At 40.7% G+C, this 121,896-nt stretch overlaps 7 protein-coding genes and 1 long non-coding RNA gene across 8 annotated transcripts; 3 read left to right on the top strand and 5 right to left on the bottom strand.

Moving 5' to 3' along the window:
- Positions 1 to 3,250: 3,250 nt before the first annotated feature.
- LOC310988672 (uncharacterized protein) lies at positions 3,251 to 8,235 on the bottom strand. Its single transcript, XM_083975355.1, has 7 exons — positions 8,196 to 8,235; positions 7,999 to 8,075; positions 7,464 to 7,644; positions 6,607 to 6,876; positions 6,286 to 6,457; positions 5,742 to 5,884; positions 3,251 to 3,518 (listed from the first exon to the last, which is right to left on the bottom strand). The coding sequence occupies exons 1-7, from the start codon at positions 8,212 to 8,214 to the stop codon at positions 3,340 to 3,342; spliced, it is 1,041 nt and encodes a 346-aa protein (XP_083831481.1). The 5' UTR covers positions 8,215 to 8,235; the 3' UTR covers positions 3,251 to 3,339.
- A 659-nt stretch (positions 8,236 to 8,894) lies between these two features.
- LOC310988712 lies at positions 8,895 to 11,436 on the bottom strand. The gene is made up of 3 exons (XR_014595500.1): positions 11,176 to 11,436; positions 9,343 to 9,478; positions 8,895 to 9,096 (listed from the first exon to the last, which is right to left on the bottom strand). It is a non-coding gene; the product is annotated as an uncharacterized lncRNA (long non-coding RNA).
- A 4,093-nt stretch (positions 11,437 to 15,529) lies between these two features.
- LOC310988153 (voltage-gated purine nucleotide uniporter SLC17A9-like) lies at positions 15,530 to 32,103 on the bottom strand (the record flags this gene model as incomplete). Its single annotated transcript, XM_083974666.1, has 13 exons — positions 15,530 to 15,699; positions 17,112 to 17,141; positions 17,244 to 17,299; positions 18,421 to 18,542; positions 20,664 to 20,698; positions 21,281 to 21,368; positions 21,494 to 21,590; positions 22,861 to 22,954; positions 24,152 to 24,276; positions 24,429 to 24,528; positions 27,679 to 27,818; positions 30,960 to 31,157; positions 31,964 to 32,103. 13 exons carry the CDS (start codon positions 32,101 to 32,103, stop codon positions 15,530 to 15,532), a joined length of 1,395 nt encoding a protein of 464 aa, XP_083830792.1.
- Positions 32,104 to 33,194: 1,091 nt separating this feature from the next.
- On the bottom strand, positions 33,195 to 39,031 carry LOC310988688 (glucose-induced degradation protein 8-B homolog). The gene is made up of 5 exons (XM_083975373.1): positions 38,826 to 39,031; positions 38,348 to 38,475; positions 37,125 to 37,321; positions 36,696 to 36,893; positions 33,195 to 33,985 (listed from the first exon to the last, which is right to left on the bottom strand). The coding sequence occupies exons 2-5, from the start codon at positions 38,466 to 38,468 to the stop codon at positions 33,812 to 33,814; spliced, it is 690 nt and encodes a 229-aa protein (XP_083831499.1). The 5' UTR covers positions 38,469 to 38,475; positions 38,826 to 39,031; the 3' UTR covers positions 33,195 to 33,811.
- A 4,263-nt stretch (positions 39,032 to 43,294) lies between these two features.
- dnajc5aa (DnaJ (Hsp40) homolog, subfamily C, member 5aa) lies at positions 43,295 to 47,776 on the top strand. The gene is made up of 5 exons (XM_083975378.1): positions 43,295 to 43,423; positions 44,431 to 44,609; positions 44,791 to 45,004; positions 45,145 to 45,316; positions 47,671 to 47,776. The coding sequence occupies exons 2-5, from the start codon at positions 44,497 to 44,499 to the stop codon at positions 47,772 to 47,774; spliced, it is 603 nt and encodes a 200-aa protein (XP_083831504.1). The 5' UTR covers positions 43,295 to 43,423; positions 44,431 to 44,496; the 3' UTR covers positions 47,775 to 47,776.
- Positions 47,777 to 56,191: 8,415 nt separating this feature from the next.
- Positions 56,192 to 63,536, top strand: LOC310988695 (tumor protein D54-like). Its single transcript, XM_083975382.1, has 9 exons — positions 56,192 to 56,283; positions 57,767 to 57,891; positions 57,994 to 58,142; positions 59,188 to 59,235; positions 60,337 to 60,438; positions 61,931 to 61,957; positions 63,051 to 63,086; positions 63,186 to 63,234; positions 63,334 to 63,536. Exons 1-9 carry the CDS (start codon positions 56,271 to 56,273, stop codon positions 63,406 to 63,408), a joined length of 624 nt encoding a protein of 207 aa, XP_083831508.1. The 5' UTR covers positions 56,192 to 56,270; the 3' UTR covers positions 63,409 to 63,536.
- Positions 63,537 to 67,388: 3,852 nt separating this feature from the next.
- On the top strand, positions 67,389 to 70,290 carry ppdpfa (pancreatic progenitor cell differentiation and proliferation factor a). Its single transcript, XM_083975389.1, has 5 exons — positions 67,389 to 67,570; positions 68,678 to 68,783; positions 68,905 to 68,982; positions 69,112 to 69,205; positions 69,797 to 70,290. The coding sequence occupies exons 2-5, from the start codon at positions 68,729 to 68,731 to the stop codon at positions 69,975 to 69,977; spliced, it is 408 nt and encodes a 135-aa protein (XP_083831515.1). The 5' UTR covers positions 67,389 to 67,570; positions 68,678 to 68,728; the 3' UTR covers positions 69,978 to 70,290.
- A 14,223-nt stretch (positions 70,291 to 84,513) lies between these two features.
- Positions 84,514 to 120,461, bottom strand: nol4la (nucleolar protein 4-like a; the record flags this gene model as incomplete). The annotated part of the gene is made up of 11 exons (XM_083975306.1): positions 84,514 to 84,734; positions 87,959 to 88,148; positions 89,391 to 89,507; positions 90,486 to 90,674; positions 92,125 to 92,310; positions 93,043 to 93,377; positions 96,925 to 97,066; positions 100,294 to 100,403; positions 102,360 to 102,471; positions 105,426 to 105,581; positions 120,108 to 120,461. The coding sequence occupies 11 exons, from the start codon at positions 120,459 to 120,461 to the stop codon at positions 84,514 to 84,516; spliced, it is 2,112 nt and encodes a 703-aa protein (XP_083831432.1).
- Positions 120,462 to 121,896: the final 1,435 nt, after the last annotated feature.

Below are 121,896 nucleotides of genomic sequence, written 5' to 3'. Positions count from 1 at the left end.
ATAACAACAGTGTCACATCCAGTGAAAGCATGAAAGACAGGGAGAGTCAGGCACTTGATAGGAGTCATTGTTTCTCCATACTCTTGAAATGTTCTTGATGTCTTTAGATTCAGCATTTGAACCACAGCTGCACCATCTAGAATTACTGCATCAGTCTCAGGAACGCTCTTGTTTTCAAGCAGATTTGACTCCAGACAGTGAAGCAGATCTGCTTTAACCCCAAACCAAAGTTTTCCTCCACTTGACAGAGCTGGAGGTGCTGCCTGGTTTTCACGGGAAAAGAAGTGGTTGATGTCTCCATCTTGTGTTTGACATGAGATGTACAGCCTTGAAAAAAGGCCACAGTCACTCTTCAGTGCAGCAAGTTGTGCCTTTTGATTTGACCTTGACAGGTGGCCTGCTGAACAGTGGCAACTTGTTCTTTGGAACAGGATGTGTGATAGGTGTTGTACACCTTTCCAGCCTTTGGGTCACAAACTCGGTGTACTGCTCCTCACCAAGGGCATCAATCCTTCTTACAGTGTCAACAACTTTGGGATATCAACGATGTCTCTTGTGTCAATGACTAAAAGATCTTGGCTGTGTTCTAGAAATGGATTCCCCATCTCTTCCAGCACTGTGACGAGTGCCTTAACCTCCTTCAGGAATGTTGTTTGCACTCCAGGTTGCTGGTCATGGTGTCTTGAGTCACTGGGTCCATGCTGTTGGTTTGTTGCCTGTTCTTCAAACTCTTTAGTGATCCTGGCGATTTCTGGTCCTGCTACCATCCAGCTTCTGAGTGCTCCTGGATTTCCAGTCAGTCCGATAGCCCCACCAGAACCTTTGACCATGGCATTGTTCTGTTCATGGCAGACAGCGGTGAAGGTACTTGGCCTCAATGGAGATCATGTCACCCTCTGCAAGCTTGGCCAACAGAGCAGTGTCCTCAAGCTCAAGGGCACACTTCCTCACATTTCTGTCAATGTTGTAGGTTGATGCATTATGGAAACCTGAAGAACCTGCAGCAGGCTCATTGCAAAAGAAGCAAGTAGGTTCTGTGGACTGTGAATGGCTGTAGGCAGATCGCATGTGTACAGACGAGGTACTTTGTTGTTGTCATCATATGCTTTTTTGTTGAGTTTTAGCCGACAACTCTTGTGCCGCTTAACCTTGTGTCTCTTCAAAGTGGATTCCATGCATCTCCTTAATCTAATCGCTCCAGGTTGAGCTCCATTGATAGGCTATGTGCTGAAGGGTATGGAACCGGCGAAGGTCTTCTGCTAGGGATACATAGCCACTACCAACAAACTGTTTTGCTCTGTTTCTGAGTGGACACTGTAAAGGTTCATCTGTGACTACTTGACAGAGGACACAAATGTCCCAGTTAATGCTGGGGGTGGCTTGGATTGTTTGGATGAAGAGGGCTGGGTAGGGTCCATCAAGCTGTGAGGTTTTGACATGGTTGTGATCAAAATCACCAGCAAGACATGGAAATCTGAAAGGATAACAATTTAACATTGTATTAAACATTGCTCAAATATAATAGTACAAATGTGTCTTGTCCTATACCTGAAAGAATTATTGAAACATTAATGACCTAATACCCCTATGAATTAATAGTACCACATTAAACCCACATGAATTATGTTTGTAAACTAGGCTAAATCATAACAGCATTACCTATCAAAACCATCAGTCACAGTAATTCTCTTTCCTAGTGTACTTACAGGTAATCCAAAGGTTTCTTGCACACCTGGTACCATGCGCAATCTCAGTGCATCGGCGGAGTAGATACACTAAGGGAAATGGAAAAACCCACACACTGTCAATCAAATATTTACTTACTGTATCTTTCAACATTATAGTAATTCTTTTCTGATAGTAGGATTCTGATACTTGAACTTATTTTATTTCCGTGGGTACTCACAAGTTATCCAAAGATTTTGATGGTTTGGTGACGTGTCCAATAGGATGGGAGTGTGGAACACTAGCCTACATATAATAGGAGAAAAGGTACAGCTGTCTTCACTGGCTCGATCAAACATGTACTTCAGTACGATTATTACAATGAAACTTTATTTAACATAATTAAGTAGTAATTAAAGACACATCCTTATATTAACACACATTCAATCATTAAACTAACTTCAGCTCACATAAATGTTCCAGACTGTCTTCTAATTTAGCTAGGATAATTATTTTTGATAAATGTCCATGATTTTTTACCTCAAAAGCTAGCTAGTTAGCTATCTAGCTAGCTAACTAACAAGGAAAACTCCTTCCTGGCTATGGTCAAATTCATTTGCATTCAAAGGCTTATGTAATAATATTGTTTGTTCATAGTCAATCTGTTTACCTATTAAGGCCCCCACATACTCGGGCGTATTGTGCGCGTACTGTGAGCAGCACGGACTCTGTGCGCACTGTCCGCGGACGTTTGAGTTTTCATAGTCGGGCGTACGGCGTCACGTTAAAAAGTCGATTTCCCGCCGAGCAGTCTATTGTGTGACACCGAGTACGCGTACGCGGAGTCCGCACGGTCGTAAATATTGAGCTTTGTGTGCACGGGTCTGGCGGACGTCCGCTTTGGGTCTGCACTGAGTCCGCCTCGAGTAAGCGCGGATGTCCGCGGACTCATGTACGCCCGAGTATGTGGGGGGCTTTAGAGTATGTCAGAAGTGGTCTCTACATTGTGCGTACTGTAGCCTTTCATGTCGCCTAGCAACAACTCCTCGAATAAGCAGGCTACTGATGCTCTAGAGCAGGGGTTCTCAACTAGTCTCACTCTGGGACCCACATTTTCCCATGGTCGTCAAGTCACGACCCACTTTTATAGAATTCAAACCAAGAATTTTTTTTAAAGCCTTTAAAAACTCAGTTTGCTCTTTATTGAGCAAAGTGCATTTCAGGGCACATGAATGAAACTGAGGAGGACCATGACAACTGCATGTACGGAAGTTAATAAAAAAATATCAAACTGCACAGAATGGAGACCAACAAATTGATATATTTGACTTCTAATGCATCTCTGCATTCAGAGCATGTTCACAAAAGTGAATAAATATCAAATTGCACAAAATAAAGACCCACAAAACAAGGTATTTTCACTGCATTCAGGCCACATTCATAAGAATCTGATATCTTTGCATTCAGAGCAAATGGAGCAAATAATAAGAAACTGAGGAGGACCATTACAGCTGCATGTGTTCACGTGTCTCGTGTGCCTTTCAAAATAATACAGAAGTGTTGTCAGTTGGTGCTGGGGATATTTGGGCCGAAGAATCCGGGTGGTAATACCGGCATGTGTGGTCTTGCGCATCAGACGGGAATTCCTGGACCCCGATGGTGAATACACAGGCTTCAGGTTGCCTCTCGATTGAAACGGGATGCGTATTTTGCCACAATGTCCTCCTTTGCTGGCCTGTCCTCCATAGATGCCAATGGCGGTGGGACGCTGATCTCCTGCAGCTCCGCTCGGAAGTCGTGTGGGAGCTCAAAGACCTCATTGAAGAGCAGGTCCATCAGGTTGTCCACATAGTCTGTGGTGAAAAGCACAACAACAAATGACAGTAAATCAAAATTGTAACTGTTCCAGTTTTTTGGTTGTTCTTGGGTTCTTAGGTGCCACAACCCCCACCTAAGTTATTGTATTTATTTATTATTTATACAACAGTTAGTTCCGACCGGTCCCAACCGAGCAATTTGATTGGACAAGAGACGTTCCATGAGTGCTGATATACAGTATAACAGCACTGCGACTTTTTACAGACATTATCACTCCGCTGTTCAGCTGGACAGGAGCTAAGTCAGAGCCAGGCTCCCCATACAGGAGCTGCTCCATCTCTCTGCTGCTGCTACAGTTAAACGGACCTGAACATTAAAACCTGGACCTGACCTGGTCCGTCTAATTGGAGATAAATCTCTACTAAACCCGGCTGGGAAAAAAATCGCCGCGGGGGCAACTACGTTTTGACGGCGATGTGTTTTGATATTAGCGTTAGCTGTTGTTAGCCACGTAGCTCAGCTACTTAGCTTCAACTGTGTTTATATTGATTACATAGCAGATAAACGGATGTAATACGGTATCGATAACGTCTCTGTATGTCTTCACGCTGGTCCTGTTGCTCCGGTGCTGATCAGACACGGGCTCAGAACCAGAACCAGCACTGGAAGCAGCTCGGTGGAGAAGCTTGTAGCTAGTAGCAGCAAGCTAGTATGAAATGTTTATGTGTTGCCTGGCAACAGCCTTGTCTCCCTTCAGTTGCAGAACTATTTCTGTTGGCGGAGCCAAATAAATGATTAAATAAACAAACAAATCATAATCTCTTGTAGTTTATTACTGTTCTAAAATGCGCTCGTAGCACTGTTGTATAAAAGCAATATCACACTCGAGGTCGTGCTGTTGTAGGGGAGAGCCGGGTCGATTGATACACTTTTCATTTAAACGTCTTTTTCAAAGATGACGTTATGTACACAAACATTTTTATCATGTGATCAACAACTCACATGTGTATTCTCTTAGTTACAAGTGTAATTTAACACATATGTTGGATGATCGCGCTGTTTTATAACTTTGAACGTAAGTTGACATTTGTCTCAAACGCCCCACCTATGCGGGTCGTTTGAGACACAGAGGAGGGACGGTTGAAACAGCATGTTTTAAACAGAAACTACTGACATTACTCTCGTTTTTATGCAGCATATCGGACAACATAGTGTACTAGTTATTGCCAAAATGTCACATAATTTCTCACAATATAAATAGGTCAAATAAATATTTTTGTCCCGTGCGTAATTGTCAAGATCCGCATTTCGATTAAACTCGCCTTTCTTCTTTTGTACAAGTTGTTGGACAACTGCATTTTCATTTCATTTACTTATTTCCCTGTCCTAAGTCATGTTTATGGATACACAGTTGAACATATTGTCATTTTACCCTCGGCATTTTCCCCTCACTTTGCTGAATACCTATCTGTTGATTCACGTCATAAACACGAACATTAAAAATATGTGGTGTTTATTAAAAATACATGTTGTTCATTCAAATCGGTTCTTGTTCATTGCAAAACAGTTAGGCTATTAATTTGGTGATTTATATACAGATATTGATCGCGCAGTGTGACCACAATCACTACGCACGGTGGCGTGAGGGACATTTGAAACAGCTGTATCAATCGTCCCTCCAGCGACTACTGACAATAAAACCTGTTTTGCCTCTAAACTTCAAAACTATGACATTTCATATTTTAGGACCTGTTTATGTATGAATTCATCTGTTGTTAGGTCATATTATTATTGCATGAAACACACAATACAACTTTTGATCACAAAAAAACTACCGCACCTAACATTTTACTTTCCGTAGTAAAAAACAGGTTCGCGCTAATAACTTTTGAATGGCGTGACGTAATTTCACAAGCTTTCCCAGGATTGGTCAGTGTTGAGTGCTGAACATAGTGACAAAATCTGACGGCTCAAGCTTGTGTGGTTTTCGAGGAAATCGCTGTGTATCAATCGTCCCGTGTATCAATCGACCCGGCTCTCCCCTACTGTATATCAGCACGGTGTGATTATCTGCGGCACTCGGCCTGCGGCCTCGTGCCTATGACCGAATCACAGCCGTGCTGATATACAGTACAACAGCACGACCTCGAGTGTGATATTGCTTAAATATATATATTTATTTTTCTACCACAAAAGTGTGTGATTACATGATTTAGTAAGTTCTTTGTTTGTAACAAAGATTTTTCAAGTACACTTACTGAAGGATGTTTCCTCCTTGAGCGGCTGCACTGTACAGGGTTTCGTCTTAGAATAGTGCAACTTGAAGATCAGTTGCCCATCCTCTGCTCTCTTCTGGGGTCGCTCTCTGTTGTCATTATAATGCATCGCTGCAAGATATAATCTTTTGGGAGAAAGAGAAACAGATGTAATTACTTAATTGACATTTTCTTTTTTTTTCTTTTTTTACAGTTGTCAAAGTACAACTTACTGTATAAAAACGGGAAGTAATAGCATATGAAGACATACCCTCAATTGACTCTAAATTGACTTAAAAATTCAGTTGACAGGTATAATATTATCAAATGTAATGTGGGATTTACAGTTGATTTGTTGTGTATTAGTGGTACGTGCAACATACCGGTGGGCAAGCCCTAATTAGATATCATCACGTGGGCCAAAGATAATTCCATCACTGGCCTGTTCTGGCCCGCAGGCGTTAAGTTTGACATGTGTGGTCCACTATATGGAGAGTGTCTAGCAGTGCTAGCTGTTTATATTCAGCCTTTAAATACTCTTATTTACCTGCAGAGCATTCCAATATACGAAAACGCCACACTTTTTGGTGCAAAGCGGGTCACCAGGCTGTGGAAAGCTTCCAGTGCTGATGTCTGGTGATGGGGGCTAAGTTTTTCTACATCTTTCTGCATTCTCTTGCTGCTGATCTGCCTCTCCAGCTTGTAGAAGGCCGGGGTTCCTGAAAAAGAATGAGCGTGTAAATACATTTGCTAATGTTAGGCCAATACTATATCACACATTCAACAATTACATCCTTTTGAATCACTCATATATTATCTAATCTCGCCATGTTCACTTTGAAGATGAAATAATGGACTGAGTACACACCTGGTTGGAGCCATTTGTCCTTATTTGGGTCCTTTTTCTTTTGCTGGCTTCCTGGGTGTGACTCATGTTCACAACGGGGGTAGAGGGGGTCATCATGAGTGTGCTTGTCCTGTATATGGTTAAGCATGGAATTTAACTTGGCCACCCTCTCTGCGCCGGTGGTGGATGAAGCCGCAATCCAGTACACTTGATTCCGTATCATCGGCAACCATGTTGCCAGCTTCTCACACCCTTTCTGTTTGGAGGCTGCTCGTAGTTTCTTGGTCAGTCCTACCAACAAAACATGTTAGGAGCAAGTTAGGTGACCTGTGAACATGTGTTGATACATCAAATATACTCAAAACTATTCAACTAACAACTTATTTATGAATAAGGGGTGGGAGTAAATAGGTTTTACTTCTTCCCACTCCTTTTCGGATATGAAACAAACAAATAAACAAACAAAACAAAAACAAAAAATCAAATTACCTTTATTTTCAATTATTATTATTATTTTTTTTTATTATATATATATATATATATATATATATATATTTTTTTTTTTTTTTTTCAATATGTTGTTTTTGCAAAGTTTCTATATGTTATGTCTGTCCATTTCTGTATTATGTTTTATTTCTTTTAACATGTCCGAAATAAACTTAAACTAACTAACTAACTAACTAACTACTGATTTTACACATTCATTGCATCACTCCAAAAAGTACTCAAAAGGTCTTGAGGTGACCACTTCATTTTGAGTAAAGATAGCCCTAACCTCTTGATTGCCTGTGACAGTGAGCAACATGATGTACTGTTGCATGAACACCGCTCACAATTAATGATGGTAACTTCTGTATTTGACAGTGATCTTTACATACTTTTCTCAAAATGCCCAACATCATAGTAATGGGTGAACTGCTTCTCCCTCAGGTACTTCGCAACCTGGTTGTGTCGGTCAGTCACGATGCAATCCACAGTCACACCATTATCCATTATGTTTTTCAGGCTTCTGTCCAGTCCTTCCAATTCCATGTGATTGGAACTTGCCACCTCATTGCTCTGATTTTGAAGACAAGGGGGAAGAAAAGAGGGGAAAGGCATTTACAACTTTTATGACGTTATCTTTGTCATCTATACATAAAGTATATAAAGTAATGTTATGTAAGGAAAAATTATCTATCTTTAACCAAGTGCATCCTCTCATCTCTTCAAGTTAGTTATAAAATAAATTACACATTAATATGCTGGCGTTTTAGGTACGTGATGAAACAAATAGCTGGTTAATATGGCGAATTGGTGTATTTTGAGAGAAGCAGTTTTACAAACAGAAAATCTATGCACTTGATTAAAGATGGGATAATTCTTCCATGGTAATGATAACTTGAAATTAATTCAAATGATATTGTCACAAACCTGCACGAGCTGAATGTCAATAATGGTGTTCATTTGCAAGTCCATCAAGGTGTAAGTGCCAAATTTAGCACAATGTCCTGTTAATAGCATAGATATGAAATTCTCAACATTACTAAAATGACTGTTTCTGTGATGAACAGTAGCAAAATCTTGTAGGCACATAAGACCACAATTCAAAGCTGTAAAATGTCAATTACCTGGCGAGTCTGCCCTCATGTCTCCACCCAGTATGGTACCCGGTTCCCTCCTCAGCTGTTTAAACATTGCACACTGCTGCCTCTTCCATTGGTGGACCACAGCAGGCTCAATGTAAAGGTTGCAGTGCTGTCTGAAGGCCTTGTAGCCATGCACTTGCAACCGCAATGCCCTGAAAATCTTTTTTTTTTTTTTTTTAATTTTCATAATTAAAATATTTTCCTTCAGTTATATACTTTTTATTTGCTAAATTCTTACGTTATGCAGGTAACAGGGTGTAAATTTAATAATAAAAAATTATATTTAAAATACCTTCAACATTTTTAAATATGATGCCCCACTGAAGTACACAGCTGCAGACAGTTGGAGATTGCCAGCCGGGGTAGAGAATCCAATTAAAGGCTGGCTCCTCCATTGCCTGAAGTGCTGGCATCGTGGGCATCGCTGGACAATGGAAATGCAGGTGCCCCGGGTGTATTTATTTATCCTGCATGCACTCGTGCAGTGAGGGCATCTTTCAAAAAGCTCCATGAGGCAGCTTTCATATACAATGAACTTCTGCATCTCTACATGGCCGATGGGACTGTGCTCGGCGGGATTGGATTCCTCACTGTTTTAGCATAAGAAATTATAAACAGATTAGAGAAACAGTAATATAACAATGAAATGCACGTGTGGAGTGTAGAATAACTCACGAGATATCCATCGAATCAGACAAAAAAGTTGAAGATTCCTCTGGGTTATAAGAATGGTCTGGATCTAGAGCTGCAGAGTATGAGCTCCCCTCCCGAGGGCTGTCCCCCTCCTCTTCCTCCTCCTCCTCCAACAACTCAAGACGAGCCCTCTTCATCGGTGGCTTAATGGGTCTGGTGTTTGGTGTGGAAGTTGTAAATGTCTGGGTACCTTGTGGACAGAAGCAGATTGTTAGACTACAAGGAGCAATATTAGCAAACCAATAAAATTGATCCATTTTTGAACTATTTGTCGTTAGTGTCTGTATACAAACTGTAGGTAGTAGCCTACAACGAGGCTATAAAGTTGATACCCAAAGAGCTTAGTTGATATCACCATACACACACAAGTAAAACTGCCACTCACCCAGTTTTTCACTCAACACTAAAAAATCAGAATTGTGTGAAGACCACAAACCTTTACTCCTAAAATGTGGCTGCAGCTCAAAATTTTTCATTGAAAGCTGTGTGCCATACGTTCTTGTTGTCTGTGGTTCAGTCTGGCAGCCAACATGAACCATTTTGGGCCGCTCAGTTACTGCAGATGTAATGGCCTGACAGCAAAGAACACAAATGTTAACTGCAACGCAACATCATATCCATAAAAGTTACCTGATAACATAATCCAGAGAAACATAGTTTGAACTGCATAAAATAATAAAATATACAAGAATCTAAATAAAATATGAACAGCTGTTTGTAAAACCTGACAATCAAAACGACAATAACAAAGTCTAACACAGCCTCTTATGCTCTAACTTTTTCATCACATGAAAAAGTTATGTGGCGTTGACAGTAACGTTTCCGGCTACAAAGCTACATGACAGATGAATAAACGCTAAATAACATTAACGTTAGATCAACGTTACATGTTTGATTTGAACGACTATGGAGGTTCTATAAAGGCCCGTTGGTGCTACAAAAGAAGGTGGCGTTTGGTCCAAGGCTAGCTTCATGGGTGAATTCGCCTAATGTGGGACATTTTGTGAAATTCTGACTTCTGGTCTATATTGTGATATGAAGCAAACACTTTCAATCTACATCCTGTACCATTCTGAAATCCTTAGGTTGTGACCTAATGAAATCCAAAGAGAAAATTTTGATATCACACTCCTAAAAGAAATACCAAACATATTTCAACTCTGATTGCAAAGTTTTCTCCGGCAATCTCCGTGGCCTAATGTGGGACAGTCATGCTCCTAATGTGGGACACTAAAAAGTCTGTTTAAAAGTCATCTTAATTTACATGATGAATGCTAGATTGCAAACCAGTGTTCAATAATATCACTTATTGTCCTAGTTCTGCTTCATCTTCCATAGTATTAATGGCTTTCTACTAATTGTGTGATGGAGGTGACCTTTTACCCTGCGCTAAAGAGTGGACTTAGGGTCATTCCCAGCCCTGGTCAACACCACCATCCTCAGTGATCTCCCTATATTCAGTAATGTCTCCCCTCATCCTGTCTTTTTCCCACTGGTTGAGTTCACTTGCTTGATTATTTTCCTTTGCCTTACTCTTTTTTGCCACTGTGATCTGAAATACATTCAATTTACTGTAATTAATCAGTAATGTGCTATCCTTTGATTACTTCTAAACACAACATTTTTCATGAACATTATCAAAAAAGACAAGATTTAGAAACAAGAAAGAAAAAAAATCAGAGCCATTTACCCCTTTAACAGTATTATGACCACTTCCAGTTAATAAATATAATTTTCTTTTGATGTAAAATATTCAAAACAATGCATTATAACAATAAAACCATGTAAACAACCATTGTTATTGTTCAACCTATTCAACTACACAGTTTTACCTGGAAAAGCACTGCCCCACATTAGGAAAAACCACGTGTCCCACTTTAGGAAGGCATGTTTCCTAAAGTGGGACAGTAGAAATTTTGATCAAAATTTTAAATATTGAGTATGGTTACACCATATTGAGATATATTTTAATGCATCAACATATTATAAACATGATATAACAACATAATATATATATATTTTTAAATAAATTATGGCCTTAACATTATTTTTGTCCAAGGCTCTCCCTGCCAAATCTATGATTGGACATTTGAGATGTCATGTGATTTTGATCATGCAATATCACAGCTTGTGTGAGCCCACATTTACATTAACTTTATTTTGCTATAGGAAGACCTACACCCATTTAAGATTAAGTGTCCCACATTAGGCGAATTCACCCAAGCTACAAACAGTGCATCAAAGTTACAAAGTAGCGACTCAGTCTCACCGTCTGATGTGTCGTGTTCGGGTCCCGTATGTGTGGAACAACTCCTTTTTCCAGCCGGAGGGTCTTCGCTAATCCGGCGTTGTACTGTCCCAAATTCGCAAAGGTGTCCGGGGGGAAGTGTTTGGCACACACATACAGGTTGGCCGCTGGAGCAGCAGGAACATTGCCGTTGAAAATGAATTTGATCCAACTGTTTCTCAAATAAACATTACCAGATGGAATTGTAAAAATATTTCTATCAGGCCTTTGACAGTCAATAACTGAACAGTTATGTCCTCCGCTGCCCGTAGCTCTCGTTTTCTTCGACATTGCCTCTCCGTGCGCCAGGTAGCTTCCTCCTCTCCAGAGCACATGGAGTGGTTTCCAAGGGGCGCCTTCCCCCTCCCCATTCTCCTGGGCGTCCCGATGACGTCAACGAGAAGCCCAATCAAAAATCGCGTTTTTTTCAACTTCCGGTGAATTCAGGGGGGAGGAGGCGAGAGTGCAGCTCTTTGCCCGGAAAACAAGTCAGCTATTGTCAGTGACAGAGAAGATTGAGGTGTAGGGGAGAGTGGGGTAATTTGTGCCATGGGGCAAGTAGTTCCACCCCTGTTATCTAGAAAACCATAGAAGAAGTTGGTCATGTGACCACATATTTTTGAAGGGGCATCCATTTCACTCATCCTATCAAGAAGGGAGACACATGGCTTGAGAGGAAAGCACATTTATGTTCAAAAAACAAGTTTTTGCCCTCCAAAGTAAAATTTCTATGATCAAGGTTTTTTGATTGCCGTGTTTGAACAATTATAGATAACTTTGAAAACAGTTCACACATGTTTTAGTGCTTTATTAAGCTAGACCATACAGTTAGCATGATGCCAGCTCAAAACAGCTGGGGAATCCTTTTTTCTCAAAATGCTGGGCTTGGGTTAAGTTGTGCCAGTGGCAGTGCTGTCTGTGTATAGGAGAAACATGGCAGTGGGCACGGATTTGCTTGAAACTTAAAGGGATAGTTCAACATTTTGGCAAATTGGCCCATTGCCATAATTGCTATAGTCATAGCAGTAGGTTCGTTACCTTTAATTGTAGGTGTAAGCTATTTTTAGTACAGCGGAGCGCAGCATCAGGCTGCTCAGAGCTGCGCTATGGAGGCTAAGGGAATTTCTTGGTTTCCCTCATCAAACTCATCAAATACAAAATCCCAAAACTCCACAGCGCTTTTGTAGACAAGTTGTGAGCTGCACAATCACCACGCTATGAGATAATGACGGAACGATACGAAACGGAGCCGTTTTCGAGGTAAATTCATACAAAACCGCTGATGCGCGTTGCGTTCAGGGACAGTTTTTCAGCAAGCAGTCTCCGTATTTACCCTGTATTTACCTCGAAAAAGGCTCCGTTTCGTATCGTTCCGTCATTATCTCATAGCGTGGTGGTTGTGCAGGTCACAACTTGTCTACAAAAGCGCTGTGGAGTTTTGGGATGTTGAATTTGATGAGTTTAATGAGGGAAACCAAGAAATTCCATTAGCCTCCATAGCGTAGCTCTGAGCAGCCTGCTGCTGCGCTCCGCCGTACTGAAAATAGCTTACACCTACAATTAAAGGTAATGAACCTACTGCTATGACTATAACGATTATGGCAATGGGCCAATTTGCCAAAATGTTGAACTATCCCTTTAAAGCAGAAGTGAGTGGTCCGGTCGTTTTCGCTAATGCTGCGTTCCAGGCAGGCTTTTGAAATCGTAAATTACAGCTTCAAGTCACAACTTACGACTTTGTAGCGTTCCAGGCAACCCACTCGTGTTTTTCCGACCTGTTTTACCGGTGAAAGTCACTATAACGGCCACTCGTAACTTCCGACCGGTGAACTCGTACCAGATCGAACTGGTACCACTTCACGGTCGGAAAAATACGAGTTTCCTTGAACGCACCATAACAGTCCTCGTCCCTACGTCACCACATTCACGGCGTTCCTTGGCTGCACACACAGCCCTGCATGCCGTTCTCTCTCCTCATTGGATAAAAACTGTAGGATACGATAAATGTTTTCTCCTCGGCTCAGAGCAGAGCAGAGTGACTGAGAGACCCGTGTTTCAGTCCAAACACTCTATGTAAGTGATTGCTGTCGGAAGATATAACTATTTAAGACTTACATTAACACAAATATATCACTCACTTCTGCTTTAACATGTGTGATGAGGGACCGCCCCTGACCACACCTGCCCAGTCTGGTTGTGCTCGTAGCCTGGTGGATGAACAAAACATGGCGTTTCTTTGCGGCACAGCCCCCAGCGTGCCTCAGGCCCCTGTGACTGCATGGGGACAAGCGAAGGCCCGATCATTGCCGCTTCTGGCTTTAATTTTGTATTGAATGTCTTGCTTTTATATAGTATTATCATTTGTGAGATTAAAATTATCTGTTTTACTTCAATTATCAATGGCACAATTTACCCCAGTGTATTTTCTCTAATGGCACAACTTACCCCGCACCAGGGGCAAGTTGTGCCACAAAACCACTTTTTTTTCTAAAGCTATATTTCTGAAACAGTTGATTCAAGATTCAAAGTGATTGTTCCCAGGGATGCACAACATCCTAAACTATATGTACATATATTAGTTGGGGGCATTACTATAATCCCCTTGCTTTAAAGGCAATTTAAGTAAAAATTGGCACTACTTACCCCGCTCTCCCCTACATGCAGTAACCTGAAAAAAAGTGATTTTCAGGTGATTTCAGTGTTTTTCTACTGTGTTTGGTTCCAACGTGAGGCATTTTTGAATATTATTGGCGGCCATCTTGGATTTGACCTCTCCCGGGCCTCAGAGGTCAAATCTGACTTCCCTCCAGATCTGAAAATAAACCTCATGGTATAAACTAACTATGGTAGAAGTTTCATGTTTCTTTCACAAAGTGCACAATTCCCCTTAATTTGAGGGCTTAACCGCTGTAGCCCACTACTTTATTTACAGCACTGTAGGCTACATATAATGTTCCTTGTTTATGTGTTTATATTTCAGTACCCTATATTATGCCGTTTACAGTTTCTTTTTACTCTGATGTATGGAAGTTACTTTGTGTGTGTGAATAAAAATGGCTACCTTTCCTTGGCAGTATGAGTGCAATGTGTGATATCAAACCTCGAATGCTACTCTGTGACTGTAAAATCCTGTTGTTTTTTTTCAGCTTTATACACAATTGTATTCTGTTAGCTAGACAAAAAGTAGGCCTACAATAACCGTTGTGAATGAAGGACTGGGCTCAGACTGAGATGTGGACATGAAGGATATTTCAATGGTCCTCTAACACAAACATCTAAACATTTTGACTTGCAGTGCTCACACGATGCCAAAGGGACGACGCATTTTGGGGGAACTGACTATTTATATGAGATAATAATTACGTTTTTGACACATGAGTGAACTGTTCTGGGGTATTTATAGTTGTAGTATCGAGTGTTGTATTGTGTTATTGCTCAGTTGTTGCTGTCCTCATTCTGTATGTCTTTGTATACGTGTGTACAAGCAAGTGACGATAAACCAGAGTCTAATTCCTTGTATGTCTGCACATACTTGGCAAATTAAAGTAATTCTGATTCAGATTCAGATCAAAGACACAACAAAGACATTTTGCCTCAGACCACCAGGGGGCGCTTTGTCCTGGATGTGGAGTTTTTACTTTTCTTTTAAATGATCAGAAAAATAATTTAATTGAGTTTTTCCTCACATGAACTTCCCACTAAGCTTTGTCAAAGTACTTGACCTTTGTGTCGTCATGTTAAATAAATCACACACTGGGAATAAACTATTCAGAATTAAAAACATCCTTTATAATAATAACAACAGCTGAGCTTGTGAAGCAGGTCGAAGTATATCATCACATATTTACATTTTTATTAAACAATAATGAGCAAATCTGCTGTTGTTGTTGTTTTTAGAAAAGTAGACTTTTATTCATTTATTATAATATTCTATTGACAGAAACTGACTGGACTCCTGAGTGATATAAGAGGTAAAACTATTCTTAAAACTTGTTAAGTATTTTTTTTATTCTGCATTCTTTAGTCATTTTAAATTAAGTAAATATTACTTAACATTACATTAAAATCGAAGTCTGTACAGATAAATATTTAATATATTTTTTATCATGGCTGCAGCTCCTTCATTTCCAAGACGATCAAGTCCATACGTACGTTTCCGTGTTTTTCATTTTTCTGCAGCACCAAAACGTGACTCCATCGTCCGAAGAACAACAAAGAAGAACACTTGACTCCCTGAGAAACACTTCGACACACATTTTGATCGGTTTGTAAAGTCCCATCTCACAAATCACACACACACACACACAAACACACACATATATACGTAGTGTCTGAATTAGATCACAATGATCTGGCTGTGAGGTTCCAGGTCGACACGTTGAGCGTCTCCAAAGATGAGGAAGATCACGAGACCCGTGACGTTGACGAAGCTGACGAGGGAGAAGAGCGAAGCCCAGGACAGCGTGACCTCGATCAGGTAGCCCGACAGCGACACCAGCACCACACCTGAGCAGAACAAGTCAAGTCAATTTATTTCTAGAGCACATTTAAAAGCAAAGTGCTTTACAGTACATACGAGATTAATTCAAACAAAGACAGGACAGACTTGAAGAGACATTAAAAACAACAAGTGAGTGGGAATGATGGGATGGGATGGGAAGTTCTCATGAGACTGAATTAAAGGTGTACAGAAATGGCCGTTTGTCCTGTTTGTCGCCTCGAGTTGTCACGAGTTGCCGCACCAGTTTACCCGAGTAAGGAAAACTAATTTGATTGGTCGTTATCGAGTGGGCGGGATATTCAAAGCTTAGGGAGAGACCGAGCTCCGTGTGTGTGTGTGCGTGTCTCAGACGTTTGACTGACGGATGACGGATCCAATATCAGTGGCTGATGAATCGTGAGCAACGTGACGCATAATCACGTATATGTAGGAATTCCCCCCATCTAGCGGTGCGGTTGCATATCTGAACGTATTCTTGATGTTGCATTCACGTGAAATCTGGCAGACGTCAGACAGACAACAGACGCTGCATGTAACAGGATAAACAAGCGTCTATGTAAACAAGTGGTCCGCCAGCACGAGGCAAAACAATACAGGCGTGACAATATGTTGTCATGGTGATGTCGTATTGTTTACCTGACCCACGTTTTACCGTCTTTTCTCTCGTGGAGTAAAATGACATCCGGTTGGTTTGCCGACGGCCGTCTGCCTGACTGCACCTGAATGCAACACTAGTGCCTCCGTCCTTCCTCACACTACACAGTGGTGACAGTTTTAACAGGCCGAGCCGACAGCTCCGCTGAGTTTCCGTGGTTACCTACGGTCACGCTGCCACTGAACGTAAAAAATGGCGATGCAACATGGCCGCCTCGGTTCGGTGCGTCACCCACTTACGTATTTGTAACGACTTGTAACAACTCATTCTAAGGTACGAGAAAGCTTTCATTTGTATGCGGGTGTGATTCGACTTCAGTGAAATACGTATTTATGAAAGCAATATTAGATTTTTGCTAATAAAAAGCCAAATAAGTTACATACTGGGGCTTTAACAGGTAACCAATGAAGTGTGGCCAAAACAGGAGAGATGTGGTTGATCTTTCTGGTACCAGTAATGAGTCTTGCTGCTGCATTTTGGATTAACTGTAAACGGGATTAGGGCTGATTCCCAGGGTGATTCCCAGTGAGTAGAGAGAATTACAATAGTCTCGTCGGGAGGAAATGAAAGCGTGAACCAAGGTTTCTAAATCTTTGGCTGACGGGAATGATTTGAGTTTTGCAATGGATCTTAGACGGAAGGAGCTTGTGCTGACTAACTACTGAACTGATCCGTAGTCAGCAACAACTGGAGATCAGTGCTGGTGTTTAATCAACTAATGGTTTAAATTCAATACAGAAACAGGTTCAGTACTGTACATACCCATGAGAGCTCCCATCGTATTCATGAGCCCTGTCGCAGAGGGAGAAATAAAAATCAAGACTTAGAAACAACTAAATGAAGAAATATTATTAATGATAAAACACCAAAATGAGCAGTTTTATAAAAACTCACCATAGAGAGCGCCAGCACATGACGGCGTGAGATCCTGTACGTTCACTGACACACCGCTGAAACACACGGGAATTCATCGTCATGAACTAGAAACTGCAACGTTGACTAAACACTGAACATGGAAAAGTCGGATTTACAAACTCGTAACTCAGATCTGACTGTGTTTGAAAGATAAGACCGGTGATGTGCTGCATTTTCTTGTTGTAGTAAGAGAATAAAATGGTGAAAAAATAACAATAAATAGTTCCTACTAACAATCACTGTGTGTGTATCTAAACCCTGATGAACAGAAACTCCTTAAAACAATACTTTAACATCACTAGTTGTGTATTAATCTAAATACTCCACATTAAATGCACTGTACTGCCTCCTTTTAGACAGCTTTTTAGGATTTAAATTCAAAATGTAATGTGTAATGTGAATTTACTATTATTATTGTCATATTTTTACTCCATTTTATGGTTATTTTTCAGTCTCTTTTTACATGTTTGCTGTGTTTTCTCTCTCTGTGCTGTTTGTAAAGAGTTTATATGAATAAACTTGACCAGGAAGGGGAGAATGACAAACAAACCCACAGTTGGTTTTGGTCTTTTTCATGGTAAACAACAGAGATTTGTCAATATAGACATTAGCCTAGATATATTGATAAAGGTGTCTATGTTAGTATCTATGTTAGTCAATCACAGCTGTCACAGTTACTAAAAAGCAAAATAAAGTTGCAAACCCAGTGGATCTGCATCAAGATTGTTTGTTTCTGTTCTTAATAAAATGCTATGTGCTGATACAGTATTGATTTGGTAACACTTTATAATAAGTACACACTATTAAGCATTAGTTAAGCATTAAATACTGAATTCATCATTTATAACACATGAATACTCATCTGTATGTAGTTTATAAACACAGTTAAAAATGTTTTACTCATTGATAAGCACGAACTGTGTTTATAAACTACATGCCAATGAGTATTCATGCGTTATAAATGAAGAATTCAGTATTTATTAAAGCTTAACTAATGCTTAATAGTGTTTACTTACTGTATTATAAACTGTTACCATTGATTTTAACCCGATATCTAATCTACACCAGTATCAACTCTGTCTGTCTTTCACCGCCTCACAAAGAGAGTTTCCCTGTCGTTACATAAATGAACTGATGATGTCGACAGTGACTGTACCCGCTGGTGAAGGTCGATGAACTTGAAGCTACAGAGATGAGAAACACTGCAGAGGTAAACGAGGTAAACGCTCCTCCAGTCAGGAGCATGATGAATATACTGGTCCCTCCCATGGCGATGGACTGGGCCGAGAGAGAGAGAGAGAAAGAGAGAAAGAGAGAAAGAGAGACAATCAGACATGCAAAGTGTGTATTCAAAGGCAGGAGTCCACAAACACAACTTAAATAAAGGTGCAGCCACACGTTCAGAAGTCAATACACAGACATGGCTGCTGCTCACAGGCTCTTCAGATACAGAATAGAATAAAAAAATACTTTATAACCCTTTTGCAAAAGGCAAAAGTTTGTCTTTAGCTACATGTGCAGAAAAGCATGTGCACTTTTATAAAAACACAACATGTCACATCCAAATAAATTAAATAAAAGTTGTGTTACATTAAAGCAGAAGTAAGCGATATATTTGTGTTAATATAAGTCTTAAATAGTTCTATCTTCCGACAGCAATCACTTACATAGAGTGTTTGGACCGAAACACGGGTCTGTCAGTCACTCTGCTCTGCTCTGAGCCGAGGAGAAAACTTTTCTCGTATCCTACAAGTTTTATCCAATGAGGAGAGAGAACGGCATGAAGGGCTGTGTGTGCAGGGACGAGGACCAATAGATCCATGACGAGGGCGGGGGCTGCTAACTCCATCGGCTGACAAGACGTTATGGTGCGTTCAAGGCAACCCGTAACTCGTGTTTTTCCGACCTGTGAAGTCGTACCAGTTCGATCTGGTAGGAGTTCACGGGTCGGAAGTTACGAGTGGCCGTTATAGTGACTTTCACAGGTAAAACAGGTCAGAAAAACACGAGTGGGTTGCCTGGAACGCTACAAAGTCGTAAGTCGTGACTTGAAGCTGTAATTTACGGTTTCAAAAGCCTACCTGGAACGCAGCATTAGCCAAAACGACCGGATCGCTTACTTCTGCTTTAAATGAACACCAGGTGAGAGAGAATAAATAGATACTGTATAAATGATGAGGAAGTAGGGCGACGACCTGTCAGGAGCGTACAGTATTAACATATTTCATGGCAACAGGAATGAATGACTTCCTGTTGATGTTTGTCTTTGCACAGGCGACTCTGAACATTTAATGTAACTTCTGCACTGTCTTGTTTTTGACACTTACACAATATTAAATGTGAGTATACTATTTATTTATTTTATTTTATTGAGTATTACAACTGTTATTATTATTTATTTTTATCTATTGTATATTCACTTGTTTTTTATTTACCCACTTTTTCTCTTCCTCTATCATCATCATTTTCTTTCCTTTTCTTTTCTTTTCTTTTGTTTGTCTTTAATTTACTTTTAACTATACGTACAAATCTGCTGGGGCTGGGTTGGTATCTGTTCTGGGTCATGCTGAATTTAGATATGTGATTAGAACACTATTGGTTTTCTAATATGTAAAATTCAATAAACAGACTGTTAAAAAAAAGAGCTTTTCCTTCATTTGTGCAGCAGGAAGAGTCTTTGCTGTCTTACAGTGTGTAGCTGTGGCCTGTAGCACAACAGTGTTAGTGTGTCGTGTCGTATTGTTTTGTGGATTTTACATATCGTCCAGTGCAATCAGACTTTACAACAGTTCACAGAGCACGTTGGACTCATTGCTCCTGTATTCATCATGTAGCACCTTTACTTTATTTATGTATTTATTACATTTATTACACAACACTGGGTGACACTTTTTTCCATATTCATTTCCACACCATTCATTTACATTACGTTTATATTTGCTATTCAAAATTGTGTGTGTGGGTGTGTTATTTGCCTGCTGCTGTAACACAGTCGGCCTGGGATCATAGCAGTATATCGTAAACTTAATCTTAATGTACAACACCAATACTATAAAACTGTATATAACGCAACTTATATACTCACATATCTATTTTTTTTTTTTTTAACTTTATTGCTGTATTCATTATTATTTGTGCTCTATAGTCCCTTTGCTGCTGTTGCACCACAGTAAATTTCCCCTGAGGGGCAAATAAAGGAAAATGTCATTTCATTTCATCTCATCTCATCTTACATATGACGTTAAAAGTGTTTCAGGACGTAAACATCTCGGAGCCTCGGGAAAAACTTCACAACTTGTAATCACACGTTTGAAACAGTTCTGCAGAAGCTAATTAAGACAAGAGATACCTCTCACATCACACACACAGCAACTACACACACACACACACACATCTTACCTGCATTAACTTTCTCACAAGTGCTTTGTCATATCCTGCAGAGAAAACATACAATGTCATGAGATGCCTTATTTCTTTTAACTACCATAATAACGTGATGTAATAATTATGGATATACATTTGTGTCTTTATTATTCATTCAAAAAAAGGTTGATTTAAACAAAACAAAAAAGCAAAAAATTGCTTTTGAACCCTTTTTTTCTTTGATTTAAGTTTTTTTTGATTATTATATGTATATTATTTATTTAGTTATTATTTGATTGAAAATGTCTGTTTTGTTTAAATGAACTTTTTTTGATTGAATAATAAAGACACAAATGTCCTACCCATAATATGGCCCAAATACAAAAAAGATGACTTTAATCCCAAAAAATATTTTCAATCAAATAATAACTCACCTCAATAAAAAAAAAACCTTGCTTGAATGCAATTTTTTGGATCTCAAATATTTTTTTGCGTTCAAACCCTTTTTTTCTTTGATTTAAATGTTTGTTTGTTTTTGATTTAAGTTAAGTTTATTTTGATTGAAAATATCTTTTTTGTTCAAATCAACTTTCTTCTGATTGAATAATAAAGACACAAATGCATCTCCATAAATAATTATAACAAAATAATACCTTGATTGATGAGATAATTTGAAAAACATCCTCCAACTAGCGCTGAGGGAATGGCAATAACCCATGGGATTATATTATACACCCATCCCTGCATAGAGAGACAACAGGTTATTAAAAAGGAATTTAAACAATGTTAACCTGAGCTGTGTCACTCATTGTGTTCACACTTGATACATAAGAACAAGTAGCAGAGTAAACAAAGCCAACGGATACCGGGGCGTGTGGAAACGACTCCTGAAAGTACGTGGGCAGCCATGACAGCAGCGTGTAGAACGTGCTGCTCGAACACATGTGAGCGATCACCATGGCCCTGAGAGAGAGAGAGAGAGAGATGTTTTTTATTTCTTTATTTTATGTATTATTATCATCATCATTTAATATTAACTATGTATATATATATATATATATATATATATATATATATATACGTTTCATTATATATATAACAACTTGCAACTGCCTAATGACACCCAATCTGTGTATAAGTTAGTTAGTTATAGTTTATTTTGGACATGTTAAAAGAAATAAAACATAATACAGTAATGGACAGACATAACAAATAAAAACTTTGCAAAGACAACACATGAACAAAAATAAGATCAAATAATTGAAAATAAAGATAATTTGATTTTTCTTTTGTTTTTGTTTTTTCATATCCGAAAAGGTCTGGGAAGAAGTAAAACTTATTTACTCCCACCGCTTATTCATAAATTATCTATCAAGCTTTCTGTGTCATTATAATCTATACATTAAGTTAATTTATGAGTTTATCTAGCTGGATTTATAGTAATATATTATCACTAATCATTATCTCTCTGATATACTGTACATATATAGATTTATTCTAACATATTATCGCTAATCTTTATCTCTCTATATAGTCATATACATATAAAGACATATAAGAAGGAGAGAGAGAGAGACAGCACTTCATCAGCACACACACACACACACACACACACACACACACACACACACACACACACACACACACACACACACATAGGGAATACAGTATAGATGTATATACTGGCAACACTTTACTTGAAGGTCTCATCATAAGAATGACATGTCACAGTCATGAACATGACATAAACATTATGTCAATGTCATAACACCCGGGTTTGTAGGGTTGGGGTTAACTGAATGATGCTTAATAACAACGTTATGACATTGACATGTTAAAACATTCATGACTGTGACATGTCACTCTTATAATGAGACCTTCAAGTAAAGTGTTGCCAGTATATACATTTATACTGTATTCCCTATGTGTGTGTGTGCTGATGAAGTGCTGTCTCTCTCTCTCTTATATGTCTTTATATGTAGTGTTACCGTATATATTGGCAACAATTTTTATTGTATTTGTATATATTTGTTTTGTTTCACTGATTCTTGATGCTTTGGCAACATAGTTCTTGTAACATTCATGCTAAAAAAGCAAATTTGAACTGAATTGAATTGAATTGAGAGAGAGAGAGAGAGAGGGAGGTGAGGGGTGAGGCTCACATAACTCACATACCACACTGACTTAATTATGTTTTGGTAAACGATGTGGGAGTAAAGAGCAGAGGATTTACCAGACAGGCGACTTCTTAAAGAGGCTCAGCCAGCGGGACCGACTCCACCTCGTGTCGTTTCCACTCGTTTCCATCGGCGGCGACATGATCTCACCTGAGTCACAGATATTATATTAGATTTTATATATGTTATTATTATACTGTTATTATAGGTCAGAAGAGATCTTCTATAGTGGTCAAGACATTTTTCTCCAGGGCTCTTTCAGCTACTTTGACACAATAAAAGCAACCGAGAGCAGCTTGTGTTTTCTATCACTGGTCTCATTTGTTCACAATGAGACGATTAAAACACTGAAACTGATCTCAAAACCAAATCAGATGAATAAGACTCACAATTTATCTACAAACTCACATCAATTGTAAAAACATATGTTGGAGGAGCAGCACTTCCTGGACATACAAACACACACATATAATAATATACTGTATATAAAGGGTGATTTATTCTTAATAGATAAAGTGTATATCTTCTCAAAATCTTAATTGATAAATCTCTTCCAAAAATATAACCATGAAAATTAAACCTCAATTAACCTTAATAATAGGAATAAAAAGAGGAATGTGTCTGAAAACAAAATTATTCCAACCTTACAGGCAACATCGTGTCTATATACAGTATATAAATCAAAGATAAACTCCAAAGCACTTTGCTTTAACACTATTAATAGGCTTTTTATAATATTTATGTACTATATTATTTCTTTATAAAGACTTTAAATGAGAGTGCCTTGACCTGAGGAGTGATTTTTGAGTGTGTGATCTCTGTTTTTATCCTTGTTGTAGTAGTAGCTCCCAGTGGCTCTGTTGATGTTTGTGCACATGCGTGAGATTTGCTGCAAGATGTTCGTTTGTCGTTGTGAAGCATTGGATGTATGATGTAAACACGGAAGAACATCTCGCAGCAAATCTCTCACAGCCACTGGGAGCTACTGCTACAACAAGGATAAAAACAGAGATCAAATAAGTTTTTTCTGAACAACTTTTCATGTGGCGGCTTCAGGACACTTGGGTCAGTACAGACGAGCAGTATGGAGGTATCTGGATGTTTCATAGTGTGTGTTTTGGATGATTCAAAAGTGAACTCTATCCACCGCCATTATATGAAAACCCGTTTCCAGCCGGACCCCCCCTGGAACTCCTAAAGCGTTTTGATGACTCTGAAAGTTCTCCAAACCCTTCCTTGGCATGACAGTGAGTAGATGATTGGTTAATTATCGATTTTGGGTGAAGTATCCCTAAATTCCACCCATGTTTTTTACACAAGGAGGAAAAAGTTGTTATTTACCCGTACCTTTTAAGAAATACTTCCAGACGACGTACGCCCACACAGCGGCGAATAAACCAATACTGTAGAACATGCTCTCCCATCCGAACTGGTCCAGCAGCATGGAGCCCATCCCGCCCGCCAGCAGCGTCCTGAGACCGAGAGCAAAACACGCCGTCATCATCAGAGTCAGACAGGGACAGACGGTTTTATGTGTGGATCTGTGTGTGTATGTGTTCATGTGTGTGTGTGTGTGTGTGTGTGTGTGTGTGTGTGTGTGTGTGTGTGTGTGTGTGCAATATACCCGAGATGACTGCCGCTGTGTATGATGCTCATCAGAAAGTCTCGCTCTCCTCCCACCACTCGCTGCGAGCAGAGGCTGGCCATGGACGGACAAAACACACCTGTGAGACACAATGAGACACGTTCATGAACAAAACCTGAACAGATTATTATTTGTTTATGTTTCTAAATGTGAGGATTCACAGTTTTTTTTCTGTGTTTGTGTCTGTCAAAGTTACGGCAAAATATCAAAGATGTCATCGTCAGGAAATGAATGGACGATCAGCTACCCATATGTATATGTATATACTGTATATTCACTGTGTTGTATATTTACTGAATAAAGGTTGGAAACAAGGGGAACAGGCAGCCTGGCTTTGGCTCTATGCTAAGCTACTGCCACTAAATCTTATATTTAGTTTATTTATTTAACCCAAAGTGAAAATTCAGAGGAGAAAAAAGACAAAAATGACAAGTAATATAAAGTGCAAGGAGAGGCTTATTTGAAGCCTCCACCTGCTAAAATATCAAAACCAGTGATGACAAACTAAATAACATAACAACAAAAATAAAACACAAAATGCTGTTACCATTTAAAGTGTGTACATGTATGAGTGTGTGTTCTTTTACTGTAACGACGTCTGAGCAATAATAGCAGTACGGTAAATACATGAGCAGTGTTGGGAACGTTACTTTTAAAAAGTAATTAGTTGTAGTTACTAATTACTTCTCCCAAAAAGTAACTGAGTTAGTAACTCCACTACTTCACTATAATAGTAACTAGTTACCAGGGAAAGTAACTATTGCCTTTCTTTTTTTTAAGTTTAAATATGTCGAAGAATTTGGATTTTTTTTCTCTCATTTTTAAATTGTATTTTATTGTTTTCATATATTTCACTGATCGCAATTATGGAATGCGAGTGTGTGTTTTATTGAAAGCGAGGCTGGTGTGCCTATGAAAATAGGTTACAGTGGGTTTTTTAAGTGCTGTGGCTACAAGCAAATCTCATATTGTCTCTGTACAAAGACAACAAAGACCTTTTTAAATGTGAAAACAGCGGAGACCTATTCAAGATTTGCGTTTAATAACAGGCGAAACATCGAAATTAATTTATTCATGGCCACATTAAGTGAAATTATTAACTTTACCGATTATCCATCTGATTATCTGTCCTGCTGCGAGCGCACAACAGGGTATCTGCGGATCCTTAAAAAGTCTTAAATTCATGTATCTAAAATTAAGGCCTTAAAAAGTATTAAATTTATTAGAAAATTCTAAGATGGTCTTAAATATATAATACACAGCATCATAAAATATGTATGCACTTAAACTTTTATATGAAATAACAGGGTATGCGCGCGGGGTCTTAAAAAGTCTAAAATGTGAAAATCTAAATTTTAGGTCTTAAAATGTCTTAAATTTGTTGAATTATTGTGTTCAAGTCTTAATAATTTTAGACAGGTCTTACATTTTCTTATGCCCACCATGGGCGAGCATTTCACTTGCATTTGCCCCTAAAAAAAACAAACATTGTGAACCGGAAAAATCACAAAAAGAAAGAGCACACGATTGGTCAAAAACTACAAATCCCACAATTATCTGGCCTCAACAATAACAGTAGTTAGTGTAAGTAAGGGAGAGTGGAGCTGTAGGTGAAAAGAGGAAACAACGCCACGTCTGGTCCTGTTCTATGTTGTTCGTTCACACCGTCACCGTTTATTCGTTACGTCCGCGGTGTAAAAGGCCGTGACGCAAAGACGCGATTAGGCGCGAGACGCGGTATACGCGACTTTTTTTTTTTTGCGACGCTACACGCGATTCTTTTATGGCGACGGGACCTTCGCGTCTTCGTCCTTTTCATCGTGTTTGGCGGGAAGACCCGCAAGGGGCTTCCCGCCAAACACGAGGAACGCTTTTTTTTCGCTCGAGTTTATACGCGCGACCAAACGCGAGATACGCGAGAAATGCGATTTATCGCTCGTTTTGACTTTGTGTAAATTCGCGTCTTCACGAGCCCGCCCATTTTCACTACAACAACAACATTTCTGCTCTCACCAACCATGGTTGAGGTCACAACGCTGCTGTAGCTGCTCTGGAAGAGTTCCAGCTGATGAGCTACAGAGACTTTGGGGTCAAAGAGGAGCAGTGCGTCGCTGTGTCGGACTGTTTGGATTTAATGAAGAAGCTGCACAGAGTCAGGTGAGCAGAAGCTCAGGACAAACACTTCGCTCCGGGACATAATGTAGCTACACCTCACATGTTCTTGTCTTTTACCTCAGGGAGATTAAAGTAGTGTCTGTTTCCACTTTCCCTCCGACCTCGGCAGCTTCCCTCTGCTAGTCCGTGTGTGTGAGGCTAAACTGCGTGCGTGTGTGGTTTGTGTACAAACTGAACACTGCCTCTGATTGGCTTAGCATGAAACCTTACTCTGCCTCGACCAATCATCATCACTTATGCGGTTGTCTCGTCCCTCCCTCCTCCCCCCTCCCCTCACCAAAGGAGAGGAGGAAAAAACAACAACAGTTTAGCAGCTTCTGTGTCTGAGATGAGCCAAGTCGGAGGACAACGGCTTCAAAGTAGTTTGTAACGCGCCTCATTTAATTGTCGGTAACGGTAACGGCGTTGTAACGGTGGAAATAGTAATTAGTTAGATTACTCGTTACTGAAAAAGATAACGCCGTTAGTAACGCCGTTTATTTTAAAGCCGTTATTCCCATCACTGTACATGAGTAAACAAATACAACCTGGACAACGATACAAGTCAGAAATATAGGAAGGTGAAGATATGACAATTAGGGGCAACCGATTATCAATAAGTTAAGTTTACTTTTGGCTTTGGCTCTGATTTGTGTTATTTTACCAAAATTTAAGGTATTTTTTTTAATCACAGGTGTTGTGTTTGAGTGTATAAAAAACAAAAAAACAGTACACTGTATTCAGTCTAGTCCCAGGTGTGTTATTCTACGTTTTTACACCAAAATGTTAATTTCTACTGCAAATGAATATCAGTTTTCGGTTTCTTTCATTACCAATAACCAGTATCGGCCCTGAAAAACCATATCGGTCGATCTCTAGTGATGATTAACGAGTATGAGTATGGATGTGACTGAGGAATATTCCCTTCACTTCAAAGTATTGTGAGAAACAAAAACACATACTTGTATACACTTAAAGTATTTATATCATAAAAAGTAAAATTTAGTTATCAAATATTGAACAAGTGCTTCAGATGTTTGTTTCCAGACCGTGGCTGGTGGCGTACACTACTCACCCTGCAGCAGCCCCAGGAGGAACCGCGCCACGGTCATGAGCGCCACGGTGCGAGAGCCGAGCTTGGTCATGAGAGGAGTCGCCGCTGTGACCAGAGCCCATGAGGCTGCAGACATGAACAGGACCCTCTCTCCTCCCACTCTGACACCACAACACACATTTATAGGAGAGGTTAATAATAATAAATACAATGAACCCGACCCAACAGGAAAACCACCACGGCGATTTCATCGTCATTTATTAGCTACAGATATCAATCAATCAATCAGGCTTTATTTGTATAGCACTTTTCATGCCCATGGCAGCTCAAAGTGCTTCACATGTTAAAAACAAGCAATATAGGGGACACATATTGGGAGACATAGGGAACACATGTTAAGGAGACATACTACATAAATTTGCAAACACATTCACACAATAATTTTAGAATATTGGATTGTATCGGGGAAACACTATCTAATCTCCAATCTCACTCATTTGCAGTGGGGAAAACACTAGATAAAATGAAGTAAAATAAATAAAATCGAGAAGAGGAGAAAGACACTAGGTAAAATGAAGTAAAATAGATAGAATGAAAAGATAAGAGAGATACTAGATCAAATGAGGTAAAATAGATAAAAAGAGAAGACGAGAAAGACACTAGGTAAAATGAAGTAAAATAGACAGGTGTAGTGGGATAAAATAGAAAAAAGAACGGATGAATTAAAATAGAATAAAAAAGATAATAATAGTAAACAAATAAATAAGAAAATAAGATAAATTAAATTAAATGCATGTTTCAGAATAATAGAAATAGTACGAATCAGTTAAAAGCAAGGCTAAAAAGGTAAGGTAGGTCTTCAGTTTGCTTTTAAAAATGTCCAGATTCTCTGCTCTCCTCAAGATACTGAACTTTTCCACATTTTGTCCCATTACAGGATTTTATGTGATAGACCAACACAAACTAGCGTGTAACTGTGAAGTGGAAGGAAAATGATACGTGGTGTTCAAAGACATGCAAACGCTATGTGTGGTGGGGAAATCCAACACTGCACATCAACCTGAACGCATCGTCCGTCCCCACGGTGAAACACGGTGGTGGCAGCATCAGGCTGTGGGGAGGCTTCTCTTCAGCAGAGACAGAGAAGACGGTCAGAGGAAGATGGATGGAGCTAAATAAAATACAGGACGATACCTGGAGGAAAACCTGTCAGAGGCAGCAACAGGTTGTCAGGGAACAGCAAAAGACTTAAGACTGTCATGCATGCTCGCTCGTCTGCAGTGGTGGACAGTAATGGAGTAAATTTACTTGAGTACTGTACTTAAAGGGATAGTAGCATTTTTTTAAAGTGGGGTTGTATGATCTACAAATAGCCCCTAAGTACTTTCATTGCAGTAGAAGACTCTCTGCACTCCTCCCGTTAGCAACGCCAGCCCATAGCCCTGCCCAGAGATTTACACCATACAGTGTTGTGAACAGACCCAAAGAAACGGCCTATTTTCACGGCCTAAAAGAGGTTTTACGTGAAAAAAAAATACACAGTTCCATTGTTCGCTATAATATAATTTTTTCCAGCCCTTCAAAGTGCAGGAAAAACACAGTTTTTATTTGGACCTAACCAACTGTTAATCGGCGGGCGCTAACTCTGGGCGGAGGGATACGTGAGTTGGTTAGGTCCAAATAAAAACTGTGTTTTTCCTGCACTATGAAGGGCTGGAAAAAATTATATTATAGCGAACAATGGAACTGTGTATTTTTTTTCAGGTAAAACCTCTTTTAGGCCGTGAAAATAGGCCGTTTCTTTGGGTCTGTTCACAACACTGTATGGTGTAAATCTCTGGGCAGGGCTATGGGCTGGCGTTGCTAATCCCTTTAAGTACATATCGAGAGGATTTGTACTTTACTTGAGTATTAGATTTCTTTGGTACTTATTACTCTAAATAAAAATACAAAAAAAAAATACATTTCCAAGACAAATATTTTTTACTTTTACTCAAGTTAATTTCTAGGAAGGCTGAAAAGTACTCGTTACTTTCAGGTCTGCTCTTTTTTTTCTTTCTTTTTTTTTTCTAAAATACTATTGGACACAAGCTGTGTTTGTCAGAGAAGGAAACCCTATAACCCCTAAAAGCAGCACATCAGTGCAGCTGGTTTCAAAGAGTTCATTCTCAGAAACAAGAGTTAAAAGGTCCTTAAATTCATTTAGAAAAAATTATAGTAATTCATTGATGTGAAAAATAAGAAATTTACTCTTACTCTTACTTTTACTTAAAGTACATTTAAAAGCATGTACTTTTGGATAAAAAATTGACAAAAAACACAATTGACGTCTATAGATGTCAATGAGAGTGAACGGTTGGAACTAGATTGACGTCTATAGATGTCATCAATGGCAGCCAATGAGTTAAAGGTAATGAACCTACTGCTATGACTATAGGGATTATGGCAATGGGCCGATCTGCCAAAAATGTTGAACTATCCCTTTCACACTTGATGTTCTCTGTTCCTGCTCAGGGACTACAGGTGAAAATGAGGTAGTAGCTACTGTAACTCCGGTAAGGCTGAGAGCTGTGCACTGTCCCTGTTAAATAAACACTGGACTGGTTTAGACCAAAGCTCCATCCAGTCTGACTGAACTGGAGCTGTTTTGCAAAGAAGAATGGTCAAAAATGTCTAACATGTCTAACATGTCTAACATGTCAGTCTGTAGATGTGCAAAGCTGGTAGAGCCAAACCCCCGTAAAGACCTGCAGCTGTAACTGCAGTGAAAGGTGTAATGGTAAATCTTAATATTCCTTTGTTTTAATCACTTGAGATGTTCCTACACCCTACTTTCCCAGACTTCCTTCTGCAATTGTAAATTCAAGGTCCCTTACACTTGTTACATCTGTGATGCCCAACTTCCCACTTCCTAATTCACACTCAAACCCCTTTGTATTTTAAATTGTATCTCTTAACTCCATACCTCGGGAGACCGGTGATGATACCTTCAAAGATGAAGGTGTGAAAACACAATCAGGGAAGGGGCCCGGCCAAAGGACACAAACTTAGAATTTCCACGACAAAGGTGGTTCAACAACGTATTATTGACTCAGTGGACGGGGCTGAACGCCTTGAACACCATGTATGATTTTCCTTCCACTTCCCAATTATGTGTTACTCTGTGTTTGTCTATCACAGTAAATCCCAATGAAACACATTTACATTTGTGGTTGTAACGTGACAGAATGTGCTATAAATACCTTTACAAGGCACTGTACACACACACACGAGGTCGTGCCTGTTTTACCTGCTTTACTTACTTGTCGCTGGCGTGTCCTCCCAGGATCTGTGTGAGGCAGTAGCCCCAGAAGAATCCGCCCAGCGCCAGACCCGAGTCGATCTTGCTCCAGTGGAAAGCGTCGGCCATGGAGACGGCGCATATCGGCATGGCCATCCGCGAGCAGTAGAGGAGGCAGGTGCCGACGAACAGCATCAGGAACCATTTCCTGGCCAGAGGTCTGTTGTCAGGACAGGGATCATCATCATCATCATTATTATCACACATAACCAAATAACTGATCTAACAACAGGATATAAACACACACGGACGGGTCAATTTATTCAAACCACCAGCATGGCTCAAACTTTATCACACACTGCAAAAACTCAAAATCTTTACAAGAATATTTGTCTTATTTCTTGTCAAAATGTCTCATTTCTAGTCAAAACTAATCTCTTTCCACTTAAAATAAGACTCATCACCTAAAAATTAACTTGTTTTTAGATCATTTTCACTTGTTTCAAACAATTTTTCACTTGAAATAAGTAGAAAAATCTGCCAGTGAAAGCAAGTTTTTTGAAAAACTCAGATTTTTCTACTTATTTCAAGTGAAAAATATGCTTGAAAAAAGTAAAAATAAAAGCGTCTAAAACAAGCTACTTTTAATGTGATGAGTCTTATTTTAAGTAGAATGAGATTTGTTTTGACTAGAAATAAGACAAATATTCTTGGTAAGATTTTGAGTTTTAGCAGTGCAGGTGCACAGAGGCAGAAGTGTCGATAAAGTTTGAATCATGAGGTCAAAATATAAATATATTTAGTTTTTCCATCACAAAACAGTAAATAAACTACATTATTCACACCGTTTATGTTCATTATAGACAAATACAACCTGTCATTTCACTTTTTTTTAATACTTACGTGTCCTTTAGCTCAGAGGGCAGGTCACAACTTGAAAAAGACGCTCATCAATAACAGATAAAACATAGTATACAGTAAATCAAAGCGTACTGTTTGATCTAAATGCTCTGCCTGTCGTCTCACCTGGGCCACAGCGCTTGGTTTTCCGGCTTCTCCGTGGCGGTGGTGGTAGATCCGTTGACGGGGAAAATCTCCGGGTCCAACAGAAGTCCGTTGAAGCCATTCCTGCCGGCTGGTCCCTCCGCTGTGAGCTCGTCAGCCATTCAGAGAACAACTCCTCTGCCCCGGTGCAGACAGAGGCTCTCTCTGAGCTCGCACACCGAGAGCCGAAGCGGTAACTAAACCTCATTTCCTCAGGCCAGACAGGACAAACGAGTAAAACTTGTTGGAACAAAAACTCAAAAGAGCAAGCACACGGATGTGATTTGCAATACTGACGGCAGAGGGATGATTGGTTTTCACCTGGGTTCAGGGATTTGCATACAGGCATAAAAGACCGGAGCTGCAAAGAGCAAAACCACTTCAACGACCTCTCTGAGCAGAAGTTTCACCCTCACAGAACTGAATAATGACAAAAAAAAAACTCAAAAAAGCTCTTTTATGGTTCACAAAAGTTTTGTTTATTTTAATAATTGCAAATCTGATCTTAAAAATGTTGAATAATAAAAGGGATGTGAGCTCTCTGGTTTCACAGAGTTTCGTCAAAGCCAATAATAATAATAATAATATCTATAAAGACAATACAACCTCAAAAGAAGTTAATATAAGGATGGACGACTAGCAGCAAGTTTTTTTTTTTTCTCTTTTTGTTTTTATAAAAGTAAACCAAACCAAAAAACATAAATAACCAAGAACAAAGTGCCTTTTCTCCACTGGGAAAAAAAAAGAAAAGAAAAAAAAAAGTACACTTACATGCAGTTACAGTGAAAATACTAACGGTTTCTTTCTTAAAGTGGCAAAATGGACAGCAGGTCCTGTTCAGATTGAAAACATCAATGCTTTTGATCATTGTTATTATTAAATCATGAAAAAAAAATCGTTTTTCTAGTCTGACTGGACTTTAAATATGAAAGTTTAAACTAGAAAACAGCCTCCCTCGTCTCTTCGTGTGGAAATCTGCCTCCATCAATCAGCAGCAGATTATCCTAACCTCCTCCTCCTACTATCATAAAGTAAAAACCAAACATGAAACCATCTCTGGTTTCATCCTGTCAGTTCGAGCCGCACTTCACCTTCGCAAACACACACACGCACACACACACCCGTGAAATCATCATTGTACAAGGCAGTTCGTTCTGTAGGCATACTGTAAAGGTACAATCAAATCTCCAGGTGTAGAAAGCAAAGTGGCTCGTTGTTGTTGTATAGGAAATCTTCAGACATCACACTCGATAAAACTGTAAAATATTATATTAATTAAAATTATATTACATATTATTAATATAATAAGTGTATCTTTCTGTTTAATTGAAAAATATTCACATTTGGTGTAAGAAAATTTAGATTTTTAATTTACTTTAATTACGATTAGTGTGTCACCTCCTGTTTTACACCTCGAACCATCAACACCCATCGACTCTCCTCCTGGCAAAATAACATCTCGTTGGGGGGGGAAAGAGAAGTCACAATAAATAATACGACCGGCTTACGCTTTAGAAAGACAAAATATAAAACAGCGATTTGAGTTTGTCCCAAGACTTTTTCTTTTTTTTTTGTTTCTAAAAATGCAGGATCGGTATTGAAACTAAATAATTTCTGTCACTTTTGCAAATACAGCAATTTACAGTTTGCACAATGAGTTAAGTTTAAATTCTCATGAATGAAACATGAAAGAAAAAAACAAAACAACGTAGAATTTGTTTATACATATATGTTACCTGCTTGTCACACAGTCACTGACTGATCATAAATTAAGGAGACGTGGAAGGTGGTTCTTCTGCTTCTGCTTCTATTTCTTCTGCTCTGTTATGTTCACTTGGGGTCCTCGATGGTGCCCGTGCTAAGGTCAGTCATTTTGGGATATTTCACCTTCTTCTGGTCGAGCTCGTTTTGTGCCCACAGCAGCAGCTTCAACAGTTTCGCCAGTTTGGGTGTCGACTCCCTGTTTTCATAGTCCAGCACAGCTTGGTTCACCTCGCTCCACACCTGAGTACCGAGAGAGAAGAGACACACAACGCTGCAGTTAGACATTAGAAATAAACACAAAGCTCAAACCATCACGATGCTGCGTTATAACACTACGTTGAACCAGCTCAACTCAGTTTGGTACCAGGTACGGTTATTATTCTGGAGGTTGTTTCCGTTACAGGATAGTACAGCCAAAATGTAAAACACTGAGTATGTTGCAAGCCGAAATGAGTCGGAAAACAAAGCTCTGCTCGCATTCGAGACTGGGATCAAAAGACCAAAGAACACTGACCAAAACTATTGAAAAAAAGAAAAGAAGCGACCGTCTGTTTAACTGACGTGTTGTCTTGCCGCGGCACTCGCTGTCCTCCCCGTGCTCCGCACTCTGCCTCGGTGGACGGACCTCACACTCCGCGGCGGGCGGCTGTGGCATGACACTGTGTTTCTTGCACCGCGGATGAGAGCGGGGCGACTGGTTTATGCTCTGTCTGATCCCTCAGCGGGGGGTCAGACTCGGCTCATTTTGGTCAATGGGAAAGGGGCCAAATGCTGATTGTTAGCGAGTCGACTCGCGTTTAAAAAACCTGCGTCGACCCGCTAATTTTAGTGGGAAAACGGCTTATGACAAGAAGGGGCGGTGTATAAGGTCCGTGTAATCACATGGTACAGGAACAGACGCCAGAGTCATGAAAGTGAGGTATTCCTCCTCTGGCTTTTAAAGGCAATTTTCTCAGGTTTTCAATCAGAAAAAGACAGTGGAAGACCATAAATCAAATAGCCATATATTGAAAATCATCCACTGTATGACTTTGACTAGGTAATCATTTTAAAACTTATTTCCTCCTCTTTCCATTGATACCAAAATCACAATGTTGAAATGTGGGTCACTGTGACTCATTTTGCTCACATTTATTGAACAGACTAAAACAGACATTGTTTTAATCAGATACAGTATGTGGATTTGAACAGCCAGCATACTGGGCATCTTCTCAATAAGATAAAATAAGGATATTATGAATGAAAATAAAAATAACCCTGTTTGTCATTAACGGTGCCTTCAAGCAAAAAGAGAATAGATTAGGGGGTGTTTAAAAAGTACTTGTGGGTGTGTTCAAGAACGTACTATCGTTAGGTGGAGTTTCACTTGACCACTGTTGGGAACTCTTTTGGACGACGGTCGTTAGAGTCAAGTGAGGCTGTTAACATGCGTGTTGCTCGCCATGTAGCATGCTCCGTCATCATCAACAACAACAATATGGCATCACTAACATCTCTGCCCGATAATGTTGAGACGGAAGTGGATGGTGCGCCACAATTTAAAGTTTTATTTTGGTGAACACTTTTACTTCTGTGAATTTGGGGAACTCCAGATCCAGAACCATAATCCAGACAAAATTCAGAGTGAATGGAAACCCGGCTCTTCTCCTCTCTGTATGAAGAGCCTGGTGGTTCGAGGCTACGTTTTAGTACCTCTTTACCCGTACCAGAGAAGTAGTACCAGCCAGGAACCAGATTTCAGGTACTTTTACCTTATGGAAAACCAAAAAGGGCGCTTAGAGTCGAGCTGAGCCGGTACCGCGTAGTGAAAACCCTGCGTTACTTATCTGCAGTCATGTTCTTCCTAATGCTCATATGCAAAAACTCACATTTTTGACACAACAGGTCAAGATTTCAGTCAGGAATTCATCCTGGTTCCACCTGTTCTATGAGACCTGTCACACTTAATGTATTAGCTCAGTTTAAACAAGCTCAGGTGCTTTTGTCCACTTGGTTCGGAGGAATTTAGTCTTGTTTTAAAGTTGACAACTGACCTCCGACAGAACAGAAAACAGACAAACCTACACTGGAGGAGCGGTCGGCTTTAAAAACAGACATCGCAGTATTTTTTTAGTTGGTTAATATGCGATGATTTCAGCATAAATTCAAAACATGTTAATGTTCAGAGCTGACTCTAAGGACACATGAATCATTATCTCAGTATAATACAGTCCTGTACCACAGCATGGCTGTAAAAGGTGTTCAGGGATGTCACGATTACTTGCTTTCACAATTAATCGTGGTATTAAACGCCACAATTAATTCATCGTAAAGATTCCTAAATACCGTCACTTTCCAAAAAAGATTATGTTGGAACCATCTTGACAAATGTAAATGCACAGATACTGGTCCATTTATCTAATGTAACATTGAATTGGTAGGAATTTAAAAGTTTGCATGTCATTTGTAATTAAAAAAAACTATTAAAATAAACTTAAATATTTGGTAAAGATGACAATGAATTCCCCTGGGGAATATAATTGGTCCTTTATTAATATATACTGAAAATATTTTGTGTAAATAATTAGCTTTGTAATTATTTAGACTATATTTGATTTTACACATACATAGTGTTGGGAAATCAATTAATGCATAATAATCGTGATAATCTTAAAACCGTGATTATTTCTCTGACAATAATCGTACCAAGAAAATCTATAATCGTGACATCACTAGTAGAGTTAATAGCAGCGCTGTCATGTTGACAGACTGTACAGAGGCAACTACTGAACATGAAACCTAATCATGTAAGATCACAATAGAAAAACAAACATGATATGACTTCCTGTCCTTGGTTTGGCCTAAACAAACCAAAACATGATCTGTGGACACTGGACACGCCCTGAAATCACAGCTGACGTCTCTCTGATTTGTTCAGTGACTCGACACACGACGGTCGGTCTGCTCTGACCTTTTGCCGCTGCATCATGTTGAGCAGGTCTCCGAAGGGCGACTCCTCCGGGTTGTCGAAGGCCAGGAGGGCTAGCGTCCTCTCCATCTCTGTCAGACACTCTCGGCTCTCCTCGCCCTGCTCGGCCAGTTGCGTCTGGGCGAACTCCAGCGCTGACTCAGTCTCCCTTAGCCTGATTAACTCGATCAAATGTTGCTGCTGCAGTGAGAATAAAACAACACATAATGCAGATTAAAGCTCAGCCTCAATCAGACTTTAGCTACTACTAGAAATACCTTCCTGCTCTACAAGGGAAGATATCGGCTTCGGTACTGTCGCTGTGCGTTATTCTCATTGCTACAAAGACAAAGATATCTTCTTTTGTGACACCAAACAGCCTCGGGTTCACAGAAAACTACTGGTTAATGTGAAACTTTGTGCAAACTGTACCTGCAGATGAAAATACAAGTATCGATTGGTGTCAAGCAGCTCTGGGTGTAGGCTGTTGATGAGTGCAATGGCTTCCTGTATCTGTCCCTTCAGGATCATCTCTCTAATCTTTATCCTCTCGTCCAGAGAGTCCAGGTCCACGCTCGGTTCGATACCAGACTCCATCCGAAACTTCTCTGCTGCCTCCTTAAATCCCTCTACACACGCATGTGAAAAACACACACACAGACAGACAGGCACAAAGAAATCAATGATTGTTTTGAATAAATCTGCAAGTACAAGTAAGTTAATTTGACTAAATTAAAATGTTTAAGACGTTTGATTTGATTGACATTTGAATTGTTGATGCCTTGGGCTTCAGGAAACTGTTGGAAAACATTTCCTACATTTCTTTTTTGGCCATTTTAAAAACAAATCTATTATCCAGAAGCGATGTATGTATCATGATATCAGGGCTCCAGAACAACTTTGTTTTACTAGGAGCACAGTGGCCCCTAACTTAAAATTTTAGGAGCGTGAGCAGAAACATTAGGGGCGTACACCATAAATCGACACTGGATTATATTATATTAACTCACTAGTATCTTTCAATGCAAGTCTCTATCGCACACGCTCAAAAGACTGGCCCACACTGCAGGTTTCCTCTGTTAACACCGAACTTGGAAAGACCAGCTTCTCTTACTGTGCACCTACAACCTGGAACACTCTGCAAAATCATTTGAAACTTACTTCACTTTTATCAATGGGACAATTTAAAGCCATAACTACATCTTATTTTACCTCTAACTGCTCGTGCTTTTAACTATGTTTCAATTTACCCTAGTCACCTTAAATTCTGGTATTCTGTTATGTTTTTGTATGTTTCAAATGTCTTGTCTTCTGTCCTTGTGTGTGTTTTGTGTTTCATCTCGGCTATATTGTAAATGAGGTTACTCCTCAATATATCTCCGAGTTTAAATAAAGGTTATGAAATGAAATCAACATGCAAAGCAAATATTCACATTTCCTTTTGATTCATGATCCTCACACACATTGGAATGAAAAAAACCCTGCAAATTTACTGTGCAAGTAGATGAAAAATGTACTTAAACACTCTCAAATAATTTTAAGGGGCAAATTGCCTCCATTTAGGGGCAAAAGTCTGGAGCCCATGGATATGCACAAGTCATGTTTCAACCCACAGTGTCGGTCTGCCCTCGGGAGAGATGCATCCTCATCCTCACCTGTGACCAGGTAATTCATAATGAGTCGATTCATGTCCGCTCTCTGTATATGAACATTGTTCAGTTTGTCCATCCACTCTTCTTTTGTGATGTCCTCTGGCTTTTCAGCATAACTCATCATTGGGGAGCTAAAAAAATAAATAAATAAATAAATAAATAAAAGTGGTCAATATCAATAATGAGTTGGTAAAACGTGAGCAAGACTGACACGGCTTGGCCACAGTTTGTACCTGCACGAGCAGAAACGTTACAACCGTGCACTGACAGGTATTAACAACTGAACACAAACACAGAATTCACGACAATAATTATTTGCAAAAATGAAAACGGTGATATTTCGGTGCTTTATCAGCGTTCAGCCGCGTTTTAGCGTCATTAAAAATAAAAAATAATAATTCAGAAATTGCCCGACGTTTCCAAAACAAACCCATTTCCTCCTGCTAACTAACTATTAGCCAGTTCACACAACACAACCTACCGTGCAAACACGAGGTCCGGCGATTATCCTTTTCTCGCAGGGGGCGGGAGAAAGAAGACGGTTAAACGAACAGCAGCGCGCAGTCCTCTCGGTGCCTTCACAACAATTAAAAAATAATAATAATAAAAAGAAAACCCTGTAAACCGAGGGGGAACACAATCAAGCTTTTCGCGGCTAGCTAACCAACTAACCGAGCTAACGTGATCATCATCTCGCGATAGCAACGTCAGTCGCTGCGAGCTCTCCGATTGGTCGGCACGGTGACGTCACGGTTGCCAAGGAACAGTCGAGTCGGAGACAGCGAAGATGGAGGAAAAATGTCCTGCTATTTATTACATTTTTCTCTCTCCTGTTGGAAAGATGTAGGCTACTGTTTGGTTTCCATAACAGAAAAAAGAAGAAGCAACAAACAGATAGAGTTATATGTAATAAATCTGCTGATCATTTTAGGGAAATACCGTATTTATAAAACCAGATTTAGTCACTCAAAACCTTTGAAAGGGTAGCCTACCTGAACATACGGCCTACATCCAAAGTCTATGTGGCTCTAACAACAAAGAAGCTGCTAAAACTTTTCATTTGTGTTCATTATTTAATATCTTTATTTGAAAACTCCCCCTGGCTCCTGTTTGATTTGTTTGTATTGTTTGTGAAATAATAACTTCACTTGTACCTTGATGCTGTTATCATTAAGGTTGGATAAAAAAAAAAAAAGACAGAGAAGTGTAATGTGCTTGGGTAACATTAGAAAGGGAAATAACACAAATAAATAAATATAAAAATAGGCTAATCATTAAAAAAAAAAGTAGTGCAAATATATAATTCCAAGGGTTATTGTAGACATAATAACAAAAAAAAAAACAGCACAAGTGAAATGTGGAAGGATATGTGTTTATTTACACACATCTGTATCAGTAAATGAAAGGAAGCAAGCGGAATAAAATGGAGAAGCAGACCAAACAGAGCATGAAGCAGCACTGGGTGGTTTTAATGAAAGGGGGAGGATCCCCTTCACATCCTACCTGCTGTTTATGAGGAAGTTCAAATAGGTAAATTTATGAATTTGCACAGCTGTAATACACCAGACACCAATGCACAACCAGCTATATACAGAAAAGGTGGGCGATACTGATAACACAACATCTGGCCCATTTCATAAATTTAATTCATTCACACAAGGTGTAGGAGTAGTAGGCCTATGAATATTAGCCTACAGCTAGCAGGCTATCAATGTTTATGACAATGTTTGGTTCTCTTAAATGGAAATGAAGCATTGTTTTTTCTATCTTGTGACATATTGGCTTGAATTATGGAAAGTTTTTTCCCCCCTCAATTATAGAGCATTGAATGTGTTGGTTTTGTGTTGTATAATGTTATGGGTGTGTATTGTTTGTTTCTGTTTTTTCATACAGACACAACTTGACATCATTGTTCTAGTATAGTGGTCAATGGGGATTTGACTAAATAGATAAGTCCAATATCAAACCATGTCAAATTAACAATATCATTTGTAGATAGAAATATCACCATATATTTTAATTTCCACCAAATGTGTTCTAAGCATTAACATGAAAGCTATTTCTTTTTTTTACTGTTCTCATGTGGTTACTTGATCAAATCCATAACACAAGCCAGTTTTATTATGCAAATTATTTCTGCACAGCACAGCAGCCATGAGGAAAACATTGCACTGTTTAAAAAAAAGAGTGTTCATATTAACAAAACAAAAAACAAGAACTTTTGGTCTCTATCTTATTTCCAGAGTATACAAGGTTGATTTTAGACTATTCTACAAAATCTTATCTCAATGACCTGTGCAATGCAACAATGGTATTGTTCAAAATTGGAAAAGATTTATTCATAAAACAGAAGATAATCAATGTGGCATGGAGTGCAGGCTATATTTCAGCTGCTCTCTGACTCTAATACTATTTATATGTTACTGTTAGATGAAAGTCAGTGAATTTAAAGTATGCAAACAGAGTGAGTGTGTATTTGTGGTATGAAAATGTTGGTATGAGGTGGAGGGATTTCATCTAAGTTCCCCATGAATTGCATTACATGAATAGGCCTTTCTGGTTGCAGACACTCAATATAGCAGGAGAAAACCACATAGGTGGAACTAATAACATTTAAAATGGCTGAAATCGCTGCGGTGACCTTTATGGGGTCTTAATAACTCTCTGTACGTTTCTCGAACTGAAGCTTTGTTTGGGATCTGGGAACAAAATCTGGTTTAGATGCAGCTAAAGACAAGACGGTGTCGACTCTTTCAGGGGCCCGTGGACAGTTAACGGGCCCCAGGCATCTGCCCTACTTTTACAGGGGATTATCCAGGCATGACACCCCAGTTGGTTAGACCGTCCCACTCACAAAGGAGAAGTCAGATGTTTTACAACAGCTGAAAGATTAGACACAGACGATGCGGCCGTGGCTCCAGGGTTCAATCATCAGCCTGATAGTTAAAGTTAAAAAGAAAAGAAAAAAGAAACATAAATCATGGTGTTTTATATGTTTCGCCCCCCAGAGAGATAACAATACTGATAACGTCAATGAGTTCCTTAAACACATCCTAGTCTGATGTTGTTAAACTAACTCAGTCCAACAGGTCGTAGTCAACATTTTGACTTGTTACAATAGGAAAGTGTGTTTAATGCAAATTATAATCGACACTAAAAGCTGCTGTGGTGCTGCTGCAGGGGGGTCGTGGAATTTGTGGTTGAGTAGAAGACAATCTTTTAGAATAGAATAGAATAGAAAATACTTTATTAATCCCTAGGAGGGAAATTCAGATCGTCCAGCAGCTTACATAACCTAAAATAATATGATATATATGATATAAAATGATATAAAAAGTAAAAAAAACAAAAAACAAAAAAAAACATGTATAGCCTAACTAAACAAATGGCGTTGTGCATCTTAATGGCAGCAGGTATGAAGGATTTCCTGAATCTTTCTGTGCTGCCGGTCAGGGTCAGGTCAGTTTCCACATTTATGTTTCAAATAAAAGAGGTCAATTTGAGAGGCTTGTGTGCATGATTATCATGCAATTGACAAGCATAGTTGATATCAGCATTGATATCAGTTAACAAGGTCTGTTTATAAATGGCAGAGGCATTGCCAACCCTTACTCACTGCACCTTGTAGATGCTAAAAATAAAATAAAAACATGAATATATGAACCCGTGTATTATTTGAATAGCTTAGTACTGAATGCACAACAATAAGGTACATTTATATGTACGGCACTGGGCCCAGTTTAATATAATACACCCTTTTTAGTAGGGGGTCCCTGCTCCATCTCTCCATCAGTTTAGGGGTGCTGCTCTCCCTGCCTTTCCTTCCCTACCAGAAGCTGCCTTCATCAGCTCGTTAACTATTTCCATGTTTTCCTGTGCTGTAAACTGTTTTCTTGTCTGTATACAACATCTATTGCACGTCTGTCTGTCTGTCTGTCTGTCTGTCTGTCTGTCTGTCTGTCTGTCTGTGCCCGCCCTGGGTGATGGATCTCTCCTCTATGGCTCACCCTGAGGTTTCTCCTATTTTTTCCCTGTTAAGATGTTTTTTTCTGGGAGTTTTTCCTCAGTGGATGTGAGGGTCTAAGGGCAGAGGTGTCAAACTCATTTTAGTTCAGGGGCCAAATCAAGTGCAATTTGACCTCAAGTGGGCCAACTGGTAAAATAATAGCATAATATCCTATACATAATAAGAACTCTAAACTTTTGTCTTTGTTTTAGTGCAAAGAAGTGCATTATTAAGATGTATAGGCCTACATTAAGGAACTATCCTATTACAAAACATATTATGACCAACCTGAAATTTCTTGAGAAAAATACATGCAATTTCAACAATATTATGCATCTTCTGGCTTCTATGTGACTTTCACACTTGGCAAATTCATCCCGCGGGCCGGATGGGACCCTCAGGAGGGCCGGTTTTGGCCTGTGGGCCTTATGTTTGACACCTCTGGTCTAAGGGCAGAGGATGTTGTCATGACGCTGTGTACAGTAAAGCCCTGTGAAAAAAAAAACGGGCTATACAAATAAAACTGCCTTGCCTTGCTTTGCCATATACTAGAAAGCACAGTCTCATCAAAGAGTTGCATAAGAAGATTAATGCTGTTCCCATGAAGCTGGGGCCTGTTAGCCTATAGCTTAGCACAAACACTGGAAACAAATGGGACCACCTAGCTTGGATAAAATAATCCCACCACCTCTGGGCCAGCTGCAAAAATAATAATAATCATTTGAACTGACATGCTTTAATAATATAACATATATTTTCATAAATGCTTCAAAGCTGCAGCTAAACTCTGTGCATCCTGCATCCTGCATCCTCTCCCATCATCCTCCTCTTCTTCATCATCATCATCATAGCCCGTTCGTGAACGCGCACGTCGGGTCGCCATAGTGGAGGGGGGTTTTTGGGTTTGTGGGCGGAGTCTTCCTACTGCTGCAGCTGTCCATGGTCGTGTAGTGGCAGCCAGAGAGAGGGTCCTGGTACGTGCGAGATGCGGCCATAGTCACGCTCCACTTCTCCATCATTATAACCCGCCGGGATCGGTAGTTTTCTGCAGCAGATCCGAGCCCGACTGAAAGGTGAGCCGCTGCGTGCGTTTCGTGCATTTCCTCCCTCCTCGACACGGTGCCCCTTGCCCTTGAAAATTAACGCTGACGATCCTCATCCCTGCCTGCCTGGCTGCCTTGCATCAAGAGCAGGCCAGGAAGCAAACCAACATGGATGCTGTGCGCTATAGCTGCCACCGCCGCTGCTGCTTCTGCTGCCGCTGCTGCTGATGATGATGGTGATGATGATGCTGCTGCTTGCACACAGAGATTATGCTCCTACTAGCATCGTGTTCTCAGAGTCTTAATCCTCCTTATAGACAGTTTTTTTTCGGATCAAAGAGGAAATTTGACACCCAGTCTGACAGAGCAGGTGGTTTGTGGTGAAAAATGTTGAAATACGCCTCAAATCTACAGGGCTTCAAATAGCCTACTAGACCAGTGGCTGTTTGTTCACTGACTGGTGTCAAGCAGCTGACACCCATTTGGAGGCAGCTACATTCTCAGGGATGATTTTTTTTAAATCTTTCTTCTTATTCTTCTTCCTCCCTGCCTTTTCCCCTTTTACTTGCAGCATAAACCTGCTCTCTTTCTGTCTGTTGCAGCAGGCTTGATGGTATGGATGTCAGTGACTGATTTACTTACAGCAGCAGCAGAGGCAGCAGAGGCAGCATAGGCAGTCAGTGGGTCCTGCCAGGATGTCACACTGACAGTATCACGTAGCACCATTTGAATCATTTGTGCAAATAGAAACTGAAACTAAAAAAAAAAAAAATTGGGAACGTCAGATTAGAGCAGGGAAAATATAACAGATCCTGCATTTTGCACATCTAGTTTTATACTTTCACTATAGAGCCGGGTCTCTCCATATGTCACACGTATATATACAGGACAGTTGCATCTAATCGAGACAGGGTTAGACCAGCTGTTGCCTGCAGTCTGGAGGATTCAATCACACAGAGGCCTAGTCTGCTTTGACTCGAACAGATGTACATTACAATAAACAGGTCTGGGTTTTCCTTTCTGTTTCTGTTCCGCAGCCTGTGGACGTAACAAGCACAACAAAAAAACAAAAAGAAAAGCAAAAAGGACAAAAAGAAGGCATCATGGCTGCTGAGCAACAGAGGCAGCGCTCTCTGTCCACCGCCGGTGAGTCTCTCTACACCGTGCTGGGAGTGGAGAAGGTGGCCACGTCGGATGACATTAAGAGATCTTACAGGTGAGTGAGGCCTTTTTCTTCTGTGATTTTGGCTCGACACCTCCTCTCCTCCTCCTCCTCCTCTCCTCCTCCTCCTCCTCCTCCTCCTCCTCCTCCTCCTCCTCCTCCTCCTCCTCCTCCTCCTCTGCTGCTGCTGCGACAGAGTCTGTGATTGTCGAGTGTCATTTTTTTCTGTGCACAGGAAGCTGGCGTTGAAGTTCCACCCCGACAAGAATCCCGACAATCCAGAGGCAGCAGATAAGTTCAAGGAGATCAACAACGCCCACGCCATCCTGAACGACCCCACGAAGCGCAATATCTACGACAAGTACGGCTCTCTGGGACTGTACGTGGCCGAGCAGTTTGGAGAGGAGAACGTGAACACTTACTTTGTACTTTCAAGCTGGTGGGCAAAGGTGAGACGGAGAAGAGACCTTTCAGTTTTCACTCATATTTCTTTTTCTCTATTGCTCTGTTCACACACTCACTGTCATCTCTTCATGTTTTCTCTCCCTCCCTCCCCTCCCCTCCCTCCTGTGGTTGTGCCGTGCTGCAGGCTCTGTTTGTATTCTGCGGCCTGGCTACTGGCTGCTACTTCTGCTGCTGCCTGTGTTGCTGCTGTAACTGCTGCTGTGGCAAATGTAAACCACGGCCTCGGGAGGGCCAGGACCCGGAGTTTTATGTGTCGCCCGAGGACCTGGAGGCTCAGCTGCAGTCCGACGAGAGAGGTGAGTCCGTGTCCGTCCGTCCCCCAACTGCTCCCATGACACAGATTTATTTCTAGGGCCAAACCTCAGGGATCCAGATTACCTTTTTACTAGGAGCACAGTGGCCCCCTAACTTAAAATTTTAGGAGCAAACACTGTAAATCGACTTGCAAAGCAAATATTCACATTTCCTTTTCTTTCATGATGCTCGTACACATTGGTCTGCCACGTATAATGATGGATTTCAGATTCTTTGAGTTGCCCCTTCCACGTTTCACCAAAAACAGCAAATTTACTGATTGCACTTGCGCAAGTATAGATGAAAGATTTACTTGCACTGTCTTTTAGGAGCAAAATGCCCTCATTTAGGAAGAGGGACCCGTATGCAGGGACAAGGGCGCCGCCATAGCTCCTCCATACCAGAACTCCCAACCGGAAGTTGCTATTCTTCATCATGCATATTTGATTTGATTTATTTGGATCCCCATTAGCTATGGCAATGCCAAAGCTATTCTTCCTGGGGTTCATACAACATATTTACAATGTATCAATGCAATTTATGTCCCATACAATACAATCCATGTTCAAATACAACATAAAACACAAAGAAATGCAAACAGATACACAACACAACAATACACAGACAATACAAGACAGCTCCCTAGGTCATCATGTCCACATATTGGTCACACAATTAGAACTCAAGTTTCTATAGCCCATTGATGTTACATCCAGTGCCATTGAAACTCAGTCCCAAAATCAGATTTGACAGAATTAAAGCAGATTTGACAGTATCCCATACTTTTGGTGTACATCTCCAAGAAGATATTATTTCGATGTAGATACAAAATCCATGAAAGTTTGTTTTTTTCCAGCAGATATCTTAGTTACAACATGATTGAGCTAACTGGAGTAGTTTAATGATGTGTAGCTTTGCTGCTGTTAGCTGTAGGCTACCTGTCAGCTGCAGCAACTGATGCTTTTAGAAATCGTGATTCCCCAAAATTGAATAAATACCACACATAAAAACACAAAACTGCTTTGCTTGTGCACACGAGCATGTTGTACCTAACCAAGATGTCTGCTGGGAAAAATATTTTTTGCATGGACCATGAGTTAAGCTACTGAGTTATTAAAAAACACAGCTAACGGCTAACGGCTAACCACTCGCTAACGGTTGCCCAGCTAATCTGTGATAACCATAATCTACTCCAGTTAGCTCAATCATGTTGTAACTAAGATATCGGCTGGAAAAAAAAAAAAAAAAAAAAGTTCATGGACCATTTGAGTTACTGAGTTATTTTGTATCTTATCCACCTTTTTCCAAATGTCAAAAACGTAGGGCGGTTTTGCTCCTCCGGTGGAATTGAATGTTTACGTTTCCATGGTTTCAGTAGTAGCGGTAAACGCATGGATCTTTTTTTTTTTCAATGAAAATCTGTCAAACGCATGGATCATCACGCCAGCTTTTAACAATGGATATCACACAAATCAGGGCCGTTGCTAGGAATTCTGGGCCCCCTTAAAGAATACTAAAGTGGGCCCCTCCCCCTAACTTTTCTTTTTTTTTTTCTTAGACTACGTATGTATTATCGTTTTTTATTTAGCCTTCTTTGTTTTGATGCTAATGCAGCATTATACTGCAAAAACTCAAGTATCTTAGCAAGAATATTTGTCTTATTTCTAGTCAAAATGTCATTTCTAGTCAAAACAAATCTCATTCTACTTAAAATAAGACACATCATATTAAAAGTAGCTTGTTTTTAGACACTTTTTACTTCTTTTAAGCATATTTTCTCTTGGAATAAGTAGAAAAAATCTGATAGTGGAGCAAGTTTTTCTCCCTTATTACAAGCACAAAAAACTTACTTTCACTGGCAGATTTTTCTACTTATTGTGAATTTAAGTGAAAATGATCTAAAAACAAGTTAATTTTTAGGTAATGAGTCTTATTTTAAGTGGAAAGAGATTAGTTTTGACTAGAAATGAGACATTTGGACAAGAAATAAGACAAATATTCTTGGAAAGATGTTGAGTTTTTACAGTGTACTATGAGTATTAGTCAGGGTCTTATGCAGAATAAATCAGTCATACAAAGATTAGACTACTGGGGTCTTTTATGGGCCCTACTGGGCGCTGGGCCCCTAGAATTATCATCACCTTTCTCCCCTATATACAACGGCCCTGCACAAATGGACGTCCATTGTTAAAAGCCAGCGTTAATAGATCCATGCGTTTACAGCAACTATGACAACTAAGTGTTCGGACCTAACCCTAACCCTGCATACGGGTACTCTTGCATTTAGGGGCGTAAGTCTGCAGCGCTGGACGACACTCATGCAGACGATCTTTCCCCCCTTTTTGCCCCCTGACAGAGGCTGGTGGCGACCCTATAGTGCTGCAGCCGTCAGCGACAGAGACGACCCAGCTCACATCGGACGGGCACTACTCCTACCACACCGACACCGGCTTCAACTAACCCTCTGCTCCCCATCGACCCCCTGCCCCCCCCCCACCCCCCAATCTGCCCCTCCTCTATACGCCCCCCTGGCCTGCGGTCCTGCCTGCTTCCCTGCTCCACCTCAGTGAGACGAAAGAAAAGGGGCAATCCATCTTTCCACTTCAGAAAGGGAGCCATGCGGAGGAGAGGGACTAGTGAGCATGCCCCATGAAAGGAACTACTGAAGTCACATCCCGTACACCTGTTCCCCAATTGGTCCACCTACTTATACCCCCCTTGCCCCCCCTTCCCTTGCCTCGTTGCCCCCTCGCCCTCAGTACGAGAAGAAAAGAGAAACAACTAAATAGTTTCGTTTTTATTTCTTCTTTTGTATTTCTTGGCCTTTAACCACACAGGTCGCCTACCCCCCACTGTCCCTCTCCCATCTCTTTTGCATCATGGTGTAGCATGCACTGTTTATAAAAAAAAAACATGGTCTCCACATTCTTTGCAACATTTTTACTTTGCAAGACTCATGGTGTAGGTGCAATATGTTCATACGAGTACAGTTCACAAGGAGGAGGAGGAGGAGGAGGAGGAGGAAGGAGGAGATGTTTACCTGATATTTAATGCTCTAGGAATGGAGAGCCATGGCTCAGGGAGGTGCTGGTTAGAGAGATTGTGTTTTGCTGGGTCAAGGCGGTGCCATGTTTAAACCTTCAACAACAGAGCCGACATGTATTAGTCTGATTTTCCACCTCTGATTTTGCTAATCGATAGCGTTTTATTTGAAGATGCCACCTGCCATCGTCAGTCTTTTGGCTCTGTGTGTGTGTGTGTGTGTGTGTTTGTTTGTTTGTTTGTCTCTTGTTTGCTCCCCTGAGTGTTTTTTTTTACGTGAATCATGAGGATGTTGAGGCGCAGAGCTTTATTTAGCAGACAGTTTTTTTTTTCTTTCTGCCACAGCTTTATTTCCGCTCATCTTTGCAGGACTTTTCCTTTTTTTTCTCCTCCCTGCTGCACTGAACAGGTCACTTTTATATTGATCCACAATTGACAAATCATTTATACATTTTCTTTTTTTTTATGTCGTAAAGATGTTAACACTGGATTCATTGAATAGAAACACCAGCTTTTAAATGAATCTCACTGATAATTAACATTTTTCTCCAGTGGATAGTCGTTCCTAGGGTTATTGGGATCATGCTGTGTCGCTGCTGTCTTTTCCTTTTTTTTCTCTCTCTCTCTGTTTTTTGTTCGTCAAAACTATTTCAGAGACAATGCATTCTTTCCATTTCATCGAACTGTGGCAGTTATTTTTAATTTAGTTATTGATTTTGTGCTGTATGAAGCCCCCACAAAGGAGCTCCAGGTGGATCAGAGCTGTTCAAAGGTAGAAATAACAGATCTCTAGCAGCAGCAGCAGCAGCAGTTCTGGTTCAAAAGAGAGACATGTTGTCTTGGATTTATTTAAGAAGTTAAACTGATGTGAAAAAAAATACAATCAAGTTGCAGTTGCAGAGATATTTAGGGAATAAAGCTGACGACAGAATATCCACATGGGGATATTATACTGTAGGTTGGGAGGAGGAATAGTCAACTTCATCATGTTTTAGTCTTTGTGTGTTTTCAACTGAAGTCCGATGCTGTTTGTGATCGTCGCTCATTTTTTGGGGGACTTTTTAAATCATGTAGAGTGATGATGATGAGGCATATCATCTGTGAGCCAGCGCTATACAGGGCAGCTCTGAGGAAAATGACTCTATAGATTTTTTTTTTTTCATATACAGTACTGTACTGTCCGTCGAATCTGCATTAATACTGCAACGCATTTGAGAAATTCCCCCCATAGATCGCCACGAAACATCTTTGCCACATCGTTCATTATTATCACGTCGTCATTTCATAACTGCTAATAATGTGCTTCAATGGTTTACAATTGGTGAGCTCCTGTTGCCCACCCCTCTGCTATTAACGGTATGGATGTTGACCTCTGTGGCCCTTGTATGATGTTTCCTGTAACCCTTTATGAAACATAGATGTTCCCGTCATGGCTTTTTCATTGAGATACTGAAAAATGCTACTGTAAATGTTCTAAGTTGAATGCACTGTGTGTTTAAAAAATTATAATGGATCAATGATCAGGAAATGACTCCATAAAAAGATAATATAGTATATAGTGTAACTATAGTGAAATGGTTATATGATGCATTTTTTCTTTTTGACTTTTATTTATTTCATACTTTGTCATGTTTCAGATGATGATTGGCTATAATTTTAAATGGTATGGTGTTGTTATGTAACCATTACATTTGGCCAGGGATGGTTTTAATGGTTAAAAGGTGGCTTGTACATACACTCGGCCCATATAAAAGTATAAATCTTAAACGTTTATGTTGTAGCATGGTAATTGTGTGTCTGGAAGAAAACGAAAAAGTGGATCATTGATCTGGTTTGCTGTTGTTGAATAAATGTTCATGAACATTTTGACTTGTGTCCTCGTCAGAGTGGATGATAATAATCACGTCTTTGTCACACAGACACTCACACTGTGAACAGTTCAGTTCATTTCGATTTATTCCATTCATGGTTTACATACTTCACATGACTGCACATATTTACATGATGTACACATAAACACCATAAATGAAAAGGAGCAGGATGAAGAAAAACGTATGGTACCTGCTCCTTTCTATAGTTATAATTGCATTGGCTTAGTGTCAACACCAATATCATACACTATTTCAAAAATTAAAGATGATAAAACATAATAGTAACAAACAACAGAAGAAGAATTGGACAGAGCTAGTTTATCTATCTTTTCTTTTTTCCCTTATTTTTCTCTTTCTCCTTCTTTTTTGTACTTTTTCTTTTTTAAACGTCTTCTTAAACCGAGATATACTTGTACAACTTTTCAGTTCCTTGCTTTGTGAATGCCACAGTTTTACACCTGCAACAGAAATACACATTTGTTTTAAGCTTACAGCCTTGTAAATGTATGTTTTAAATCAAGTTTTAATCTGTTATCCTCTTCCTTCAGCTTGAACATGTTCTGCATTCCCTGTTCTTTGCCTTATACATTATTTTTAAGGTCTGAAGATCTATAAGGTTCAGATCCCTCAAGGCATTTATGGCGCAGCTACAGAGTCCAAGACAAATTTCCCTGAGCGGGACAATAAGGTTTATCGTATCGCATCATATCGTATCGTATCGTATCCTCATGACTGGATTTATAAAGGCCACAGTTATTTATGTTTAACACAAAAACACACAAAGAAAAAACTGATGTGCGAACACTTCCCTATAAATATATAAAACATCCTAATCCCAGGTTGGCAGTGGTGGAAGAGGAACTCAGATGTTTGAAGCAGATCAAATACACTGCAAGTACAAAATGTTCTCATTATACAGAACGGCCCATTTTAGAATAATGTATATTACATTACAATATTTTATTAATGTGCAAAATCTCTTTAGTATTACCACTGGTAAGTATTATATAACTGGTCCTCTGAAATTATAATGATAAATTATAATATGTTTGTTCATTATATTCTGAATTTTATTAATAATCTGTTAAATTCATGTGTGTAAAGTAACTAGCTGACTTGTGTCCTGTTCTGCCAGCAGATGGAGACAAGTTATTTATTTCACCTCATCACTGTGTCACATTGACTTAACTTTATTTACACTACAGAGATTTGATTTAATACACAGATTTCCTTCTACATATTATAACATTATCATCAGATATTTGTCAAAAGGCCTTTGTTTATTAGTCTGGACACACACAACGACACAACTGGCTAATCACACATTAACAACCTGAACCTTTCAGTCTGTTTGGGAGGTTTGGTTATTATATAGAATAAAATAAGTTTAGCCTGCAATAAATTATAATATTATGTCACTTTAGCTTCATTCAGGCTTTTTTGTATTATTAGTTCTAGGTGGCTGTAATGTCCTGGTTGCAAATATTTTGCAAGTCATGCAACAAGTGAAATGCAGCTATGCTAACTACACTGGTCTGCTTTAAGGCCTATATGTAATAATGATAATCAGTCATGATGATAAAGTAATAAGAAGGTCCAGGAAATGTATCAAATATTAACATCACACTGAAATTAGTAAAATAAGTAATCTACTTATCTACTTATACATCCAAAGGCATGAGAGCAAATTAAACAGGAACTCTGCAGCAAACAGGCATTAAAAACCAAACCTAACCTCATTTATCTTTTTTTTTCTCTCTTTTATATAGTTTTTGTGTGGTGGTTTCTCTTGTGTGATTACAGTTTTTCTCAGTTGCCTGGGTACATTTCTCGAATCATCCACGACATTTGCAAAACAGCAAGTGCATTTCTCAAAACAATTCGCACATTAGCACCATTACTGTACAGTAACACCATGGATTACCTGCAAAAGCCAGTCTCTTGCTCAAAATCCTCAGTTCATCTCTTAAAAGTAAATAGGCTATGTATCAATGAACATGTCAGTGCCATCAGGATCATTGTATCATTGTGTCAAGACATGAAGACAGTCAAATTGCTTACACTGGAGGGATGTTCTGATATAAACTATGGCAAACGTTTTGCTGCAAGAGACTAGACTGAGATTCACATTTACGCGTTTGTAGGCTACTGTAATTTGTTGACAGACCAGAAAGGAAAAGACAGCACTGCATCGCATAATGAAAATGTATAGAAATATGCTTGACATATAATATGACAACTTGTTCAACCATTTTGCATGCAAAGACTTGTGCGATGAACTAATGCCTAAATGTTGTGGGGGGTGAGACTATTCAACAGAGACCCATTATGATACATTTTGATCAACATGACGTAAGCAATTGATAATGTAGGAAACAGCAGATAATTGTACATAATCGTTTGCATGGATGAACCAAAGCATTTGCAACTTGTTAAAGGTATAATATGTAGGAATTCCCCCCATCCAGCGGTGCGGTTGCATATCTGAACGTATTCTTGAAGTTGCATTCACGTGAAATCGGGCAGACGTCAGACAGACAACAGACGCTGCATGTAACAGGATAAACAAGCATCTATGTAAGTACGAGAAAGCTTTCATTTGTATGCGGGTGTGATTCGACTAAAGTGAAATACGTATTTATGAAAGCAATATTTGATTTTTGCTAATAAAAAGCCAAACAAGTTACATACTGGGGCTTTAAAGAAATGATAAACTGCTTTTTTGATGTGCACAAGTGACGCAATGATGCAAAGACTGAACAAGTAGTTTTGAGGATTTCAATTCTGATCTGAGAAATGTTAGAAAGCGACTGAGAAAAACTGTAATAGACAAAGCCTAACTTTGGTTTGGATCAGTGCTGCTCACCTGTACCACCAGGTGGCACCATGAGCTCCAACAGCTCCATCACATCCAGTCCTGTACAAGATTTACTCCCTCAGAGAGGAGACACAGGTGACGGGTGAAAACTATTTCACTGATGAATGTCGTGAAGTGAAGCTGTTATAACCTGAGCTCTCTTGAACCGCCGTCTCTCCACTGTGAGATTCATCAACGCTGTCTGGGCCGTTTGGGCTGTTGAGCTGCACCTTTATCACCTCAAGTGCTGGAAGAGTGTGGGACATTATAATCACACTGTCAATGATGTTTTATTACACTTGACTGGAGCAAAGTTCTCAGATTTTACTGTGCTTTTCCTGTATGAATTATTAAAGTGGATACGGTGAGTTAAGAACAAACAACTGGTGTTTATCTAATCTGGTTTAATGTTTATGCACAAATTCAGTTGTGAGAAGTGGCTGAGTACATTTTGTTACTGACAATTTGCAGGTGAACACAAAAAATACATGAGCATCTTATAAAATAAAGTGTGTCCAAGCAAATTTCTATCTGTAGAAATCCATGATATATATAACCAGTGTTGGGAACGTTACTTTTAAAAAGTAATTAGTTATAGTTACTAATTACTTCTCCCAAAAAGTAACTGAGTTAGTAACTCCACTACTTCACTATAATAGTAACTAGTTACCAGGGAAAGTAACTATTGCGTTTCTTTTTTTTAAGTTTAAATATGTCGAAGAATTTGGATTTTTTTTCTCTCATTTTTAAATTGTATTTTATTGTTTTCATATATTTCACTGATCGCAATTATGGAATGCGAGTGTGTGTTTTATTGAAAGCGAGGCTGGTGTGCCTATGAAAATAGGTTACAGTGGGTTTTTTAAGTGCTGTGGCTACATGCAAATCTCATATTGTCTCTGTACAAAGACAACAAAGACCTTTTTAAATGTGAAAACAGCGGAGACCTATTCAAGATTTGCGTTTAATAACAGGCGAAACATCAAAATTAATTTATTCATGGCCACATTAAGTGAAATTATTAACTTTACCGATTATCCATCTGATTATCTGTCCTGCTGCGAGCGCACAACAGGGTATCTGCGGATCCTTAAAAAGTCTTAAATTCATGTATCTAAAATTAAGGCCTTAAAAAGTATTACATTTATTAGAAAATTCTAAGATGGTCTTAAATATATAATACACAGCATCATAAAATATGTATGCACTTAAACTTTTATATGAAATAACAGGGTATGCGCGCGGGGTCTTAAAAAGTCTAAAATGTGAAAATCTAAATTTTAGGTCTTAAAATGTCTTAAATTTGTTGAATTATTGTGTTCAAGTCTTAAATAATTTTAGACAGGTCTTACATTTTCTTATGCCCACCATGGGCGAGCATTTCACTCGCATTTGCCCCTAAAAAAAACAAACATGCGTGAACCGGAAAAATCACAAAAAGAAAGAGCACACGATTGGTCAAAAACTACAAATCCCACAATTATCTGGCCTCAACAATAACAGTAGTTAGTGTAAGTAAGGGAGAGTGGAGCTGTAGGTGAAAAGAGGAAACAACGCCACGTCTGGTCCTGTTCTATGTTGTTCGTTCACACCGTCACCGTTTATTCGTTACGTCCGCGGTGTAAAAGGCCGTGACGCAAAGACGCGATTAGGCGCGAGACGCGGTAGACGCGACTTTTTTTTTTTTGCGACGCTACACCCGATTCTTTTATGGCGACGGGACCTTCGCGTCTTCGTCCTTTTCATCGTGTTTGGCGGGAAGACCCGCAAGGGGCTTCCCGCCAAACACGAGGAACGCTTTTTTTTCGCTCGAGTTTATACGCGCGACCAAACGCGAGATACGCGAGAAATGCGATTTATCGCTCGTTTTGACTTTGTGTAAATTCGCGTCTTCACGAGCCCGCCCATTTTCACTACAACAACAACATTTCTGCTCTCACCAACCATGGTTGAGGTCACAACGCTGCTGTAGCTGCTCTGGAAGAGTTCCAGCTGATGAGCTACAGAGACTTTGGGGTCAAAGAGGAGCAGTGCGTCGCTGTGTCGGACTGTTTGGATTTAATGAAGAAGCTGCACAGAGTCAGGTGAGCAGAAGCTCAGGACAAACACTTCGCTCCGGGACATAATGTAGCTACACCTCACATGTTCTTGTCTTTTACCTCAGGGAGATTAAAGTAGTGTCTGTTTCCACTTTCCCTCCGATCTCGGCAGCTTCCCTCTGCTAGTCTGTGTGTGTGAGGCTAAACTGCGTGCGTGTGTGGTTTGTGTACAAACTGAACACTGCCTCTGATTGGCAGCATGAAACCTTACTCTGCCTCAACCAATCATCATCACTTATGCGGTTGTCTCGTCCCTCCCTCCTCCCCCCTCCCCTCACCAAAGGAGAGGAGGAAAAAACAACAACAGTTTAGCAGCTTCTGTGTCTGAGATGAGCCAAGTCGGAGGACAACGGCTTCAAAGTAGTTTGTAACGCGCCTCATTTAATTGTCGGTAACGGCGTTGTAACGGTGGAAATAGTAATTAGTTAGATTACTCGTTACTGAAAAAGATAACGCCGTTAGTAACGCCGTTTATTTTAACGCCGTTATTCCCATCACTGTATATAACATAGAAGAATACATAATATTATTGAATGGCCACACCACTAAATTTATGTATCATGTCATGGGTAGGCTGTACAGTATGGGAATAAAGGTTGAATTTAATTTATACAAACTGACACAACATTATTACTATGCATTGTACTGACGGAAATTTGCTTGGACACACTTTACAATACATCACCAAAGTGGCTCACAAATATTTTAGCCTGTGACCCCTCACCTCGCCTCTCATCTAAGATCTCAAAAAGTTGATTGTAGTTACACAAGAGGGAGATTTCCCAATATTAAAATTATTTTCAAAGAGGTTAAATTATCAAACTATTATAAGAAAAACAAAACAAACAGAAAATACAGAGGTGGCACCCTTAATAACAACATAATAATGTCATGTTGGCTATCACTGATGCGCCATTATTTTTGTGTGAGTGCGTGTGCATGTCCGTGTGCGTGCATGTGTGTGTAATAATAGCCTCTGTGATCCCACGGCTACTTTAGTTTGTAAGTTGAGCTGAGTGGATGGACGCAGCCTGCAGCGACGAGCTCACAGCTAAAAGCTAAAGAATAAAACAAAAACAAAACAGCGATGAACCGGCCAGGTAAGAGCAGCTCACACCGGCCTCTCAGCTCCACCAGCCCCGGCCAGGTGGTAGTTTAGTCGGTATAGACGTGTTTACAGTGTCGGTGCTCAGGTCAGTCGGTGCATTAGCTTTAGCAGGCTAGTTCAGCTTCAGCACCGTGGACAGCTCCGGTCTATTAGTTTAATATTGATAATTATATAGTGAGAAGAATATTGAATAGGCTACATTTTATAACAATATAGACCCAAGGACATTTAAGTGTTTATTAATGTATAGTTACAACTTATTTATCTATTTATACACCAGACTCCACTGAGGAACCTGCTTACACCTAGCCTACATGTACTTCATAATAATGGTAATGATGATTAACTTTATTTATATAGAACTTTTCTTAACAAAGTTACAAAGTGCATTATAAATGACTACTGTAGGTAAGATAAAAGAATAATGAGCACGAAAACGTCTCAAATAACCCTTAAAGGGATAGTTCAACATTTTGGCAACTCCTCCTATCACCATAATCCCTTTAGTCATAGCAGTAGGTTCATTTAGTATTAGTATTCAGGAGTATTCTGTTATATGTACTTGTGATATTATGTAGCCTATGGGTTATTGAAGTTTATTTTCTGTATGTTGTCATTATTTTGAGTCTGATGTAGAGGATCTATATCCTGTATCAGAGGTATTTTCATTAAATTTCATTAAATTACCTTTGATTATCGGTGCATGTTGTTTTGAGATCAGCGGGGCAGAGACGTGAGCTGCTCAGTGAACACAATGGAGGTGAACAGTACAGGTCCCCTGTCCCTCATCAAACTCATCAAATACACAATCCAACAACTCCACAACGCTCTGGTGGACACGTTGTGACCTGCACATTCACCACGCTATGAGATAATCATGTAACATTATGTAACATTACGACACATGAAGCAAATACTGAACTACTTTTGAAATCCCTCCGCCCAGCAGCCGTGTCTGGAATGTAGTTCCGGCTGCATTTGCCTCTAAAACAACTCTGTCTCGTAATGTTACATGATTATCTCATAGCGTGGTGAATGTGCAGGTCACAACTTGTCCACCAGAGCGTTGTGGAGTTGTTGGATTGTGTATTTGGTGAGTTTGATGAGGGACAGGGGACCTGTACCGTTCACCTCCATTGTGTTCAGCTCACGTCTCTGCCCCGCTGATCTCAAAACAACATGCACCGATAATTAAAGGTGATGAACCTACTGCTATATTGGCCATAGGAGAATTATCCAAAAATGTTGAACTATCCCGTTAAATAAGAGTTTTAATGGCAACAGAACATGTAGGAATAATAATGCAGTTAAAACAGTGAGATAATTAAACATAAATCAGACATTACCACAGGTTAAGATGAAGAAATGTGATATTTATTAATATAAAAGTCTGTTATAAATAATATATCAAGTGTTATTGTAGCACTTATAATGCAGGTAATGTGATTTAACATACATATTCCCTTCTTCCTGAGGTTTTGGTGGAGCTCCATCATTCATAAACTTCTCCACGAGGACAACAGAAACATCTGTGAATGGATGCTCGGCCTCAGATCTGACAGACGAGGACTTAGAAAGTCTACATTTCGAACTCTCAAAGGTGATGCAGCTTCTTTTTGTCTTCACAGTGTGCAACATGTCTGATCACTCAACAACATTTCATTTTGTGTTGTGTTTTTTTTGTTTTATTTATTCAACGTAGACAGAGGATGAGATCCAGACCTTGCGACAGGTGCTTATCGCCAAAGAGCAATATGCAGCAGACATCAGGAGGCAGTTGGGCCTGAGCCCTCTCAGCAACATCAAAGAAAACCTGTCCAAAGGCTGGCAGGAGGTGCAGACCTCAGCGCCGTAAGTCTAACCTCATAAATATTACATGTTTAGACCGGACGCTGCATGGGAATAACATGTTCTGCTCCCTCCTTTTACATTTGTGTCCACCTCTCACACTTTCCCAACTCCCCACGGTCAAATGAAAGGTCACTGGGGCCTGATTTTTGGCGAGGAGGTTTATCTTTGGGTAAACTCTGGATGTCCTGAGTTTCAGAATGAAAGGACATTTTTTTGACCCGTAATGCATTTTTACAACACCTATGGGTTTTTTAATGTATTTTAAAGGAAACATTTTAACTAACAGATATCACCATGAAACTTTCCAAGTTCATCACTCACATTAAGACAAATATTTTTTCTATTACAAGTTTTGTCAATTAAATATGTAAATGAGGCAATATCTAATGAAATATGTGCTAATTTCCAGAACTGAAATCTGAACAATGGATAAAACCCCTTTCAAAATTCTTGTTTTATTTTGTTGACATATTAGAGTCAGAAGTTTTCACCGAGGGGATTTTGGATTTTATCTCTTTTTATCACTAAAATACTGTCACCAGCCCTAAACCCCATAGAGCCCTATAGAAATTATGTGTTTTTGCAGCAAAAACAACTGGCCAGGAAAGGGTTAAACATGTTGAAACCCATGTCAAAAGTGGTTTTCATGTTTAGTCAAGACCCAGCCCGATATGTATCACAAATATTTTGGGAGTAACTGATGTCTAAATTTTGTCCAGGGGTCATGGAAGTGGTACAAAATTGAAGGATCATCCGAGGGTTAAACTCTCCACTACGCTCCTCCTCCTCCTCCTCCTCCTCCTCCTCCTCCTCCTCCTCCTTCTTTAGTCTTATCTGGTTTAAGACACTGATACCTCTGCACTGGTGGAACATTTCTCACACATTGTCGGAGTGTGACATGCTGCTTATGTAACAGTGAAAACCACACTAATGACCACTGACTGTCGTTGTGCTCTCCGTCTTAAGTCGAGGTAATCGTCATCATCTGCTGCTGCTGCTGCTGCTGCTGACACTACCTCTGCCCATCTGTTTGTTCTCGTTTCAGGTTTCTCACTGCGTCGGCAGCGCTGGACGACATCAGCCACTCCGCTGTGTGAGTGCAAATCATCAGAAGTACATTGTTAAAGACAAAAAGAAAAGAAAAATACTGTTATGGCTACTTTTGCATTTAAAAAAGTGAGAAAAAAAATAGTAGTCTTCTCAGGAGGAGGTCTAGGACTCATTCAATAATGAGCACCTGCGTAGATTTTTTATTTACATAAAGAAAAATACTCTACATTGTTGACTTCAAACAATGAGCAAATAATAATAATTAATCTACAATATATAATCTAGAATTTTAAATAATTAATAACCATTATCATTAGCATTATTTTGATGGACCATTTTCCAAAAAATTAAAGGGACAACGAGGAGTTTTGGAAGGCGAAGTGTTTTCACACTACATTTCCCATGAGCCTCTGCACGCACGGTGAAATTCTTGGACCGGCGCGAGACGGACGAAAGCAAAAACATTTGCCAAGAATTAAATCAAGAATGAAAGTCGGAGGTTCGAAGACGATCAGATACCGTCGTAGTTACGACCATAAACAGCGATCCGGTAGCGTTATTCCCATGACCCGCCGGGCAGTGTCCACGAAACCGAAAGTAGGAAATGCTGGGTGAGTGGACAACTAATAATTACAACAAAATAATGAGATAGACAAAACGATAAATTTATCGTAAATAGACCCATTAACAAGTGGGTAACGTAGATTCATCCACATTAATATGAGACTCTTTTATAACCAAAAGCAAACTCCTTGTTGTCCCTTTAATACAAAAGAATCAATAGGCTCCAACAAAGATGTTTCACAGTGCAGGGATTCCCCGCGTTTTTTCCGTCCTGTGCTGCTGCGATGCTAAAGATGGATCTTCTGTTCTAAGAAAGAAGTGATGGGATTGTCGGCGCCAAATAGGATCGGTGCCCCATTAATAGACTTACAGCTCTGACTTAGCGCAGGCAGCAGTAGTATTGGCAGGCGACAGCAGAGCCTCGAGCGTTGGTTTGAATCAGAGCGGATCTTCTGTCGGCTGCTGCATCAAAGGCCGTTCACGTGTATGATCTGGTTGTTTACTGTTTAATTCGTGTGTGTTCATTCATAACATACATTTTTTATGGTCTTTGAATGCATCTTTCTTTTTTACCTTGTAGATATGTGAGGACACGGGAGAGTCTCTCGCAGGCCGGCCAGGTGACGTCCTCTGCGCTGTCCACCGTGGGCGTGGCGCTCACCAGGAGACTGGCCGAGATGAGGTAACGTCACAATTGGCTTTGCTGCTGCTCCCTCTCCTAATCGAAAGGAGGAAAAACAAGGGTTAAAGCAATTAAGACAACAATAAGCTCAAACGTCTTAGCTTCAAGTGTTGAAAAGTTCCTGGGAAATCAGCTTTTTTCTCTTTATTACGATGCAAATTTATGCACCAAGCTGCTCCGAAAGGAAAGGAAAAATCTGATCGGATCGTCTTGGGAGAACCTGAAGTTTGAGGCGTCGGGTTCACTGAGTTCACAAGAACAATAAAATAAAAAAAACACTACACATTGGTTGTGGAGAATAAAATGAGACAGAGGGTTAACGATGCATCGAGGCTCCTGAGGGAGAGAAAACACACACACACACACACACACACATAGACACTGTCTTTGGCTAATTCAACCAGGCAGATGGACGAGCAGGAGACCAACAGAGTCACAACAAGTGGGCAACATGTCAGAGAAATACTTTGAAATGCAAAGTGAGGTTACTGTTACAATCTGGCAAACTGAAAGAGAAAACCTGCACATCTCAAGCTTGAATTTGCATCTGCAGAAGATACACAATCAAAAATCAATATTAGACTTAGCTTAGACAAGAATTGTTACATTTATTCTCCTGTGACAGTCAGTGTGTAGTTATGTAGTGACGTGATGATTAGACGACATGAATATAACTGTATTTTTCCTTTCTTGGTTTATTTCAGAAATACAGAAACACTGAAATATATCACAATGAAAACATGCACATAACATCGTACATGTAAGAACTGCTCAGTCCAATCACCTGCCATGTATTTTTTTGGGTAACACTTTATAATAAGTGCACACTATTAAACATTAGTTAAGCATTAATAAATACTGATTATGCTGATACTGATAAATTCTTCATTTATAACGCATAAATACTCATTAGTATGTAGTTTATAAGTACTGTTAGTGCTTATAAACTACATACTAATGAGTATTCATGTGTTATAAATGATGATTTATTTAATGCTTAACATTTGTGCATTTTGAAACAGTTTCCAGTGAATTTATCTTCTATCTAATCTATCTTTTTTTAAAGTTTATTTACAGTGTGGAAAATAAAGAATAATGCTTGATTTATCCTTCAAAGCTAAAACGCTGTAAATGCCTTTGCACAGCATATGTTTTTAATGATAATACATCCAAAAATGTTCAAAATCTTTTGACTATCAGAGGGTTTCTATGAAAACTGATGCTGACGCTTGGGGCAGGAAAACTGTCTTAACTTAAAAGTTCGACCGTCTTCCTCGCTCGTGTTGTGTTGTTTTGCTCAGCCGGTAAGCGACTGTAATCCAATCACAGTGGTGCATCTGGACATCAGCAGCCGCAGCAGCAGCAGTTGATAAGTCCCCTGTTGTTGTTGTCGTTGTGTTCGTTGTTGTTGTTCTCATCCATGTGGAAACAGAAGCCGGTGTGTGACGTTATCTGTGTGTCTGTTTTTATCTTCACGCTGCAAACGCCACAGAGCTCTGCCTCTCCCGAGCCCGCCACGGTAAGACGCAGACTGTGTCCAGAACACGAGATGAGTGACATGTGTCCACAGACGCATCTCAATATATTAGAATATCATGGGAAAGTTTATTTATGTCAGTAATTCAATTCTGAAAAGTGAAACTAAACACAGAAACACAGAATCTATTTAATTTCTTTTAATTGTAATGATTATGGCTTTACATTTAATGCAGAGCTAAAATTCATTATCTCAAAAAAATGTATTATATTATAACACATACACATTATTATATTACAAAAGGCCAATTATTTTTCTTTTTTTTATTAAAGCATTTTTAATATGGGAAAGTTGGCCTGCTAAAAAGTATAAGTCCATTTATATATGAATACCATAACTTGGTTGGGGCTTTTTGATTTTATTAAAGCATTTTTAATATGGGAAAGTTGGCCTGCTGAAAAGTATAAGTCAATTTATATATGCACACCATAACTTGGTTGGGGCTTTTTGACTTGAACTACTGAAATAGACTTCTCCATGATATTCTAATTTATTGAGATGCACCTGTATCGTGTGCTATATCAGTGGTTTTCAAACTTTTTTACATTAAGGACCCCTACATTGACACAAATTAGACCACGGACCCCAATTGGACAACATTTGTAAATAAACACCAGAAATACACAAATATTTGTTCTGAGACTGAATAATGTTACTTTTTTAGTCAATGTACATTCAAATTAGGGCCAATGGTGTGAATTTGTGGAAAATTTTAGAGACATTTATTAAATAATAAATACTTTTTTCAGAAATTTGTAAAACTTTGAGAAAAAGTTGGGGACCCCCTTGAACCCTCTCAAGGACCCCTGGGGGTCCCCGGACCCCACTTTGAGAACCACTGTGCTATATACTGTATTATACAAAACCAAACTTATAGAATCCAAAACAAGCTTGAAATGAATGTTTTTATGCATAAAAGTGTCCATATAATGTAGGACGGGATTTATTATAAGTAAAATCAGTGTCTCCTTCTTGTCATGTGCCATTAATTACATTGTTTTTTAATGCTTTTTCTGATTCTGTATTGTTTTAAAGCCTAATTTGTCACTTTAAATGTTCCCTCTCCCTCACCCAGCGCCCTGAGCCACACCATCAGTGTGCCGACGATGAGGTAAATAATATCACTCAGATTGTTTTTTTTATCAGTTCACACATTCACTCCTTCCTGCTGATGTGTGGTTAAACAAAACACTTCACTATTTCTCTGCAGACACTCATCTACTTTCAAGTCTTTTGAGGATATGGTTGGCAATGTGAAGGTGAGTTTATTAAAACAGCAAACACACACAGAGTTTTCTTATTGTAGGCTATATATTATTGTGAGTATTGATTACTTGTTTTTCGTCTGAATCACACAGGACAAGGTGGCCGGCAGTTTGTCAAATAACGGAGACACGTCTGGGTTTGAAAGATCTTCACGTCAGAAGACATGAGACGACACACACACACGTTATGAAAAAATGTTATTATTCTTCCTGTTCAATGTGAATTTGCCCGCTGTTATTTCTGTTAATTAATGCAGAATGACTAATAGGAGGTGTTAAGATTTGTAACTGGTAAATCATTTTAATCTGAAATGTAAAAATAATATTTCATTGTGTAACATTTCAGCATGTTTCATAATGTAATTCTAATTTATCTATTTTTAGTGCGTCTAGAAACCAGCACTATTACTTGTATAATATACGTTTGTTGACATTAATTGTGACATTTACAAGAAAGATAAAGTATTTTTGTACTTTGCAGTTAAAGTCAATTAAATGGTGCGTGGCTTCTTGTCATTAATGGTCACTTTAATGAATTTTAATTCACCACAGACAGAAGTATGTTTATAAGCACTCAGTGTTTGCACTCACTGTTACACTGTACAACCTGTAGGTGGAGCTAGAGGCAACAAAATGAATTGACTGTGCTTTGTTTAGGATTTAGTTTTAAAAAGACGGGTATTATAGTTATAAGTTGAATCATGGTTTAAATATAAAGGAAATACAAACATACATAGGAAAATATTAAAAAAAAAAAAATTAGAGTAGAAAGAAAAAGATCTGTTCCCTGACCGGGAATCGAACCCGGGCCGCGGCGGTGAGAGCGCCGAATCCTAACCACTAGACCACCAGGGAGTGATGCTGCGTCAGTGGGTAATATCAGTATTTGATCCTACGCACGACTCCATATATCGGCATTGTTTGGAGTTATGTTACAGTTCAACATGGCATTTCATTTCAGGAGACTGTGACCCATATTTTCAAAGTCATGCAGGTTAATGTTTTAATTACAGTACAACAATAAAAAAAAAAAAATCTTTTTTTTTTTTTTTTTTTTTTTTTTTTACCTGAAAGTGATTTAATGGCCTTTTGCATCAACTACACAACAGTTATCAAATCACTGTATTAACAACTGAATATAGGATATATAGCATTTGAAGTATCAAATTTAAGTGTAAGTTTATAGCTTTTCCATTGCAAAGGATGCCAAGTGGTTCTCCCACTAGTTATTTATTTTTAGCTATTTATATGTCTGTATTTATTGTTGTGGTATGTGTGACTGTGACTGGTTCTTGACCAAGTACATATCTATCTATCTATCTATCTATCTATCTATCTATCTATCTATCTATCTATTGGTGCCTTCATGTGCTATGGTATATGGTAAATACCAAAAGACTACGTGAAAGGTGCACATGAACACCCTCTCATGTGGTATTTTCCACTGGGCAACTCGTAGAATTTTTTGATGCCTGAGCTGCCGAGATGAATAACCTTTGACCTTTTCAACATGGCGGCGAGCAACGCAAGATTCGTTAATGGTAAGCAAGGCAAGCCTTTAGAACTAGAACAGTTAGCAGCTATTCACTTTATGTATGCGTGCATGTACAGTAAAAACGCTTTTAAAAAGCTAGCCAAATAGTTTGTGCTAAATCTCAATCTCAATCAATCTTCTTGCTGTAGGAGATGAACTAGGCAATCCAAAATCACATAAAAACATGTAAAAGCATATGATGTATGAGTTGTTTTGATACATTTGCAACATCTATGACTGCAATATGTAGGCTAATGTAGCCTATAATATACAAATTGTAACACATATGTTGATGATATAGCTTTATACTACATGTAAGGGATAATGATATATCGATTTATATGTGACAAATATGGAAACATCTTCCTTGATATAGGGCCATTTAGATCATATATTACTATTAATATTTATATAGGAAGTGCTGTGTCTTTAGCACAGAACTAGATAAGTGAGGATTCGTTTCGAGCTTCTTCCAAAGAGGAGCAGTTGTATGTGGTCGAACAGCTGCTGCGCCTCCATCAGGTAACCACATTGAGCTCGAACACCTGTGAAGAAGATCAAGCGTAAAATAGCACAGGTTTCCAGGCCAGGGCTTCAGTTTTCACCTCTGGAACAACGCCAAGTTGACTTAGACTCTCAGCCAGCGATCACTTCAAAATGATGTGTTGTCAGATTTGATGATGACCAGGGAGTCGTCACGGTAACAGATACGCTCAGGTCAAGTGTGTGAATATCACAGTTTAATTTCACTCCCTCTGACCCTTGTGCCAGTTACACCCTGCTACACGGAGATCCAGAGAGAAATCCCAGTTGGATCTTGCACAATATTATGATTTATTTGTTTTGATACTAACGGTGAGTTGCTACGGCTGCTGTACTTTTCCAGCTTGGGCTCAATAAATCTATCTATCTATCTATCTATCTATCTATCTATCTATCTATCTATCTATCTATCTATCTATCTATCTATCTATCTATCTATCTATCTATCTGTTGTCGAGTCCATAACTTGTGTATGTTGTAAATCTGTGCACATAATATATAGCCTAGACTACCAGTTGCCTACTGTGTAATACTGCAAAAATGCTGCATTAAATTACCCTGACAAAACACTGTCTCTGTTTTGTGAACAACATCCTACACTTCCTAAGGTGACATTGAGGATTCTTCTTTTGAAATGTAATAAAAGGCAAAAATAAAATACAGTTATTATAGCTTAATCGCTGCACAACTTAAATAAAACTTGCACTTATTTTGTTTTACTTTCCCTGCGCACATTTGGATAGTGTAAATTTTAAGAAATGCATTGATGCAGATGGGGGGGGGGGGGGGGGGGGGGGGGGGGGGGGGGGGGGATAAGGGAAAAGTTCATATGTATGTCCCAGTTTTCCTGAACGCATGCACCCAGCCTGCAGTGAATGCAGATTGTTTTTTGCAAACACATTTTATTTAAATTATAATATGCATGCATAAGTTATTATCATGCAATTGACTCTATGTTGTAAATCTGTGCACATAATATATAGCCTGGACTACCAGTAGCCTACTGTGTAATACTGCAAAAATGCTGCATTAAATGACCCTGACAAAACACTGTCTCTGTTTTGTGAACAACATCCACTTCCAAAGGTGACATTGAGGATTCTTCTTTTGAAATGTAATAAAAGGCCAAATAAAATACAGTTATTATAGCTTAATTGCTGCACAACTTAAATAAAACGTGCACTTCTTTTGTTTTAGCTACTTTCCCTGCAGACATTTGGATAGTGTAAATTTTAAGAAATGCATTGGTGCAGATGGAAAAAAACAAAACAAAAAAAATGAGGGAAAAGTTCATATGTATGTCCCAGTTTTCCTGAACGCATGCACCCAGCCTGCAGTGAATGCAGATTGTTTTTTTTGCAAACGCATTTTATTTAAATTATAATATGCATGCATAAGTTATAGGCTAATCATGCAATTGACTCTATGTTGTAAATCTGTGCACATAATATATAGCCAGTAGCCTACTGTGTAATACTGCAAAAATGCTGCATTGTCTCTGTTTTGTGAACAACATCCTACACTTCCTAAGGTGACATTGAGGATTTTTCTTTTGAAATGCAATAAAAGGCTAAATAAAATACAGTTATTATAGCTTAATTGCTGCACAACTTCAATAAAACGTGCACTTCTATTGTTTTAGCTACTTTCCCTGTAGACATTTGGATAGTGTAAGTTTTAAGAAATGCATTGATGCAGATGGGGGAGGGGGGGGGGGGGGGGCAGAAACAAGGGAAAAGTTCATATGTTTGTCCCAGTTTTCCTGGGCCTGCAGTGACTGCAACAGGAGAGGATGTTTTGAACGTGAAGCAGCTCGTTCGCCAACATGTGGCCGTGTGCTCGTGTCCTTCCTCGGGTTATTTACAGCCTCTCCAAACCAAAGCCTCCTGTTGTCCGGTGTCACGGAGTTCCCGGTCTGCTCGACCAACCAACGGGAAGTCAGAACAAGCGCACGTTCCCTCGTGTCCTCGAGCTCTTCTCCACTCCTACTGTCCCCGCCCCCGCGTGCCCCAGCCGCACGCGCCACCGGGGGAGAGGGGGCCATGCAGATCCTATATAAGCTGCTCGTCAGTCAGAGTTGAGACAGCGACTATAGTGACCGAGAAGGGTCCCACACGGAGACTTGATCCACCAATGGGCCATTGTAACTATTAGCACCTCTTCTTACTTCCGGCCATCCGCACCTTAACAACCGCACCTGGTGCTAACAACAACAACAACAACAACAGCAACAACAGCATCTTAAAACTTCAGGTAGGTCAACATGGACATCTCCTACTGTCCCTGAACGGCTCCTAACTTTATAACAGCTCTCTAACCAACTCTCTGCTACTCCTACACCTCAGTGTGGTGTCTTTCTTTTCTTTTCCCCTCACTTTGTCTCACTGCACCTTCTTCTTCCTCCTCCTCCTCTTCTTTTTCTTCATCACAAACTACACAGTTTCTTGCACAAGTGTGTTGCAATGATTTTCTATTAGTATTTGCAAACACACTCCAAACCAAACCACATGTGCATGTTTTACATCTTTGCATAGCCTACATTAAAAACAGCAGTTAGTTTAAGTTAAATCACCCGCCTGGTTCCTCTTAAAGTTTCCATGTTTTCGTGTCACCTGCTGTTTATCTGGGCTGTGAAGTGCAGACATGTATTACTGTATTTGTCTGCCTGCGTCTTGTCTTGAAATCCCCAAAGCCATCTGCTGCTGCTGCTCACCTGGTGCTATAAGCTCTACAGCCTGCAACTGGTTCTCAGGCTCCTAAAGTACAGCAGGCTGACAGACAAGCACCGCAGCACACTCTTTAGTTTACACTTTTAAACAGCTCTGAAATACAAGTGAAACATGAAATGCATGTCCATTCACTTTTTTTTTTTTACTGCACAGCTGAAAAATCCTGCACAAGGTTGAGTTTAAGTTTAGGTTTTAAGTTTTGCTCCAGGGGCTTTTAAATATTTGCTCGACATGTCCTGATGAGCTGCAGCACTTTGCTCAGTCTGCACAGTCACGCAGGCAGCTCATGCACTTCCCTTATCTGAGCGGAGCTGGACATGTGGGCCTCGGCCTCCTCTCTCTCTCTGTCTCTCCCTGTCACATAGCTACACTCGAGTTATTTGAGTCATGGGAAACTGGAGTCTCAGATGCAGCTGCTCCTGCTTTATCACTCTGCTGTATGTGGAGCACACGAGGGCATGAATGAGTGCAAGAATGCAGCAGAGATCCTGAGCGAAGACGACGTGCTCATCTGTGACTGTTGTCTTTGCAGACGATGACATGATGTGATAGATAAAATTACAGAAGAAAAACTAAAGAGATGAAATGATTAATCCATCTTTTTTTGTCCCCTCCTCTGTGTCTCCTTCAGGTTTACCATTTTCCATCTTTGAGCGGTTTTTCCACCTTAAGGTCGGACAAAATGGCAGCAATTCCATCAAGTGGCTCCCTCATCGCCACCCATGATTACTACAGAAGTGAGTCCACTGCACTCACTGTGTGCCTGAATAATATTTACTATATCCCATTCATTTTTGGCTATAAAAAAATATATATATACCGGCCCTATGTTTGATTGTGACTGTAACTTTGTTGCAGGGCGCCTCGGCTCCAACTCCAGCAGCAGCTCCTGTGGCAGCGCTGAGTACACGGGAGAGGTCATTCCACACCATCCAGGTAGGAGAAGGGATGACGTCTCACTCTGAGAAGATTAGTGTGTGTGTGCACGTGTGAAACTACCTGCACCAAAAACAAACAACACCTGCTAAAACTCACTTTATCTGTCTGTTTGTTTGTTCTCCTCAGGACTCCCGAGGCAGGACTCTGGTCACTGGTGGACGTCATTTTTCTTCCAGAAGCAGAACCAGCCGGGGATGCAGAACGGGTCTGAAAATCAAAAGTGAGTGTCACGGCATCGTAACGTCACACAAACACACACGCATACTCATAGGTTTTGCAAAAAGCATCTGAAAGAGGAAGAAAAACTGGCAAAAATCATGAATATACATCAGGAATAATGTGTTGTAAAAGTAGAAGATTAAGGTGAGGCAACAACCAGAACTCAGATGGCTGGTGTTTGGATAGGACAGATAAGACTGAAGCTGTTTATGTGAGTTTAGTTTAGTTTAGTTTTTTTTGCATATTGTTAGAAGAGAAACTAAAATGTTGAGGATCCTTAGGTTTATGTCTGAAGAGTCTCAGGAAACATATGTACTGTATCTAAGTATTGAATCTAAATATTGTGGTGTACCTCAAGGAACTTGTCTAGAGTCACTATTATTTGTTTTGTTTTTTTTAGAAATTATACAATGCAAATGTTGTTTATATGCAGACGACTTCACACTTTACATAGGCAGAAAGGATACTGAGCCGAGGACTGAGAAGCACATTTTAGATTTATTTAGACTTAAAGGGATACCTCTTCACTCTTACATTTTGGTTAAAATTAAAAGCATCTCACTCTTTTTCTTTCTGTTTTTGTGTTGTATAGGAACAACTCCTACACAGTGGCCAACGGTCAGGTGACCTGCATCGCCCGCGAGATGGTCATGAACAGACGGAGCAGTGAAAGCAGCGACAACGGGAAGTTTGAACCATCGGCTGCTCCACCACCAGCACCAACAACAACAACAACAACAACGACTTCCTCCTCCTCCTCTTCCTCCTCCTAGTCTCCATTCCCTGCTTCACCTCCTCCCTTCCTCCCCTTCCTCCCCCTTTCACACCTCCATCACCCTCAACTTGCCATCACATATCGATGGAGATGATGAGCGGTGATGATAATGATGACGGTGTTTTATTTTTTTACCTCTAGTTATTATTAGTTTTCTTCTCCTTTGTTGCCTCCTGTGTATAGTTATGTTTTATTATGACCAAAGGTTTAAAAAAAAAAAAGTATGTAAAAAGTTTTTTTCATTTTATTCTTCTTGTAACATGACGTTGTTGTGAATAATGATAAATAAAAAGCTTGCAGTCAAAACTCAACATTGTGTCTCACTGTTTCCTATACAGACGAAAATAAACAGAGCTATATTATTATATCATTTTAATATTTTTAACATATGATTTTTTAGTTTCTGGTGAATCTTATATTGTTGCTGACACCTCTGCATACAGGGAACCCATGCAACCTACTTACCCAACAAAGCTAATCTGTTTAGCTTCGATATGATTAGCAACGATTAATTCTCTCCCTAATACATTTGCATAACAACCTCACCTCAGTTTGGAAGTGGGTCAATAGCTTCTGCAAAACAGACATGACACAAAGTTTATGTTTTCTTCACTGAAACGTATATTTTAATCATATTTTTAGTTCACAAAGGTATATAATTTTTGTTGGAAGTAGCCAAACCTGCTGCCACGATAACTGCACAGCATGACAACACAGCCGGACATTTGCTGCAATCAAACATCATTATAAAACATTTGTAAGTGTCTCAACAGATTGTTATCAAAGTTTTTTAAGGCTTTATAAAGAGAGATTATAATGTTTTGTGTTTATTCAAATGCAACGTGTGGTTTCCACCGTTTTTGGTCTGAACTTTGTGCTAAATAACACAAAAAAACATCTTTTTACTTTGAAAAACAACAAAACAGCACATCAGGAGAGAAAAAAAACGTACTTAGACACAGCTGCCAGTATAAATAAAAAACTTCCTCACCTCACATTAGGAGGAAAAAAAGGAGTAAAAATGCTGAAGTACATTTACAACAAAAAAGTTTACAGGGCTGAATAAGGTCTAAGGGAAAAAATCCTTAAAGAAATGTATGTATATGTGATATATAGCTGCCTCGTCTTTATTCCCTGGTTCCCAGAGACATTTCCATTTTATGTTAATTTAATGGACAATAAAGTTTTATATTTTCTCATCTTTAATTCATCAAACACCGCTGTTGCTGATCCCTTGTATAAATAATCTCTTGTGAATTTTTCATGTATCATATTCATGTTATACAATATCCGGCAAACTGCAGCAGGATGCATTTCAACTGGGGTAAAAGGTAGGCTACCGGTTCTCTGAATTGATTTTTCTGTGAACATTTGAGCAATGTGCACACGGATGACTAAGAATAGACTGAACAAAGTCTGGTTGAGATAATAACTTAAGTACAAACAAGTCTCATACTAGGGCAAATGTTTTAGCGATTTAAGAAGGACGAGAAGACATGATTCATGTTTTCAGATCGTCATCCACTCTGCATGTTTTCTTTTTTTTAAATGGCAGTGATCCATCCTGTCAGCTGCTCTATTCCTGGATGTGTATCAGAAAAGGCACTCAGGTCTAAAAACGTCCTGTGATCCCGGCCAAGCACAAATGACTCTCGTGTCAGGGAGGTGACACGGGGAGTCTCCCGTCGTAGAGGGCACGCAAGGTTTCTTATTTTATTTTATATAATGCCACCTTCCTTGACAGAATAAGATGAAGGACGAGTCATTTTGCGGAACACCACAGATGCAAAAACAGATAAATAAAAAGTAAAATACAGTAAAAGCATCTGAAAGAGGAAGAAAAACTTGAATATACACCAGGAATAATGTGTTGTAAAGTAGAAGACTAAGGTGAGGCAACAACCAGAACTCAGGCGGCTGATGTTTGGATAGGACAGATAAGACTGAAGCTGTTTATGTGAGTTTAGTTTAGTTTAGTTTAGTTTTTTGCACATTGTTAGAAGAGAAACTGAAATGTTGAGGATCCTTAGGTTTATGTCTGAAGAGTCTATAAGGCAGTGTTTTTCAACCTTGAATGTGGGGTCACCTGGAATTCAAATGGGGTCGCCTGAAATGTAATTGATTAAAAGATAAAAACACTGCTGAAAATATTTAAAAATGATGACTAAAAACACCACACGTGATCTTAAACAACTGTATTCTATACTTTCACTTTCTTGAATATAAATCAAGTTCAAATGAAATACAGCATGTAAAAACATCTGAGCTGGCGCATTTTGATTGACGGACGCGAGGTCGCCAGAAATTTGTGATCGCAAAATGGGGTCACGAGCCAAAAAAGGTTGGAAACCACTGGTCTAAGGAAACATGTATCTAAATATATTATAAGTATTGAATCTATATTAACTTGTGGTGTACCTCAAGGAACTTGTCTAGAGTCACTATTACTTGGTATTTTTTAGAAATGATACAATGCAAATGTGATTTATATGCAGACGACTTCACACTTTATATCGGCAAAAAGATCCTGACCCCCCGGGAAAAAATTAGGTTGGTATATCACTTTAAAGGGATAGTTCAACATCATAGCAGTAGGTTTGTTACTTTTATTTGTCGGTGTAAGCTATTTTTAGAACAGCGGAGCGGAGCAGCAGGCTGCTCAGAGCTACGCTACGGAGGCTTCCGTTATTATCTCATAGCGTGGTGAATGTGCAGGTCACAACTTGTCCACCAGAGCGTTTTTGAGTTGTTGGGTTGTGTATTTGATGAGTTTGATGAGGGAAACCAAGAAATCCCATGAGCCTCCGTAGCGTAGCTCTGAGCAGCTCGCGGCTCTGCTCCGCTGTTCTAAAAATAGCTTGCACCAACAAATAAAAGTAACAAACCTACTGCTATGATGGCAATGGGCCAATTTACCAAAATGTTGAACTATCCCTTTAAGACAGAGCTGCACTGTTCAATTCTTATCCCTGGACATTTGTGTAAAAACTGCCTAGAGTGTTGTTATCAAAATAGTATTGCTAACAATGGCTAGCAGTGGCTAACAGCTAACAGCAGGTTTGTTTCGGTGCATGTTAGCCTACTTGTTTTTGTTACAAGTTTGTACAGCTTTGTCAAATGTTATAAATTGTTAGCATTGAAATCAAACATTTACAAGTATGAAATCGTTATTTTTGCTTTTCATTGTATCAATTGTTTCATTTTTTTTTTTTTTAACTTCCGTTTTTGTTTTTCAACTGGAAAGAGCTCAACTCAGAGGCAACGTCATCCTGAGCTGCAACTTTTGACTTCCAAAGTAAATGGAAATCACCATGAATGTGTGTGATGGGTAAAACAATCTGAGTTTTATAGAAACAACTGGGAATGAATCATATCAATGACCAGTGGAGCAACAGAAAGTTAATTGGTGACAACTTTGATGATGTTTTGTTGTTCTTTACCATGTTTGGCAGTAAGCTGAATATATTTTGGGGTTTTGTTTTGGGACTTGTTCAGAGAAAATAAACCATTTGAAGGCAACAGCCGGTGGCAGTGGGAAAACACGACACATTTTCTACACAAAAACAATTAATCAACTGATTGTTTGGTCGTGATAATGATCAGTAGCTGCGGCTGTAGTTAATTATTTTTTGTCAATTAAGTAACTTAAAGGGGAAAAATAAACAGAGGAGAGGAAAACAGTCCAGTGTTGAGTCTTGGCTTGTAATTGAAAGTTAAAGGGATAGTTCACCCAAAATTCAAATTTCACTCATTATCTACTCACCCTCATGTCGACTAAGGGCCTCTGTGCCTTCTCTGAGTTACGGGATAGTCCGCGCAGCAGTATTTGTCCATATAATGGTTGTGAATGGAGCTCACTTTTCTTAGTCCAAAAAGACACACCAAAAAACATCCAAATACCTCCATACTGCTCATCTGTAATGTCCCTCTTGTATTGAGAATGAGAAATTGTTCAGAAAAAAATTAAATAAGTCTATATTTTAAGCTTGTTTTCTAGCGGAAGCTCCCAGTGTCTCAGTTAGGGATGTCACAATTACTTGTTTTCACAATTAATCGCGGTATTAAACGCCACAATTAATTGATCGTAAAGATTCATAAATACCGTCACTTTCCAAAAAAGGATTATGTCGGAACCGTATTGGCAAATGTGCACCAAAGTAAAGGTAAATGCATAGATACTGGTCCATACGTAACATTGAATTGGTAGGAATTTAAATGCTAGAATCAGTGTCATTTGTAAAAAATAAAAATAAAAATAAATAAATAAAGATTAATACAGTAAATACTTTGTGGAAATAATTAGTAATGTATATTTTGACTATATTTGATTTAATAGTGTTTGAAATTAATTGATGCATGCATAATAATCATGATAATCGTAATACCGTGATTATTTCTTTGACAATAATCGTACCTAGAAAATCTGTTATTGTGACATCCCTAGTCTCAGTTCACTGCTCTTCCTGTGTCAGTGCAAATCTTGCGTGATTTGCACTGACCGGCGGAACAATTTCTCATGTCGGGGCTTCAATACAAGAGGGACATTACAGACGAGCAGTATGGAGGTATTTGGATGTTTTTTTGGTGTGTCTTTTTGGACGCAAAAAAAATTAGCACCATTCACAGTCATTATATGGACAAATACTGCTGCGCTGACTATCCCGTAACTCCGAGAAGGCACGGAGGACTCTGAAAATTCTCACAGCTCTTGAGGGTGAGTAGATAATGAGTGAAATTTGAATTTTGGGTGAACTATCCCTATAAATAAATCTCCCTTCTGTCACGTCTCATTCACCGTGAAGCTGATTGAAACTCTATTCTTCGGTCAGGGTCTTTTTTTAAAGCCCTGATGTGTTGTCATCATCACCTTATAGTCAGTGGAAAACGTTGGCCCGGCCTGTCGAGAGAAATCTGGGGCAAAGGTTTCTGGCCCACGACTCGATGCCACCAACTATAGTCGAACCCTCGACTCGACAAACAGACTGCTCAGGTTCAAACTGCACAGATAAGGATGAGGAGACCACGCTCCTCTGATTCGGAGTATTGTCAGACACTCATCATGATTGTATAACTTCATTTTATTTGTATTTGCAGGTGGATGGGGTTCATGTTTGCATGCATGGGGCTTCTGGTGTCTCTTGTCAGGTCTATATTTGATCGGCAGCACGAGCCGAGAGCGTGAAGCATCGAGCCTGTGTGTAGCTCCACGTGTCACTGAGGCCCGATCCCGCTGCAACCAGCTGTTGGCCCATTGTAAACAGTTCAGGAATATTCTGGAAACTAGATTTCTAGAAAGGAATCTGACCTGAGAGCGGATCCATCCATCACATGGTGTGAACTCAGTGCAGGTCATTAGTTACATTAATTTATCAGGGATCATTAAAGTAAAACAATTTATCTCACACAGACGAGAATGAACCAGATTTAGCTACAAGTTAATTTCCAACCATGCAGTGACCTGGAGGGATCACGTGTATGTAAATATAAATAACATATAGGCTACATAGGTGACATACATAGCTGAGGTGGGTTCCCAACCTGAATTTACAGTATGTCTGTGAAGGCAAATTAAAACTAGGCTAAAGTTACAATATATATGATTGTACAGAATATTAACTGTTTAATTGTTTAACTAAAGTTGGTACTTTATAAAGTATGATCCACTTTATCATAGATTAGATACCAGAATAAATAAAAATAAGCGAAATAAGCGATCTGCAATAATAAGTCGTATTACATCTTTATTTTCCTGCATTCACCATTTTCACTTTTGTTATTCAACTCATACTACCACTACTTCTTATTTTCTTTAATTGTAGTATCACACAGTGCTCAAATAAAGTACTTTAACTCTTCTTTGAACACTTTTTGTTATAATTATCTTAAAACATTTTTCCCAAGAGCCGTCAATGGGATCATTTTTTAATTTTTTTTAGCTTTAAATTTATTTTATTGTTTTTAATTTATTGTCTATTTCTGCTGTATTTATCCTTTTGCACCTGGGATTGCGACCACTTTCGTTGTGCTTGCGCTGTGACAACAATACAGTCTTATCTATCTAACATGATGTGAAACAGCATGTAATAAAACTGTCATGATGAACTCTTGAAAGTCAATTCTGCATTAAGTTTGGGGACTAAACACTATCAAGTAATACAAACAGTAGATGTTGCAAGTTTTTTTCTGAAATCTGCACATAAACAAGTAAGAGAGAAGTAAAGAGGTCACTGCTGTTGTGTTTTCACACTGTGGGAATATTTACTGAACACAGCGTCCGCTTTTCACTGTGTGAGACTGTGTTTGTCAAACCACCTGTGAATCGTGCCAGAACTGAAAGAGCTGAGTCAAACGAGTCAATAACAAACCAGTCACCACTGAAATTACAGACTGAGCAAAATAAGGAAACACTAAACCAGATGAAACTCGATTAGTACAAGAGCTGAATAAAAACATTAAAGGAAGCTGTATTGGAGTTTTTATTGAGCGCCACCGTGAGGTCAAAATGTGTTAGTTCATTACCACAAACCTGCAGATACACTGACCTTGTTTTGTTTGGTGCTGATTAACAACAGTAAAAAGTAATTGAGATCTACACTAAAGTAAAAGTAGCACTGATACAAGATTTAAAAAAAAGAAAGAAAAAAAAAGAAAATCTGTATTGAAAATTCATTCGAAACAATGTTTTAAAAAAAATGGACTTTGTGAGAGTTACACTGTTATATCTTGATGCTGTATCATTGATGCATGATTGATGGTGTTACTAGCTGTAACTTAAGATTGCATTTATCATTATCATGGTTTATCTGACTTTTATTTTCTTAATTTATCATTTATCCTATGAAAACATGTGAGTCTATAAGGTGATATCTCTTGACCCGTCTTGTTTTGTCCCAAGAGCCCAAAATATTCAACTCATCATGATGTGAAGTCAAATAAAAGTGGATAACTCTCACATTAAAGAGCTCTGGAAATGTTTTATTATGATTTGGATTGATAAATAAATGACCAGAACAGGCTTCCTTTTAGACATTAAATTCACCTAAGGGTATTAATAAAGTAACCTTGACCCTTGAGCTTTTACCCTAATTGGTTTGCTGTTATTTTTCTATTGAATGAAGCGACTGCAGCTCATCTAAGTTTCACTATCAGTATTTTTCAGATCTGGCTGTTTATTCAATCACTTTTCATCATTTTCTTGAATGGAAAATGTTGCTGTCAGATAAACATGGTGTATGGTTCATATTCATAAGTATAAAGTGTATGGGTCCCTTAATTAACGTTAGTTAGTACATTATTAAGCATTAATAAACGAATGTGTTAATTAATGCTGAGTAATGCATACATAATGATAACTAATTACATTATTCAACTTTTAAATTTCTTAACTAACTTTGAGTAGAAAACATTAATTAACTGCTTACTAATAGGCTACAATAATTAATGTGTTTCCTAATCCTATACATAATAATGATTGTTAATATATCTGTAAACAGTTAATTAATGCTTAATAATGTACTAACTAATGTTAATTAAGGGACCCTTATTGTAAAGTGTTACCACAGTATATTTAAATAAAAACTATTGTTTCTACCACCGAAGGAGACAGAGTTTTTAACTTTTCAACAAGGAGAGTATTGAACTTTATTCATTTATTATCATTTAGTAAATATAATTGAAGGCCATGTGTGTGTGTGTGTGTGTGTGTGTGTGTGTGTAGCCCGGCCTCTCTCTGTGTTTCCTGGGCCTCTGCTGCCCTCTAATGACACATTAAACATTGACACTGCTTCTTCTGCTTCTGTGCAGGAATAAAAAATAAAAAAAAACACTGAAGAAAGAATGAAAACCAGCAGGAAGTGTCGGTTTGATAGCTCATCGCACTATTTTATTCAATTACTGACATCTCAGGAGAAGAGGAGAGCTTTGCAACTCTGCTGTTGGTAAACCACTGGTGTTTTTTATTCTTTTCTGTTTTTTTTTGTTGTTTTTTTTTACACTTTTTTTTTTTTGTCATAGCGTTGATGCAACACTGAAAAAAGCGCTATTTTTTCCAAACAAACACAAGTCCCTCATTAGTGATATGTAAGAGGCAGAGAGAATCTCACCTGGACAGTTTTGCATGAAACATACAAATGAAACAGGTTCAACCTTTTTCTTTTGTCTTTTTGTAGTTTCACATATAATAATAAATATCCATACCTATAAACACTCCAAAAAAAAAAAAAAAAAAAATCAAAAATCAAAAATATTAAGTCACAGGTAACTGGAAAAAAGCTCCACTTTTAAATCACAATGATAAAATGTACAAAACAATAGACATCTCATATAAATGTTAATGGTTTTTTTTTTTTTTTTTTTTTTTTTACGTTAAGAGACGTAAAATCTCATTTCAGAAGAAGAAAATCAGCGGATAAAAACTAAACTTGGAGATTCAGTATTTCCTGAGGTTTATGGGTTCCCCTTAAAAAGGCCAGGAGAGGGGAATGGCTTTTATGTTACCGAGGAGATATTACAACAGGTCAAAGTGTACCTTCAGGGTACCAGTCGGGTTAAGGACGAGGAGTTTCTTTCCCTGACAACACGGCCGGGATATTAAAAGATTATGAGCACTTCATGTAGTATAATAATAATAATAATAATAATAATAATAAATGTACCTACGCAACCCCCTCCCCTCCCCACCACCACTGTTCTCCATTTAGGCCACAATAGTATTTTTTTTTTTCTTTTTTTTCCTTTTTTGTAACAGCTGATTAAAGTCGTCTTGATCCTTGATAAAAATCTTGTCTGGTCCACTTTGAGAAGTTGTGATTGAAGCTCCCTTTTCTCTCCTCTCTCTCTCTATCTCTCCTTCTCTTTCTACGTAAGATTAAAATGCTTGGAAGCCTCCACAACACAGAGCCGACCACGGCACAATAATCTGACCATGTGACCCCGCGAGTCAAAGTCTGCACTAGATGCAATGAAACGATAAAAAAAAATAAAGAAAGAAAAGAAAATAAGGTAAATATCTGGGCTAATGTACACAGATTAAAGAGGGTATTAAGGTGAGGAGGAGGAGGAGGAAGGAGGGAAATTAGCCTGAATAAGACGCAAAATAATAATAATAATAATAATATTAATAAAAAAAGAAAGAACAGTATTCTGAAAAACTGTACATGTAAACATCACACTTTCACTGAGTCCAAAACCAGAGGGGAAAAATACAAAGCTTCACACAGGTTTACAGTACGACCCCCTGCACAGAGCTACAGTCTCTGATCAGTGCAGGAGAGGCAACGATCGAAATGATATATAAATAACAATAGAAGAAATACAGACCAGACCACCACCAAATGATAAGTTAAAACAGGCAAGGGCTAAAAAACCACTTTGATATTTTTCTTTTCTTTTTTTTCTTTTTCAAAACAGTGCTGTACCACCAGAAAAAAACATTAAAAAAAAGGAAAAAGATTAAAACATCTGTTATCACTCTTTGTACAGCTATACAGGACATTTATCTGACCACTTTAGCAATCCACAAGCTACCAGGGCATTTTTAATCAACACCAATAGATTACATTGTCCAGTCAATACAAAGAGAAAAAAATAAAACAAAAACATTGGGCATTTTCATTATTAAGAAGAAAAAAACAACGAAAAACAAAAAAAACAAAAACGTACAAAACTAAAACACAGTAAAACTCCACCAAACAGCTAAAATGTTGCTCAGCGTAGACTTTTAAGACAGAATACCAATCTGCAAGCAAGTGTTTGTCTCTTTTTTTTTTTGTTCCTGTTTATTTTTATCTTTTTTATTATTATTATTTTGAACAATGGGGGGAGGGGGGTGGATTCAACATGGCGTCACTGAGAGGATCTGCTATGGCCACAGTAACAACAAGACGAGCAGGTTGAAGGAGACGAGGAGGAAGACGTGTGTGTCTACGATTACGTCCACACAGGGAGGGGGAGGTGGGTTAGGGTGTGTGGGGGACGTTTCATAAAACTGGATGCAACCAAGGAAATTCTGCTTCAAAAAAGGAAGTGGCTTCAATATGACTGAGGCCCCGTTTACACAAAGCGAAGACGGAGCTTCAAGTCACCGAAAAATGCTTATATCTGAAAAGTCAGGGCCTAAAAAACTCACAGTAGACAGAGTTTTAGGCTTTAGACGGTCACAGTATGCGACAGAAAATGCAGCAGCGTCATGCGTGCGACCTGTGTTTACAGTTTGTTCGGCTACATCAGTTGTTTTAGAGGTAAATGCAGAGACTGCTTGCCGAAAAACTGTCCCCGACGGAAACGCGCATCGTGCAGCGGTTTTGCACAAATTTCCCTCTAAAACAACTCTGTCTGGTAACGTTCTGTTATTATCTCATAGCGTGGTGAATGTGCAGGTCACAACTTGTCCACCAGAGCGTTTTGGAGTTGTTGGATTGTGTATTTGATGAGGGAAACCAAGAAATCCCATTAGCCTCCGTAGCGTAGCTCTGAGCAGCTCGCGGCTCTGCTCCGCCGCTCTAAAAATAGCTTGCACCGACAATTAAAGGTAACGAACCTACTGCTATGACTATAGGGATTATGGCAATGGGCCAATTTGCCAAAATGTTGAACTATCCCTTTAACTTGCATTGTACTTTTAATGAAAGCACAACGTTTCGGTCCCTTGGACGAACCTGACGAAGGTTCTCCTGATTTGTCTGATTTTCATGTCAAAATGTTCAGAATAGATGCGGTTTGTGGAAAAATGAGTCCAATATTTACTTTTGGTGACTATTGGGCGAAAGAGTCGACCATAATCTGAGCTCACGACGTTCACTTCTCCCATTGGAGTGAATAGACTGAAGACCTGCTGCTGCTGCTGGTCTCCTAAAGGGGGCGGAGTCATGGTCTTCTGGTCTCCTAAAGGGGGCGGAGTCATGGTCTGCTGGTCTCCTAAAGGGGGCGGAGTCATGGTCTGCTGGTCTCCTAAAGGGGGCGGAGTCATGGTCTGCTGGTCTCCTAAAGGGGGCGGAGTCATGGTCTTCTGGTCTCCTAAAGGGGGCGGAGTCATGGTCTGCTGGTCTCCTAAAGGGGGCGGAGTCATGGTCTGCTGGTCTCCTAAAGCGGGCGGAGTCATGACACAGATACAGGAAACTGACTCGTTGTGGGGCGTCTTGTTTCTAAACCGTCTTTGACCACTCGCTCTGTCTCGGAAGGAACAGGAAGTAACTTTTTCGTTTTCGTTTTCCATGATTTTGATTGGCTTGCATGGCTTTATGCTTCTCGTTATACTGCCGCCTATAGATTTATCATGTTCATAGCTGTTCTTAATGGCGTATTTATGCAGGTTTGGCGCGAACGCTGTTATTTTTGAAAACATATCCGTTTTTGTAAATACCCGTCTGTGTGTAAACGTGGCCCGAAACATAGTACATTTTCAGAAGTGTCCCATTTTACCTACTGACACTTGAATGCATCATTATCACGTCTAGTTTTCATTCTGTAAACTTTGTGCTTTTGAATAAACTGCAATTAAAACAAAGCTGCGGCTTCGTGGGAAGAAATTAGATCTGCAATAATAATAATCATTATTATAATTAATGACAAATATTCTTTTGCCACTCACAGCTGAGTCCAGATCAGCTTTATGAAACAGATTAACCCTGGTTTCCTTTATGAAACGTCTCTCTCACATGGACAGATGCAAAAGCGACACACGATCAAAACTGAGCTCCAATCAGCTTTTTTTCCTCGCACAGTCATCATCATCATCATCAGATCAATAAACTGTGAAGCTGTGTCGTATTTGTCCTTTTTTTTTTTTTTTTTCCAAATGAGGTAAAAGACACACTCAGATCATTGTGTGATGTTGTTACCTTAATCCTGAGCTATAAAGTGCTTCCAAAAAACTTTGCAATAATAGACAATAAAACTAAAATGTGAATGTGACGACGAGGCGGGAGACTGAGGGATGTAACATACGTACATGGCGTGTGTGCGTGTGTGTTCAGTGATTGACGCTGAAATAGACTGATTCATGATAAATATGATACGATTTGTGATAAATACAGAAATATAATAATCTCTCTAAACTTTGACAGATCAATAAGGTGCGAGCCACGCGAGGCTGCATGAAGAGTCATTGTCCTTCATTGTCTGGAATGTTTTTCAGCCGACTGAATTAAAAAAATCTTCACAGGTCGATGTCGCACAAACTGGGTCACTCCACCTTTACAACAAACAAGAGGATCAAGTTCAACAAACTGCCACCACCAACACTTACATCAACATCAGCAACAACAACAGCAACAACAACAGCTACAACTATAACAATAAAATAAAATAAAAAACGGCTTAGAAACAACCAAATAAAATAAAAAACACACGCACACACACCACATACACCAGTGTTTTTGTGCCGAGTGACTCATCATTAAAAGTGTCTGTTGTGAGACTGTGCTCTAGATCTGCTCGGAGTACTCGCTGTGTGCCCTCAGATCACACACACACACACACACATTTACACACACATTTACACACATTTACGCACATTTACGCACATCTATACACGCGCACGCACAAACGCACCATAGCAGAAAGCTGGGAGAGTAAACTGTGATGCGATTACATCTTCTTCAAAAGATTGTCTCTTGCTTCTTTTCAGACGTTGTGTTTTCAGACGGTGTGTTTTTATGAAAGGAGGAGGCGGCGGCGGCGGCGGCTGAGGTCAGAGGGGATGAGACAAGACACACGGATGGACGGATGATGGATGGATGGATGGATGAACAAATGAAGGACGTATCTTTTTGTCTGAGCAGCCCACGCAACACTCAACGCTGCTGCATCCAGTAAAGCCAAATGTGGACGTCAGAGGGCGATTAAGGTTTTAAAAAAAAGAAAAAGAAAAACCCACTTCACTTGCATTCATTCATTCATTCATTCACTCTTCGTCTGACCGACTGATGCGTGTGAAAAACATCTTTGTGCACTTTAAAAACTCAAGAACACTCACAGCAGAACAACTCCTTCACAAAAAAAACGACCCCAAATCACTTTAAAGTAGAAAAAAAAAGAAAGAAAGAAAGAAAAAAGACGTGCAACATTTAAAGTCTCGTTTTTTCTGCCAGGTCCCTTTTTTCTTTTTCTTTTCTTTTTTTTACCTTTTTCATCACCATCATCATCATTACTATACGGATACGACTGATCCCAACACATGAAAGTGCCTCAGTTATGAGGTTAGCAATAAAGATCAGTATTCACAACAGACATTGAACAACATTGAAATTGGCTACAATGCTGCATGGGATATCACTACTTCATCTTCTTCATCTTTTTAAAAATCTTTCCGTCTCTACATCTTGACAGTAACAGCAGGCGCGGGGTCTTAAAACGCCTTTTAAAACACCTTCATTTCAGTAAGCACACCTTTTTTACTGATTATCTTCAATATTGCACCTTTTTCCACGTTTTGTTCCAGAAGCACTGGTCATAAAACCCAAGAGTCTAAATCTGCTTTATTATTTTTATTCATTTACTTTTTGTTGTTGTCCCTGACAGGTGTCTGCGACCTCAGTTTGCATACCAAGGCTTCATACGGAGCCTCTTCCTTCTTCTTGTTTCTTTATGTAATAGTGATAATAGAAATACTCATAATAATAATAATAAAGTAACAGAAAATAATATAGATAATAAAGTCACCTTGGATTAATGAGCTGTAAAACATCTGGAAACCACTGGACAGAGCAGGACCGAGGTAAAGATTGATCTGTTGTCCCGAATTTAAAAAGGTGAAACTCTCTAATATCTTTTCTCTAGTTGTTGCTGCTTTGTAATTTTCTTTTTTTTCTTTTTTTTGCACATCGTACAGGAGCTGTTGAGGTCAGTGGATGGATTTAGCAGCATGTTTTTCTTCGTTTTGAATGCTGAAAAGGTGAATAATTTGGTGTTTTAAGTTTTTGTCAAATCATGCCACTGCACAGTATATCTAACATCTGTGTAATAAAACATAGAAACAAAGGTACCGACACTAAAAACCACTGCTAGTTCACTATTAATCCGTCCAAAAAATCTGCACAAAAACGAGCCAATGTGGCGTCACGGTCACAGCTGATTCGACACCTCTGGTACAGTAACTCCCCCTGTTGTACCGATGCAGATTCTTGTTTTATTTCTATAATGTTTTTTTTTTTTTGTATGTTTGTTTTCACATAGATCATCGCTTCCTGAGACGAATGGAGGTCGAGGTGGTAAAAGGAACTGAATGAGATGAATGGCTACAGATAAACAGGGCACTAAGGTCAAAGTGAACCAAATGCATAAATAAACTTTTTTTTTTTTTTCCTTCAGCCTGTGTGATATGTTCTGGCCCGTCCGTCCAAAACACAGAAACATGTGGGAATAAGTAAAGGTACGATACCTACAGGACCCACACTGTGCTGCTGCTGCAGAACCACTCGTTCTCGCACATTTCTGTCTTTGTTTGATAAAAGTCCCGTCGCGAACACGGTGACTGAGAGCGACAGAGGAGCAGGAGGAGGAAAAGGAAAAGGGCCTCGGCACCGTTTGGCTCGGACTCAGTTCTGCTGCAGGATCAGGTTTTCCAGCTCGTCCGCGGAGCGCAGCAGGAAGGCCGCCGACTCCCGGTACCCCGCGATGAGCTGCCTCACCGCCGTCACCTCCGGCGGGCTGAGCTGCGCCGACGCTCCGCCGCCGCCGCCGCCCTGACCGTGACTGTTGGAGCTGGAGGAGGAGGAGGAGTTCGGGCCGACGGCCTTCATACTCAGGTCTGTGGGGCCTGAGGACACAACGGAGGGAAACATGAATATAATAATAATATAATATCAAAGCATATGTAAGAGATAAATAACTTGAAAACAAATGATAATATTAAAAAACGTATTTATAGAGCACGTTTTATGACATCAAGTGCTTCAAGTTAAATAAAAAGTTTATATATTAGACACCGAGGGAAATGATAAATAAAATGAGAATCAGTCAAAGCAATAATATAAATCTTTAAATAGCTAACCCAGTATTCATGTTGAGCTCAATATCTTAAAAAAAAAAACTGAGATTCCTGCAAACTGAAGTCAAAACAAGACAAATCACAAATATTGTCAAAGGCCAGTTCAACCAAATTACAAGACAAAGCAAACAAACACACAAATGAAGTTTGTTTTTGCTTACTTATCTCTAGTGGTATATCACAATGTAGCTATATTTGGATTTTGGTTTTATTTGCCCATGGTTTTAAAATGCTAACATGCTAACACAGTGGTGATATAATGTTTATTGTGTTTTCTACATTGGTAAATTAGCATCAAACACATACACAGGACGTAGCTGAGGTTGATGAGAACGACCTTAGTTTTCTGAACCAAAGTAGTTGAATTTTTTTTTTTTTTTAATCTGAGGAAAAGTCAGGAGACTATGTTCAGACTGAGGGTCTTTTTTAATTTAGATTTTTCACTCAGATCCTATTTTTTGTTTGGCTGTTCACATCACCATCTAAAATGTGGCCTATATCAGAATCCAGTGTGAACGGTTTATGATGCATTGGGCAGACGGCCGTCGGTAACAAACAAGATGTCATTTTAGTCACAGAAAGCCGGTAAAACGTGGGTCAGGTACACAATACGACATCGCCATGTCACCGTCATCGTCCGTCTGCCGTCTGCCCAATTTCACGTGAATGCAGCATGAAAAATACGATTGAGTTGCTTGCGATATACAACCGCAACACTAGATGGGAGTAATTCCTACACAATGTTGTACAGGAAACATAGAGGGAACGAGTATTTTCACTTTTATTTCTAAATGTCTGTGAAATGGAAGCTGGAAAATGTCTGGAGGAGGAAAAGAGAAGAAAAAGAACTAAACTCTGTGTTTTAGTTTCAGTTACCATTACTTTAGTTTGTACCCTATATAGGAATAATAAACCTCCGAAAGCGTCTCAACCCGCTGTGGCAGCGTTCGGTTTATTAAGAAACAACGTCAACAAGGTTATTACAACCCAAAGTTTAACACCACGGGCCCTAGTTTCTTGGCGCAGCGCAGGTGGCGCAAGGTAGCGCAGCCGGTCTAATGCAAGTTTCGACCAGCGCAGCCTAGCGCAAAGTCAGATTGGGAGATTGGCAGATCGCGCTGCGCTGAGATAGGCGTGGTCGCGCAGCAGGGGGAGGCGTCACAGATTCAGCTTGGTGCAGTGGAAGTTTTGTGCGAAAATGTCTCGCCGAGGTTGCGCTGAAAGCTCGCCACCTCCAACCAGGTCTATTCTCAGCGCAGAGCGGAGCGCAGCAGGTGCAGTGGAAGTTTGGCTGACTGACCTGCAGTGCACACACGTCACCAAGACCTCACAGGCAGATCTCCACAGTTCCAGACACATTTCAATGCAATAAATATCCACAATAACCACTATTTAATGCAACTAATGGAATCAACACGTGAATTTATATCTATATAGATTGTCCCGTCACATCTGACGTCAGATCAAAGCAGAGATCAAAGGCTGTGGCACGCGTAATGGAAACTCCACCTGAATTAACACAGCAGGGACGAACTGGCACTGAAAAGCAGCTGTGGATGTCCCAAGCAGGACTGAGGGTGGATGACTGCATGTCGCTGCCGTGTTGAGATACCACTCTGCCCTTGTGATGATCGCTTTATTTATTTATTTACCGCATCACGCAGCCGTATTGAAAAACAAAACACAAATCATCATCTCTCTTAGTCCACCACAACAGCCTCGCTATCAGATAGTCAGTATATAGCCTATACTCAGCATCTCTATCACAGAAAAAAAAGAGAAAAAAAGAGACGGACAGAGAGAGAGAGAGAGAGAGAGAGAGAGAGAGAGAGAGAGAGAGAGAGAGAGAGGAGGACAGAGAGAGAGAGAGAGAGAGAGAGAGAGCGTCCTTTACGCTGATTTCATCCCGCATGTTTGTTTATGTTGTGATTAGTGTACACCTCTCATCTGTCTTACACAGGGAATAATAAATTGAAATGAATAAATGTGAGTTTCTTCATTAGTTTATTAGTTGTTGTTTCTTAGGCTACACTGAGCACCGGTTCTCAGTGTATCAGATCAAACCTGGTTAAGGATGTTAGTAAACTCATTATTCGGCCACTCTGAGCTCGGACCTCCGGGGAAACAGCTGTTTCCTCCTGAGAGAGGTTCGGCCTCTGGCGTCGCTGTTTCCTCCGTCCATGTCAAAGTATAAAATGACAAACTTGCAGCGCGCATCGCCCGCCGCGCAGTTAAAGGTGAGGAGAGGAGCTCCTTTGATTGGTGAAGATCCGAATCGGCTGTGTTAATCCCACTTCTCCTCCTCCTGTCTCCCTCCCGCCCTCTCTCCTCCCCCTTTGCCGTTTGCGCCGGTGGGAGGGACGAGGGCTTGCGCTGGTCTAAGTCGGACTGCGCTGTCCAGCAAACTTGCGAAATGGACCTGGACACGCCTAGTTGGCGTGGCGAAGCTGCGCTGAACTTAGACTTCACCTGGTCTAAGAAACTAGGGCCCCACGTGTCCTTTTCTATTGACACAGACATAGATATAGACATTTCACTCTAAATCCCACAGGAATTAAATGAGGTTGTTGTCGAACTAATCAACATGTTTCCACTCAAAGAGCCACAGAGAGAGTGTCGACTCTTTCCAGGAACAATGTCCCCGATCTTTTTTAAATAATCCAACAACAGCATCACAGTAAACGGCCTTTTACCGAGGAAATAATCTCTTTAAAAGACGGTTTGTTCTGTGTCTGTTTACGCAGACAAACAAGAACATTAACTCTTCACAGACGCGTCGCTGCTGTTAAATATTTAAAATGTAATGAAAGTGAGCAACACAATAAAATCACTCTGTTCATAAAGTGCAGACATAAAAACCGACGGATGAGGATCTAAAAGCTCAATCAGGTCCCATCGTTCACCTCCGCTGGGAAATTGGGGGGAAAAAAATAAATAAATAAAAGTGTTTTACAGTTTCCGCAGCAGAACGGGATTTGATTCCAGCTCCTCACCGTTGGTTTGTGCAGCAGCTGAGTTCTGCTGGTTGCTGCCGACCGTCCCGTATCCTCGCAGGTTGTAGTTGAGGCCTCCGTTGGTGTAGAGCTGGTCCTGGGCGAAAGCTGCGCTGGAGATGGCGAACGCCGTCGGGGTCGCAGGGGCCGCGTCCCTCGCGTTGGGCTTGTCAGCGGAGGCCGGCTCATCCTGCAAAAAGAGAGAAATTTTTGTTTGTGTTTTTTTTGTGTTTGAGCAGAATATTGTCATTTATTGTTGCGCAGTTTTGGCAAATTGGCCCATTGCCATAATCCCTATAGTCGTAGGAGTAGGTTCGTTAGAAAACTGAGTTGTTTTCCAGGCAAATGCAGAGACTGCTTGCCGAAAAACTGCCCCCGATGGGAATGCGCATCAGCGGTTTTGCATGAATTTACCTCTAAAACAACTCTGTCTGGTAACGTTCTGTTATTATCTCATAGCGTGGTGAATGTGCAGGTCACAACTTGTCCACCAGAGCGTTGTGGAGTTGTTGGATTGTGTATTTGATGAGTTTGATGAGGGAAACCAAGAAATCCTATAAGCCTCTGTGGCGTAGCTCTGAGCAGCTCGTGGCTCTGCTCCGCCGTTCTAAAAACAGTTTGCACCGACAATTAAAGGTAACGAACCTACTGCTATGACTATAGGGATTATGGCAATGAGCCAATTTGCCAAAATGTTGAACTATCCCTTTAAAGACAGGGTTGGAGATCTTATTCTGGAGCATTTTTTTTTACTGAATTGCTTGAAATCTTTCTTCACACCCCGATTGCAACCAATTAATTGAATTGAACGCCCTAACCCTAACGACACGTTCAGGTCAATTGGACTGTGATGTGTCAGTCAAACTGCCGTCTCTGTCTCTAATTGCAGGCGTGCTTCAGTCGCTACAATCGAGTCACGCTGCAGAAAAGACAATGCCAGTTCCTAGAGAGCATACAGTAGGCACAGAAGACTTTAAAACCTTGCGACGACAAATCATACAATGGACAATTAAAATAAATTACAAAATAAAAACAGACAATTTTAACCCCCAGTTACAGAACAATATACCAAAAGCCCCAGTACTGGGAACAGGCATCAGATTAAGAGCAGTATTTAAGCTACTTGAGTACATGTCTGATTTGTTTTTAACCAATGTTTGAGATTTTTTTTTTGTAGTTGTTGCAGTTGATGTGTGATGGTAACTTGTTCCAGGACTGCGTTCCTCTTACAGAAACGACCATTTGACATAATTTTGTTCTGGTGGAAAGTAAGAAGTTAGAAGTCGGAGGAAAGGGGCTTGGACTTTTGAATTATTTGTGTATTTTCAAAATGTGGCCTGCTCGAACCGTTTTTTCCAGGATCTCCTACCCTAACCTTTAATGACATAAAAAAAACACGTTCACAAACACCAACTACTACCGAGGCGTTTACCGCTTGGTAGACGTCGAGCCGCATCCTCTTGGCAGCGTTTCGTGTCTCGCTCTCGCAGGCGGCGGCGAGGATGTTCTCAGCCATGGCAGAGGTGAGGTGAGGAGGTGTTGGTCGTATCTGGCAGCAGCAGGAGGAGGAGGGGGGTCACGGAGATTTTTGCACATTATGAAGGTGAAACACTGAATTATTTTGAAGCGTGTGTGTGTTAGAGTGTATTTTAAAAGAATAGTTCACCCAAAATTCAAATTGCACTCATTATCTACTCACCCTCATGTCGACTAAGGGCTGGGAGAAGTTTCAGAGTCCTCCGTGGCTTCTCTGAGTTACAGGGGGTCTCGGCGTAGCAGTGCATGTCCATATAACGGTTGCAAATGGATACCAACTGTCTTCGTAACAAAAAGACACACCAAAAAACATCCAAATACCTCCATGCTGCTCGTATGTAATGTCCGTCTTGTATTAAAGCCCCGAAATGCGAAATTGTTCCGAAAAATTGTAATAAGTCTATATTTTAAATGTATTTACTATTTAAATTGCTGTATTTTATGATTTTTAAACTGTAAAGTGTCTTTGAGCATTTGAAAAAGCGCTTATAAATAAAATGTATTACTATTATTATTATATTTCAAGCTTGTTTGTAGCGGAAGCTAGCGTCCAAGTCTTGCGCGATTTGCGCCGGCGTCAGTAATCGCACTGACACCGGCGCAAATCTCGCGAGATTTGGACGGACCAGGAAGAGGAGCTTCCGCTACAAACAAGCTTGAAATATAGACTTATTCAATTTTTTTCTGAACAATTTCGCATTTCGGGGCTTCAATACAAGACGGACATTACATACGAGCAGCATGGAGGTATTTGGATGTTTTTTGGTGTGTCTTTTTGTCACGAAGAAAAGTGGTATCCATTTGCAACCGTTATATGGACATGCACTGCTACGCCGAGACCCCCTGTAACTCAGAGAAGCCACGGAGGACTCTGAAACTTCTCCCAGCCCTTAGTCCACATGAGGGTGAGTATAGATAATGAGTGAAATTTCAATTTTGAGTGAACTATCCCTTTAACTTCGGGTGTGGGGTGTGGGGGCGATGTCTGTACCTCAAAACCGCCTTTTTTCATGCGGCGACAGGATTTGAGGTAGGTGCGGATGCGTTTGCGTGAACGCTCCTGAAACTCTGGGAACTGACGGCTGCAGGACTCGATGATGGCCTGGATCTTCTCCTTGGGCTGTTTGGAGATGGGAACCATGCGGTCCAGATTCTCATCCACGAACAGACGCACAAACATCTGACAGAGACCGAGAGAGAGAGAGGGGGGAGGGGAGAGAGGATGTAGAGCAGAAAAATGGAGGTGGGGGGTGCAGGGTGAGAGGGGGGGGGAAAGGGGTGTGAGAGTTGAAAACAAAAGGGAGCGAGAGGAAAGGCAGCGGATGGGGGAGCGTCGGAGGTAGAGTGGAAGAGGAGAGGATCAAGAGGGAGGGAGGGGGATGTGATGAAAACAGGAGCAATGAAAATCCAGTCGTCGTTGTTCATATGCAGGACAATATTTCTGGTCTTTGCTCGTTCACTCGAGTTCGTATTCCTGCACCTTTGCTGCTCTAATAAAGAATAAACAGTGAATGTTGTTTTTTATTAAGTTTCTATAAGACGATTTTGTTCTCTTATCGTATCTCATCATATCATATCCAACCCCTTTTTATCAAGTTTCTATAAAACCATTTCTTTCACTTATTTGATATTTGTACCTATCTAATCGTCTCATAGTATCATATCTTATCTTATTGTGCCTTATTGTATTGTATTTTATTGTATCATATTGTATCTTATCTTATTGTATCGTATCTAACTCCTAATTATTAAGTTTCTATAAGACCATTTCTTTCTCATATTCAATATTTGTACCTATCTAACTGTATCATATCATATATCGTAGATTCAGAATAAAGAATAAACAATGAATGTTGTTTTTATTGAGTTTCTATAAGAGGATTTATTTCTCTTATTTGATGTTTGTTATTATCGTATTTTATCTTATCTTATCCAACCCGTATTTATCAAGTTTCTATAAGACCATTTCATTCTTATAATTGATATTTGTACCTATCTAATTGTATCGTATCGTACTGTATCTTATCTTATTGTGCCTTATTGTATCGTATCATATTGTATCTTATAATATTGTATAATATCTAACTTCTAATTATTAAGTTTCTTTAAGACCATTTCTTTCTCATATTTGATATATGTACCTATCTAATTGTATTGTATCGTATCATACCTTATCGTATCCAACCCATATTTATCAAGTTTCTACAAGACAATTTCTTTCTCATATTTGATATTTGTACTTATCTAATTGTATAGCATCTTATCTTATTGTGCCTTATTGTAAGGTATCTTATTGTATCATATTGTATCTTATCTTATTGTATCGTATCTAACGCCTAATTATTTCTATAAGACCATTTCTTTCTCATATTCGATATTTGTATCTAAATGTTTCATCAAGTTTCTATGAGAAAATTCTTATCATATCATATCGTATCTTATTGTATCATATTGTATCATATTGTATCTTATCTTAACTCATCATATCATATCGTATCGTACCTATCCCCTATTTATTACGTTTCTATTAGATAATTTCTTTCTTATATTTGATATCTGTACCTATCTTCATATCATATCATATCATATCATATCGGTACAGGTGAGGTGAGGTTGGACGGGTAACTTACATTGAAGGCTTTGAGTCTCTCAGGGTCCATCCCCTCAGCGTCATTGATCTTGTCACTGTCATCGTGATCGTCGTGATCGTCGTCGTCGTCGTCGATTATCTGTGTCCGACCGGCGGTCAGGTCCTCAGCGCTCATGCTCAGTTCAGTTTTCACAGAGTCGTAGCTTCCTGAGCTGTAGGGAGGAGACTGGACCGACAAAGACAAGAACAGTCATGAGGTGCGTTTCTATTAAACCTAGAAACACGCAAAACCTAAATATCGCAATAAAAACACGGTAATATTATATATAGTATACATTTTAATATGATAAAACTGTTGTAGAGGCAGCTGAGATCACTGTCATGGAAACACAAGATGCTTATGTCCATCTTCCTCAAAGTGAAGTCTTGTGGGAAGAGAATTTAAAGGGATAGTTCAACATTTTGGCAAATTTTCCCATTGCCATAATCCCTATAGTCATAGCAGTAGGTTTGTTACCTTTAATTGTCGGTGCAAGCTATTTTTAGAACGGCGGAGCAGAGCCGCGAGCTGCTCAGAGCTACGCTACGGAGGCTCATAGGAGTCATCAAATACACATCCAACAACTCCAAAACGCTCTGGTGGACAAGTTGTGACCTGCACATTCACCACACTATGAGATAATAACACAACGTTACCAGACATAGTTGTTTCAGAGGTAAATTCAGAGACTGCTTGCTGAAAAACTGTCCCGACAGGAACGCACATCAGTGGTTTTGCATGAATTTACCTCGTAACCTGCAGAGAGCAGTTGTACTTTTTCGAAATTGCTGAAATATCGCTTTTATTTTGCGTAAACCTGTGATGGAAACGCAGCTACTGGTGGTCGTGGAGTCGTGGACCAAAGAGACGATCGGATGGGAAGACGACCAGTGATCAATCAGCGTTTCCTGTGCTCACCTTGTTGGCGTACTCTGTCTTGATGGGGTACTTCCTGTTGGGCTCTGCGGGGTAGGAGGAGTTTGGCGGCGAGCTGCCGACGGGCAGCAGTCTGTCGCTCAGGTTGACCGGCTGCTGATCCTCCGAGGAGGACGAGGACGAGGTGGTGCTGAAGTCCAGCGGGGCGCCCACTCCGTTCTCCGTCAGCTCCCCGTACGGCGCCACTGCCCCGCCACCGCCACCGGCGCCATCTGGGGGGTTCCCACCGCCACCGCCGCCGCCGCCCACAGCCAGGACGTCCGGGGAGGTCAGGGCCGGGAGCCCGTTGGCGCTGCCGCTCTCCGAGGAGTCGTCATCTGTCAGAGAGGAGGAGGAGGAGGGAGAGACGAGACGAGAGGATGTTTTAGCTTTTAGGTTATCTTATCATCTTATCATTAATCAAACATAAACTGCTGCTTAATGCAAACAAGACAAAATATATGTTGTTTACCCGATCCAAAAATGTTGATTACAATAGTATCCATCTTTACACCAAAACTGGCTCAGAAATTGAGAGAGTCAAGGAGTACAAACATCTTGGGATCTGGCTAGAAGAGGATTTCTCGTTCAAATATCATATTAATGAACTTATCTTAAAGTTGAGACAAAAAATTGGTTTTCTGTACAGAAACAAATCTTGCTTTCCAATGCTCTCAAGAAAATTAATAATTGAAGCGGTGTTTATGTCCGTCATTGATTATGGTGATATCATCTATAGACATGCTGCTGCCTCAACTCTGAAACGTCTAGATTCAGTCCATCATTCAGCTCTAAGATTTATCACGGGTGATAAATATGATACTCACCACTGTGTTTTGTATGGAAAAGTTGGTTGGCCTTCTCTTGAGGAAAGGCGCAAGAGGCACTGGTTTTTATATATTTTTAAGGCTCTTACAGGCAAATTACCACTGTATGTAGCAAATATGTTGGAATGGAACTCTGGTACTTACAGGACCCGTTCGGCTGAACTACTGCTACTCAAAGTTCCTCGAGTCTTTACGAGTATTGGCAAGACTGCTTTTTGTTATGATGCCCCTAGCTCTTGGAACGCGTTACAGCACATCCTGAGATTGGATGCGCTCCCTTCACTCAGTGAGTTTAGGTACTTGGTCATGAATAACTGTGTTTCCATTTGTAACTGTTTCAGATGATTGTGTTTCTTGTTTCTTGTTAAGTGTATATTGGTTGTAATCACTTCAAATGACTGTAACCACTGTCAATATTTTTAAACTGCGTTGTAAACTCGACGACATTGAAAATGAGGGCAACCTCAATGTCTCTCGAGAATAAATAAAGGTTATAATAATAATTGTATCTTATCTAACACCTAACTTTTCTATAAGACCATTTCTTTCTCAGATTTAAAGCAGAAGTAAGCGGAATATTTGTGTTAATATAAGTCTTAAATAGTTATATCTTCCGACAGCAATCACTTACATAGAGTGTTTGGTCTGAAACACGGGTCTGTCAGTCCCTCTGCTCTGAGCCGAGGAGAAAACTTTCCTTGTATCCTACAACCTTTATCCAATGAGGAGAGAGAACGGCATAAAGGGGCGGTCCTCTCTGTGTGTGCAGCCAAGGGATGCGCGTGAATGTGGTGACGTAGGGACGAGGGCGGGGACTGCTAACTCCATCGGCTGACAAGAAGTTATGGTGCGTTCAAGGCAACCCGTAATTCGTGTTTTTCCGACCTGTGAAGTCGTACCAGTTCGATCTGGTACGACTTCACAGGTTGGAAGTTACGAGTGGCCGTTATAGTGACTTTCACAGGTAAAACAGGTCGGAAAAACACGAGTGGGTTGCCTGGAACGCTACAAAGTCGTAAGTCGTGACTTGAAGCTGTAACTTACGGTTTCAAAAGCCTGCCTGGAACGCAGCATTAGCCCAAACGACCGGATCGCTTACTTCTGCTTTAATATTTGTACCTATCTAATTGTATCGTATGGTATCATATATCGTAGATTCAAAATAAAGAATTAACAGTGAATGTTGTTTTTATTAAGTTTCTATAAGACGATTTATTTCTCTTATTTGATATTTGTTATTATCGTATCTTATCTTATCTTATCCAACCCGTATTTATCAAGTTTCTATAAGACCATTTCTTTCTCATAATTGATATTTGTACCTATCTAATTGTATCGTATCGTATCTTATCTTATTGTGCCTTATTGTATCTTATATTATTGTATAATATCTAACCTCTAATTATTAAGTTTCTATAAGACCATTTCTTTCTCATAATTGATATTTGTACCTATCTAATTGTATCGTATCTTATCTTATCTTATTGTGCCTTATTGTATCATATTGTATCGTATCTTATTGTATCATATTGAATCATATTGTATCTTATCTTATTGTATCGTATATCTAATCCTTAATTATTACGTTTCTTTAAGACCATTTCTTTCTTTCCATTTCCTTCACCGATGTGGGTTTGTTTACTGCAATAAAGAGGGGAGGGGGCAGTGAGGGGGGGTGGGACGGGACTTCCTGCCCACAGTTAAGGAAGTGGGTATTGGGGTCAACTGTCAGGATAAATAAAAGTTGTAGTGGGTTGGGGGGGGGTCTTTGGAAGAGAGAAACGAGATGAAGATGAAGATGGGGGTGTGATGGGGGCTTCAGTCCCTGGTGGGTGGGTGCAAATTATAGCATTTTAACCCAGTTTACGACCATGCACTGATTCCACATGATGATTTCTGTGTTTGTCATGATGAGCGCTCACACACCTCAGAGTAATTCGTCCCCCCACCCTTTTTTTTCAGCGATGTGTGTGCCCCATTTTTCCTACAGTGGTGTCTAATCTCTGAAGGTTAATATCGGCCTTTGTCCTACTTCTCTAATTCCTCCCCCCTGCACCCTGAGAGAGAGGGGTGCACAAAAGGATTGGGGCTGTGGTTGTTCTGCTACCCCCCCTCTACCCCCCTCTACCCCCCCTGTAAGAGTGGATTTATCTGGATTAGTCCACTAAGAACAGGAGCAAGCTGTTTCCTGCACAGCTCCCTCCTGCACCGGGACCGTGTCGATGGGTGAACCTTCAGATTCCAGATGTAAATAAAACTCATGTATGTATGTGTGTGTATACTGTATATATATATATATATAATTTAAGGGAGTTTTTCTGACCCCAGGGGGGGTTTTATAAGAAACAGTGATTGTATTTGTCGAGAGCTAAAGTTGTAAAAGCTCTGAAAAAAAGAATTATGTCTTAATTATGCCTTTTACATTTTGAAAAAATCCAGATATGCAGGAAAATAATGTGATAAAAAGTGTTAAATTCATTAAAACTCCACTTCCCATTCTATTGCCACATAATAACTTTAATAAAACCCATTTGGTTTATATTTGCACAATTTTTTATAGTTAAATATCGCTGTACCCAGCACATGTGTCATCACACCAGCTGTTTTAGAGCAATAAAGGTTTTTCAAACTATTATTCAGTTGTCGTTGCATGAAACTGAAAGTACCAGGGGCACGAGGACTGATTGATCTCCACAAATGTGAGTAAACTGAAGACTTATTAATCTTAAACTATGTGCGTTTATGAGGCATCATTACCGAACAAGTTGCTATTTGGGAATAAGAAATTTCCCTTTATTTACGTTATATTCACAGTGTATATTTTTTTGCTGGCTGGTCTAAAACTTAACTAACCTTTGCTCTAAAAAGTAAAAACTGTCATTACCGTCACGCAAACAATTGTGTAATTTTTACGATGAAGGGTATGCTGAGAAAGCTTTGAGATAAATGTATTTTTTCAATGTTTCAAAGAAAATTGAAGAATCACCCATATATATACAGTATATATAGCCTATATATATATACATCTATGTGCCGTGTCCTGAGTGCTGTTTCCTACCGTCCTCTTCTTTGATGGTCGTCGCTGGGTTGCTGACTCGCTCTCCGTTCGGTGGACTGGGCTCAGGCACTGGGGGCGGCTCAGCTGCGACCCATGTGGGTTCAGTGCCGTTCATGTCCTCGCTGCTCACCGAGCTGTCATCCTGAGGAGGGAGGGAGGGAGAGGGGGATGAGAAGTGTTATCAGGAGAAATATCATCTTTTCTTTTCTTTTCTTTTCTCTCCTCCAACTTTCCCACTCGTCCCCCGAGACGCAGAGGGAGAGAAGAACGAGACGTTTTTAAACAGAGACTAAAGATGTATTTGTTTTTACAATAAGGAGCGACTCTCTGACCATCAGAGACGGTTGCATGTCACAAATAATGCATGATTTCTGTTTCTTTGTACTTTAAGAACAGTTTGTAAATGAGATGTGAGCTTTTACTGTTGTCCATTGTATGTATGATGTTTTGACCCCAGGAAGAATAGCTGCTGTCTTGCACAGCAGCTAATGGGGATCTAAGAAACAAACAAACGTGTCTCTTTGAATCTCTGTTTCCCTCATTTTAAAAGTTTATACTGAAACACAAACACAGATGGGCCCTAATATACTGTCTGTATGTAAACACTGTAGCTGGTTTTAGAAACTGAAAATGCTCCTGTAACATCTCTGCAAAGTGACGAGGAGACGAACCCACAGAGAAAAAACACAAAAACATGATGTTTTAGTTCAAGTTGAAGCTTCAGCAGTTTGTGTTTGAGTTGATGCTTTCACCGACTGAATCACCGTGTGGATCTGTCGGCTGAAGGACGACAACCATAGCAACCAGTGATGCTTTCAATGCTCCGACAAATGCAATAACCAGGATAACAACAATAATAAAGGACCATTGTTGGATTTAACTGTGTCATGTCTGGCAGCAGCAGCGGAGGAGGAACACGAGGAAACACAGGCGCCTCCCTGAGTGTTAAGTCATACATTTCTTGGAGCAACTGCTATTTTTAACTCAGTTACGTCGAGACCCTAAAGATGCTTGTTGTAGCGTAACACAAACATGAGTAGCTAAACCACAGAGGAGGGGTTGGAGGGGGGCTCGGGGGATTAGCACAAAGGAGGAGGAAAATGCATAATCTCACAAACTACAGTAAAAAAGGCTGCAGCTTTAAAAAATAAAATAAATAAAACTCAGCGTGTGATTCTCTCTCTCTCTCTCTGCTAAAAGCCACGACAGCGTTTCAGAAAGACGGAGAGAAAGAGAGAAAGAGAGTAAGAGGCCCCGGTTCACTTTGAGCCAACATGGACAGCAGCGATTTCTCTCTCCGGCCTCGGTGCAGCTCGCCGTCATGTGTCAGCTGGCATCTCAGTCAGGGGAGAGGAGGAAGAGGAGGAGGAGGAGGAAGAGGAGGAAGAGGAAGAGGCCACGACTGTGTGATGGGAGCAGAATTACATCTCATTCCTCCCCACATGAGCACACAAATAGGCCTAAACTCCTGGGAATATGCATCCGTCCCTCTGTAAAAAGGGGTTTGAGGAGAACCAAAATGCTCAGTGACAGCTCTATTAGGTGCCAAGTGAGGCATGTAGCATTAAAGAGAGAGAGGGAGAGGGACACAGAGAGAAACAGAGAGAGAGAGAGAGAGAGAGGGAGGGATGGGAGTCTCTAATTACAGTTTCTAAGTAGTTGGAAACGTAGCATCATTAATGTCCTCTACGCTTTAGGAAGATAGATAATTAATAAAGGAGGAGGATGTACTTTTTTAAAAAGCTGCGGTCATCACACAGAAGAGTTAACAAAGATTTAACGTCACTTTTAAGACACATAACAGGATGAAAAATGTGCATCAGGTATCACAATATTATACTAAAGCATCAGCAGCAGGAGTTGTTTTACTGTTTTCTGCTGCAGCTCTAAGTGCTGTTTGTGCTTCTGAGAGTAAAAGTAAAGAGCAAACAGAGCGGATTTGTTTGGTTAAACCTGGTTTTTATGATCCCTGCTCTTTGAACATAAAGACTGTGACTGTGACTGTTGTTTTTGTTGTTGTTGTAGGTTGTAGTTTTGTCTTTCACAGGCACCAAACTTCTGCAGAGCGACGTGCAAACAGAGTAGCAGATGAGCTGTGAAAAGCTGCAACAGACTCCACAAACACACAAACACATGTAAACCTGCTGCTTTAAAAACATGGAGCAGCAGCAGCCCACTCTATGACGCTTCATTATCATCACCACTATTATTATTATGATCATTATTATTATTATTATTAAATTATTGCCCTGTTTGTTCACAGATGCAACCAATTTTTTTTTTTTTTTTTTCCATTTGTACTCACCCGCGAATCACAACCTGGGTCATTGTTCCGGATAATCCTAATTAATGCGTGAGTGCGGTCCACATCATCCACATCATCATCATCACCAAGTACTAACAGCGCAGCAGCTCCTGCACTTTACTGACAGCGGTTCCTGAGTGTTTCTGTCACACACACACTAAAACACCGCTAACACTCACACATACAGCCACATATGGGCGTGGCCTCGTGCGTTACGTCACTCCGTGTGTGTGTGCATGAACAGGCTGCTTCACTAATCCTCACTTCACACTGATCTCCTCCTCCCAACATTAAAGATATTATTCGCTACTTTGCTCATCCAAAAGATCGCGCTCTTGAACACCTAATGAACTTTATCATTATTTATGCGAAATTCTTTATTCACAAAAAAAATGAGCAAATTCGATTCCTACATTTCCCCCTTTTCTACTAGAACTAAATTATCTTATTAAATCTCTTTACTTGATAAACAACAAAAAAAGCAATACATTTCTAAGTAAAACCTCTGACTAACTTTCTATTTATAACTGCCTTGTCCTTTTTTATTTTTTTCTATGTGATTTTATTCCTCATCCCTAGCTGTTTTATTCTGTTTTTTTCTATTATTGTTACCTTCATTATTTATAGTAAGACTTAGGGTTAGATTATAACCTAAATTATAAAATATAGTTTGAATAAGCTTATTCAAACTATATTTTATAATTTACTCAATCATTGTACTGTCCTTTCATGTTCGATGTGCTGTAGCTACATTAATGTAGGCTACACCTTGCTAGTTCTGTACATACAATATTTGCTAATAAAGTTAAAAAAAAAAAAAAAAGCTTCGCTAATCCTCACTTCACACTGATCTCCTCCTCCTCTTCTTTGCTTTGATTGTTCAACACTAAAAGTTAAGGAGACCCCGGCCCACAGTTACAGTGAATAAGCAGATTCTTACAATTAGCCGACTCCACGAGGACGCGCACGGCGACTGCGCCTGTGAACGCGCGCTGGCTGCTGCTGCACAAACACTGAGGGAACAGATGTCAAACTACTACAACGGTGTAGCAGCTACTACTCACCCTCTCGGTGGTGGTCATGCACTGCAGTTTCATCTGCTTCAGGTAGGTGGCAGTAAGAGGCATGTTGTAGTCGATGAGGTCCGGGACCAGAGAGGTGGGTCTGTCATTTTCTGACAAAAAGAAAAAACACACACTAAATATGAAAAATGGAGCACAAACTAATTCATTCATAAATAAAAAAAAAAGGATGAAATGTAATGATGATATAAAATAATATACAACTTAATCATGTCTACATAACTGAAAACTGAGGAGGTCCATATAAAGACATATAAATGTGTGATTTTACCAAACTGTAGGCTAAATACAATTTTTCACAAGCTCCACTTTGACCAACTTATAATTTATAACCACTCATATATGAACACATATCGATACAATAAAGTGACACTATTTGGGTCATTATCCACAGTGTCTGAGTATAAATTGTACTTCTGCCTCTTTTGATATAGACTTATAGTAAATAATCTCAATAATCTCTAATTAGAAATATTGTATATTGTAAATCTTATGTCGGTAACAGGGTTGACAAGATTAGGAAAACATTAAAACTGTAATAAAATATGAAATTCCACAGCCTGAGATGGCACAACATAATTTCTTGTCATTTTAAACTTTCTTTGATTCCCGGCTACTTAAAAAATAGCAATTAAATATAGTTTAAATTTTAACTTTTCAAAGTTGAAAAGGCACCGATTCCATGGAATGACCCAATAAAGTAAATTATTTAAAGGCTTCACACATGCAACCTGGAGAATTAAGCAGTAAACAGAGATCAAATTTCCTTGTAGAGTGATACTAAAATCTAATAATCATGATACTGATATATTTAATATAAATGTGTCAGGTTATAATTGTTATTTACACTGTAAAACACCATTGTCTTCTTAGAAACTACTGTCAACACAAAGACAAACAAACCACTGCAGCACAAACACCCGACACATATCTGATTTTCTCCTTCACAGTCCCATTAACACTGTATTACAACGATATCGATACTAACTGCACCACTAATTAGCACCATTATAAAATTATAACTCTTGTTTGTGCACCCATGGGTGTTCATGCACTGTGCAGCCTCCACCGGATGACTGTGGTGCAGAGGGAAACTTGGAAAAAATGTGAAGATTATGCAGCAGCAGCGGCGGCGTCTTTTTCTCTGTGATACATAAGTAAATCACACTGAGTGAGTGTGAGATCTCATGTGAATGAGTTACATCTACACCTGACTTCCTGTTGGGTCTTAATTCATTCAGTTTGGGTACTTTACTGCACATCTGCATGCATCTCACACTTTTTTTCCCCCTCACTGGAAACACTTAATGTTTTCAGATGAATGTGCTTTAATCTCCTTTTTGTGCAGCTTCTCATTCAGCCTTTACTTGTCATTTTGCAGATTTGCTGCAACATCCTGCAACAGAAAAAAGGCTGAAATCCTCACAGCCACACATGAATGTAAACAATGTGCTGCTGCATTCTCCACGTCGGCCACTAGAGGTTCTCTGTGATCGCCTTAGTGGCTTTTTGAAATGATCCCACCACCACCAACCACCACCACCATAGAGATGTGGTCCTCTTGAGTCTTTGTTACATCATGTCGGTGATGGATACGTACAATATGTTTTATTAATGACGGATTGATTCAAAAACTCTTCAAAGTACAAACACCTGAGATCAGACCGGCTCATATTTAACGTCTGACAGGACAATGGAGAGCTGCACACGCTGCTGTCATTCAGGTGCCAACACACACAGGACCAACACCTCATGTGTGGAGAAAAACAAAACACACATTTCTACGTTATGATGAAACTATTTCCCCGCCGGCTGCTGTAGAACAGGCCCGATCGGTCTGTATAATGTCTCAGCGTGCGTTAATTAAGCCCCTTTTTTTCTTTTCTCCCCTCCCCTCCCCTATGTCAATGTGTGTGTGACAGGATCTGAGCACAATCCGCTCTTAAAGGTTGATCTCAAAAATAGCACATCAGCTAATGACACCTTCCTGAATGAGTGAGCGAGCGAGCGGGTGAGCGATCCAGCGAGGTCAGGTGTGCGGCGGTTACCTTTGAACTCTGCGGTGCTGGGGTTGATGTGCATCCTCTTCTGACACTCTCCACAGCTCATTAGGAAGCGAGTCACCGCCTCTCTGGGCAGGAAGGCGTAGGTCTCTGCGATCTGTGAGCAGAGCATCAGGAGACCGGGTTAGAGCCACAACAACGACCACAATCACAACCAAAAAAAAAATATATATATATATATAGAAAACTAGGTATAAAACCGTTTCAGGCTGTGACTGAACTCAAACTGCATGCAGGTGTTATATGTGTGGGTTTTTTTTTTTTTATTTGTACCATGCACGTGTGAAAGTTCGGGGTCAGTGATTATGTGTTATCTCGACATGGCATGAGGAGGAATCCTCCCTCTAGGCGAACGAACGGGCGGCCGAGCGCTCCTGGTTTCGTTGTGGCCTAATTCCATCTGCAGCAGCAAGGCCGTAACCATGGAGTCAACATGGGGGGGACCAAATCTCTCTCTTTCTCTCTCTCTCTATATATACTGCATATATACTGTACTTTTCAGACTATAAGCTGCTACTTTTTTCCCCGCCCCGGTGTCCCAGCTTTCATCTCTGCAGCACCGCAACACAAACACGCTCCGTAACCCGTAATCTTTTGTTTATGACGGTTAAGACTACACAAACACACACGCCGTAACATCGTATATGTAATGTAACGTTATCCGGTCGCTCCATTTATTATTTTTTTGCCGGCTTCGTTATAAACAAATGCACATGGAGGAGAGGAGCGTAACCAAAACAGCGGAAAAGTGAGCGGACTTGCACAGTTCCCTACTGTCTTTCTGTGTAAATATCTCATGTTACAACATGAAAACCTGCAGCTTATACTCAAGTGCGGCCTATAATCCGGAAAGTACGGTATATTCGCTAACACATGGGACACTTTTTTCTTTTTTAATCAGTTAGCTATATATTGGGGGGGACATTTGGAGCATATTTGAATTTTGGGGGGGATGTGTCCCCCTCAATGTATATGGTAATTACGGCCCTGATCTGCAGCCCTCAGTGTGTTTCTGCTGCTGCGTTTACCTTACAAACACAACTGCTGGTTCTCATCTCTTTTTTTCTCTCCTTTCTCCTCCTCCTGCTGCTCTTTCAGGTGCAGTTGACTCACATCTACACCTCTTTCTCTCCCCCTCTCCTCCCTCTCTCTCTCCATCTCTCTCTCTCTCTCTCATGCTCAGCCTTTCCCTCCCTGTTTGTCTCCACAGCTATGCCACCCTCTCCCCTCCTCACCCCTCTGGCGTTTCCCTGTAAAATGCGACCTTCACGTGACCATGGAGAGGCAGCAGGGGTGCCCACCAACCCCCCACTGGCCCACCACCACCACCACCATCATCCCCCTTTTGCCCCTTCAGGCAGCGGAGAGGGAAAGGCCACCCAGAGGAGCGTGCACCTCCCAGAAGGCCACAGTGACAGCTCCATATTATGCCCTGCCCCAGTGATGCTGCCTCCTCAAAAGGGTACACACTATGAGACGTGACAGGACCTCTCTACAGGGCAGGAGGAACTGGCTCCACTATTTTTTTCTTTTTTTTTAATCTAAAGGGGGGGCTACACCCACACACACACACACAAAGCCCCTCGACCCAGGACGGATGGACGGACGGACATCCACCGACCGACACAGATACAGCTGCTGCTCCAGAAACATCAATAACGTGACACAAGAAATCAGGTTTTTTCTGTTTGTTTTGTTGCCGTCTTTTGTCTTCTGTCTGTGTTTGGGACGTCCACCCCCACCCCCACCCCCGCCCCTCCCAACCTGAAAGAGCAGTGACCTTTGTTTTCAGATAAAAATGAAATTGTAATTTTGCCTCTTTTGTTATTTACTTGAAATTATTTAAAGGCTTCACACATGCAACCTGGAGAATTAAGCAATAAACAGAGATCTGATTTCCTTAAGTAACTGTAATCATTTGTAGAGTAGAGTGATATGTAATATAAATGTGTCAGGTTATAACCCTAAAACCCTGAAAGAGCAGTGACCTTTGTTTTCAAATAAAAAAAATCCTAAAAAAGATCCTACAGGGAGTTTTCTAAAGGAAGAGATGCTGTCAGTTGCTGCACACTGAAATTTGCAAACTCCCAACAAAAAGCTTGTCGTCGTCAGTTTAACACCCGTGTGAACAAGACAAAAGAGAATAAGCATGAATCCAGTTTGCATACACAGTAAAGAAAATAAAACTAAAAATGACATCTGCACCTTCAGTCTGGAGATCACATGATATATCAGAGCTGTAATTTGCAGGATATCTGGACAAAATGTTAATAAAAAAGAAGATAAACTGACACCGACGTCCCCAGCGTGGCTTAAACCTGAGCAGACGACGTGGTGCATTTTCTAATTTGCATCGAATATAGAATACTTTGCATTAATTAGTGTTATCATGTGATCTCCTAATTGCAGGAGGAGGTGTCATTTTCTTTTCTCGACAGCAGCAGGTCGGTCCGCTTTGCTTTGACGGACTCCCCTGACGTTTTATACAGACATTCATCATCCACCGGTCTCGTTTCCCATCAGCCTCAGCTGCACTCTGTCACCTGCTCATTAGCAGACAGTGGCGAGTGTTGTGTAGGTAAACGTTACACACCTGCAAAACAGCAGCATGTCAGCATGTTGGCGGGCCGATGTTAGGGCTCTTGTCTGTATATAAGGTCGACTACAGTCTGCGTTTTGTTTACACTGATGTCTTTTCTGACGTTTTTTTTATCCGTTTGTGAGATAAATAAAGAAATCTGCTTTTGGGAGCTTGAAGTTTCTTGTGCATTCTTCTCCTTTTTTTTTAAATCTTTATTTAGCATGCTGCTATTTGTCCTACACCTGTGGAGCTGGATGTGGCCCCATGCACACTCTCCACCTCCTTTGCTTTGCTTTGCCACTTTTCTTGATAGATAGATGTTGGTAGACTGATAGATACGAACAGAGAGGAAGAGACAAGAGGGGGAAAAAGATTATGTTTACTGTCAACATCCTCAATATTAACTCAGCTGCAACCTGCAAACACCTGCTCGCGGTGTCTTCAGGACTCCACGACTCATGGCCACTCACCGCTTTGTAGGTCTTCTTCTGGCCCGCGTGTTTGGGCGCTCGGCCCGGGTCGGCCCCCATCTCCACGTGCATGGCATAGATGATGTCGAAGAAGTCCTCGACCACGGCGACGCGCTTCAGGGACGAGTTGTCCTGGGCCGAGTTCCCATCTGAACACTGAAACATTAGAGACGGACAGACAAACAGAGGCCGGAGTTTAGCTGAAGATGTAAAGATGATGATGATATGCAACATGCAAAGATTTGGGCATTCCTCATCAAAATGTCTGTTAATGTGAACAGTTCAGTAAGTGGAAGATGAAAGGATCCCGAAAAAGGCATAAAGTTACAGATGACACATTGCCTTTACATTTTAAACAATAGATTTTCATCTTTTACATTTAAAAGGCAATAACAGAAAAGGAAAAGGGCCCCAGCAAAGGTTTGGCCACCCTTGTAGCCCCCCGTTTGGGAACTATCACAGCGTGTAAACCAGTGATTTTCAACCTTGGGGTCGGGACCCCATGTTGGGGTCACCTGGAATTCAAATGGGGTCCCTATAGTCATAGCAGTAGGTTTGTTACCTTTAATTGTCAGTGCAAGCTATTTTTAGATCGGAAGAGCAGAGCCGTGAGCTGCTCAGAGCTACGCTACGGAGGCTAATGGGATTTCTTGGTTTCCCTTATCAAACTCATCAAATACACAATCCAACAACTCCAAAACGCTCTGGTGGACAAGTTGTGACCTGCACATTCACCACGCTATGAGATAATAACAGAACGTTACCAGACAGAGTTGTTGTAGAGGGAAATTCATGCAAAACCGCAGATGCGCGTTGCCTTCAAGGACAGTTTTTCATCAAGCAGTCTCTGCATTTCCCTCTAAAACAACTCTGTCTCATAACGTTCTGTTATTTTCTCATAGCGTGGTGAATGTGCAGGTCACAACTTGTCCACCAGAGCGTTGTGGAGTTGTTGGATTGTGTATTTGATGAGTTTGATGAGGGAAACCATGAAGAAATCCCATGAGCCTCCGTAGCGTAGCTCTGAGTAGCTCACGGCTCTGCTCCGCCGTTCTGAAAATAGCTTGCACCGACAATTATAAAGGTAATGAACCTACTGCTATGACTATAGGGATTATGGCAATGGGCCAGTTTGCCAAAATGTTTAAGTGTTTTGTGTTTAACTTTATGCCTTTTGGAGATCGTTTCATCTTCCACTTGCTTAACTGTTCATATTAACAGAAATTTTGACCCACGGGTGCCCAAACTTTTGCATGATGCCACTGTAAATATAGAGATTCCTGCATCCAGGATGGAGCAGCAGTCAGAGGGGGGTCGGGGGTTGGGAGGTGGGAGGGGGGGGGTCTATCTGTAGGTCATGTGTGTTTTTACTCCTGCAGACGTTCAGACTTCACATTTCTCCCTCAGGTGGAGGAGAAGTCACCTCATCCACGTTTAAAAATAACACAACAACCACCACTTTACTCCACCGACACCGACACCGACACTGTACGAGCCCAACGACGCTGAGCTGAGCCGAGCCCCTCCCACCCCCACCCCCACCTCCACCTCCACCACCTCTGGCAGCCATCCTGCCTCCCCGTACTGCTGCTGACCCTGTCGCCATAGAAACTACCGCTGATTTCTCTCGGGCAGGTGTGCTGGGCAAAGGGTCATGTGACACACCATGGAAGTGGAATCGCCAGGACAACAGCCTCCATCCACTGCACCACATGGGGCTTTCCTCTCCTTTCCTCTCCTCTCCTCCCCTCTCTACCTCCATCTTTTTCTTTCTTTCTCTTTCTCTCTAAGTAACTCTTTAATTCCCTCCTCCTCTTCCTCCTCTTCCTCTTCCTCCTCCCTCACGAAACAGTCATCAACACTGTTTCCCCTCTTAGATCTTATCGTTTCGTCCCTGCTGCACCTGCTGATATTTTAAACATAAAGTGGCCCAGCAAGCATAAAATGGAACAAATGGATTTGGGGGCTTTTTAATTAGGTTTCTTTCTTTCTTTCTTTCTTCTTTTTTTTTCTTTCTCTCCCAGCGTCCACCTCCTCCACCCAGATATGAGACACCACCACCGTCTTCTGACATTTTCTGGAGATTGGGTTCTGGGTTTTTTCCCTGTGTGAGTGAGAAGAGGGTCCTGAGTTCAGAAACTCCCCGTCCTGCCCCACCATGTTGCCCCCCCCCCCCCCCCTCTCCTATCCTCCCCCGGCGGCGCTGAGGAATCACACTTTTTTTTTTTTTTTACCTCCTCCTCTCCTTGACATTTGTGCCCAGTTCCTGGGATCTGACATTTCATTTTCTCCCTTTTTCCTCCGACTGCTTCCTCCTCTCTTCCGTCCCCCTCCTCCTCCTCCCCTGTCCCGTCCTCCTTTCCCTTCTTTCTTTCTTTTCTTTCTTTCTTTCCCCCTCCCTCCCTCTTTCTCTTTCTTTCCTTCTTTCTTTCTTTCTTTCTTTCTTTCTCCACCCCTCCTCTCCTCTCCCCTTCTCCTTGCTCCTGCTCTCCCAAGTGCGAGGTAATGATCGTTGCCATGGCAACTAAAACCAGCTCACAGAGCGGGTTTGTTTTAATCCGGCCCTCTCTCCCTCCCTCCTTCTCTCCCTCCTTCTCTCCCTCCCTCTTCCTCTCACTAGCCACTCTCCCCTGTCAGCATGGGCTAAATGTAATGATAATAAATGAAATAATAGCGATCCTCCACCTCATCATCGCAGCTGTAATCTATCGCACTTGGAGGTATCATCCTCATCCTCATCCTCATCCTCACCATCCCCCTGGTGACATCACCACCTCCACCGCCGCTGCTGCTGCTGCTGCTGCTGCTGGTGACGGGACAATGGTGTCAGGTCCATTCACGCTGGATTTAGATAATCTCATACAACTGTGGGGTGTGCAGTGAGTGAGTGAGTGCACCCACACCGCTGCTGCTGCTGCTGCTGCATCCTCCACTGAATCTACCCCAATAAAACATCCAGCACACACACATGAACACACACATGATGCACACACACTGGTAACGATTCCTCCAATCAGGAATCCAACACACAACAATAAAGATTCACCTGTGCAACACCTGCATGAGTTAATTCTGATAAAATAAACATCTGTATGGGGCTGCGACTGTCTCTCTATTATGCTCTGCTGATAAACTGATCAATCATTTGGTCTAAAAACGTCAAGTCACTCTGAGTCGGGTCAGTTTTTATTTATAGAGCCGGAGAGATATCACAAATCACACATTTTGGGCTCAGGGGCTTTTGAAAAAAAACTCTGCACAACAACATCACAACATCACAACGACACAACGACACCCTCACTCCTGACAGACTCTCAACAATTAGTGCCGATACACAGAGGTGCAGATCAGATTTACAGTGTTTAAAATCAGTGTGTTGGATTGGATCACACAAAGAAGCATCATGAAGCTCAAAGTTGTTTAGTTTAATGTGATATGAAACAGTAAATTCTCACATTTGAGAAAGTTAAAGAAGTAACTAATCAGTTCATCATAAAGGCCGACGCAACTTAAAGCTGGTTGATTCATAAATAAGTCATAAATAATGTATCTGCAGCTGTTTCTACTTCTCAAATGCGACGATTTGACGCTTTTTATCAATGAAAACTGATTATTTATCGGATTAAAGCCGACACCTTTTGTCTTATTCTGACCTTTTATAGACACAGTGGTTCATTCGTGATGTTAGCTGCAGGCTTTAAAGGTATAATATGTAGGAATCCCCCCCATCTAGCAGTGCGGTTGCATATCTGAACGTATTCTTGATGTTGCATTCACGTGAAATCGGGCAGACGTCAGACAGACAACAGACGCTGCATGTAACAGGATAAACAAGCGTCTATGTAAACAAGTGGTCCGCCAGCACGAGGCAAAACAATACAGGCGTGACAATATGTTGTCATGGTGATGTTGCATTGTTTACCTGACCACCGTTTTACCGTCTTTCTCTCGTGGAGTAAAATGACATCCGGTTGGTTTGCCGACGGCCGTCTGCCTGACTGCACCTGAATGCAACACCAGTGCCTCCGTCCTTCCTCACACTACACAGTGGTGACAGTTTTAACAGGCCGAGCCCACAGCTCCGCTGAGTTTCCGTGGTTACCTACGGTCACGCTGCCACTGAACGTAAAAAATGGCGATGCAACATGGCCGCCTCGGTTCGGTGCGTCGCCCACTTATGTATTTGTAACGACTTGTAACAACTCATTCTAAGGTACGAGAAAGCTTTCATTTGTATGCAGGTGTGATTCGACTTCAGTGAAATACGTATTTGATTGATTTTTGCTAATAAAAAGCCAAATAAGTTACACACTGGGGCTTTAAAGGCTTTAAAGCTGGTTGATTCATAAATAAGTCATAAATAATGTATCTACAGCTGTTTCTGCTTCTCAAATGCGACGATTTGATGCTTTTAATCAATGAAAACTGATTATTTATCAGATTAAAGCCGACACCTTTTGTCTTATTCTGACCTTTTATAGACAAAGTGGTTCATTCATGATGTTAGCTGCAGACTTTAACATAAATATCCTTCAAAATAAGAGTCCTGCATGTGTTTCCTGCACCAGCCCCCCTCCCCCTCCCCCTCCCACCGTCGGCCCCTGAAGGCCTCGTCGGGCGCCCCTGCACTGATAAAGCCCTTTTAGTTTACACACACACACACACACACACACACACACACACACACACACACACACACACACAAGCCAAGAGGGAGTTAAACATTCACCTCTACACACAATGTGCTGTGTGTTTGTGTTTGTGTGTGTTTACAGTTTGTGTCTATCAGGCAGAGCGACATCTCAGAGGAGAATAGCTGTTGAATGGCTCTGTAGATATTTGGTTTCATCAGCAGCACGCCGTTTTAAAGAGCAAAGGAGACGTGTCAGCATCCCTAATCGCCGACAACAACGCTGCAAAACTCTCACCCTCCTCCTTCTCCTTCTCCTTCCTCCTCTTCCTCTCCTCTTCCTCCTTCCTTCTCTCCATCTTTCTATAATCCTGTAGGACTTTGCTCTCCCCTGCCACTGTACAACCAGCCCCCATCATCCCCTCTGCCTGCATGCTCTCCCTGTCCCGCACCAAACCGCTCTGTTGCTAGGAGACTGGAGGGGTTGAGTCGACTGCCCCCACCCCCGCTGGCAGTCACACACACACACACACACACACATGAACACACACCCCACACACACACACACAGTGTAGCAGAGAGTCGCTGAGGGGAGAGAGGAGCAGTCCTGCACACAGGCAGGTCAGGAGGAGGAGGATGAAGCAGCTGGGTCACAAAGAGAGGCCGGCAAAGACAGAAGACATGCATCAACACAAGAAATTAGCTCCACGGGTGCAAAAAGGCGACTAAAAAAAAGAGAAAAAAAATCTGGAAAAGCAAAACATTAAACATCGCGTTTAACTTTTCAAGACGGAGCCACGCCGGTGTTTTATTTATGAGGTGGCTGCACAATAAGTAGCTTAAGTTGTGGCAGCACAGTGATGCATGCTCAGGTGTACGCTCTCTCCCTGTGTGTGTGTGTGTGTGTGTGTGTGTGTGTGTGTGTGTGTGTGTGTGTGTGTGTGTGTGTGTGTGTGTGTGTGTGTGTGTGTGTGTGTGTGTGTGTGTGTGTGTGTGTGTGTGTGCGCATGCCAAGATGGCTGTGTCAACAGAACTCATGACTCAGATTATCTCACTGCAGATGTGACAACAGGTCATCTTCTTTTAAAGCCCCGGCGTCTTCCCTCCGTAAATCTATCAGCCGGCAAATGGACACGTTAATGGGATAATAACCCCTGATTGTGCGTGTGTGTGTGTGTAATAAGGAGAAGACAGTGTGAGGTAAAGGTTCATACCACCCAAAATAAATAAATAAATGAGTCTGTTACCTCCACATGTTTTATGAAAACCCTGTCTCTTTCTATTTCTTTTCTTTTCACCATCATCTTTTCCTCTCTTTTCAGCTCTGTCATTAAAACCCTCCTGTTGTCCACCTGGGTCAAGGAAGGAAGGAAGGAAAGACAAAGGGAAAGATGGGAGGAAAGAAGGAAGGAGAAAAGGAAGGAAAGATAGATGGAGGGAGGGAACAGATTGGGTCAAAAAGGAAGGAAGAAAGAAGGAAGGAAGGGAGGGAGGGCGGGAAAAAGGATTGTGGAAAGAAGGAAAGGAAAAAGGAAGGAAAGAAAGATGGAGGGAGGGAACAGATTCGTTCTAGGAAGGAAGAAGGAAGCAAGAAGGGAAAGAAGGGAGGAAAGAAGGAAGGGGAAAAGGGAAGGAAAGAAAGATGGAGGGTCAATTGGATCAAAAGAGTAAGGAAAAAGAAGTAAGGACGAAGGGAATGAAGGAAGAAAGGAAGGGGAAAATGATTGTGGAAAGAAGAAAGAAAGAAAGAAAGAAAGAAAGAAAGAAAGAAAGAAAGAAAGAAAGATGGAGGAAGGGAACATATTGGGTCAATTTGACCCAGAAGGACGACAGGAGGGTTAAATCCACATTAGGTACAGTAGTAGTAGGTAGTGTGTGTGTGTAATAAGGAGAAGACAGTGTGAGGTAAAGGTTCATACGACAAAAAAAGAAAAAGAAAGAGTCTGTTACCTCCACATATTTTATGAAAACCCTGTCTCTTTCTATTTCTTTTCTCTATCTTCTCTTCTCATTAAATCCACATTAGGTGAACCGACACCGAGCTCTAGCCCTCTGTCCCACGTCCATGTGTGTGTGTAAATGTGTGAGTGTGTGTGAGTGTGTGTGAGTGTGTGTGAGTGTGTGAGTGCTTCTCCTCGGCTGCTCCCATGATGAACATTAGTTGATAGAGTGTGTGACATCCCAGACATCCTAGCGAGCCGGGGACACGGAGAGACAGACAGACAGACAGACAGACACACACACACACACACACACACACACACACACACACACACACACACACACACACACACACACACACACACACACACACACACACAGACCGTCCCAGTGTCTCTGCAGACTCAGCAGCCACTCTGTGTGTTGACGTTCCAGTCACTGACTCAAACACGTTATGCAAATGAGCTGCACATACATCACCATCATCATCATCATCATCATCATCCTCATCATCATCACATCCCAGAGTGCACGGCGTCACTTTCCGCCCGTCGTCAGTCAGACTGTCCCAGTTCGTTAAACGATGTTTGGCCTTGCAAAGGTATTAAAAAAAATGACAGAAGCCGTGTGGTAGGAAGATTATTGCCGTCTTAGAAGACTCTCTATGTGTGTGTGTGTGTGTGTGTGTGTGTGTGTGTGCGTGCGTGTGTGTGTGTGTGTGTGTGTGTGTGCGTGGAGCAGAACTCAGACTATATCTCCCACACAGGGGGGGGGGGGGGAGGCCCCCGGGCCAGTTAAAAATGGTGTTAATTTCTCCTCCTATGGGAAAGCAAAGAACGGTCTCTCCATGGCAACAGAAGAGAGGGTGCTGAAGGGAGGAAACACAGAGCATGCGATCAGCGACCCCCTCTTTGTACACGCACACACACACACACACACACACACACACATTCACACATGCACAGACACACATTCACACACATGCACAGACACATACACTAACCACATACATACGTGTGGTTTGTATGTATTTCGTCATGTACAGTAAAGTCACGGCTGCGTTTTAACGGCTGAAACTGACACATTTTGTCTGAAGCTGCAGGTTTAACAAAGAAAACATCTTCATCATCATTAGAGATGCACCGATCCGATACCCAGATCGGATATCGGCTCCGATATTGACTAATTATTGGATCGGATATCGGATGAATGAGGCCGATCCGGCTTTCCGATCCAGTCGTTTCTTTTTTATTAATACCATACACAGCAATACAGTTACAGCGATCTAGTGTTATTTATTTCTTTTAGCTGCTAATGTAGCCTACACTTTGTTATTTGTTAATAAATAATATTAAGTACATTTATATCTATGTTAATTTGTTACCTTTTGTTTATGTCAAGCCTGATGCCTTCACTCACATGGCAAGGTATACGGTTCATTCATTCAACAGTATCGGATCGGTATCGGGTATCAGCCGATACGCTCAGCCCAGGTATCGGTATCAGATTGGATCGGAAAAAACTGTATCGGTGCATCTCTAAACGTAATCAATACAATCCAGATCATCATCATCATCATTACATGTGATCGGTTTATCTCTGTGCTGCTCTGATGACGGATGTAAACCAGAGCAACCAGGTGATTCTCCTCCGATTTGTTGAGCTTTGTTGAGCCCATGAGTGTGTGTGTGTCTATGTGTGTGTGTGTGTGTGTGTGTGTGTGTGTGAGAGCCCATGTGTTGCCCCCAATAAGCAACTGCCTGCCAGAGAGGGATGATGACACACACACTCACACACACTCACACACACTCACACTCACAAAAAGGAGGCCGGACAAAAGCAGAGTGGAGATTGGCTATGCAGAAATAGCATTAATGCAAATGCTGTTGAATAATAAGGCCGGGGTTCTTTTGACTCTGTGGCCCCCTCCTCACATAGAGAGGAGCTCTCGGGGGAAACGTGGACTAATTAATCAGATAATAATGATGATGTTCCTCTTCCCAGTCGACCACGACGCAGGGAAAACATTTAGAAGATACAGTGATGTGATGAGGAGAGGACGTCCCGAGGAAGGCCTGCTGTGTTTTATAACATTGTTAAAGCTTCTTTCTGTGGCTTCGACCTCCAGATGATCAATAAATCAATCAATAAGCCAATTATTGTTATACATTTTTTGTTGTTTATCGTTTCCTTTATTCTTTTGTTGTTAAATGTCTGAGAAATTAGGAAAACAGTTCATTATAACCTCCCCAGAGCCCAAAGTGGCATATTTTAATGCCTTATTTTATCTCATTTCCAAACAATTAGTCAATTAATTGATAAGTCGATCATAAAGATAAGACATTATCATTTCTGATAATGATTTCAAGCATTTTAAGTTTTTATTTTCTGGCATCTTTTTTGTCTCTTTTTGAAAAACCTGGAGCTGCTTCTTCTTCTTCTTCTTCTTCTTCTTCTATTTTACCGTAATTGGCAGATCAATTGACCGTTATTATCGATAATAAGTCAGTTGCTGCAGCAACCGATCATTTTCATCTTTGGGACACTGGTGTGTGTGTTTGATGAGGAGAGGACGTCCCGAGGAAGGCCTGCTGTGTTTCATAACATCGTTAAAGCTTCTTTCTGTGGCTTCGACCTCCACATGATCAATAAATCAATCAATAAGCCAATTATTGTTATAGCTATTTTTTAATTCTTTTGTTGTTAAATGTCGGAGAAATTAGGAAAAAAGCTCATTATAACCTCTCCAGGGCCCAAAGTGGCATCTTTTAATATCTTATTTGATCTAATTTGCAAACAATTAATCAATTAATTGATTAGTCGATCATAAAGATAAATTCTGATAATGATTTCAAACACTGCTTCCTCAATCTTATCATTTAAAAAACAGCTATTTACTCTGGCGTTTTATTAATTGTATTAATTTCTCGTAATTATAACTGTTTTTATTGCTTGTTGTCGAGTTGCGTCTGTCATTGTGTCATGTGAATTTTGCCTATTGCACCTTGTGACTGTCGTCTGTGAAAGGTGCTATATAAATAAACTTCTTCTATTTTAATTGGCAGATCAATCGACCGATATTATCGATAATCAGTCAGTTGCTGCGGCAACCGATCATTTTCATCTTTGGGACACTGGTGTGTGTGTGTGTGTGTGTGTGTGTGTGTGTGTGTGTGTGTGTGTGTGTGTGTGTGTGCAGGATTATTAGACGAGCTGATGTTGACTGGATTCATAATTTGTGACAGCGCACGCAAACGTCATGTGAAGTCTCTCTGAACGGTGACATGTGTGTGTGTGTGTGTCCATGTGTGTGTGTGTGTGTGTGTGTGTGTCGTCCATGTGTGTGTGAGCATGTGTCCACCAAAACCCCGAAGAACGGAGATATTTACAGATTTCAGTTGGCATGGCAACTAAAAGCAACAGCTCGCAACAGTATTTCAAAATTTTCAGTACAATGCTGGTGTGAGCCGCCGAGAGGAGACACACAGACACACACACAAACACACACACCACACACAGACACACTGAGACACACACACACGGGGCGTTTAAGCGTCTCTCTTGTGAAAGTGGCTGCTCTGCTCTCTGACTCCCTTCATGTCGGGGAAAAAAAGAAAGAAAGAAAGAAAGCGTGTGCTTGTGTAGAAGCTGTAGTGAACGTTTCTGTGGCGCATCTCTGTGTCTGTTTCTGGTCCTATACTCCCCCCCCCCCCCCCCCTCCTCCCTCCTCTTCCTCCCCCCTCCTCCTCTTCCTCCTCCTCCTCCTCTGTAGCGTCCTCTAATCAGGACATAATGAGAGCTAAACGAGGTTGCATCTCCACACTGAGACCGGGCTGCTGCTGCTGCGTTTCTCTGAGACAACAGAGACGGACATGGAGAAAAAAACACAAACACACAGAGAAGAGAAAATTCACCCAGTGTCCGGCTTGAAAAGAAAAGAAGCATCGACTACTGACTGTGCCCTGTCTGTGTGTGTGTCTGTGTGTGTTTCTTTCTGTCCCGCCACTGAAGCCGCCACACTCTGACTGAAGCCGCCTTGTATGCTTCACTGACACACAGAAGAGACCTTCTCTGTCTGCACATCAGCCTCCATCCCCGTCCCCGTCCCCATCCCTGTCCCTACAACTATACTACCCCCACCCTAACCCCCCTCCCTCCCTCCCCCCTCCTCCTCCTCCCCCTCCTCCCTCCTCCTCCTCCCCCTGCTGCTGCTGCCCCCATACAGAAACTTGGCACACCCTGGGAGCAGCTGCAGCGGGGGCTTCCAACGCTGAAGCTCCAGAGACAGGGACACGCCCCCCGGCCCTGCAGCCGCACGAGGAGGAGGCAGTGAGTGACCATTGTGCATGTATGTGTGTGTGTGTGTGTGTGTGTGCGTGTGTGTGTGTGTGTGTGTGTGTGTGTGTGTGTGACAGTCACTCTCCCTCTCAGCAGCCCAGGACGGTCTAGCTACTATATTTATATCTATAAAGCTGAATCAAACACATGCACATGCAGAGGTTGATTTGTGGCGTCTACTCTGGTCTGACTCATCATCACGAGCAGCAGCAGCAGCAGCAGCTTCTGTTGGCTGATGTTTTGTTTGTTGTTTAAATTTCCCAAGTGGAGCTGAGTCAAGGGGAGGTCTCCCCCCTCTCCCCACCCCCCCTCCCATACTCCCACTACATTACCTCCCCACCTGCCTTATGGTATTAGCTACACAAACTGTTTCCTCACACAGTTTCAACTTTTTCCCTTCCCAGCAGCCACAGAGAGTTGTCGTTATTGTTACTGTTGCTGTTGTTGTTGTTTTGGGCCTCGTAGAAGCTCATCAGCTCATCTCCGCTACCTCGTATCGATAAAAAAAAAAACGCTCAGTTGGCAGTTTAATATGTCCACGTATACAGTAGCAGTCTGAACTAATACACTAGTCCAGGCAGTCTAGCTCATTTTGGACCCCAAAGTAGAGCTAATTGTAATAGAATTCTGTGTAACTCAATCGCAAGCCTCCTAAAATGACCATAAAGTTGAATCAACACCTCGCTGAAACAGTTCTGAACATCACGAGCTTCATGAACAAAAGGATTTATTATCAGTGGGGTGTCCAGAACAACATACTAAAAGTCCTAAGAAATCCTAGTTGGGGAAATATGTTTAATTATCATCAATCCAAGATTGATTTACTCTATATAAAGTCTATGGTGCCAATAAGGCCAGACAACAATACAACCCAATGGGGCTGTTTTTTTCCTTTACTCCTATCACAATGAAACTTTACACAATGAAAGTATCTATGAAAAGCCATACACTAATGGAATATGCCCAAAATACACCCAAATAGGCTTTTTTTTGTCTTTACCTTTACTATTCGGGTGTATTTTGGGCATATTCCATTAGTGTATGGCTCATTTGCATATTCAAATTAATTTTCAAAGAAACTTGTAATACAAAAAATGTTAAATTTCATAGATACTTTCATTGTGTGAAGTTTCATTGTGATAGGAGTAAAGGGGAAAAAAATAGCCTTTTGGGGTGTTTTCTGGCCTTATTGGCACCATAGACTTTATACAGTAAATCAATCTTAGTATGTTGTTCTGGACACCTCATAGAAATAATGTGAAAAACATTCTATTACAATTAGTCTGTTGTAAAATGCTATTTTGCCTGGACTACACCCCCCCCCCCCCCCCCCCCCACTGATAATAAATCCTTTCGTTCATGAAGCTCGTGATGTTCAGAACTGTTTCGGCGAGGTGTTGATTCAACTTTATGGTCATTTTAGGAGGCTTGCGATTGAGTTACACAGACAGGTGCTTCAGTGAGAAGAGGAGAGGAGGAGGAGGAGGCTGAGGAGCTGGCACACACACACACACACACACACACACACACACACACACACACACACACACACACACATACACACAACCCCCACCCCTCCACCTCCCCCTCCCCACTCCCCACTCCCTGTATAATGCAATAGAAGCTCAACAGTCAGCAGCACAAACTCCATCCTCCAAAGTGTCAAATCCAATAAAAACTGAACAGTATAAACCGCCACTGCATCAGTTTTTATAGCTGTTCTTAATAAACTGGATCTGTATCAACAATAAATGACACAACAACAACCTAATCATCATCATCATCATCATCGTCAACAACGTGTCCCATCAGGCTCCATCCATCTGCACCTGCGGGGAGCGGGACACCTGTCCTCTTGTCCACAGAGACGGGAAACACAATATGAGTGGAGATTAGGGGACTTTGGTGAAGGCATCTGGTCTGACTGCATGAGTCTTAAAACTGCAGCTTTTCTCACACAGGTAAAACACCTGTGGAGGAGCTGAAACCATAATAATCACAATAATCATAATAATAATAAAGGATTCAGCCTCTAATCGGTGCTAATATCTCCTTTCCTGTTTGTTGACAGAATAAAAACCCTGTCTGAGGTCCAGAGAGGCTCGGTCCCAGCAGGGCGGTGGGGTGAGGGGTGAGGGGTGAGGGGAGATTATTCCCTGAAGGCGCTTATTTAAAATGGTGGTTGTCTCCCTCTGTGGCACAGCAGAACCCCCCCACTCCAAAAAAAAAGGGAGAAAAAAAGGGCAGGCTGACAGTTCATCGTGTTGGCTATGTGTTTATCCTCCGTTGCAACAAAAAAAAGCGAGAGAGAGAAAGAGAAAGAAAGAAGGGGAATGTGGTTTAACCCATAATGCACCTGCAGCGTCGTCGGTCCTCCTGACACGCGCTCAGTCTGAGCATCATCATCATCATTATGTTCATCATCATCATCGCCACCGACATGGAGAAGTGAAGTGTGTGAGCGCTACACAACTCACTCACTCTGACTGACTGGGCGTGTGTCGTTATCAGTCCCGGACAGACCCTTTTGTTTCCGCCACAGCCCCGTCACGTGGTCTCCAATTAACTGCACAGCTGGCTCCGTATAGCTACGTCTATCAAACATGCTTTTATTTTATTTTATTTCATTTGTTTTATTTAAATTAATTGAATCAGTATAATTAGTTTATTTGCCGATGGATGAAGCCGTGTGAATCCGTGTATCCAGCTACAGCTACACAATAAAATGCAGCAGCAGCGGTGGAGACAGACCATCCTGGACTTACACAGGTGTTGCCAGAGCAACGAGTGCCTGCGATCCGCATCCTGCCCAGGACAATGAGACTGAAGAAGAAGCAGAAGCAGAAGAGTGGGGCAAACACTCACACGGGCTGATACAGTGGTGTGTGTTTATGAAAAGAGGAGAGGAAAGAGGGGAGGAAGGGAAGGGGCAGATATTGGACCACAGAGGAGCCCAGTGTCTGCTCCTCTCTCAAAGGGGGGGTTGGGTTTGGGTTTGGGTTGGGGGGTGGGGGGGATCAAATGCTACCGATACACGGCCCTTTTTTTTTCTTTCTTTTTTTTTGTGCTCGGTTTTGCACGGGACAGTGAGGGCGCGTGCATTGCCCTTTTGATAAACCGCTGACAAACAATCAAACGTGGATCTGAATCTGACAGCCTCTAAGTTGGCGTTAATAGCCCGCAGAGGGAGGATGGGGAGGGGGCATCACACACACACACACCGGACTACCCTGACATACCCGACCCACGAAACATGCCGTTGCATCCTCCACACGCGCGCGCACACCACACACACACACACAGAGAGAGAAAGAGAGAGAGCGTCGCCACACCGGTTCTTCAAACAACACGTTAATGTCAATAATCAATAGTCAATAATAATGTGGTGTTTGTATTATTGCAGCTGACAGGAGGAGATGATGGCCATGCATGATAGCCGATATCTTTTTTTTTTTTTTTTTTTTACAATTGCGATTGCCAGGAGGCACCGGCGGCGTTGCTATGGCAGCAGCAGCAAGGGATGAGAGTGTATGGGGCTGCTCTGGTTGGGATGTGGACAGACAAAGTGAATCTTTATCGAGGGCGAGCCGCCGGGACGATATATAAAACACTATGAGTTGTCATTTTCTATTCATGTGACAGGTGCGTGTATAATAATGCAGAAATAATGACAACTTATATTAGGCTATTACAGGCGGCAACGGGACATCTCGTCACACGCACACACACATTACACACACGCACATACACAGACACACACACACACACTTTACCGTTGACTTGACCGGGACATATAGGACGGGTTTCCCCGCCGGGGCTCCTTTCTTGTTGTTGTGCTCTCCCAGGACGTTGGTTCCGACCTGAAATCCCTTCGACTTCACCCAGAATTTGAATTTGGCGTTGATGTGGCTGTTGTCGACGTACACGCCGCCGTCCGACTCGTCGTTCTGCAACAGTGTCTGCATGATTTTGTTGTATTTTCGCCGGGTGACGGTCTTTGTTTTACCGGAGTCTCCGTAAGTCCGGAGGCACCAGTCCTGAAATTCACTGAACATCTCCGCCTCCAACACGACCGGACTACGGCTCCTCTTGGGCGCATCCACGGCGCACGCCTTTTTCGTTGCCATATCGCTCTCCCCCTCTCTCCTTCTCCTTCTCCCTCTCTCTCTCTCTCTCTCCGTTTAAACAGCCCAGGCTAATAAAGACCACACTTGAACGGGCTGGGTTTCTTCTTCTTCCTCTTCTTCTTCTTCCTCTTCTCCTCCTCCTCCGCTCCTGTCCCGCGTCCTGCTGGAGGGGCTTTAGTGTTGGTTCGGGGTTTCCTTCCTTCCTTCCTTCCTTCCTCCAGTAAAAGTGGTCCGGACAGCAGCAGCAGCAGCAGCAGCAGCACACCTGTTTGCAGAGGAGCTATAGTGCTGTCCCGAACCGCAGCGGTGAAAAATGTCACTTCCTCACATCATCCGCCGAGGAGAGAGCAGAGAGAGGAGAGGAGGGGGGCTGTCCTATGCTGAGCGGGTCTCTCCCACCTGTGCGTAAAAACCCACTGAAGGGGTATATGCATGGGCTAGGGCTATGAGAGAGAGGAGAGGAGGAAGGAAAAAAAGAAAGAAAAAAAGCCAAACCACCACCACCGTCCTCTTCGCTAAACAACAAAGAAAAAAAAGAGACAAAAGCGTGGAAACAAACGTCGCTCTCAGTTCCTATCGACCTACTTTCAAACAGACAACACTATTTTCGGATGCGGGTTTGCACAACAACCCCTTAAAAAAAAAAAAAAAAGCGCAAAGATGCACACACAATGAGTTCCTGTAGCCTATGCCCCCCCTCACACATCCGATCAACATGCGCCACCTGGGATCTCCTCCTCTCTCGCTCCGTCCTCACACCTGTTTGAATGGGATTTGCTCTAGTGTTGTGTGTTGTTGGCTCCTTCTATCCCGTAGCTATCCGCATTCATTTCACTGGTTCATTTTGCAGCAAAGTGGACGGACGGAGACGTAGAAGGTGAAAGGGTGGAGGCACAACACTCAGAAGATCATTTAAATGCAATTAGGAAATGTGTTCCTGTGGTTTATAGAGAAATAAAATAATAATTCTATTATAGGCTACCTATACATCTTTATTATGTTATTTTTATTTTGTTTTGCCCCTTTATAGTGTGATTTAAACTTAAATCTATAATATAAGGAAGTTTAAATTCTCAATAATTTCATTATATGTGAGAGAAATCACAGAACAATGTGACTTCCACATGTAAAAGGGGCACAAAGGAGCCACATTATTGGACTTGATCAACACAAGTGGGTCTTTTATTCTGAAGTCAGTGCACAGATGTTTGAGGAAGAAGAAGCAACAAACAACAAACTGCACAAATTTCTGGATCTGCATTTGCCTCCAGTGTGTAGTTTTCTTTTTTTTGTGTGTGTGTGTGTCTGTGTCGTGCTCTGATTGTGTGTGTGTGTGTGTGTGTGTGTGTGTGTGTGTGTGTGTGTGTGTGAGTGTGTAAGTGTGTGTGTGTGACTCCTCCTGGCCTGTGCATTGTACTGTAGGCCCATGCTGCCT

The sequence above is a fragment of the Trachurus trachurus genome, assembly GCF_905171665.1.
Source record: "Trachurus trachurus genome assembly, chromosome: 7".
NCBI classification, from domain to species: Eukaryota; Metazoa; Chordata; class Actinopteri; order Carangiformes; family Carangidae; genus Trachurus; species Trachurus trachurus.
Note: the sequence above shows the minus strand (reverse complement) of the source record. Positions and strands in the feature narration are given on the sequence as shown.

Coding starts and splice junctions, on each gene's coding strand:
- dnajc5aa (XM_083975378.1), top strand. CDS start 44,497: ATGGCTGCTGAGCAACAGAGGCAGCGCTCTCTGTCCACCGCCGGTGAG. Junction 44,610..44,790: donor GACATTAAGAGATCTTACAG/GTGAGTGAGGCC, acceptor TTCTGTGCACAG/GAAGCTGGCGTTGAAGTTCC. Junction 45,317..47,670: donor GCTGCAGTCCGACGAGAGAG/GTGAGTCCGTGT, acceptor GCCCCCTGACAG/AGGCTGGTGGCGACCCTATA.
- LOC310988672 (XM_083975355.1), bottom strand. Junction 6,877..7,463: donor TGTTGGGCATTTTGAGAAAA/GTATGTAAAGAT, acceptor TTTTGTTGGTAG/GACTGACCAAGAAACTACGA. Junction 3,519..5,741: donor CAAGGAGGAAACATCCTTCA/GTAAGTGTACTT, acceptor TTTTCACCACAG/ACTATGTGGACAACCTGATG.
- ppdpfa (XM_083975389.1), top strand. CDS start 68,729: ATGGCAGCAATTCCATCAAGTGGCTCCCTCATCGCCACCCATGATTAC. Junction 68,983..69,111: donor GGTCATTCCACACCATCCAG/GTAGGAGAAGGG, acceptor TGTTCTCCTCAG/GACTCCCGAGGCAGGACTCT. Junction 69,206..69,796: donor AACGGGTCTGAAAATCAAAA/GTGAGTGTCACG, acceptor TGTGTTGTATAG/GAACAACTCCTACACAGTGG.
- LOC310988688 (XM_083975373.1), bottom strand. CDS start 38,468: ATGATGAGTTATGCTGAAAAGCCAGAGGACATCACAAAAGAAGAGTGG. Junction 37,322..38,347: donor TATGAATTACCTGGTCACAG/GTGAGGATGAGG, acceptor ATGCGTGTGTAG/AGGGATTTAAGGAGGCAGCA. Junction 33,986..36,695: donor ACATGATGCAGCGGCAAAAG/GTCAGAGCAGAC, acceptor CTCGGTACTCAG/GTGTGGAGCGAGGTGAACCA.
- LOC310988695 (XM_083975382.1), top strand. Junction 60,439..61,930: donor AGGAGACTGGCCGAGATGAG/GTAACGTCACAA, acceptor CAAACGCCACAG/AGCTCTGCCTCTCCCGAGCC. Junction 61,958..63,050: donor CCTCTCCCGAGCCCGCCACG/GTAAGACGCAGA, acceptor TCCCTCACCCAG/CGCCCTGAGCCACACCATCA.